The sequence below is a fragment of the Silene latifolia genome, chromosome 4, assembly GCF_048544455.1.
Source record: "Silene latifolia isolate original U9 population chromosome 4, ASM4854445v1, whole genome shotgun sequence".
Taxonomy (NCBI): domain Eukaryota; kingdom Viridiplantae; phylum Streptophyta; class Magnoliopsida; order Caryophyllales; family Caryophyllaceae; genus Silene; species Silene latifolia.
The window spans coordinates 2,135,567-2,253,242 of record NC_133529.1 but is presented as its reverse complement, the minus strand read 5'-3'; the positions used below and the strand labels follow the sequence as shown (position 1 = coordinate 2,253,242).

Below are 117,676 nucleotides of genomic sequence, written 5' to 3'. Positions count from 1 at the left end.
TTTGGTTGCCCATAGGAAGATGAAGTTCCCAGGAAATAAAATTCACATGATTTTTCAATTCACGTGAATGAAAAAATGTTGTTTGGGTGGGATATGGGAACTCAATTCATGTGGGAAGTCTCACTTAACTAGGGGAGTTAGGTAAGTGACTTCCTATATTATGTAGAAATTGGAGTTCCATGGGAACTTCAACTTCCCATGAATTCGGTAACTAAACAAGACATCATTTTGCACTTCTTAGGAATTTCCAATTCACATGAATTTAGAAGACAACCAAACAACCTCTTATATCCCAATTCTCATCCATGACCTCTAAACATAAATTAGCTTATGGTTCACTTTGTTTTTTTTTTTTTTATGTATATAACTACGAATTATCGTTCTGCTGTTACTAAGCTCGGTCGCGCCTTCGCCTTCATTGACAAGATATAATTCTCTTCGTCTCATTAGATTTTGACATTAAAATATTTTTGTGTACCATTATTGAAGTTTTGTGCATATTCATCGTGTTGTAAATCATACCGAGTAGTATTATTATGCTAAATTTTGTTGCTAATGAATGCTTTATTATTTACCCGCATGTTAGTGTAATCTAGATGGTTTATATATGAACAAACTTATTGTGTGATGTTGTATGCTAAAAAGCAACAGGTAGAAGAAGAATGTGGAAATCAATGTGTACGTAGATATTATTGAGTTATTGTTTATTGAGTTTTTTTTTTTGGAAATACATACACCCTCAATCAAATTCATTTGTTTACTTTTATCATATATACTAGGTTGAAAGCTCGTATGGTTGCAACGGGTTAATTAACTTGGTTATAATGAAAAAAATATTCTAAAACTTAAATGTTTACATCTAATCATTCGTTTACATATGATTAAAATATCTCTTTCAAAGAAAATAAATGATAAATACATACACGTCTACCGTTTATTAATTATGCGAGAAAAATTAATAATAAATAAATTTTTCTATTAAAGAGATAATAATAGAAACTTTAATAAGAGATCTCTAATAAGACAATACTTAAGAGACTCAAAAAAAATTTGGCTGATATTTAAGTTCCAAATATGACTCCTATTTATAATCATAGGTTCACCCCACCTTATAGTAATTTTCCGATGTGGGACAATTCGACTATTTATACATTATATATTAACACCACCTACATTATTTTTCAATATGGAACAAATAACATTGTCAGAAATACACTATCTTTTTCGCATCCAGTTCAACATCCAACCCGATTAATAATGAGAAAATAGTATGCTATGTTCGTACGATTTTTCTATACTTGTATATATGATATGATGGTTTTTTCTAATTATATTATTTGTCCCACATTGAAAAAAATGTAGGTGTGGTGAATATACTACATATAAATAATTGAATTGTCCCATCTCAGATGATTATCAAGGTGGAGTTTCCTAAAAATTAATTTAGGAAAGTATTATAAATAATATTTTTGGATGCAAGAAATAAAGTGTAGAATTTTTTAATTATTATAATTTATTAATTATTATATTATATTATATTATATTATATTATATTATATTATATTATATTATATTATATTATATTATATTCAAGTGATATTTCTAATTTTTATATAAAAAATTATACATTTCATTTGATTTGTGGTAACAAATGCTATCATTAGACTATCGATTTCATATAATTTGTTAATATAAAAAATTGTGTACTTCTTAGTATGTTATATGCCCCACATTGAAACATAATTTAGTGTGATGAATATACTACATATATAAATAATAAAATTGTCCCACATCGAAAGATTAACATAAGGTAAGGTGATCCCATGATTATAAATAGGAGCCATCCTGGAAAAGAGATTATATATAATGTATAAATATACGTGTAAATGATAAGAAATCTATACTGGTAACAATTTTTCTTACCACGAATCTAATTATATAATTTTCATAGTTTTTTTAAAGATACTTTTTGGTCAAATGAAATGAAAAAGCTTTTATATAAAAATTATAAACTATCACTTGAGTATAATATAGGAAATATGTGTTATAATAATTAAAATATTCTCCACATTATTTTTGTTCCGGGTGTAATTCCAGAGCAAGTATCGTTGCCACCCGTGGCTTGTTGAATGATGTCTTGAGTTGGATTCTCCCTTGGTCTTAATCGTTCCTCTCGGCCTCTCCTGCAACAATGAACGAACTGAGGGCTTGGCTTTGTGCCAAGCGTACCCACTCCGACGCCCAAGTCAGTAAACTTAGAGGTATAAGTTGTATGCTAATGGACTAGGAATATATTGTAGAGAGATAAGGAAGATTATACCAGATGAATAGTGTATTTAGGTTAAGTTGTGTATTTCTGGATTGGATCCTTTCCTCAATGAGGGTTGAGGAGTATTTATAGACTTCACCTTTTGTCACGTAGTGGCCAAGTGGCCAAGTGGCTAGCAGGTGGAAAGACTGATCTACCCCTCGGCCGAGGGACCTATGACAGGCCGGCGGGCCCTGTTGACTCAACGCCGAGGGGTCTTGGATATGAGTACGCGGGTATGTGCCCCGGCTGGCAGGTTGACATGCGGGACCCAGGTTGACAGGCCGATGGGCGGCATCGGCTAGGTTGTCTAAGTCGTTGACTTGCTGTGGACATCTTTGACCTTGCTTGACCTTGCTCAGTATGTTGACTTGGTCAGCGGTGCAGAATATGCCCCATCAATTTGCCCCCAGCGTAGTCTATGCCGTGGTATGGGCTTCGATGTACGTCTGAGCGTATATTCTGCGCAAGTAGTTTGCAGAAAATTTTCCTGCATCGGCTTCTTCTGCGGCGGCTTCTTCTGCTCTGCCTAGTCTTTCTTAGGCCGTACCATATCCCCCCTCCACATGGATGTGTATTGGGCATCCGATGTGGAAAAGAAAGGGACGTTGGCCGAGACCGGGGTTGAGACTGCCGGTTAGTTTTGATTGCCCCCGGCCGGCGGTGTCTAGCTTGGTTGATCATGTGGCCGGCGGAGAATAGGTGCATGGGAATTTGTTTGAGGAAGTTGAATAGGCGGAGAGATTTGAATAGGCGTGTTGAAGACGTTTGGTCACTGTTGCATTGATTGACACAACTGTTGCAACGATTGACATCCCGTAGTTGCATGTCCGACACGTGTCTGCACGCTGATTGGTTGACGCTTCATGGGCTGTTCTCTGATTGGTCCTGCTTTATGGGCTTTTCCCTATAAATAGGGCAGTTGCTCCGTGAAATTGGTCACCAATTTCATTCTCCAAAATTTTTCCTCTAAACTTTCAAGGGCTTCTGTCTTCTAACATTCGGAGTTGTTATTCCGGCGAGTGTTTTTCTTCAAGGTAAACAAACAAACTTCTTCTTCTTATTTTGTTAAATAATTGTTGCTATTATGTCCACATCGCGCGGACTAGTACTTCTGCGCCGGAGGATTCCCGGTTGCGTCTTGATGGGGAGGAGATACTAGACGCCATTCCGATAAGGTTTGGGGGTCCTAGGTCTCCTTCTCCCGTAGTCGATCCACCAATTCTGGAGGGGCGGGAGGATGAGGGTGAGGATGCTGATGAGGATGAGGGGACCCCTTCCGATGGTGGGAGGCTGTCTGTCCCGGATCATGGCGAGCCCTGTACGACTGGTCTTGAACGTGGTTGGTTCCATAAGTTCGGCCGTTGTTCCGGCGAGACATTTTTCGGAGGCCATTTCTCGTTCGGTGAGGGGTATAAGATCGTTATTCCTAAAGAGGGTCAGGCGGTCTGTTGCCCTCCACCGGGTCACACCGGCGTGTACATCAGGCATCTGGAGTATGGGCTGCGGTTTCCTCTACGAATAGATACGTCGTGGCCATTATCGTAGCTATGAACGTCGCGGTGGCCCAACTACATCCGCTGGCCATGAGGACGATAGTTGGCTTTGTGTGGCTTTGTCTCTTTAGGAGGGAGATCCCGACAACCAACTTATTCCGCCGACTTCACGCCTTCGACCGTCAATTGCTAATAAGGTGGGGTGGTACGATTAAGCACGAGACGGAGCCGGAGTTTATGCCTCCGTGAACAAGCTTACTTCCCGCAAAGACCGGCAACGGCGGTGGGTTTATGTCCAAGTGCCGGAGGATTACCCATTGCCTCGGTCTTTCCGAGTCCTGTTTACTTGCGGTGTGAGAACCGGAAGAGTATGAGGAGTGTACCTCCGGGGTAAGGTGAAAATGGACGCTTCAAAGGTTCCTCTTGCGAGGATGAGGAGCGGGCGATGCACTGCTCGATCTTTGAGAAGGGATGGCTGCCCCAGACTCGGATTATTCTTCAAGATGAGCTGCTCGGTCACGTCGGCCTCATCCGGCCCTCGGCCCGGGGTGAGTGGGGTCGGTGTGAGGCCTATTTTTGCCTCGTTATGCTCCCCGTTTTTTAGAGCTATGTTCTATTCCTGTCGTGTAATTCTTGTTTGGTTTTCTTTTTGCAGACCGGTTTGGCCAGGATCTGTCCGAGAGTACCTTGAAGCGGTTAGGCCTTGATAAGGACGGGAAGGTAGTTGTGCGGCATCCTACGGCTGAATTGCGCGATCGCGCACCGTCTCCCAACGAGCTCATGGATAAGCGATTAAAAGGGGTGGATCCGGTGGCGGCCCGAGCAAGGGTTCTCGGAGGCGTGCCAAAGAGAACGAAGAGGGTCTGCGCCACGGCGGTGTCTCGTGCTGCTCCCTCTTCGACCCCAGTGGTTCGGAGGAACTGCGGAGGTCGTTGATATTCCGGGGTCGGTGACCATTGCTAAGGAGCCGCCGCTTGCTTCTACCGTTGTTGGGGAGAAGAGGAAAGAGCCACCGTCTTCTTCCGTTGTTGCCGGGGAGAAAACCGATCCATCGGGCCCTCGAACAAAAAAGGCTCAAACTGGTACGGATCTAACTTGTGGTTCGGATTTAGCTGGTTCGCTGGACATCCCAGACGACCGGCTTTCTGATGTGTCAATGCACGGTGACATGGATGCTTTGTGCAAATTTTTTGCAGATCCTTCCTCGGCGACCGCCGTTCTTATTGAACGGCAAACAGGGAAGCAGCCCGAGAGGGCTATCGAGACGGCGGGTGACGGAAATGTCATTGTTGACTCCTCCGCTCAGAACATCTCTGCCTCCGAGCTTGTGGCGGAGGGTCGAAAATGTATAAGAGGTCGGCGAAGTGGACCCAACAAGCCGGCTTTTATATCGCGGAGCGAGAGAAAACCATGGGCCAAGCCGCGCCGCGATGGCGAAGCTTAGACTTGACCTCTCTGCGCAGGGGGAGGCCGCAAAGTTTAAACTGGATTTCTTTTACGCGAAGAAGCGCGGAGGAGGTTGAGAAGCTGCTGGGGGCCGAGAGGGCCAAAGTTGAGCAAGCTGATGGCGCTACTGCCAAGATGATGGAGGAGCGGGATAGGTACAAAGACGCTCATAAAGCCGCGGTTGCCGAGGGGGAAAAGTGGAAGAATCAGTTCCACAACCAGGCGGAGGCGCTTAGGGACGCGCAGGCTGCCATTGCTCAAAAAGAGAAGGACATTGCCATGCTCCAAGATGAACTTCTCCCAAAAATGTGCGCCCAATTCCGGGACCAGGCCGAGGAGGCGACCAGGGAGGCGATAAAAAGGGTCGTCCCCGATGGTTCCTTTCCGTGGGATAAATTTGAGAAGCTCTTGGACGAGATGGCTGAGGCTGCGGAGGCAGCGGCTGCAGAGAAGACGGAGGCGGCGAAGGTGGCTCAGGTAGCTGAGGCGCTTGGAAATGTCGAGCCCTCGTCCGAGCCGCCAACGAGGAGGCTGCTGCTGATGGAGGGAATCAACGGCATAGGGAGAGGCGGCGGTCGTCACCGGACTCCCCGGCGTCTCGGATAGCTTTAGGCGTTCGGGGCCAATTATTGAGCCTTCTCTCCCTGCCATCTTTTGGCGCTTCAAATCCTAAGTCTGCACCCTTTTGTTTCCTTATTTCCTTGCTTCTTGTAAAACTTTGGTAGGTAGAGTTTTAGGCTATCCTTATGGGGACGGCCGTCGTTTGTACTCTTCTTGCAGTTATTTTTTTTTTTTTAATAGAGATTCATCTTTTGGGTCCTCGGCTCTGGCCGGGGCTTTGATCATATTATTCTTCACTTGTCTTCTTGCGTTGTTTTAATTGAATGCCTTTGTTTTTACCGTCGGCACGGCCGAGGTAGTTAGTGCGCGCATCACAATTGTGTTAACGTCTTTAGTATTTACTCTAGCGTACTGGTCATTGTGTAGGCATATTGACCGCCAGACTCGCGTCTCAACTGCACTGAGTGTACGTTTCTTCTAGCATATCGGTCGTTGTGTCCCCGTCGCTCTCGGCTTTGGCCGAGGTAATCGGGGTTACGGCTCGATAGCGCGTATCGGTCATTGTGTCCCCGTCGCTCTCGGCTAAGGCCGAGGTAATCGGGGTTATGGCTCGATAGCATTCGTAGAATCGTAGGCATATTGACCGCCAGACTCGCGTCTCAACTGCACTGAGTGTACGTTTCTTCTAGCATATCGGTCGTTGTGTCCCCGTCGCTCTCGGCTTTGGCCGAGGTAATCGGGGTTACGGCTCGATAAGCGCGATCGGTCATTGTGTCCCCGTCGCTCTCGGCTAAGGCCGAGGTAATCGGGGTTATGGCTCGATAGCATTCGTAACTGTGGGCATATTAACCGCCAGACTTGCGTCTCAACTGCACTGAGTGTACGTTTCTTCTAGCATATCGGTCGTTGTGTCCCCGTCGCTCTCGGCTTTGGCCGAGGTAATCGGGGTTACGGCTCGATAGCGCGTATCGGTCATTGTGTCCCCGTCGCTCTCGGCTAAGGCCGAGGTAATCGGGGTTATGGCTCGATAGCATTCGTAACTGTGGGCATATTGACCGCCAGACTTGCGTCTCAACTGCACTGAGTATACGTTTCTTCGTGCATATCGGTCGTTGTGTCCCCGTCGCTCTCGGCTTTGGTCGAGGTAATCGGGGTTACGGCTCGATAGCGCTTACCGGTCATTGTGTCCCCGTCGCTCTCGGTTAGGGCCGAGGTAATCGGGATTATGGCTCGATAGCATTCGTAACTGTGGGCATATTGACCGCCAGACTTGCGTCTCAACTGCACTGAGTATACGTTTCTTCTAGCATATCGGTCGTTGTATCCCCGTCGCTCTCGGTTTTGGTCGAGGTAATCGGGGTTACGGCTCGATAGCGCTTACCGGTCATTGTGTCCCCGCCGCTCTCGGTTAGGGCCGAGGTAATCGGGGTTATGGCTCGATAGCGATTCTTCTCTTTGAGTGACAAACACTTCGACGGAAAAGTTGGGTGATTCATTCGTTTGCTATGATCATGCGTTGGGGTGTCCATAATGGGTTTGGACACCTCCGCCGCTATACAAAGTATTTCCTCAAGTTGTCGGTGTTCCAATGGCTCATCAAAGGCACACCTCTCATGTCCACAATCCGCATGTGTGCCGGTCTCATCTCTTCAATCACCTTGTAGGGACCCTCCCAGTTGGCCGTCGGTTTACCATGAATATTTCCTTTGTTGGTGGCAGCCGACTTCCTTAGGACTAGGTCTCCCACTTTTAAATCCTCTTGTGGACTCTTCTTCATTGTAGGCTCTTTTCATCCTAGCTTTGATATACTTTGCCAAGTTGAGGCGTCTTATCTCGGCTTTCTTCGACCGGTGTCTAAGGAAGCTTTCGTGCCATCCTCGTTTTCAACCGGGTGAAGGTAGCCGTTACGAATGTTGGCACCGTTGCTTCAATCGGTAGGGCCCGGAACCGTAGACTAGGTGGAAAGGGGTGTACCCCGTTGCTTCTTTCTCCGTGGTTCGAAGGGACCATAGGGCGCCGGGTAGTTCATCGGCCCATCTTCCCTTAAGGTCTTCGACTGTCTTCTTTAAACCGTTGAGGATCGTTTTGTTGGCCGCCTCCTTTGTCCGTTGCTCTGTGGGTGGCAGACGGAGGAGTATGCAAACTTGATACCAAGCTCTTCTAACCAATTCATTATCGGTCGCTCCGAACTCTCGGCCGTGGTCAAATACTATAACTTGGGGTAATCCGAAACGAGTTATAACATTCTCCCAGTTACCTTTCGACGGCCGCCGTGGTCTTCGCGCATCGCTGCTCGACTTCAACCCATTTGGTGAAGTAATCAACAGCGACGATCAAGAACTTCCTTCCTCCGAGGTCGTTGGGAATGGTCCTAGCATGTCCATCCCCCACTGTGCGAAGGAAGAGGGCCGAGCACCGGTTGTAGGTCCCTGGAGGGAGCGTGTATTACGGGGCATGCATCGGACGATTCGTGCACTTCCCGGTCTTTGTTCGGAATCTTGAAGCATGGTGGGCCAGAAGTAGCCGGCTCGTAGAGCTTTGTGGGCTAGCGTTCTTGCCCCCATGTGGTGTCCACAGATGCCTTCGTGAATCTCTGTCGAGATTAGCTCTGCGTCGGCTGGACCGACACATTTCAAAAGTGGTCTTATTACGGACCTTCGTACGTTCTCCTTCGAACACTAAGTACCTGGCGGCGATCCGTTTCATTTTGGCCGAGGATTGCGGCCCTCCGTAATTCACCCGTAAGTTTGTATTTCATTATCGGAGTCATCCACGTTGTCTCGGCCTCTACGTTGCCCACCATGCCGTCGGTCTCGGTGATGCTCTTCGCATTCCGGATATCTACCAAAGACGGTTCGGGCGACGTTCTTGATGGTTGGTGGCAAGTTTGGAGAGAGCGTCGGCCGGTTGTTCTCGGATCCGGGAACGCACCGGATTCGGAAAAACTTCAATTTCGCTATGTCGGCCTTTACCCTTTCTAGGTACCTTACCATTCCGTCGTCCCGAGCCTCAAACTCCCTCGATTTGGTTAGTAACCAATAGTGAGTCCTGTCTTTAACACAATGTGCTCTGCTCCGACAGCCCTAGCTAGCTCGACCCCGGTTATCACCGCCTCGTATTCGGATTCGTTGTTCGAGGCCGAGAAGGTGAATTTCAAGGCGTACTCGAACTCGTCCCCGTTTGGGCTGATGATGAGGATGCCGGCTCCTGAGCTGTTCGTCGTGGAGGAGCCGTCGGTGTAGACCTCCCATACGCCTGGGTTTGGCTCTTCTTGATACGTGCATTCGGCCAGGAAATCTGCAAGTGCTTGCCCCTTTATCGAAGGTCTTGGTTTGTCTTGAATGCCGAAACCGGAGAGTTCCACTGCCCACTTGATGAGCCTGCCGGATTGCTCGAATTTTTCCAAAGCTTTCTCTAACGGCCGATCGGTTAGGGACCGTCACGGGGTGCGCGTCGAAGTAGGGTTTTAACTTCCTCGTGGCAATGACGACGGCGAAGGCTGCTTTTTCGATTAGTGGGTAATTTCTCTCGGCGGGCAACAGTGTATGACTGACAAAGTAGATTGGGTGTTGCTGTTTGTCTTCTTCCCTGATGATCACTGCACTGACCGTGGCCGAGGTAATCGCTATGTATAGGTATAGCGTCTCCCCCGATGATCGGCCGGACGAGTTGGGAGAGTCGAAGATGAGCTTTCAACCGCTTGAAGGCCGTGCTCGCTCCTCCCCCCACCAAGTCTTTATTCCCTTTCAAAACTTTGAAGAATGGGGTGCTCTTGTCGGTGACCGAGAGATGAAACGGCGAGGGCCGCCATTCTTCCTACGGATCATAACCTCTTTTCGATTCCTTGGCTCCGGTAGGTCTAAGATTGCTTGGACTTTGTCCGGATTTGCATCGATGCCTCCGCACTCGACAAGTACACCGAGGAATTTACCCGCCCGGACACCGAAGTTGCATTTCATTGGGTTGAGCTTCATCTTGTACTTCCTTAGTGAACAAAATGTTTCGTGTAAATCGGCCAGTGTTCGCCGTCGGACTTGCTTTTTACAATAGCATCGTCGACGTAGGCCTCAATGTTTCGCCCTTTTTGATTTTGGAACACTTTGTCCACTAGCCTTGTATACGTTGCGCCGCGTTTTCAAACCGAACGGCATCATTTTGTACATGTATGTGCCGTTAGCGGTGATGAATGCGCATTTGGGCATGTCTTCCTCAGCCATGAAAACCTGGTGATATCCCGAGAAGGCGTCTAGCAGGCTCAGCATGGTGTAGCCTGCCGTGGCATCGATTAAGCTGTCTATCCGTGGCAGAGGGTAACAGTCTTTGGGGCATGCTTTATTAAGTTGGGTAAAGTCTACACACATTCTCCATGCCCCCGATGACTTCTTTACCATCACAACATTGGCTAACCACTCCGGGTAGGTGCAAGGCATAATAAAGCCCGCCGTAAGTAGTTTGTCTACCTCGGCTTTGATGGCCTCGTCTTTCTCCGAGGAGTTCCTCATTTTTGCTTGATAGGGCGAGCGGTGGGGGAGTACGTTCGGCTTGTGAATAATCACCTCCCGCTCACACCCGCATCTCGGCCGCCGAGTAGGCGAAGACGTCTTTGTTTTCCCTAGCGAGGTCCGGGAGTTTGGCTCTGAATTTTGGCTCCAGGTTGGTACCGATGGTTACGGTGCGGCCTGGGTCTATCTCAACCTCTTCGGTCTCTTCTCCTTCGACCATGCTAATGGCTCGGTCGTGCTCGGGCCTGGGAGTGTGCTGTATCTGGAAGGATTTTAATTTTGAAGCGCCGGCTCTCACCCTCTCTAGATACCTCGTCGTCTTATAGTCCCGAGCCTTGTATTCTCCTTTGATCTGGTTGGTCAATGAGAGCGAGTCCGTTTTTTTACCACGACGTGTTCGCCCCGGCGGTTCTGGCTAGCCTGACTCCGGTTATCATTGCCTCGTACTTGCGTTCGTTGTCTGAGGTCGAGGAGGTGAGCTCCAAGGCGTGCTCAAACACATCTCCGTTCGGGCTAGTGATAACGACGCTGGCTTTCGAGCTATCCGTCGTGGAAGGGCCGTCGGTGTGTATCTCCCATACGCCGGGATCCTTCTCGTTCTTCGAGGTGAGTTTATGAGCCTCCCCTCGGTCCGAGACGTATATTAATGTCAAGGCCCGGACGGATATTACGGCTTGGATTTCACTCAAAGTGACCGGCCTATGAGGACGTCGTGGGCGATGTGCCGCGATGACTATAAAATCGGTCATAACGTTCTGGGTCAGCCCTCGCCGAACCTTACGGCACCCGACCGACCCCCAGTGGGTACCAGGCCGACCCAAAAAGCCGTACGACGGGTTGGTGCGGGGTTCAAATCTTCGACTCTCGAGGACCGAGGCCGAGAAAGCATTCTCTGTACATAATGTTCGTGTAGGCGCACGTGTCGATTAGGCACCTCTTCACCAAGTGGTTGGCTAGGTTCGGGACCGTGAGTGGGTCGTTTGTGAGGAGCAATGACTCCCTCGTAGTCCGTCTGTCCGATAGTCATATCGGGGATTTTGGGAGCGGGGGTGGCTGTGTTGGGCACAAAGTTGATGGCCTGACATGGCTCATCCGGTTGCCGTTTGTGTCCATGAGCGGACCCATCGTTCCGTTGCCTCGATGACAACATGGATTACTCCTATCCGTTCAAAGACGGATTCTTTGTTTGACCCGGCGGCATTCGGTTTCTGGCCTTTGGCGACATACTTGCCGAGGCTCCCCTTCCGGATCGGCTCTTGATAATGGCGTCCTTCGGATGTCGGCGATCGTTGGTTAAGTGTCCGGTGTGGCCGTGGTACTCACGATTGGCTCGTGTCACCGTCACTCCTCGGCCTAGGGGGCCTTTCCCACTTCCGGCCTTCGCTCTTGCTCAGAGCGAATACCTCGGCGGCCGACACGACTAGGGGGTGTGATTGCTTGCGCACCGTTTTTGTAGTACGCTCCCGAACTCCCCGGCGCCCGTCGAGTCCTGTCTCTGGCGATTTGTCGACCGTGACCTATTATTGTCACGGCGTCTTTCATCGTGGTTGCCCTCCCGGCGCTCTTCTTTTTCGAGTGCTCGGCCTCGTTGGGGCCTAACCACGTCTTGTGATAGTCTTCTACTTTGATGGCCTGGTCGGCCATTTTCCTAGCGGCATCCAAGCCCAGGCCTCCGCACTTGATGAGCTCATTTTTCAAATCTCCCTTGGGAGGCCCTTCATCAGCGCGAAGGCCGCCGATTCGGGATTAATCTCTCGAATCTGTTGGACCTTTCCGTCGAACCTCTTCATGTAGCTTCGTAGAGACTCGCCCCCTCCCTTTTTGATAGTTAGGAGGTCCGATGTCTCCACGGCCCTTCTCTTGTTGCAAGAGTCTTTGGGCTAGAAAGGCGTCCCTTAGGTCGGCGTAGTAGTACACCGAGCCGTCGGGGAGCCCCTTGTACCAACTTTGAGCCATCCCATGCAATGTTGTTGGGAAAACTCGGCACCATACTTCATCGGGCTGCTCCCATACCGACATGTGAGACTCGAAAGCCTCGGCGTGGTCGGCTGGATCACCTTCCCCTTTGTATGATATGGGTGGCAACTTGAGCTTAGTTGGCACCGGACTTCTAGGACGTGGCGCCGAGGGGCTGTCTGATCACATGCCGGACGACACGTGGCGATCGGCTCCTCGCGTTCCTAGCCCGACTCCTCTCCTCGTAGCGGGAGGGACTCCTTCCCGACTGCGGCGAGTCGGGCTTCTTCTTCTCCGACTGCGATGGGTCGGACTTCTTTCATTCCTCCGGAGTGGGCCTCGTGGGCTGCTGTGGTGACGTCCCCGCGAGTGCGGTCGGGACTTATGTCCATCACTAGCATTCTCGCTCCTCCGGTGTTTCAACAGGGCCAACCTCTTCCAGGTGCTCCGTTCAAGTCTCTTGGAGTCACGTTAAGGCCCCGGTCTCTGGACGGGTCCCGCCGCTCTTGTCGGCGTGACAGTGTGAGCTGACGTCCTACCGATGAGGTCCAGGATTTGCTTTAGCAATGCCACGTCGACCACATGTCCCATGAGGGTGACTTGGTTGGCGGGCAGCGTCGCATCTGGTGTTATTGGCATCCCGAACTCCGGTTGGATTACCCCGCCGGCGGAGGGCTGTATGACTCCAGAATTGTTGAAGGTATCATCTGGGTGGAGGGGCTCGTCGGTTACGAACACCTCTTGTTCTTTTGACATCTTCTTAGCTTTTTGGGTGGGTTTTTGTTGTTTTTTTTTTTGTGTTCGGGAATGAATGTGACTAGCTTCTAGTGTCTTCCCCACAGACGGCGCCAATTGTTCCGGGTGTAATTCCAGAGCAAGTATCGTTGCCACCCGTGGCTTGTTGAATGATGTCTTGAGTTGGATTCTCCCTTGGTCTTAATCGTTCCTCTCGGCCTCTCCTGCAACAATGAACGAACTGAGGGCTTGGCTTTGTGCCAAGCGTACCCACTCCGACGCCCAAGTCAGTAAACTTAGAGGTATAAGTTGTATGCTAATGGACTAGGAATATATTGTAGAGAGATAAGGAAGATTATACCAGATGAATAGTGTATTTAGGTTAAGTTGTGTATTTCTGGATTGGATCCTTTCCTCAATGAGGGTTGAGGAGTATTTATAGACTTCACCTTTTGTCACGTAGTGGCCAAGTGGCCAAGTGGCTAGCAGGTGGAAAGACTGATCTACCCCTCGGCCGAGGGACCTATGACAGGCCGGCGGGCCCTGTTGACTCACCGCCGAGGGGTCTTGGATATGAGTACGCGGGTATGTGCCCTACCGGTGGCAGGTTGACATGCCGGACCCGGAGTGACAGTAGATGGGCGGCATCGGCTAGGTTGTCTAAGTCGTTGACTTGCTGTGGACATCTTTGACCTTGCTTGACCTTGCTCAGTATGTTGACTTGGTCAGCGGTGCAGAATATGCCCCATCAATTTTTAATATCATATTATGGAGATAATGATATAACTCATAAGAACTCTCTAAGATAATATTTGAGAGATTCCAAAGATTTTGGATTGAATCTATTCAAATGTTTGGTTGGATGATTTTGGAGGAGTTGGATACTCAATAGATTCTAACTCCATCTCAACCCCTTGAAAATTCACATCCACCTTCTCCCCTTCAATAAACTTCATTCTTTCCCCTTACTTATTTAGATTGAACCAAACAACTTTGAGATGGAATGGAGTTAGAATCTCATACTTCTATGATATCATACTTCGTTCCATTTCATTCCGTCATCTCGAACCAAACGACTCCTAAGAAGTATATCATCTTTAATATATGCAAATAATATGAAATCTATACTCCAATAATAACAATTTTTTTTACCATGAATCTAATTATATTATTTTCATAATTTTTTTTAACCATATCATATGATCACCCCATCTTATGGTAATTTTCCGATGTAGGACAATTTTACTATTTATACATTATATATTAACAACACCTAAATTATTAATGTGGGACAAATAACATACTAAGAAGTAAGAAGTACACCATCTTTTTTCGCACTTAGTTCGACATCCAACCCGATTATTAAATACTATACTATGTTCATACGTTTTTTTTTATCATTATTAAAATATGTGCAAATGATAAGAAATCTTTACTCTAATGATAGCATTTTTTTATCACAAATCTAATTATATAATTTTCATAATTTTTTTAACGATACTTTTGCAAATGAAATGTAAAAGTTTTTATATAAAAATTATAAACATAACTTAATATAATATAAAATATAAAAAATATATATTATAATAAGTAAAACATCATCCACATTATTTTTTATATCATATTATGGAGATAATGATACAAAATCTTAACTCTTATGAACTCTCTAAGACAATACTTGAGAGACTAAAAAAATTTTGGGTTGATATCTGAGTTCCAAGGATGTCTTCTATTTATAATCATAAGATCAGCTCACCTTGTGTTAATCTTTCGATGTGGGAAAATTCTAATATTTATACGTTCAAGGTAGAACATATAACATATTAAGAAGTACAACATCTTAAATACGTGCAAATTATATGAAATCTATACTCTAATGATAGCATTTCTTACCACGAATCTAATTACATTATTTTCATAATTTTTTTACCGACATTATTTTGCCAAATGAAATGTAAAAGTTTTTATATAAAAATTAGAAACATCGCTTGACTATAAAATAGGAAATATATATTATTATACTCCCTCCTATTCCAGATAACCGTCCCATTGTCCATTTTCGTCTATTCACAATAATGTCCCATTGTCCATTTTTGGTAAGTGTTGTGTGGTCCAAATTCAATTCCATTTCCGTTTATTCACATAACTGTCCCATTGTCCGTTTTGTGTGGTCTAAACTCACTTTCTTAATTCTTGTGTCATCTTTACAGTGGGACAGTTATCTAGAATATGAGGGAGTAGTAATTAAAAGATTTACCACTTTATTTTTTACATCAAAAATATTATTTATACAACTTTCCTAAATTAATTTGTGATGATGTGGACAACCTAGAATCGCTCGAAAAAACTCTCTTTTATATAGATATATAGATTGATGATATATTGATTCATTGTGGAGTAACAAATGGTCGGGACGGGTGGAGTACATACTCGATTTTTATCATCTCAGACGATATGTAATGTGATTTGTATAGCGGTATATATTTTCTCCTATTTGTTAATCCTTTTTTCCATTTTGATTGATATTAAGAGAAAACTAATTTGTTCAAGAAGACAAGTCTATACGTTGAATTCCTGTTATATTGGTGTAGGATTACGTCTCTTATTGGTAATAAGAATTAAGGAGTCAAATGAATTGCTGTCGAACAACGGATTATTTCGTAAATTAGCCATCATTCCGATTCTCGAACGACAATTTGAAACGACGAAGATGTAACATATGGAAAGTTAAATGACTTTAACTTTTTTAAAACACTTAAATAGAATTAAATATTTTTATTTTTATTTTGAAACTAAAATTTTAACATAGAAAATTCAAAGGAAAATATTTTTATCTTTAAATATAGGAAATTCAAAATATAAGAATTTAATTAAGAGACAATATCTATTACTGTATAACTTTTCAAATAATCACATAAACTACTCAACTAAATACTCCCTCCATCCCGGTCATTTGTTGTCCTTTTCCATTTTGGGGGTGTCTCAGTCATTTGTTGTCCTTTCTATTTTAGGAATGTATTTGATGAACAATTTGGTCACACACTCAATTTGTTCCACGTGTCAATTAGTAATTGACTCTCTCCTCTTTTCTTCGTCTTTGTGCCAAAACCAAAGGACAACAAATGACCGGGACAGAGGAAGTATACAACTACTCCACTACGTAATTATTATCTACTTCTATGCCTAGCTTTTCAATTTGATACAAACACACGGAGTAATTACAAAAATTATAAAGCATCGGAACCTAATTTAAATTTTTTACCTAATTAATAAATAGACCTTTGCAAAAATTACGAAGATAAAATACAATTTAAAAATGATATTCATATAGTGTGAAGGTACTAAAACCATCTCTGCCTATTGAAAAAAATTACTCTCCCTTATTCATTGGAAATTTGAAATTATATATTTATATTATTTATTTGAAAAGAATTACTCTCCCTTATTCATTGGAAATTTGGAATTATATATTTATATTATTTGTTGAATATATGTGAGTATTTATATTATTTGTTGAATATATGTGCGTATTGTGTAGTATTTTAAGCAAAAGGTATAATAATTCCAGCAAATAGAAGGTATTTTAATCAAAAGGTATTATAATTCCAACAAATAGAAGGTAACTCCTAACAAGTAACAAGTAAGAACATACATTTTTATAACTTGACGTAAAGCAAAATAGTAAGTAGTTTCCGTGCAACGTACGGGCATGAAATCTAGTATTCAATAAACAAAACACAATAAAAAGATAAAAAATAAATAACTTGAACAATTTAATTTGAAAGTAAATAATAAATCGCTTTTTTTGTTAGGCATGTCAATTGGGTGGCCTCACCCGCATCTATCTCACAACTCCACTCGGACAACTCGACCCATCATCAATCATCTGACTAACACAATACTCGCATTTTAATAAGGAATGCCCTTTCAAATATTTGATTGGGGTATTTTAGAATGATGATTCATACTAATGTGGTATAACTCCATTTTAACATCTTATTTCATACGCCCACCCTCGCTAGGATTCAAAATCCATTTCATATGCTTTAGTATTCTCATTCATTTCATGATTGAACCAAAACAATGGTAAACAAGTACGAGTTCTAAATCAAAACCTATATAATATCACATCTCATTTATTTCTATGTTTTAAACCAAACGACCCCTAAAATATTGAGAACCTAAAATATTGAGAACCCACCACAAGAGTTAAATGTGCCCATTTTCATGTTATATTTTTTTAGGTAAAATTTGAACATAATCTCCAACATTCCATATTTGGGAGCCACATTATGATCCAACTTGTTCAAAGAACTAAAAATATGAGAAAGACGGACAATGAAAATGACTAAAAATAGCAAATTCCCATGTTAACTTTAACCTGTGTTTAACCAAACCGAAATTTGGTCCTATGGTAGACGGGTGTGGTACGATGGCGCTGCTCAAACATTTGTTGATACTTGTTTTCGTCACATGAATGATATGATTTAACCCGTTTGGGGGTTTTCCTCGGAAAAAAAAAAAAATTTGGTGCTTTCAATTTAAAAGGAAATTATGGGAATTTCCTGCTGTTAATCAAAGGATTATTACATTTCATGATATCCGTGCCCATTTAACATCAACAGAAGACTTCTTTCTGAAAACATATCCAAATACACTGATACACAAAAAATGAGAAGCTGTCTCACACTGGTAAAATTTCGCCAGTGCCTTGACGGGATAAAAACCGGACAGTAGTAATACAGTAAATGTGCTACAAGCAATTCAGAGTAGCAGCTTGTGTCATTGTTAACAAACATGGCATTATTTGAACTGCAGTAATTCAAATTCTAAACATTAGCAAGCATCAAGGTCCCGGAACTGAGGTGGCTTCGGTTCACTTAACAATGTCGTATTTCCTCCTTCGGGGCCACATCGAATTCGTTTAGGATTCTGAGTGCCATGCTGAAACAAAAAAAAAACAAAAACAAAAAAAAGTTGGAAGTCTGGACTCATGAGATTACAGAACGCCTAAATTTGCAAATATATATGACTATATGAGCATATGCAACCTAAAACATACTCCCGAGTCCCAACAACCTAAATTTTCACTAAGTTTGTTCACAGGACACGGGATAATCTATATAATAGTAAAAGGGTAGATACTGAGGGCCGATGACCAGTTATTCTTTCTTCCATTTCCTCAACTTTGTAAACAAAAGATTAAATTAATCACAAAATATGTCATCTGGCATTAATGGAATCATGATTTAAGTTTGATGGGGATATTGATCAACTAAGGTACAGGAATGAGGAAACAATAGTGCATTTTCCCTGACATTCGCGTCTAAACACTTGGCACATCATTTTAAGGCAAAATTTGAACTTTTTTTTCTGGCAAGTTCGACACCAAGGCATGACCTGCATGGCTGCATCTGGAACTTGAAGTGGAGGCAACATAAATTGTAGGCATATGAAAATGTTCACTAATTAACGCAATTTTTGAAGTTCGCAATCGACAGAGTGATCAACAGATATGGTTAGCTGCGACTCGAAGGTGGCACTAAACTTCTCTTAGAGTATTATTATGAACCCTAGAAGTAAGTAAATTCTACCCTGGTAGTAGCCCAAACATCCTTAATTTAACCTCCCTCACTACAGGCAAAAATTAACGGAAGATGTGATATACGAAGTATTTGTTTTTAGTTGTTACAGATGACAATTTGGTAATGGTAGACAGGAAGAACATATGCTCAAATCTATATTCCATAGACGTTGGAAAGCCCCTTTGCCCCGCATGCTCTCTAGTATTCCTCTTTCTTCTTGTCCCCCTCTTTTTACCTTTTAATTGTTGCACCTCCTGTTGTTGTATAGACCTTGTACAGCTTTGTATGCATTTGTTGGAGTATATATTTCTCTTACATTTTGATACGTATGCATAGTGAGACCACAGCCCAGCACACCTAAGTTCCTTTAATTCTCCTTATGTGGACTAGACTCATATATCGGGAACTTTTAATTCAAACAAGTGTTTCTTTACTAGACAAATTAATTCAGAAAAAAGCCATGATAAGCATCTAACTAATTATTTAGCAGCTTAAAAAACCCAGCAGATACAAATATGTTGAAGATAGTACTAATCTAAAGGAAGCATATCTAAAAAGGTAAGTGTAGATCACTTACAGGAGGCTTCTCTCCCTTCCTTAACTTCTCAACTATTTCTACGACTCCTTTTGGGGTAACGTCTTCCTGCATTCGGCAAATGCAGTCCAAAATAATGTCAAAGATTCTTCAAAGGTGAAAATGAGGGACTATGCAAAGATAAATGCACTAAAAGCACTTACGAAATAGTTGTAGGTATATCCTTCTGAACCATTAGAGTAATCAGCAACCGTAATCATAGGCGCATTAACACAACAGCCCTGTAGACCAAAAATAAGTTTAGACATACTTCATTTCTGAACACAGGGAGGTAGGCCAACTTAGTTGTATCAAATAAGCAAAACAAAGATTGCTGCTTTACCATGCACTCCATTTCTCCAACAGAAAATAGACCGTCTTTCGTTACCTCTGTGAATGGAAATAAATAAGAACAAATAACAACAGAAACTGTTAAATTTCTCATCACATCAGAAATCCCCAAACATATATCAGTCAACAAAACCAACCATTTCGCTTAACTCCAAGGTGCTTTAACAAGGCTTCTTCTATATCTCGAGAACCACGGATCATACAAGGTGTTGTTCCACAAACCAAAAGATGATATTTGCCAACCTGAAAGTTGAAAAGGATTCTAAGAACAGAAGCAAAATACGTCAATTTATGAAATGAGGAATCACCAAATAATGAATTCTGACCTTGGTCCGATTGAACATTGAGTAGAAAGTTGCCACCTCATAGACACGGATAGGAGCAACTTCTATTATACGCGCGACCTGCATAAAATCAGTAGATTAACACTGGAAAGACAGTAATCCTTTCGTAAATTAAAAGAAGCTGTGAGAAGATCATCGACGGTAATGGTTGAGGCCCAATCAATGATATTATACTTTAACAGAAGCCAGATGCTCTCATACTCTATTTTGGCAAATCAATTTTTACATAAGTCCTGACTTTGGTTGTGCGTAGAAGATTCTTAGCATATAAAGAGAGATCTTTTTTATGCAAGTAATTACAAATTATGGGTGCTGTTAAACAGTTTAAAGTAAATTGGATTAGGTAAGCTCCTCTCCATAAAAAAATACGGAGTAAGAAGGGTCCAACAGCCATAATTTTTTTTTTTCACAGTTTGGTTTAGTCAAGATTCGATCTGGTTAAGAGAAATATACAAATAAATAAGCTTGTCTGACATAGTATAACACCGTGTTATTTTGTATTTGGATGTCATTTGGTTCACACTATAAAGATGAGTGAATTGGAAAAATAAGAAAATTTGATTACCTAGCCCCCATGGTTGTTAGAAACTCTTGCATAAATCGATCCATTTCTTATATGCTAACCAAACAACTTTTGAGCAATTCACATGAATTGTCTAAATCATGTGTTTTTAGTACTTGTTACAAATCATGTGTTTTTAGTTGGATGATTAGGAACTTGGACAATTTAACAAATTACTACCCGCACCATTAAGGATCGTACGCAATACTACTGCGATTCTTAGAAATTGCCCTCTTGAATTAAAATAATTCTCACATATCTTAAAATGTGGAGAAAGTTTAGAAATTGGGGGTAGTATCATTTATTATTGTTAGATTGTGCCTATAATTGATTTGTCCCCTTTCGATTAACCCTGCACGGGGTCTCTTTGCCTGATCAACGAGTCAGGATTTGAAGTGCCTTGGTTTACGGGTTCATGGGTAACACCCCCGAAATCTATGATTATATTTTTTCCGTGAGTTGATTTCCTTTTTACATCTAGTTAGGTTTTTGGGTATTTTTAGGGAACTGTTATTAGGGTTTTCAAAGTCAGTTACCGAAACTTCTGGTTGAGAATACTATACAAACTCTCATGCATATATTGTACCTTTTCTTCGTTCATATCATAATCCCCAATCGACATATTTAATATACACGGCTTTCGGGATTTCAGAATCTCGGAAAAAAATTTATCCGTAAACCACACTGGACAGTTCCTCGTTCAGATAAAGCGACCCCGGACATATGGTAATCATGAAATTGAATAGGCGACCCCGGACATATGATAAAGCGATCTCGGGCGATATCAGATAATCATGAACAATGGAAATACTTGTTTGGGGCTGAAATTGAATAGGCTAGCTTCTGAAACGACCCCGGACATATGGTAGAAAAACCGGGAGAAAAAGAAACGTGATCCGGTACGACCTTTCGAACGGCTTAAATTGAAGTATATATTACACGGTTTTCGAAATTTAGAGTACCGCAACAAAAATGTACGTAACTCATAGGAGTGGTTCCTCGGGTCATATAAAGTGGCTAAACAACATTTGAGGAGCAACAGAGGACGTTTGACGGTACTGATATGCGATATACCAGCTCCGGGCGAAAATCATTTAATCATGAACAATGTATTAATACTTGTTATTTGGAGCTCAAATTGAATTGGCTAGCTTCTGAAGCGACACCGGACACGTGGTAGAAAAACCGGAAGAACAAGAAAAATGACCAAGTATGACCTTCCGAACGGCTCAAATTGAAGTGTGTATTACACGGTTTTCGTGACTTCCGAGTTCCGAAACAAAAATGTATTTAAATCACGCACATGGTTCCTAGGGTCAGATAAAACGTCCACGCAAATTTTAAGAAGCAACGGAGGACGTTGAATAGGCTAGCTTTTGAAGCGACCTCAAAACTGGGAGAAAAAGAAACGTGACCCGGTATGGCCTTATGAGCGGCTCAAATTAAAGTGTATATTACATGGTTTTCGAGATTTCAGAGTACCGGAACAAAAATGTCCGTAAATCACACGGCAGTTAAAGCCTCCACGCAAATTTAGAGAAGCAACAAAGCGTGTTCGAGGGTGCCGGTATGCGTTAAAGAATAATCGGATAATCCTGGATAGTGGATTAATACTTGTAATTTGGTTATGAAATTGAATAGGCTAACTTCTGAAGCGAACCCGGACACGTGGTAGAAAAACCGGGAGAAAAAGAAACGTGACTCGGTATGACCTTCCGAACGACCAAGTTGAAGTGTATATTACACGGTTTTCGGGATTTCAGAGTACCGGAACAAAAATGTCCAGAAATCACACGAACCATTCATTTGGCCAAATAAAGCAGCCAAGCAAATTTTAAGAGCAACATAGGACTTTTGAGGGCAGAGGTACGCGATAAACCATCTTCGAGCGAAAATTTCGCATAATCGTGAACGATGGATTAATACTTGTTATTTGGGGCTTAAATTGAATAGGCTAACTTCTGAAATGACCCCAAACACGTGGTAGAAAAACAGGGAAAAAAAGAAACGTGACCCGGTATGACATTCGGAATAGTTCAAAATGAAGTGTATATTACACGGTTTTCAGGATTTGAGAGTGCCGGAACAAAAATGTCCATAAATCACACGGATAGTTCATTGGGTCAAATAAAGTGGCATAGAAAATTTTAAAGAGCAACAGAGGACGTTTTAGGGCACCGGTACGCGATAAACCAGCTTCGAGCGAAAATTACGCATAACCATGAACAATGGATTAATACTTGTTATTTGGGGCTGAAATTGAATAGGATATCTTTTGAAGCGACCCCGAACATGTGGTAGAAAAACCGGGAGAAAAAGAAACATGACCCAGTATGACCTTCCGAACGGCTCAAAATGAAGTGTATATTACACGGTTTTCTGGATTTCAGAGTGCCGGAACAAAAATGTCCATAAATCACACGGACCGTTCATTTGGTCAAATAAAGCTGCATAGCAAATTTTGAAGAGCAACAGAGGACGTTTGAGGGCACAGGTACGCGATAAACCGATAAACCAGCTTCGAGCGAAAATTTTGCATAATCGTGAACAATGAATTAATAACTTATTATTTGAGGCTTAAATTGAATAGCCTAACTTATGAAGTGACTCTAGACACGTGGTAGAATAACCGGGAAAAAAAGAAACGTGACCCGGTATGACCTTCCGAACGGCTCAAAATGAAGTGTATATTACACGGTTATGAGGATTTCAGAGTGTTGGAACAAAAATGTCCGTAAATCGCACGGATTGTTTATTGGGTCAAATAAAGCGGCCAAGCAAATTTTGAAGAGCAACAGAGGACGTTTGAGGGCACCGGTACGCGATAAACTAGCTTCGGGCGAAAATTTCGCATAAGCGTGAACAATGGATTAATACTTGTTAATTTGGGCTTAAATTGAATAGGCGGGAGAAAAAGAAACGTGACTCGGTATGACAGTCTGAACGGCTCAAATTGAAGTGTATATTACACGGTTTTCGGGATTTGAGTGCTGGAACAAAAATGTCCGTAAATCCCACGGATAGTTCATCAGGTCAAATAAAGCGGCCAAGCATATTTTGAAGAGCAAAACAGAAGACATTTGAGGGCACTGGTACGCGATAAACTAGCTTCCGGCAAAAATTTCGCATAACCGTGAACAATGGATTAATACTTGTTATTTGGGGCTGAAATTGAATAGGTTAACTTCTAAAGCGACCTGAGACATGTGGTAGAAAAACCGGGAGAAAAAGAAACGTGACCTGGTATGACCTTCCGAACGTCTCAAATTGAAGTATATATTATACGGTTTTCGGGATTTTAGAGTGCCGGGACAAATATGTCCGTAAATCATACAGATGGTTGGGTTAGATAAAGCGGCCAAACAAATTTTGAGGAGGAACAGAGGACGTTTAAGGGTACCCGTATGCGATAAACATAGCTGATCATGGGCCGGGCCCATGCGGGGTTGGCCGGGGCAGGATGATAAAAATTACCCATATATGCGGGTTGGGATAGATCGGGCCAAATGAGTGGGCCTATTTAGTAAGCTCGGCTTTCGGGCCTAAATGGGCTTTTCGAGCCCTAATTTTACGACTTCCCAAATAAAATAAGTGACATGATACCTTCAACTAGCTGATGGAAAGCCGATAAGCTTCCTATCAAGAGTTGATTACATGTGTACAAACACATTCGTATATGAACAGTTGAACATTAAAGAGACTAGAAAAAAAAATGAACTTTGCAGCTCTACCAACAAAATTTATCAGGTTTAAATGTTTAATGATGGGTCACAAAGTTAAGGAAAATTATTAATCATTGCCCGTTAATCTATCTTCCCATATAAAAGCCAGAAGTTTTTTAATTTGACTTTTTTTTTTAAATAATAATTGTAAAGAGACTCCCCAAAAAAAGCCAAGCAAAGAAACCAAACAGCGCAATACAAGACTCCATCCAAGGTAAAAGTTTCAAGAACAGACACTTAGGATTTCTACTATTTGAGCTTCAACACTTAGAACCACTGTTGAGTCCTCTTAGCATTTAGCATTTATATACTAGCAACATGATTATGATAACTGAAGGCTTTGAGATCCTAAATTTCCTCCCCTCCATGATATATCTATTCCAAAGAAACAACTTGGCATACCTCATTCATTGCGGAAACAGGAAGCCAACCACCATGCTGTTGTTGAGCAAGATCTAGCAAAGGAATAACAGCAGACTGCTTATAGTTGGAAGGATAGTGAGTCAACAACTCCTTCACCTATATGAACAAAATTACATCATGAAAACTCAAAAGCTCAAAACAGTAGTTAATCCCCTACTCAATCTCAACATCTCCAGCTACCTTATTAAAGACTTAGTGCAACTCACACTTCTAAAATTAACTTCCAAAGTCAAATAGACACATTGCCAACCACGAGATTGCTCGGATATATGGTAACTGTTATAGGGGTAATCGAGAAAAAAAACAAAGGTAAGTACGAGGTAATGGTGGTAGATAGAGAAGGGACATGAAAAGTGGGCAATAGTTAAACCAATAAAGGGGTAAGTCATAAGTGGTAACAATTACCCACCTCCCCCCATGGTAAAACATTACCCTCATAGTGGGATAATAGTTTCCCCGCCACCCCCTTCATTGAAATTTTAAGTGAATTGAGTCTCTTCACCACACCCCTTTATCTTCCTTTAAAGCCATCACTTTCCCCTTTTTCTCCTTTGTTTTGACCTCTACTATCCCTAATCCAACCGAGACATATGTCATTAACTTAAAAACAAAACAACGATTATGCATAGGTCGATTTAAGGTCCCATGTTAAACAAGCTTACTACTTGTGTCCCCCCCACTCTCCGACACGGGTGTCATGTATCGTGTCTGACACTCGTACAGCTAACTAGTGCAAGTTTTTTAATATTTTTGGTCTAAAATGAAGTGTCTCAGGTGTCGTGTCGGTGTCAGACAGGTGTATAGGTGTCAGACAAGCGATACAAGCGACACAGCAGGTAAGTGGAGTGTCGGAGTAACATAACTTACTACACTATGAATTAACTCAACTACTACGGGTTTATCTTCATTTCTGACGTTCTACAATATGTAGCTCAAGAAACGACCAAGTCACATGAACTTGATTCTCAAACAATCACTCGAACACACACTAGCTCTATATTACCTCAACGAGTTAATTGGCACACCGCACAAAAGCGTCATCATAGGTCCATTTATCATCACACATCTAATGATCTAAAGCAATACATTTCTCCTCAAACTACCTTGATCAAATTACCATTAGCAGGGCATTTCTACTACTAATAAGCAACTCGCGGTTAAAAAACAAAATTCATTGTCAACACATAAATACATACGAAGTACAATGCACAAATACTAGGAAGTTAGATTTTTAAATCACCTTTTGTTGATTTGTTTCATTGAACTTCCAAGCAACATCAGGATTGTTATCCGGCGAATAGATATGCTGATAATAACATCAAAATTGAAATTAAACGAAATCAATTTCACTAATTACAACTCCAAATAATACAGCAATTGCGACAATTAATTAATCATTGAAATTGAATTTGAAAGTATTACTGAATCATAAATCAGAGCTTACGTAATTGAGAGCAGTAGATAAGGATCTAGACGCCTGTCAAACAGAAACATAAATAATTAACTAAAATCGCAAAAATTGAAAAATCGATAAAATTGAATTAGGGAACAAAAATGAGGTTAGATTACCGAAGGAGATTGGCGAATAGCGTGACGGATCTCGAGCAGGCGTTGAGCAGCTCGACGAGCGAACATTTCGTTACAGGAGAGAGAAAGCTCGGGAGCTTCAACAATGGCGGATTTGAGATGAACAAGAAGAAGAGAGAGAAAACAATGGAGAAATGAGACTAAATGGAGCGCTTAGCTTACGAATACGAAGCAAGTGTGGTAGCCACAAACTCGACTCGGTCCGACCCGACTCGTTAATGATGTTATCTGGGCCTTGTTATTTTTTTGTCTAAGAGTAGGCTGGCCCTGTTCTTTTAGACTTTTAGGGGGCGTTTGGTTCGTGCATGGGTATGGGTTTGGAATCAGGAATCATACCTGGGTGGTATGGGGTTGGAACTTGATTAAATACCATGCGCGTTTGTTTCAATCCAAAGCGGTATGGGTTTGGAGTTCAATTAAAAGTTAAAATCAGTAAAATAAAATATTTTAAATCTATATAAAATCATGAAAATAAAAATTTAATCAAATAAGTGTATAGGAGATATGATTTACATAATGCCATAATTTTTGTTTCACATTTTTGCTTATTTTAATTTCATTCCCATGGGTATCAAACTCATACCCACCCCCTCCTTGGGTCGTGGGTATGAGAAACCCATACCTCATGTGTTTGAGGTATGGGTATGAAACCCTTACATTTGCCAACCAAACACATGGTATGGGTTTAGCTCATTCTAAACCCATACCTCATACCATTTTCAAGTGAACCAAACACCCCCTTATTTGTCTTTAAAGTTCAGTTCAGTTCAGTCAGTTCAGTTTTTAGACTAAAAGTTTATCCACAGATAGAATATGAGTCTTAACAATAGTAAAAATGACTCACTTTACCATTAAGGCCCTGTTCTTTTGGACTGAAACTTATAGGATCTCGAATCGAATCAACTTATAAGATCTGAATCGAATCGAATCAACTTATAGGATCAACTTAATCGAACTTATAGGATCTGAACTTAACTGAACTTATAGGATCTTAACTGAACTTATAAGTCTGAACTGAACTGAATTGAACTTATAGGATCTGAACTGAACTTAAATTAAGTGACATATAGGATCTGAACTAAACTTATAAGATCTGAACTGAACTTATAGGATCGAATCAACTTATAGGATCTCAATCGAATCGAACTTATAGGATCAATCCGAACTTATAGGATCGATCGGGCGAAATCAACTTATCAAATCTGAAGTGAACTTAAATTAAGTGAATTTAAGTCCAAAAGAACAGGGCCTAAGACTTAACTCAGACTCTCTTATTTATTCCACTTTATCCCTCAAACCTAACAAAAATTTCAACAACAGTAAAAAGAACCCACTTTTACACAAACAAAAACCTATTTACGGGTCTTAAAGTGAGTCTTGGAGATCCAAGACCCACTCTAAGACTTTGCTACAGTAAAGTTGTTTTTTCTTTACTTTTTGGCAGGTACTGTGTTGCTCATATCCATCGCTCGTCCCCTGTTAAACATAGCCTTATAAGTTCAGTTTCGTTCAATTCAGCTATTATAAGTTCGCTTTAGTTCCTATCAATTCAGTTCAATTTCTACAAGTTCAGTTCAGTTCCTATAAGTTCAGTTCAGCTCCTGTAAATTCAGTTAAGCTCAGTTCAGATCTTATAAGTTCAGTTCAATTTAGATCAGCAAATAGACCAAAAGAACAAGGCCTAAATCGTTTGTAAAACCAATTTAAATCGTAACTTCTCCATTTCTCTCATTGTATTATAATTGCAATATATACTCTGTTTGAGATTTCGAATTATGTGGTCAAATGGATTGGATGAATCATGAATGGGATGTATAGCTCGGACTATGTTAGAAGTATTAGACACTACGTAATCCATGTGTCATGATGTTCTTGTTCTAAAATGATATATTCGGGTGTCTTACTCATGTCCAATTGCTAATGTCTAATGCGGATGTGTGAGGTAATATTGATATGTTAGAAGTATCTGACACTGCATATACATGATTTACATAATCTTTTTCATAATTAATAGTGATGTATGAGTTAATGGACACGAAATGGGACAGAGATGTGAGAGAGGACTTGTACTCATGATGCTATTTTGCTATTTGCACTATTTGGATAGCCTGAATTCTACGTTTTCATTTTCACGTCTCAACTTTTATCACACTATATATGTTATTTTGATGATTTACGCGTATTATTATCCTTGATTAAGAGTAGCACGTGCTCAGTCATAAAGATAGTTAGTGACAGACAACATTAAACAAAGAGAAAAAGACGGGCATATTATTATCCTTGATTTAGGCATATATGTTATTTTGATGATTTACGCATATTATTATCCTTGATTGAGTCCTTTCGAATTTCACAAATTTTCATTGAAAACGGGTATATTATTTGATCCGTCTTCAGTTTATGACGAATATGCCCGTCTTCGTTGAGACTTGTTCGAATTTATCATATCATTTTGAGACGGGCCACTTTTGAGTTTACAAGGCCATTTGCCGCCTTAGTAGTTAGTACGTTGTATCTTCGGCGCGTTTAAACCCAATTTGCCAAGCCACAAGGCCCACAACTCACAACGGTAACACGAACATAAAGTCAGAGAGATCGTTCAAATAAAAAAAAAACCTCTTCAAATATTAAACCCGCCTATCGATTCCGCTTCTGCTACAATGTTCTTTGAGGCAAACCATCAAACAGTTGGTGTGCAAGTCATTACCGCCATGCCGAATGGAATTCGATTGGTAATAAGACTGCTTCTTGCCCTCTTTTGATGATCTATTCGTTTCCATCTGTATATTTGACCCATGGTTCGTTGCACATTACTTTCATACGTTCTTCAACTAGAACAACGACGACGATAATAACAGCAATAACATTATACGAGTGTTTAATACGGAGTAGTACCCTTAAATTACGGGGTAAGGGGATTGGATGTACGCAATCCTACTTCTTGTTAGCAATAGGGAATTAGTATACTCAAATTATGGGGTAAGGGGATCAGATGTACGCAATCTTGCCTCTTGTTAGCAATAGGTAATTAGTCTCCTCAAATTATGGGGAAAGGGGATTGGATGTACGCAACTTTACCTCTTTGTTAGCAATAGGTGATGATATAAGGTAAAATCGGAACTTTTTCAATAAAATTAACTAAAAATATCGAGATTTTCATTGTCCAAGCGAGCGTCCCGACTCCCTGCAAGCATCTTCTCCTGCCTTCTTTTTCCATCTGAAACTGTTCTTTGATTTGTGTTAATGCTTGAACGCCGGAGGCTTATTACATTTTCTCTTTTACCTGTCAGCGAAATCTCCCTTGACTTGATCTTCTATGATACTGTGATATTGAGTTAAGAATCTTAGCCACAAGTCCACAACTGTACATAATTCTCTTGGTTGGATTATCAAACCTGTATGAGATAACCGGAAAAATAAGGTTTAGACTCCTCTAAATGAAGTGTATTGTATGCCTTCCACCACTTAAATATGGGTTTGGTGTTGATTGAGAAGTTGAGAGGGATGCTGTTACCTACTGGAATGCATTGGTAAACCTTTTTCATCGTCTTCATTTGTTTGTGCTCGTTAACTGGTGAAACAAGCTTGTACTATGAACAGTTTGGTTTCTTTCTATGGTATCTTTACTATCTTATTTCGTTGCTTATATCAGTTGGACGTCGTTCCGTAAAAGCCTTCCACAGGACCAAACCTATGGCAAGGTGAAAACTAAAGGAACATCTCGCATGCTATATGTTTCCATGTTTAGAATAAAATCAGGCTGCCCAAAACAGCAAGTCTGCATTTAAGCTACTATAAACTGAGAAGAATTTAGTTTGGATCTGTATTAGGAAATTAGTCTCAGCAGTAATCCTTTGATAGCCATACATTGTCATCCTTTAGGGTGAGTTTGGATAAAGGAATTTGGAAGGAAAAGAGGGAGCGGAGATGGAGGGAAGTAAGGTCTTCTGTTTGGTTAGCAAAAAGGATGCAGATCGATGTTAGTGAATATAGACTTCATTTCTCTCCTACAAGACAAATTATAATCTCTCCAAACATTGGAATGATTTAGAAGGAAAACTCATTCCTCAAATCTCACTCCCCTCGCTTTCGCTTCTTTCCTTCCCCTCCTCTTTTTATATCTAAACACAGCCTAATTGCTTAATTTTGCTTATTTTTCTTCAATTTTTCCTTGTCCTTGGATAATCTTTTGGAACATCTTCTATGGTTACCCCTTTTATCTTAAGTCGCAGTTCGGTACATCTATTTCTGGACTCTGTCACCACCCCCCCCCTCGACTGCAAAATTGATGCCAAATATACTGTTCACTTGTTTTGGGGACTTTATTTTTAGCTGTTTCCCTGTTTATGTTGTCTGTCACCCCCTTCCGGGCTGTTCATATTCAGTTTCTCTTGGTATTGCTAGCGTTCCCTTAAACAGAAAATACCGGGGTCAGAAACACTCTTGTCTATAGCTTAACATCGCAATTAGTTTGCTAGCTTATCAGGTGATAAATTGTTAGCAGCAATGGCAGATCCATTGTATTCTTTGCATTTTTCCTGTTAGTCTTTATAGTGGTGAATTTTTTCTTGATCCGCCGCCATATTGGTGCCAAGAACCTGCTCCTCTTTTGACCTTTCAAGGTATTTTATTTCTTTGATTATGAATCTCCTATAGTCTTGTCTTCTTGAGTAGTAATGGCAACAGGTTCATGCATGCATGACTTAAAAATTTTGCTATTATGGTTCCGGTTGAACTTTGAACTTAGAATCTTGAATGACTCAAGACATGATTATGTATCTAGTATCTTGAACCTGAATAGTTAATGCCAGATCCGACAGCCTCACATTATGTATGCAGTTTGATTCTGTTTTATATTCAGTTATTTCGGTTTATGGATTCTGGAAACTGATTAATCTGTAAGCAATAACGGCGCTTTTTTATGTTTCATTCATGCATGATGACTTAAAATTTTGCTATTATGGTTCCGGTTGAACTTTGAACTTAGAATCTTGAATAACTCAAAATATGACTATGTAGCTAGCATCTTGAACCTGAATAGTTAATGCCAGATCCGACAGCCTCACATTATGTGTGCAGTTTGATTCTGTTTTATATTCAGTTATTTCTGTTAATGGATTCCTGAAATTGATTTATCTGCAAGCAAAAGCGGCGCTTCGTTATGCTAATTATAACATTTTTTAATTATTTTTTTGACTAAATGCAGGTTCAGCCCTTCTAGTCTAAGGTGAAGTTGTAGAAAGACCTGATACATCCTCCCTGGAATTTTGTTGGCAAAAGCTAGTATTGCCACGAGTGATATTTTTGGGAACTACATTTTCTGTTTATGGATGTAAACCGATCACGGAGATCAGAACCGGCCGCTAGATGCCTTGATCTAGCTCCTCTTTTCCAATGGTATGTATTTCTAGTCCTACGGATTCTCACAATGAGCATGGTATAAAATCTCAGTTTGATACTTGATCTCAAAATTGGCCCTCATAGTCTGATCTTGGTTGTTGCGCTATTAATGCGGCCAGTACCCCTCAAAATACGAAACGTTAAAAACTTGAAAACTCAGTCATGGTAGTTGTTTACTTCGATGATAAATGAGACTATAGAAGGTAGGAAAGGATGTTAGCTGTGATATTGAAGTGGTTGAAAGATAACTCTTGTCTAAGTTTTATAATTACATGAAACAGTTGTCTGATCATAGCATTATATTGAGGTTTTGGACACTGATGTTTATTGACTGAGACGACTGAATCTCGCTTAATATGACCAATACAGCCTAAAAATGCCAGTATAACATAGTTGGCATAATCTTCAAAACCCTTGCTAAACTGTCACGTTCCGTTGTTGAAAGGATGTTAGCTGTGATATTGAAGTGGTTGAAAGATAACTCCTTGTCTAAGTTTTGTAATTACATGAAACGATTGTCTGATCATAGCATATTTAGGTTTTGGACACTGATGTTTATAGACTGACACGTCCAAATCGCGCTTAATATGGCCAATACAGCCTAAAAATGCCAGTATACTAATACAGTTGGCGTAATCTTCAAAACCCTTGCTAAACTGTCATGTTTCGTTGTTGAAACCTTGCCATTTGGCTGATCATAAATGACCAAAGGCGTACTTATATTTCAAGTAGTTTCGATAGTTGATTAGTTGATGTGTTTCCCTGAACTTCAATGCAATATAATTACTAGCTAGAGTTGAATTTGCGCGTTTTCTTCTTGCCATGAAATGACATGGAATTTAACAGATTGAGACCCTAGTTCACTTGCTCACTGCGTGCAGTAGCGGAACCAAAAAATCAGTTTGCTTGCTCCTTGCGTGCAGTAGCGGAACCAAGATTTGATGGTAGGGGGTTCGGGGGGTAATGAATAATGCAGTGAGTAATAAAAAATCCGAAAAGTTTTTAGCATTAAAATTGAATCTTTTAATTGTTTGACGGTAGATCGCCCCTGCTAACCCTCACCCAGTTCCGCCACTGCTGTAGTTAATTTGAAGATTCTTATACAAGAATTTCTGTATCTTGTATATAAAAGTAAATAAGAGGTAAAACATCTGTAGAAACAATGTTTGAGTAATAAATTTGTCTATAATGTTAGTCATTTCTGGTACTTTCTGTTGCAAGATGCTTCATATTTTTCTTTGCCTCTGTACAATTGAAAGTTATATAAATCTATATCTCCAGATTTCGAAACAATACAGTTTCTAATATCAGTTTCTCTCAAAAACAAGAACAAAAGACTCAAACTCCACCAGGAATACCATATTAACCAAATTACAAGCAGTAAAAATGACCCAAAAGAACATCTGATCTGTTTTCTAAAGTCTCTGACACACACACAGTTGCTTGAAATCTTGACTTTTTTGAAATTCAACACTTTTTGCAGGAACCTGATCATTATAAACAGCCAAGCCCTTTAGCTTCAGAAGATTTCATGATTCTAAATCTCTTGCAAGAGATGATGAACATCTCCCAAGGAACGTCTCCGACAAGCATCCAGTCACCATCTTTGTCTTCATAAGTCGGTGCGTACTCTGATCCATTGTACCCGTCTCTTTCCGAGTATTTTCCGATGCAAACCTTGAACATGTTCCCTAAAGCCATCAACAGTTCCTCATAACTTTGGTATACTTTCAGGTCAATCTTCCTTAAGTATGGTGCTCCATCCATGCTCACTTTCACATACATTCCTGACCCTTCAGCCTGTTCTGTTTTCTTTGGCTGCAGGTTGTTCTTCCTGTATGACCTTATTGGTGGCCATCCTACAATTTGTGCCCTGCAATATACATAACAGTAAAGGTAAGTTTTCAGTAAGTGGATTATACATCCGATCCGATGTACTACCACCAATTATATAGTTTCTGAGCATTGTAATAAAGTTTTTGGGTTTCGTTTTAAAAATTCAGAGTTTTACTAATTACAATAAAACTCAAAAAAATTACATATAAATTTAGTTAAATTTAAGTTTTGACGGAAAAAAATAAAATTTAACTTATTAACTTCAATAAGCTCAGAAAAAATACAGGTATGCTCATAAGCTCAAAAAAAATAAAAATACACATGCTCAAAAACAAATGTATGTTACTTTTTCTCATAAATTTTCATATTCATTTATCCAGACTTGAAAAAAGGATTATACAACCAGTTGTACTATCGACTGAGAAGGATGATTTGTTATTAGGACTTACTTAGAAGGAGGTGGGCAGTCATCGTTCCGAGCATCAGAAACGCTGGAGTTGTTAGTTGATGAAGAGTCCTCAAGCATGTTAGGTAAGTCCCTTTTGTTACCCTTAGCACCATTAATACAAACTGTTTGTTTTTCCGGGTCATTGCGCCCCGGTAACCCAAGTCGTAGCTCGGTAGCATCCAGGTTCAGATCATTTTCACAGGTTTCTGACCTTGCCATTATAAACTATGAACTTTTTCGAGTAATCAATCAATCGACCAATAGAAACCTTGTTTTGCTTTGGGTTGACTAATGAAATTGCAGCTTTGAACAATTCTTCTCTGAAATTCTTGGCTGTTCAAAAAAGTTGTGAAGAAAATGCTTAGAAGTTGTGATGTTTGAATGACAGGAAGGTTGGAAAAGGAGTTAATATATAATGGAGGTTTATTAATGCATTAGGAGACAGAATAAAACATACATATAAAGTCAGAATTTATTCTGTTTTCAATGTGAGTGTGCATGGAATTAGTCACATACACAAACCCAATAAATGCTACCCAATGTGGACCATCTGAGTGATCTTATCACATATCAATCCTATTTTACAATTATCAATTCTAATACCAATTCATGACTGAGTTATTAAGGTTTTATAAAGTTACGATTAGATCATGTCACAATAATCGTTTACTAGGTCAAGTCTCAAACCGAGATTTAGTACCATATTCAAGCTGACTCGGCAGGCCGGCCCTATGTAATGGTTTAGAAGGTCTCCCTTCAGATGGTCATTTTCGTCTGAAGGTTTCAGACGGAATATGTGACTCATTTACAGCTAAATGTGACCCAGTTTAAATGGTCACATAAGGCCGTCTGAAATGACAGTCAGTGCTAATGGTTTGGGTAGGGTTAGTTACTGATTATTAAATCTGATATCGATTCACGACCGAGTTATTAAGGTTTAATAAAGCTACGATATAAACGAGATCATAGTGATCGTTTACGAGATCAAGTCTCAAACCGAGATTTAGTACCATAATCAAGCTGACCCGACGGGCCAGCCTTATGTAATGGTTTTTCTTTTTCTTTTCTTTTTTTCTTGGTAGGGTTAGTTATGGGCTTAGACTTCACCTTTAGTTAAGGGTAGTACAAATATTAAACACCTAATATTGTTGGGATATTGCACTTTGGTGAGGGAACATTGGTGAGACAAAGAACAAGTTATAGTCTTAGAAGACTGGACCCATTTATAATGGATGGACATGATGAATTCTTTTGTAATGGATTTTGGAGCGTTAGATGAGGAGGAAATAGCTCACCATGTGGTTAAAGTCCCCACATGGGTGATGATGGATGTTGAATGCTAAGGTGGAGAGCATGGCCATGTGGTTTTTTGAGGTTTTCTCTAAGTTAAGGGACCTCTTTTCTTTTAGTTTAGAGTTCTATGGATAATTGAGTGCTCCGTCATCCCTTCATTCCAATAAATTCTATATATTTTTTAGATGTGTGACGGAAATTTGAAAAACGTATATTATTCGTTAGAATAGAGGGGTAGTACTGCAGTAGTTTATCTTACGATCCTTAACATGCAGGGTTAGGGTTGACGTTGGAGTTATTTTCTAAATGTGTGAAGAGAATTTGAAAAATGTATATTTATTCATTTGAATGGAGGGTAGTATTTATCTTAGGGATACCCTAATATACAGGGTTAATTCTGGTTGGTTTATGTTTAGTCATGAGATGTTGGAGTTGTTGTCGTACCATATTATATTGTTGATTACTGATTAGAGTGTGTGACACGATTTTTCCACAAGTTTATTATCGCTTATGGTATCTGTGAGGTTCCAACCTCAAGATTGAAACGGGAGAGTTAAAATATATAAGCGAGATGTTTACTGAAATGGTATTCTACACATTCTGAAGGCCCTTATTCGTCTTAAAAATCTTCATAAATCTTAAAACTTAATTTGAGAGTTTTTCTTTTCAGTTGTCTTTCAAATTTGCTTTTAAATAGCCACGTCGTTTTTTAGGAGGATATTTTTTTAATAAAAAATTTCTTGTTCAAATTATGCAGACATTAATTGAACTCAATGTCATTGATCCCTCTTTCTCAATAATTTGCCAAGTGCTTAAAGATGCTTTAGCCTTCTAAGTTGTAATGTGCCTCCTGATTTTTTTTTTCCAGGTGCTCCTGATAACTATTTTTAATTGAAACAATTATCCTGTTTGTCTAGTTAACATTTATCAACCACTTTTGGTTTTGTAGAATATGATGATATTTAGGTGGACTTTTACATGAATTGTTACCACAGTTGTTATCTTAGATAGTTAGATATAGATGGTTAAAACGGAAGTTTTATGGATAATAAGTTGATGGTGAATTCCTGCCCTTTTCCTTGTGATCTAGACTTGTTAGGGCATGCATAGTTTTTTGGGAGGTTATAATAGTGTGATTTTGATGCTGACAAATTCAAAATGTGGTGATTATCACTACTCAGCGAGTTTATCAGTTAAGCTATTTGATATGCTATCTACTAAATGCGCTAGTCACTAACGTGGGGCATTCATACCCAACACTTATTTTTGATAACAATCAACGGAAAGTGATTTATCCAGGATAGTAAATAGATTTTTCCAAAATAATCGGCTTATTTGCTCATTGCCGATCATCTTGGACAAATTCATTTACTGCCTTGAATAAATCACTTCCCGATATCGACTTATAGCTTTTAATAACTTTATAGACCTAACCTCAAAAGTCTTGATAGCATGTGGTGTGGTCTAGAATCCTTAGTTATTCATGATGATGTATAAACATAACTCCCCGGATTTGCATATAATTAGTGTTGAAAACCGCGTGAGTGGTGCTCGTCTTTTAAGTAGGAAAATTGAAGAAGAAGATACTTTAAAGATTATAATGTGGGAATTAAGGTGGTAATCATTCCATTAATTCAGTTTAATTGTCTACCTATTTGCCTTTGTTAACAAGTTCCATAATCTGAGTTCATATTGCTTTGTAGTCAAAACTATTATTCTTAATTATTTCTTAATTACAACTTTACAAGTGGGATTATATTTCATTTTGTTATTATGCCTAGTATTCTCATTGTTGAATAATTAGAATGCATGCAATTAATTACTCTGATCTAAGTTTTCTAGCAATTTTTATTTAAAAATTATTGTTTAAAACTGTTGTAAGTAGTAGTTGGGGTCTCTTGCGACTAGGGATGGCAGTGGGTCGGGGACCCGACCCAGACCCTGAGGGTCGGACCCTAATGGGCCGGGTATGGGTCTCATTTTTTCAGACCCAATGGGTATGGGTCGGGTATGGGTCTTAAGAAAATATTTCGGGTTCGGGTCCGGGTCTAAGTTATGAGACCCATACCCGACCCTTAGACCCTTTATTAAAGAAAAAAATCAAAATTACAACTTTTCCTCAATTCATACTCATGCAGACCGTAAAACCAACTAAAGTCTCTTTCTCTTCCCTCATCCCATAAAGTGATAAAACCCAACCAAACTCTTCCGACAATACCACCACTCCACCACCGACACAAGAAAACCATTACCACAAAGATCGATACGCGACTCGCAACCACCTCTCTAATAGCCGTGACACGACAACCACCATTAACTAAGATTAATAAACTCATAATGTTAAAGTAGTATGAATTTTTTTTTTTTAATATTATAGACCCCATACATTTGTTAATCTTATTCTTAAAGTGGTAAACTCCTGGGCCATGGTGGCCCGACCCTACCCTTACCCCTGCAGGGTCCGGGTATGGGTCCTCAAATTTTAGACCCTTGCGTCCTGGGTGGGACGGGTCCAAAGGGAAAATCTCGGGTCGGGTCCGGGTCTAGGCGGACCCTACCCAGACCCTACCCATTGCCATCCCTACTTGCGACTGTTTTAAGAGAAACCAACTGATTTCATTTTCAGTCCGTTTTTCTTAAGACCATTGCTTTTGGTCTGAAATAAGACGGGTAACATGTCATCATTTTACAATAAAATGTTGTTATTTTATGATAACATATTACCATTATTGTTCACATCATTTTCAGGGTAAAAAAATGACACCTCTAGTCATAACATTTTGTGAATTAATTGGTTACATTTTCTTAAAAAATGGCAACATTTTATCCGTCTGACAAATAAGACCAAAAGTGTCAGTCTGAAACAAGAATTTGTGTTTCATTTTATCAGTTGGGGTCTTTTGCAAAACCGTTTTACGGCATTGCAACTTGAGTACCTGACCCGAACTGAATAACCTGAATCGTACCCAACTCGACACCCGAATTGACCCGGACTAATATGATCAGGCCTAAATGTTTATTGTTGTAAACTGACCATTATCTCTAAAAAATTGATAGTAGTAGAACCCAAAGTGACCGAAATCCAAAATGACCCGAATTATTGCAAACCTGAAAATAACTTGAATCAAACCTGACTCGGATGACCTGTTTGCTAGGTTTAAGTACAATGGCCTCAAAATTGACTTTTGCACCTCATTTAACGATTATTATTAGGTCATTACATGTTGTGCAACCGTCTTTTTTAAAAATTTGTGTTGTTTAGACAAAAAATCTTCCGTTATAATGATGATAATTATAATAATCCTGTGTCATTATGTGATAGGGGTAACTAACTGTGGTCTCAGTTGTGGTTTACAATTAATTAGTTGGATAATTGTGAGAGACAAAAGATATAAACTCACTGTTTTAGGAGATTTAGTTGTAATGTTGCTATATTAGTGTTGCTAATCTGTGGGCTAACAAGTTACTGGTCATCAATCTTATGATGTTATTGAAGATATCTCTACCTTTAATTTTATGTCTTCCAAACTAGAGGATAACGCATGTGGCTTTGCACCAACAGCTTAGCTTTGCAGTTACTTGGAAGGAGGTGCCAGTAAGACCTTGCAAATGGATCATTCGGATTAGGTTTGGCTGGAGTCATTTCAAGTCGGTTCAACAATTTATCAGGTTGTTTCTGGTCGGGGCATTTTTTTGGTCGGGTTGCATCGCTTTGTGTCATTTCAGGTCAATTTTGCCTTAATTAAGTCATTTTATAATATGTTGAGTCATTTCGATCATTTTGGGTTGAGTCACTTTAGGACTACCAGGTCAAGTTCAAGTCACACATTTGTGGTCATTTTCGAGTCATACTTGTGACCTTTCACAACAAACTTATCCTTTTTAAATTTTTTTAACTGGTTATAAGACGTCACATTTTCACAAACGAGATTTTTGCTTTTTCACATGGAAGCAACTTTTGGTAATACTACTATCATTTTTCTAAGGTGAAATAGCATAGCTTATGTCAATTGAGCAACAAGTAGGTATGGAGGAAAGTAGGAAAGCCAGTTATACAAGTGTAATTTTGTCCAAGTTAAGCTTAACATACCTTTTTGGAGGGTTATGTCAAAAGTACTTTGTACCATTTTTAAAAAGGTTACGTAACATTCAAATATGGGCAATAAAAGGAAGATAAGCAACGGGCTAAATTGGAGATGTCAATGTCTTCACAGACCATATTATGCCCCTTTGGACACAAGAAAAAAAGAAAACTCCAATTGTCCTCTTAGACCACTAAACATTCTAGGTCCACTTATCGTTTTGGTATCATATTTCTTTCTCGTGTTCTTCATCCTGGTGAATTGTTTACGCTTAGTTTTAGTATTAATAACCATCATATATTCATATGCCAAGAGGAGATTCGAGTTATGAGTTATGACTAATTGTTGTTCTGATTCGGTAAGCGAATTAGGGAATGGTAAATAAGAGGGTGGTTGAGGCGAATTAGGGATCTTGTCGAGGTATTTGGGATGGTTTATACATTCTTGTGGGATTAGGTCGGACAAGATATATTGGAGGTGGGTGCTAGGTGGTTGAGATGATTGGTCTTAGGATTATACATCCAAATTGTCTGTAAAGAATGTCTGACAACCAACGTATAAGAATCCGAAACATATGTATTTTTCCAAATACTACTTGAAGTTCATGTTTTTAATGTGTAAATGGATGAATTCAATACTTTCTAATAAAGCTCATATTATTTAACATAAAGCTCAGATATTTTATCACAAAGCTCAGATTCTACACCGTACAACATATACAACTGGTTGTATAATCCATAAATTGATAAGTAAGGGGATGGGAGGATTCGAAACTGCGACCTAATATCCACTACTACTATATCCTTATTTTAGTTATTAGGCTAAGATATTTTCGGTTTAGTGATTTCTTATGTACGAATTTAAATTGGCAATGTTTATAATGGTACACTCATCTATCAAATTATAATATATCAACATCAACAATAAATTCATGCGTAAAATCTACAATGAATAACCAAAAGAAAGCATTTTCATCCTACTAGCCAAAATCTATCCAAAGTCTCTTATTCCTATCCTCATCCTCATTGAAAGCAAAAGCCAAGGCTTGTCTTTGTATCTTATGCTCAATCCTATTCAAAATACAACTCAATACTTTAGACAATCCACGTTCAAAGAAAATTACAAAATAATAAATGTTCCAAAAGCTTTTTGGACAAAATAAAATCTTCTTCTATGCACTAGGCCATCTCTTGTATGGAAGTAAATCTTCATGTATAATATCCACGATTTTAAGAAAAAATTATTCTATTTGTAAGAAAAAATTATTTATAAATGCAAAAACATTAATTAAGTTAACGTTGATTAAAAGTGATATTTTGTAAATATCGTATGACTTTTTATTAATGAACTGATCTTTTTGCAAAAAAAAAAAATGATATATAAATGGAAATATTTTTCGTAACCTTAATGAATTGTGAATAATTTTAATCAAGCATCGGTGTCACAAAGGATACACGTGTGAGCCGGTGAGGTAATCAAGCATCAGTTTTACTTATAAGTTTTAGGGTAAAGTTAAAGAGACGGCAGATGTTAACTAGCCTAATTAGTAAAACATGAGAATCAGCCTACTTATGACTTAGATTTTAATTCTATCACTATTAGTAAAAAATGACAGCAATATAATAGGAGTAGTTTGTCTATACATAGATCCAAATAATTAATTAGGTAAATGATAGGAAAAATGGAGAGAAAGAAGTGGAGACGATCCTAATTTGGTAAATAATAATGATCGAGCGTTAAATGTCACCAACGAGACACGTGTGAGGTAATCTATGATGAAAGTGAAATGTGGGCTCATCCACACGTGGGATTGCTTGGGCCCATTTAATTTGTTTTCAGATGTTATGGATCGTAGGTCCACAGCCCATATGGTATGGGCCTTTCAATGCTTCTGTTTTGTTCTGTCTTAACATTGTACGGTATGGTCATTTGGCTGGCCGTGCCATTCATCTATATCCACACGGAGAGGTCGGAAAAACTAATTTGATTCATGTTGACTAGCCCTAACTCAATCTAAACAATATCAAATGCGCAAAGTTAATTGTGGAGGGTGATAACTTATGTGTTATTAACTCGATTCGAAGTACTTGAGAAATTCCGTGGGAAATTTCTAGTATTATCAAGGATGTGAAGTTAGACCTTCATTTTTTCGACGAAGTGATAATTAAACATTGCTTTCGTGAAGCCAACAAGGTTGCTGACTTCATGGCTTCAGTTGGACATTCATGTCCAACTCTTTCGAGGTGGTTTGATAGTCGGTGGCTTCAACTTACCTCCCTCATTCGAAAGGATGAGATAGGTTGGTCCTACCCTAGAGGATCAACCTAGTTTTCTTACCTAATCAAAAAAAAAAAAAAAAAAAAATCTAACTTGTATTTGAATGGACAATATCAAATGCACAATGTTTTGTTTTAGACAATTTAAAGTTAAAACGACATTCACAATTGATTTTAAAAAAAATAAAATAAAAGGAAAGATGTTAGACGTTTAAGGTAAGATGGTCACAAGTAAGACCAACTGTACCAAATGTGATTCGAAATACTCAAGGTGACACGAATGCAAACATATTCGAAATGGCTTTATCATAAATCGACCTCTGTGCCTATCCTGTTTCAGAGACTCGTGTCTAATCATTGTTCGCATTTTCTCACTACGTAGACAAAATTAAATCACAATTATTGTATAGTAAGCTCGTTTTATCAATAAATCCAATTCACTATTGTCAAATATGTGAAGAAATAAGCCAACCTAATATGTATACATATAAGCGTCTCATATTTGAGAAGAGAGAAAGTGTAATCTACTTTATGAATCAAGGAGCTACTCCACTCACTGTCAATTGGTTTTGGGATAGAACCTCTTTAGACTTATGAAGTGAACACTTTCTCCTTCTCGATTGAGGCAGTTCAACCCATGTGCGAATCTAACAAAATTTTAAAAGGGTGTAAGCCCACGCATAAAGAGAAGAGAGAGATAGAAGGAGATGAAAGAAATTGAATTGAACTAAATGGAATTGAGTTAAATTGAATGAAGTTGAAGTAAAAGTCCATTTGAATGGAACTGAGCCGAGTTGAACCGAACTTAATGAAGTTGAGCTAAAATAAAGTTGAAGTACGAGTTAGACCTTGTTCTTTCTGGCTTAAGCTCAGTTCAGCTTCTTTCAGGCGAATAGCTAGGCTGAATTGAAATTAACTGAAATAAATGGAGTTAAGCTGAATTGAAATGATCTAAAATTAAGTCAGAAAAAATATGGTCTAACTCATTGGTTTACATTACAAAGTAGTCGATTTCCTCTTCATTGTATGCGGGTCACTCTTATACTCACATGTTGAACTGAAATAATCTGAAATTAACAATTTTCGCTATTATATCATTACATCATGATACTTAAAATTATGATTAAAATAAAAGTATGACATTTCTTACATTATAATATTAAATTACAATTAAATTACAATTAGCATAAACTTCAAATAATTTTTTTTCCCATTTGACTTTTTATAAACCAAAGAATAGGGAAAAAGTGCACATTATTCCAATTCGTGTGGGATTAGATAGGGATATAAAACTATGTGCTTTGGTTTAAGAAAATTAAGCAAAACCTCAAATAATTATACATTTCGTACGTCTTTATCACTCAAATCTTTGTTGACATGCCTACCAAAGTTCATTACCGGTATGTTTCAAAATAAAAAGTTCATTAACGATTGATTTATTTTGTTTGTTATTTAAGTAAGTCATATATAAAACAATTTTACGATAATACTTAAATCATCAATTAAAAACAATGATGCACTCCTTACGAAAAACTAGTTTTATTCCGTGCAAAAAATGCACGGGTCATAATCGCAGGCGCTATCATTAGATACATGAACATATAATTGGGTGTGATTAAGCGTTCAATACCGTGACAATATAAATAGTCCATATTTGGAGATTTGAATATCATATAATATACAACCGTATTTTGTTAGAATTATATTAAAGGTATTTGACATGTTAGACCCGTTGAATGTATGTAAAATTGTAAATTGTGACATTTTAACTTATGTTTTAACATAAGCAATTAAAATAGAAATAAGAGGAATTGACTTGAAGAGAGAAGGTAATTAAATAGTATAGAAGACATGGTGGGGCCCACATGTAGAAACTCACCAGCCAATCAAAAGCCAAGAAAAAACTTTTTTGGCTTTTATACTATATAGATGGCATAAGGTGGAAGTTATTTTAATAGGCTTGTTTAAGAAAAATAACATCCCATTTTACAGTAACACTCGTTTTACACAAGATTTGTACTTGTTATTTATGGAAACATGACACTAATACTTGTATTGGTCCGATATAGTCGAGAATACTTGATTCTTGGAGTACGTATTTTGTATAGCACTTTATTTTTCGACCTTTTGAATATAGATTAATTTTATGTAAGAATGTTTTAACGTGTACCGTAAGAATTCATATGCATACAGATTCAAATAAAAAATATTTTTAAAATTATTTACATTAATTAAATGATAACAATGGTTCGAGACTACTTCCATCTCAGACCATCTTCTAATCTCTTATAAGAGAATTATGAGAATATTTCCTCATTTGGATTCCTTAAAACCCGGTATAAAAGTAGAAAATAATTATGTAGTACTCCGTAAGTAATAAGATTTTAGGCCAAGTTAGATTATTTGAATTAATAATTCTGATTATATTCCTTTTGGTGGTTATTATTCATAGTTTGATCAATGATGTAGCATTAATGTACAAAACAAGTTATAGAGAATAAGAGAACCTAAAATCATTGAGGAACCAACTACATGCATAATGCACCGTCAACCTACAACTGTTTTATTTTAGTAAATCTATTACTCCCTCCTATCCATCGTTTTTTTCCCCTTTGAAGTGGGCACGGGGATTAAGGGTGGGAGTATAATATTGATAAATATATGAGTGGGGTTTGGTAATTGGAGAGAGGTATGAATAATTATGATTAAATATTAATAAAGGTGATGGGTGGGGTTTGGTTATTGGAGAGAGGTAGGAATAATTAGAATTAAATATTAATAAAGTATATAGTGGGGTTTGGTGAGTGGAAAGAGGTAAGAGTATAATATTAATAAAAACTTTCTCAAAAAGGAAAGGGGAAGAAAACCTGAATAATCCGTTTTAGGAAATAGGGAAGAAAAGAGTGGATAGGAGGGAGTATATTTTTTTATTGCCTTATGCCATTGACATTTCTCAAGTCTTATATCTTACTCCGTATACATTTACATTTGAGATTATTACAAGTTTGAATGTAATATTTCCATGCAACCTAAGAAAGAAAAAGAAGTTTTGTCATTTTTCCTAATTATAACAATCTAACTTGTAATACATATACTCTTTTCGGAACAGTTCTCTAAAATTGCAATATTTTATTAAAATACACTACTCACATATATCAATTAATGTTGCAATTCCAGTGAATAAGAGGGAGCACAAGTATATATAGTTACTTTGTAATGTAATAATATGTAGTAGTAAGATGACGAAAGTTAAAATATAACAGAAGATCATCACGTCATCACATGAGTATGACGGTTTCATTTTATGCTCTACGCTCATTTTGTAATAGAATTAACGGTTACTTGTATTCATCATATAATTGTCTTATTTCTTTGTTATGCTACTCATTTCAAAGTATATCGAGAAATACAACGAATAACAAATGACTAAGATTAACTGAATCCAGAATCTAATGTATTTAAGATGATTATTGATTATAATCTTTACCAAATGCCGATACTTTCTTGGCAACTAAACGAATTTAGATTATTTCATAACTTTTAATTTATACAATATATAGTTTATATATTACTCCTAGTCCTATTAACCTTCAATTTTAGGATTTGAAAGTGAATTATTTTATTACTTAAAATGTAAATAGAAGGAGGTGATGAATTAGGTTGGAGGACAAAGGAGGCTAGGCTAAGAAAGAAATGGTGAGACAAAGCACATGGGAAAAAGATTAAGAGAGGGGTTGACAATGCCCAAACAGGGTTCACATAACATAACATGTTTATGACTTATTCTTTCTTAGAATCTCTTCGTAGCACATGTCTTTATTACACTTATGTCCCACCCTTTTTTTGAACTATATATCCCGAGTTTATATTATCACAAATTCTTGTTTAAAACTGTCTTAATTTAAGATATTTTAAGTTAAAAATGGTTTTAAACCCGACTAACTGATATATACACAATTTCAGGGGACCAAATATTTCTATAGCAACATCTTTTTTTAGTAAATATCACTATTATGTATACTAGTGCAAAGCTGTTCTACACAAGAATTTTATAGAAGTGTTACATAACTCTTATAAATAAAACGTATAGAAGATTTTCTTTATTAGTATTATAGTTTTATATCGGTTATCTAGCTCGTATATTTCATTGTGGTTTGTTCAATGTGTGTCTAAAGATCCTTAATCTTTCACTTTTGAATTAAAACGAATAAATCAAATGGTTTATTAATTAATTAAATGTCTTTTTATCATAAAATTATCATTATCATTTTTTTATATAATTTTTGACACCTTATTTTGTTATAGGTTATTATTTATTAAAATACAATCTCAATTACAAAATGGAGTTCTCTTGAATAAAATTGATATAATGTTGAGGCAGAATGGACTAGTTAAGCATGCATATGCATGTGAAGGGTTCTTAATTACACAACAGTTCCTAAAGCACGGCATATATTATGTACAGTACTCACTACTGTATGCCGCCCATATCACCCAACATCTAATCTCTCCATGTTTCTTCACCTCATCTAGTCATGTGTACGGAGATTGAATTTCGATACCACCCTCTTAGGTATAATACCGTAGTTTATAATATATAGAGTTTATTACTTCCTATGTTCTAATGAATAATTTACATTTACTTTATTTTATGAGAGGGATATAAAGCAAACGTAAACTATTGACCAGAACAGAGGGAGTATTAAACTTTATATAAGGAATGTAGGGGTAGGCATCGGTCCAACGCCAACCGGACCGAACCAAATGGGATGACTAAAATGTATAATTGTCAAGTCAATTTTTAAGTCCTGTCTTTTCGGCTGAAAAGAACTAAACTGAAGTAAGAGTTAATTTGTGAAGAGATGAGTTGTGCTGAACTGAACTAAACTGAATTGAATATAGTGGAATTGAACTGAAATGAGCTAGTGAATTTAATCAAAGTACGTGAATAGTGCTTATGGATTAGACGATGTCATATAATAAATGAATTTTGATATTTATGTGTATATAGCCATTTAAACATATGAAAAATACTATTGATGTTTACATTGTTTAGGCTAGATAGTCAAATATAAGAAATGAATAATTCCCCAAAATAGGCCATCATCTTCATAAATCATAATGGAGTATTGTAACTTGTAAAGGTGAATATTTAGATTTATTTCATATATATTCAAGAGAGTAATAAATAAATGGTAGACATCATATAGCTTATGATCATAGTGCATGTCCTATGTTTGAGTAATTTGGGAAAGATAGGTTATTATTTAGATAATGGAAATTCTTCCTTCTAGCCTTTGATAACTCAATAAAATTGTTCACAAGTCATCGACTGTACATTGTATCACGATCTTACATAGAAATTGTTTCACGACGAGTCACCTACAAGATCGTAGAGGTTGTACCTTAGCTCGATACAATCTCATACAAGTATCTAATAAATAACGATCTTGTAGCGTTTGTACATCTCATTTGTAAATCAAATGAAATGAATTAAAGTGTATTTATAGGCATCACTACTATACGTTGTATCACGGTCTCACATTACTATCAGTTAATGGATACGTATAATTGCATACTCGTATATACGATGTATTTAGTCATTTTTATATATACGGAGTAAAATATAATCTACGTTAAATTATGGTTAATTATAGATTATCAATATACACGGAGTGTAAAATTTTGTTTTATAATTTTAAACTTTATATAGTACAATACTTTATTTTATTTTATTTTGCATTGCACTATCTGACTAATTAATCAACTAATAAATTCCTCTTCTTTGTAGCCCACACCCCGTTATATTATTGTTTGCTTAGCTATTTAATTTGGTGGTGGAGTAGGATACGTACACACTATCGTACTAACACTGTAGTCTGTACATACTACTGGAGCCCTACTTGACTTAAAAATTTAATTATTGTAAGAATTAGGCTCTTGCATTTCAATGGTGGAGCCAGGATCTTATGTTATGGGGGCGAAAAATCTCACTGAGGGTAAATTGGTAACGCCATAAAGTAAGCCTCGAGAAAAATCGAAAATTTTAACTAAAAATTCAAATTTTTCAATGTTCAGCGGGAACGAGCACCCCTCCTAATCCCTCCTATATTCGCCATTGTTCCATTTTAAGCCTTTTGAACTCAAAAATATAGCAAGCTCGCCCCCTTCTTAGGGACGAGTTTGTGCCACTCTATGACTCTATCGTAACACAGCCTGACCTGTTGGCCACCTCGGTCCTCGGTATACAATACTCTCTTATTATTTTATGTCATACCATGATTTTCTTTGAAAATTTGTGTTTATACGAGTATATCCCCTGTTATGATACTTTCTCTGTCTCATTTAATTATTTACTATTTTATTCTTTGTGAGAAATACTTTAATTGAAGATAAACAACGGAATTGAATAGAAGTAGTAGTACATAATTAATTCTTAGTACTGACTTTCCGGAACAAGGTTGATCTAAATCTAAATCATGCATGCATCTAAGGGAATATACAATGGAAAATTGGAATGAATTTCTAGAAAAGAGAAGTCGTTAGGCATAGAAGCAATCAATCTCAAATCCCATCAAAAGTATGTACTCCGTATCATTCTCCAATTACCACTCTTTATATTAGCATTTCCATGTACTAGTCTCTTGAATTTTGGGAATCACACGCAGTAAGAGGATTATACATCTGATGTACTACCTCCAATTTTATAGTTTTTGAGTTTTATTTTAAAGTTTTTGAGTTTCACTATGAAGTTTTTGAGTTTATTCATTTCAACATTAAGGTCTAAAAAATTACAATAAAACTAAAAAACATTACATATTAGTTTAGTTAAATTTGAGTTTTGACGGAAAAAATATTAAAATCTAACTTATAAACTTTAATATGCTCAAAAGAATACACATATGCTCAAAAACAAATAAAGTTTGAGGTAATAAGCTCAAAAAAAATACATATATGCTTAAAAAATAAAAAAGTTGGAGGTATTACATCCGATGTATGTTCCTTTTTCTCGATCGACTGATAGTTACAACTACAAAATGTAATCGAAAATAGTTTATTTCCTCGCACGCATTATACCATAATTTATAAAAGAATTTGAGTCATCGATCGAGGAGATCGATGATGATATATAAGGATCGAAATATGATGAAATAAATTACAAAAGAAATAAGGTTAACAGTTAGGAAACATTAATATAATATACTCTGTAATAGATGTACTTAAGTATTTTCATTGATATTATGACTATGATTAATTTCGCATTAACTCGATCATTAAAACGCTTGATGTTTCTGAATTTTGAAATAAGGTCTTGTTCTTTCCAGCCGAAAATAGCTTAATTGAACTGAATATAACTGAAGTACTGAATTGAACGAACCTAAACTGAACTAAAATAAGCAGAAAATAAGTCCAGAAAAACATGACCTAAAACGCTGAGATATGAGATTCTAGATGAAGAGTTTTACATGTGCTAACCTCGTCTAAGATTTAATAGTGTATACACAAGTTGTATGATAAGGAGCACGGTTTATAATCAAGTTATAGTAATGTGCACAGAATATATATTCCTTTTTCTTTTATTTGCATGACGAAGAAAACCGTAGCTACTACCTTTTATGCGCACTAGGTTAACTCAGTAATATATGTGATAACCTACAAATCACATATATCAAACCAACCGCTCAGAGCTGATAAAATTCGAAATCCAAAAAACAATTTGTAACACCCCGGCCTAAACCTAGGGTCGGGAGCGGTTACTCACGGTAGTTCAGACTGTGTACATAGCCCACAGATCAATACGGGTCTTTTATAGTGCATTTTATCCTCACTCATGCGCATCCCGGGAACTTTCACAGGAGGTCACTCATCCTAAGACTACTCTCAGCCAAGCACACTTAACCGTGGAGTTCTTTCGCATGGATAACCAGAAAAGAAAGTGCACTTTGTTGATATGAGTAGTACTTTCAATCACTTTAACCACTAGTCAGATTTTAAACCAATCAATGAACCTCTTCAAGGGGTTACCCCATCCGAATAACATCTTCGGTTCAGTGGAGTATTACACAATTTGCTCAAGCTAAGCTATAACAAATATTTTAACATGAAATTGAACTCGGATCGACACATTTACATTCCCAAAGCAGAATTGTAAATCCCATGATTAAAGAGTTGTAAGAAAGATGCATAACAAAAGAAATAGAAAATCGAAATCAGAATGGCCAACTATACATGCATGCTCTAAAATGGAAACCTTAGTCTAAAATGGCAAGCAAAGACAACTTGTTGAGGTGTCCACTATCTATAATATTCCACCTTATTTGCATCTATTTTTATTTTACTTTCTAATTTCCCAAACACCAATCATATACTCTTATTACTATAGTTATGAAAAAAGCCTATTATTACACTTTTGTCAACTATTCATCCCCTATGTATTTAGGACTTCCACATGTCAATGTTTTATTGCCTAGTTTATTCTTATATAAACCTTTCTAATAAATAAAACACTAATTTTCATTTTAGACTAATTATGCTGTCTGGAGGTTTCAGACGGTTTTATGTGACCATTTTTATGGTAAAATGTGATATTTAAAGATAAAGTGTTGTACCTAGTGTTTGTTGTTCAGGTAACTTTTTTGCGAAAAAGTCGTCACATTTGGTTGTAAATGGCTCACATATGGGCCGTCAGAAGCTTTCTGTAAATTTATTGACATGTCTATAGTATTATAAAGATTGATGGCGAAGTCAGGATTTATACTTAGCGAAAAATTACAACTGGGATAAATGGATAATAGTATCCTCCAGCAGAAGCAAGCATCCCTGTTAGTTCTCCCCTAACCGTCTCACTAAGGGTGGTAGTTCCATTGGAAGAACTTTTTTTTTTTTTCGTTCAATGGTCATGTGGGTGGCGTTGGCGCGTGTAATAATTGGACGATTTAAAATAAAGAATATGGATTACGTATGTATTTTCATGTTTTGCACACTACACATTAGTCATGTACTCATGTGTAGTGTGCGACATGAGTACATAAGCTTGTGAATAAAGATGTTTTCTCGTGATATTGTAAGAAACCAGTACTAATAATCAATGCCAGATAAAAAGAAGGAAAAAGAAAAATCAATAGGAGTAAGAAGCAAAATATAATCAATGCCTAATTTAATTATAGGCAAGACCTCATAGATATTTATAAAAGTAATTTTTCCGTATATTATTATTTTATTTTATTTTTGAGGTGAAAACCCGAAGGTTTTACTATAATTTTTCCGTATATTATTATTTTGATTAAGTATTTAAGTGGATAAATTACACACATTCTCTATTTTATGGTAGAAGTTTTAGGTATACTACTTGGTGTATATTCATGTGACATGTTCCCCTGCACCTTAATTACCAATGAGAATATTATTCTTTTAATTTCACTACATTTTACTTTATTATTAATAAAGCTTATTATTAATTCTACTTCTCTCATTATTAGTTACTAAAATATAAGATTTAATTGTACGATGACGTGAGATAGTATGTAATAATCTCTCATATGTATAATGTACAAGGGACCCGTAATGCTAGATTGTCTATCCACCCATAGTATCATATGATAGACTATTATTACACGATTGATCTTTTTTATTAAGACGGTTATATCCATAATTCATCTTAAGTATAAAACGAGTCTAGTTACTCCATATTAATAAATAGCAAAAAGTTTATAGACATTTTTAAGATATTCTACTTTTCGTCCCATCTATTTACTTACCCATTTGGTATTTAAGATGAATGGGTATGTAGATCTTAATTAAACATGAATTTCTAGATATTGTATAGGCAAATTCTCATTTCAGGCCGGTGTTATCCTTCTGAAAATAAGACAGATAAAATGTGAATATTTCCTGGGAAAAATGTACCATCAGTTTATCGTTAGCAAGTGTCAATTTAGTTATAACTTCTTATCACTAATTGATCATTTTTATCATAAAATAGTGACAGTATTCCCGTCTTAAATTTAAGATTGTCTTAAAGAAGACAAACGATATTATATTATGGCAAATTCTTGTTTCTGACGGGTTATTTTCTTCTGAAATTAAGGTGGAGCAAATGTGATCATTTTACGATAATATGTAAATATTTCCTGATATAATGTTATCATCAGTTTTCGTTAAATCTTTCGAAAAATGGTTGTTTTCTATTAAAAAATGTTAATATTTTCTGATTTTAATATAAAATAAACCGTTTTAAAAAAGACTTACTCATAATTATATAATGACACTATATATAATTGCATTTTGATTTTGTTCACTCACAAGCACCAACTAGGAAGGCTCACATACACCTCAACTATACAAGAAAGAGAAATAAATGCAAGAGAGGGCAACAATATTATACACTCCAATCATATATAGAGAGATAAACACTTGAAAAAAAATAAGAGAGAAACTAACAAAAACATCCAAAAAAAACCCCCCAAGAGAAAAAAAAAATCATGGAAGTTGGTGGCCTTAAGATATCAGAAACTGAGCTCAACCTCGGGCTCGGACTCGGGCTTGGACTCGGACCGCCACGCGGTGTCGAGAAAGAAGAGGTGGTAGTGGTGGTGAAAAGTAATAAGAGAGGGTTTTCTGAGACTATGGACTTGAAGCTTAATCTTACAAGCAGTAATAATAATGATGAGGATGATGAAGGTAAAAATTCTGGAGTTACTGCTGTAAATGAGGAGATTAATACTTCTTCATTATCTCCTTTGGATCTCATGAAGGTGAATAATGATCAGAAAATTTCTAAGGAAGTTTCTTCAAAAGTTACTGTTGCTGTTGATTCTGTTAAGCCACCTGCCAAGTAAGTTATTTAATTACTGTATTAGTGAGCCAGGATTAGAACTCAGCGAGGGCAGAAAGCTCCACCACTGAACTTTTTTTACTGTGTGTTTTGTTTTTACTGTTTCCATCATAAATATTTGAACATGTATTATGTTGTGTTTTAATTTTTTAGTTATTTTTGGGTTTGTTGATTTTAGATTAATTATTCATGATCATTATTAAAGATACATCCACCGTCCAGATTATTTGTTTGTCTTTTACTTGGTAATTAAAATATTTTTCACAAAAAATATATACGGTAAACAAATTATTGGGACGGAAAGAGTAGTTTATTGCAACATGTACACTAAGGCTAATGTATGTCTAGGGTAATAATCACTAAAATAACTTGTTAAATTATGTGTGACTCTTATCCTACTAAATTGTAGTAAGCCAAGCCAACTATGTACATATGTCATATGTGATTTGAACAATTTTATTTTATTTTTCGAATTAAGAGAGAAGATATATATCTGATTTCTTTATCTCGCAAAAGTTTAAAAACTTTATAACAAATAGATAATATATATTATTGTCAAATTAATAATATACTCCGTAATAATTACGAGTTACACTTAAGATAATAAATTTTTAATCGGAATTTTGCCATTCACAAGTGTACTTATTGTATTCGCCAAAAAAGGTGGAAATTAAAGAGAACAAAATACAACATGGTGTAGTATTTCTACTCGTACCTCTTAATTCTTGCATATTACGTACTCCTCTAATTAAAGTATATATATGTTAGATGAGACAATATAACATAATCTCCTCTAATTAATTGTCTCATCTAACATATACTTTGATTAATTATTTGCATGTTATGTATATTACTACATGCAAATAATTAATTAAAGTAACAATATCATGCATATAAGTTGATAAGTACCCCTATAAAATGTAGGGCACAAGTGGTAGGTTGGCCACCGGTGAGATCATACCGCAAAAACATGCTGGCGGTGCAAAAGAGCACCGGAGGAACGGATACCGAGACTGATAAGCCAATGAATGGCGGTGGCGGGTTGGTGAAGGTGAGCATGGATGGTGCACCTTACTTACGTAAGGTTGACCTTAAAATGTACAACAGTTATCAACACCTTTCTGATGCTTTGAGCAAGATGTTCAGCTCCTTCACCTTAGGTACGTTTACTACTCATATGGCATATCTACATAAAAAACGGTTTTATCATAAGATTATCAGTGACGAAGTTAGAATTTAAAGACAGGTTGATTATAATATAGATTAAAATTCCCAATAAACTTGTATAAGGTGACTAGAAATTACATTTCAATTTGTCATGGATCTTGGCAGTGGTATAGCGAGGAGGAGCTAGCAGGAGCGCTCGCTCCCCTTGAAAAATGAAAACTTCACATTTTTAGGTTAAATTTTAGAACTTTTAAGCGAGTGTCACTTATAATATTACTTGTTCATTCTCGCTGAAATTTTTTACCCCTTAACTTGAAAACCTGGCTTTGTCACTTGGATCACTGGATCTGGGGCTGACAATCGTCTCTACTAGCCCTCTCACGTATAATTAGACGATAATCAGAGTTTCGATTCACTAGTTAGTACTCTCTTTGTCCTATTCATTTGTTTACCTTTTTATATTCTTTGTTTGACAGCATATTTTAATCAACGTTAAACAAATGATTGTAACGAACTGAATAATATTATATTAAAACAATATAATTTATGGTTGAACTTGATTAATTATAGGAAATTATGGAAGTCAAGGAATGATTGATTTCATGAATGAGAGTAAGCTGATGGATCTCATTAATGGTTCTGATTATGTTCCTACTTATGAGGATAAAGATGGTGATTGGATGCTTGTTGGTGATGTCCCTTGGGGGTAAGTTAATTCACCATTTTTCTTAATATTCTCATTATATTCTAATTAAATGTATAATTACATAAATTGTTATATAAATAATCGTCTTAAATATGTTCGTCATCATATTTAAAATGTTGTTCACCATTCTAGACGAGTAATTGTCGACTTAAATATTTTCATTTCGATACTAAAAATAGGAAAAATCGTTCATAACAATCTCAAGTTTGGTTGATCTGTCATTTTTAATCTCACGCATGATTTAATTTTTCATTCCAAAATAATCTCGTGTTGTGAGTATTATTCAAGTTTTCCGAAATAATCACAAATTGTCGATATTATTTGTTAAAATAAAATCGGATTATTGATCATACATACATCTTTTGAACCAGGATGTTTGTGGAGTCATGCAAACGACTTCGCATAATGAAAGGAAAAGAAGCTGCTGGACTTGGTAAATTGTTTTCTCCGTTTTAATCATTTATTTTTCGTGATTTATAATGTTACGTAACAAATATAAAAGGAAAATAATTGCTTGAAACAAAAAGACTGTTTACTTAAATTGCTTTTCGAATATAAACGTATTATACATATGCTGATATGCATGGATGCATGACTGGAAAAGATTTATGTGAAACGGTGTTATAAAAAGATTAATTAAAATATTATTACTGATTAAATTAGTGGTAAAAATAATTAAACTTGACATATAGTAATTAATAATTATTTATGATATGATTATTTATTATTTGCATTAAATAAATTCAAGTCAAATGACCTAGCTGGCTAGTTTGTTCTTACTTTAACGACTATTGACAACGTATAACATTATATGTAGATAGATCTGACATATCGAAACTTAATACTTCTGTATTTTCTTTATCTATTCCCTACATGTATTTCTCATATACTACCTAATTGTTTTTGTCTATTCTATCGACATATATAAATCCAAAATAATTTCAACATAATTTGTTTAAATTTCTATTTGGAATGTATATTGGGGTCGACTCTAGTACCCTACATTATTTTCGGACTGTGGTATTATTGTTGTCGTTGTTATTGTTATCCTCAGTATGTGTAGTATGTGCCAAAAACAACCCTAAAATACATTTTTCTTAAATTTTCCAATATTTAGTTATTTTTCCGAAAGATTATGTCATAAAATAAATAACTTAAATTTTGACCGATATAACATTAACCTACTAAAAACTTGGAGAGTACGGAATTTATAACAAAAGTTATCGTGAGACTATCTGATATGAGAATTTGTCAATGTTTAAGCGTTTTTCCTAAAAATTTTCAGCTCCGCGAGCTATGGAGAAATGCAAGAACCGGAGCTAAACAATAATAAATCAAAAGTACAGCAGCTGCTCCTTTGATCTTAATAAGGCAACTACAAAAAATCAGAAAAAAAGTTGGAAAAAAAAGGAGCTAATTAAGGATGCCTTAGAGATGAATTGAGCAGGGGTGAATTCGTAATTTCCAAGTGTACTTGTTTTTTTTTTTTTTTTTTGGTTTTATGTGTACTATGATTTGATATAGATTTATGATAATACTATATGAGTCTATATAAGTTGTATTGTTGTTGAAATTTATGACAAGACATAGTAAAGGGTAGCCAAACTGTGTCCCCATTTAATTAAGTCTATGTTTGGCTTAATATGTTTATGTTTTACAGTAACCGTCTTGAGCTGAATTTATTTTATTGTATTAATTATGTGGGTTTTTGTTATTATAACAATAATGTTTGGCTTAGTAAATCTCTTTTAAAACGACGGTATTCGCTTTAAGCTGAATTTATTTTATTGTATAATTAATGAATGTGTATTTGCATTATTAAAAACAATTATCATAGTTTAAGTCATGTTATTTGTGGGATCAATCATAATTAATTATTTGGATTTATAAAAAATAATTACTTTTTTTTCTTTCTTTTGAATTGGTTCATAGGATTCCTTGAATAATCATACTATTATTACTATTATTATGAGGATAATTAATTATATGGTGTTGCATAAATTAGTTGTCAATTTTGAATACTATAATGGTAGAGTGGGGACTAGAAATAATGCAAAATGTTTGATGGGTTAGCCAAGTGAGGGAGCATCATCATGTGGATGTTTATGGAGGAAGACATTGCATTTATAATTCCTGCCTAATTGTTTTATGCCAGACTATATTACTTAAATATATTCTTCAAAGTTCAATCATATTCAATGATGATGGAGATTGGTGTTAATTATAATTATATGTTAAATGCATGGTCTCTTTGTGATCATTCATGTTTCTATCTTGTTCAATGGTGTCATCATATGTTTTCTTTCAAAATAAAATAAAAAAGTAATTTCCCGCTGGTCTCTCTTAACACGGTCATATACGTCTTACGTATAGAAAAGGTTAATTACTATCTTATCTATCTACTTGACTAGTTTCGTGATTAACATGTATATGTTCGTCTTAAATCCCTACAAGAACAACAAGAATTACCATCCGACGGAAATGGATGATCATATTAGTAAATAGATAGCGTAGATATCGTATTATTAATAGATCAGTTAAAAAAATTGGTCGGTAAAATGAATTACTGACCGTTTTTGGTATGTTACTGGCCACGGACAATCAGTCAGCAAGTTTAGTCGATAAAATAATTTACCGACCGAATTTTCATTGTCGGTAAAAGTAGCTTTGGTCGGTAAACAAGAATTTGTGTTTTAATAATGGCGGTTTTGAATCTTGGATATGATTGTGTGTTGGAAATAGTTACAACCTAAACTAGCTGATGATATCTGCAAAACTTTATTGTTCAACTTTAAAATGTAGGTATATGTATAAAGTGGTGGATCTAAGGGCCGTCCAGGTCAGAAATTTTAAAGTTTTTAGTTAAAATTTTCCAAGTTTTTTCTTGTTCCCCTTGCATCATTACATGCTCATCCCCGTCGAAATTTTTCACCCCTGCTGGGATTAATTCCTGGCTCCGCTATTTGGTACATAGATTACTCTTTAATTATTAATAATTGTGATAATGTAATTAAGCCAATGTTAGATACTTTGATATAAAAGAGATCTTATGGACTTTGTTGTGGAATTTGATTGTGTTAGGTTGTTGCATGTGGTTTCAACAGCTCATATATAGTTTTAGGAGATCATGCATGATTTTTTGGGTAAAGAACAAAGACAACTACCCTTTGGAAAGAATCATATATGAATATACATATTTACTAATGGATTGCAATTTGCAAGAGATGTTATGGGATTTTTTTTTTTAGAGTACAGATGAGGATATTAAGAGTTAAGACCTTTTTTAAGAATCGCTCCAAACTTGAAGGTAATCTCAGTACCCGATTTAAAAGATGATAAATTTATAAATACTTATAAGTATATAACATATTCAATTATCTCATATTCCATAGTTCATTATTAGGTTATTGCATTTGTGTATTCCATAGTTCATTATTAGGTTAATGCATTTGTGTACCTGATCAGTCGACTCTAACTAACTTTTGTGAGTATATATTCCAATACCCCCTCAAGTTGGAGGGTGTTTGGAACTACCCCAACTTGAATTCCAATAGATGATGTTGGGGTCCTCAAAGAGCTTTTGTGAATAAATCTGGAGTAGGGCTGTTAATGAGACGAGACAGTTCGCGAGCAACTCGAGTTCGGCTCGGTCAAAGCTCGGCTCGTGTGAGCTCGGCTCGTGTGAGCTCGGCTCGGGCTCGGGCTTGGCTCGAGAGCTTAACGAGTCAAGCCGAGCAAACGTTGGCTCGGCTCGAAAAGCTCGTGACCGGCTCGAACTTGTGTAATTAGATAAGATATTACTCATATTTTATACAAATATTTTGTCATGATTATATATTTGTATCACACAAAAAAAATGACTAATTGATTTTTCAATATTTGTATATAAAACATTCGAGCCTTGTTATTGGACATATCGAGAGAGAAAAAACGACAATTCAACAATTACATATAGGCTTGAGTTGAACTCGAGCTCGCATTAAAGCTCGCAAGCTTGATAACAAACACAATTTTTTCAAGCTCGGGTAAGCTCGAGATCGGCTCGAACTCGAGTTTTACTTTATGAGTACAAGCCGAGCAAGGCCAAGCTCGGGCTCGGCTCGGCTCGTTAACACCCCTAATCTGGAGGTTGTGTTGTAGGTAGATAGGTTGTGTTCTCGAACAATATGACCGTCCAAATCGATGTGTTTGGCCCGTTCGTGATCAGCTGTAGTTTATTACTAGAGTTGTATGTCTCTGTTTATTATGGTGTATATATAGAAACTCTGTATTTTCATCAGTAAAAAAACTAAACATATCATCACATTCTACGATATATAGAAGTAATAAAACACACTTGAGATAACTCAGTATTGACTTTGTTCCTTATAAATAAGTCAACACCGTGTGCTAGCCCTCTTTTTACAAGAGGTATAAAGCAAATGTCAACTAGTGAAAGACCTAGTAGAGTCTTCAAGTAGCTTAGTTGAAAAGTCTTCAAGTCAACCCGACCTAACCCTCGGGTCACTTTTGATCTGACCCGTCCCCAACCCGGCCCTTATCTCAGGTCGGTTCCGGGTCCTCCAAACCAAGCTCAGCCCACCTCAAATCTAGACCCGCCATAGGCCCGTCATAAGCCCGTCCCTCGGGCCAACATTTTCCGAGCCCAACTCATCCCCTATCTCGGGCCAGTTCCAGGTCCCCCAAGCCAAGCCGGATCCGTCCTGCCCGGTTGACCACAGCGGCGGATCTACTCACGGCATTCCGGGGTGCGCGGACAGCGGAAACAGAATTTTTTTTTGCGTATTTTGTCTAATTTTCAGGCTAAAAAAATAATTTTATAATTCTTTTATGTGTGTAGATTTTAAATATTAATCAGGACCCCAGAAAGAATTTTTTCTGGATTCGCTATTGGTTGACCAGGCCTAGTACTCATGACCCGAGTTCAAAGCTCATCATCATCAAAGTAACCCTTGTGATTCCAGTAACTAAAAAAGGAGGTATAAAGCTGACAAAAAAACTCATGACAATCGGTGGGAAAATGTAGTTTTTATTCATTTTTATTTCTTTCATGAACTACATAAATTGGCATAAAAATATGTTTTTTTTTCTTTTTTTTGGGTACAAATAAAAATATGTTGTCTAATGTTCTCCAAAATACAAATAGCAATTAGGTTGGTGTAAATAAAGGAAGAGACTATCTGACTATGAGGTTTTTAATCCCTAAGATTAAATAAACAATGACTTGAAACTCTCATAAACAGATAAGAAGTACAAAGAGGAGGTATCAATGGTGTACATAGAAATATCACAAATGGAGGGGTTCATCTTGTAGATACGATACACCGTCTCTTTCGAGCTTGGTTGTGTTTGGTATCATCGGACGCCTACATGAACAAGAATCGCTTTGATCAGTTTATATCGAGTACAAGATAAGAAAAACAAGTCATCACATTGAGTAAGGATTTCGACACTTCAATTTGGTTGTACTGTGTTGTGTGGTTAAATGGCATTCTTTCTGATATAACACGATACTTAAACGCTTCATCTGAATCTCGTTACAACACCCCCACCACCACCGAACCTCACCCCATTGACAAAATTTCATCAACAGCACCGTGTCACACACCGTGGATTGATGACATATTTCAGCTCAGTACAGTTCAGTAAAGATTAAATCTTCTGAATGCTTATTTCTCATCCAGAAAACCAAAAAAAATGGTAATATGAGGCGGAAATTAGCATATCCTTTATAAGTCTACAGGGGAAATCAGGAGACTCACCGGCTGAAAGAACATGTGAGGAATCCTAACTCGCTTAGAGCTATCAGGCATGCGTTTGCTTGTAAAATGGCTTTCTGTCGGAGCATTATTCACCTGTAAAAATATCGTTAGGAGTCAAATCAACGGCAATGAATGAACTACCCTTAAAGAGGCTCCAGTCTAAGTGGGAGTTACATTCTGAGCTCTTACCTGGGTTTCGAGTGCTTCTTGTAACATATCCACACAGTTTGCCGCATGTACTGTTTCTATGTTTGGGCACTGGAGAAATATCCTCTCTGAATACGCAAGAAAAACAGTTAGAAGACGAGAAATTTAGCATCAATTGGAAGTTAGATTACCACCAGAAAACACACCTGGATGTAAATTTCGACAAGAAGTTAGATTCAAGTCTACGAGATCTGGACAGTTCAAGTGTAAGGCCTACAAGATTTTTTCAGCAATATTAGAAACAAAGTCGAGTAGTAGAGTACAGAGCTAGTACTGGGAGTTATACAGGTACGAAAAACTCACGTCTAAGCCAGAACAACCCCACAAGCTAAGTTTCTTCAGTCGGCTATGCTTGATTATAAGCTTCTGGTAGACGTGATGAGAGTTAGTGTCATCCACAGACGCATCATCAGTGTCAGGACTCGATATAGACATTCCACAGTCCAATAGTTCTAGATTAGGCAGTTGTGCCGTAGCAAATTGAATACCACCTGATCATAGATGAAACAATTAGTTGTCAGTTCGAAAGAATGAGATAGGTTGGTCCTACCCCAGAGAATCAATCTAGTTTTCTTACCTTACCCAAAAAAAAAAAAAAATAGTTCTCAGTTCTCATACACCTGCAGTATTTGCAGATGTCATGTAATTTAGCTACTAAACTCATTAGTATCAAAACTGCCCTTGCTGGACGCGGGAGTTCATTAAGAAACATTGACAGCATTTGAGACGATGAGACGAAGTACTTGAAATTAAGAAATACCAGAAGACGAGAATTGGAGTATAAACTTACTCGAAGTAACATTAGGGCAAAGCGCAAGTAGTAATCTTGTGAGTGTTCGAGAGAACACGTTACATATAATTCCAATGCCACTATCACTGATGCTGGACCTAAACCAACATAATGAAGTCGTTATGTTTCCATGTAGATAAATCGTGTAAACTAAAAATAGAACCAAACCAACTGGTTCATGAGTCATGACAAACAATTTACAAGCTCGCAGAAGAGATTAAAAATGAAGCGCGGTAAGTAACATACCCACTCAAGTCGAGCAGCTCCAATTTTGTGAAGCTGTAAGCTATAGCAGCCACAGAAGCATCATTGATGCCAGAACCCAATACTAAGGAGAGCATTTTCAATCCCCTGAATCATAGAAACATCGAATATTAATATTAATAACTTGCAGAGCCTAATCTTCGTATAGCTAAAAATTGATGAATCGTGTTAGCTATGTTTGATTCTATCAACCTATTGCAAAGAAAATCGTAAAATCAGGACTCAGGAGGCTAAGGAGCTGGCACTTACTTCAAATTGGCGCTGCTAAGAGCAAGAACAGTAGAATGAGAGATGCTAGTTGATGCAAGATGGATACTCTGCAACTTAGGGCAAAATCTTCCCAAGTTTTCTGCTACGGATGTGAAATCGGTTGTATCATTTTCTTGACGAGAAAAGTTCAGCGATACCTCCTTTAAATTTGGGCAATTGATAACCTAGAACAGTGAGTTCCAATGTAAGCACATACAAAGCAGATAAGAGATAAATAGGCCGGGGATGAAGAGGTAATTAATTCAGAGTTCTAACACCGCAACAGAAAGGGAGAAAGAGGTTACCGTCTTAGAAAGAGAATGAAGATCTGAGAGCCATAGTGTAGAAAGGCAACTCGAGGAAACAACAAGTGATCCTATCGAAGAGCAACCCTCCATCTTAAGATTTGAAAGGCATCTTCTATCACCAAGAAAACGACTCAACTCATCCCTACAGATACAGACAGTGCAGGACTCATGAGAAATAAATTTCGCAGCAGATGATAGCATTGCACTAAAATGAATAGGGAGCTGAGCTTGTATACCCAGTTATTCGATTGACAGACGACTCTGACATCAAGATCTCTAAAGACTCGAGATTTGGGCATGAGAAGGCAATACAAGCCAGCATTGTTGCGTCCACATCACTGCAATTAAAAAGAGCACATTGAGCATACAACTTTACATCTGATACTGCAAATGCAAAAGAAAGTTCATTATGCATCGATTCATGCAACATAGATCCAATTACACCATTCATCACATAGTATTGCAAAATCACAAACGGGCAACGGCAGCTCGCCTTTGATAATCAATCAGCTCAGATTATCATCTTATAATCTTTTGCACAAACTGCTAACTCGTCTTAGATCATCAATCAATTTACATTAGCACAATATTCGTTTTTGCTAGGCACGCCAGTAATGCAAGATCAAAAACTGCTAGCTAGTCTTAGTCTCTTAGATCACCATCAGTTCAGATTAGCAATAATATTCGCGACTGCTTAGCACACCACAGTTAAGCAAAATCGCAAACTGCTAGCTCATCTTATATCAACAATCAGTTCAGATTAGCATCCTTTTCACCATTGCTTTGCTCACTAATAACGCAAAATCACAATCTGCTAGCTCATCATAGATCATCAATCAGTTCAGATTAGCATCCTATTCACTATTGCTTAGCTCACTAATAACACAAAATCACAAACTCCTAGCTCATCTTCAATCAATAATCATTTCAGATTAGCATAATATTCACTATTGCTGAATGTTTAGGACCGAGAAAATATTTCAGCTTTTACAGCATTAGATTGGCCAATCAGTCTTCACTTAGCTCGTAAAATCATTACATTGCGACACTTATGAACTGGGTTGAAACCTGTTAACATCAAAACCAACACAGTTGCTCCCATTACACCAAGAAGATATAGCATCTATCATAAACCGAATCAAATCAGCATTGCTTAGAACCCTAAGCCCTAAAACTATGACAAAGTATAGAGGCAGAAACACAGATCAATGAAGATCGACGTCACCAGCTAGATTCAGCTCAGCTTTCCTGTGTTTTTGCAATGTACTAATGTTCATCATCCCTAATATCTTCCTAATGTTACAAATTCCACCTAAACCTAAATCTGATTCATTCAATACTTATACCTTCGAAACATGATTAACAATCGAAACCCGTCTATAGAAGCAAAACCAACTAAATTTACTGATTTTAGGTTCAGATATACGCAATTTTACCCCTAAATCGGCTACACTAATCACCAACCCTAGATCTAATTCATCATTCCATTGATCCATCCAACCAAACAAAAACACGCTAAATTTAGCTTCAGATGTACGCAATTTTACCCCTAAATCAGCTACACTAATCACAACCCTAGATTTAATTCATCATTCCATTGATCCATCCAACCAAACAAAAACACACTAAATTTAGCTTCAGATATACGCAATTTTACCCTAAAATCTATCTCGCTAATCGACAACCCTAGATCTAATCCAAATCCATTCATCAATCAATCCAAATCAACCAAGAACAAAACTATCAAATCAAAAATGACGACAACAATAACAATTCAAGTATTGCACCTCTCGAATCTAAGAGAGATCCGAACAAGAGACCGACACCGCTTCAAAACCGACCCGACAAATCCAACCGAATCCAACTTCGGAACCCTAACCCTAATCTCCTCAACCGCTTTCCAAACCCGAAACCCAACCTCCCTCCACTCCCGACAAACCCCCGACGCCGCCACCACCGCCGACGGCGGCAACCTCCTCATCACCTCCCACATCCACCCATCACCACCGTCAGTCTCGTCGGAATCCTCCACTTCGCCGACGTCAGCATCGGCAAAGGTCAGACTCCGTTGCCGGCGCATCGGCGGAGTGACGGGTGACACATCGGAGTTAGCGATGACGATGGAGGTGCCGGTGGCGGTGGCGGTAGCGGTGTTGCACACGTGGCCACGTTTAGGGAGACCGCAGCGAGTGCAGTTGTAGCTGCCGCGCTTCTTCGCCCGCTTTATGGGTTCCGGGTGTGGGGTTGCTGGGGAGATTGAGGTGGCGATGTGGTGGCGCATTTTAGGAGGAAAGAGAAGAATAGGCGGCGCAGTTTAAGAGGAGAGAGAATGGTGAAAGGAAGAAAGAGGTTTGAAAATGGCGGAGATTTTTTTTTTTGGTGTATAAAAATGGCGCGCAGGAGATTATAAGGGGGATTGAGTTGAGTTGGATTTGCCGCGGTTTTAGTTTTGAAGGTTTTAAATGTTTTGGAGGGTGTTGATGGGGGAATGACGATAATGGGTCTCTACTGAAGGTCCACTTCAACCCGACTCGAATTTTTATTGTCTTGCATTCGATATTACACATATTTTTTAACACAAATATCCATTACAAGCTTGTGACGGATACCGTTTCCTTTCACAAAATACTCATTGAGAGGTGAGTGGGAAGCACGTAAGAGGTGCCCCACCTTGTCCCCTCTCCTTTTTTGTGAAAGGTCACAAGTTTGTGACGGGATTAGCCCGTCACAAGCAAGACTAGCTGATTTTTTTAAATAACTTGATAATGATACATTTGAATTTATCCGACGAAAATTATTTAACATTCAAAATGACTTGATTAAATTTAAGTGAATTGAATGTAATCGATTAAGTTGTGTTAGGTCAGGTTCATTTCAGTTCATTTCAGTCGGGTTATCAAGAATTTGAGTTATTCTGTGATCGTTCTTTTGGAATAATAGTCGGTTTACAACAATAAATATTCGGGTCAGGTAACTTGTTTCGCATCAAATTGAGTTAAGGGTCATGTTTTGGTTCTTAGGTCGAGTGTTAGATCGGAATTAGGCCGAGACAATTTTATAAAGTCTAGTGTATAACTAAGGAAAAATTATTATATTTTACGTTCAAATCGTATTACACCTAAATATTTATAATATTTTATTTGATGGATTACCTTTAGGCGTAAAAAAGACGGTCCTCCCGAAAAATCCAAGAATAGTATGTGGGTTTTAGAGTTAAATGTAATGATTTGTTTTTAATAATGGGAGGACCATGGGAGGGTTGCGTAAGATTGGTTGGTTGTGGATTTGTGGTAGAAAATGAAATGAAAATTTGGAGTTTGGTGTGCATGGAATCATGGAAGATTATGATATTTTTGCCATTTATTGTGATTTTTTTTATCCTAAATCTCTATTTTTATGTAACTTGTTTTTCAAATTTAAACACTTATGTAGACAAATTGTATCTCAATTGTCGAATTACTATGTCAATAACAAACGTGAATTATTGATTAGGATCGACAGATTAAGTAATCCATTAGAGATATACAGTTATGATAATACTATTGATGATACGTTGAGATAATTTATTAGACTACTCTACAAGATATTGGCAAAAATTAAGCGTAATATGATATTATAATTATATAGATCCCGCGCTACAGCGCAGTATTTTTTAGATTTGATTTAAAGAGGGGGGTCTCAATAAAATTATTGCATAAATTAACTGTACTTTTAATTTAATGTTATAATGTACCAATATAATATTAGTAAGCGGTAGAAAAAAAAAATAACTACCGTCAAAAAGACATTTAAGTTAAGTTATTTTTGCAGTACTAATATTATTGCACTTTACTATTTAGATTTTTTTTTTGACCTTAAGAATACATTTAAGTTAAATATAAAATCACTTGTGAGAAGTCTTATTATGGTCTGAAATAAAGCGGTCCGAAACAAGATGGACTGTATCAATCAATCAATACATATATATAAAGCAGAAAATTTTCAAGCGATATTAGAGAGTCCAACTTTTTTAGAAATCCTAACAATAGTGTAGATTTCGAAACAAATTTACTAAAATCATCCTAATACAAGTAGATTTCTTAATATTTAAAACAAAATTTAATAAAACTATCCTAATATAAGTAGATCAAATATATTTTAGTAAAATTATCCTAATATAAGTAGATTACAATTATCAAACAAATAACAGACAATTATAATAGGCCAAGTTATCATTTTTATTTTTCTCACACATCATACATTTGTAGTTTGTTTTCCCGCATCAAAATTCAAGAAGTTGATGGATAAACAATGAATTTATTTGATTAAAGTGTTATGGTAAGATGATGTAGTTCATAATTACACGAAGTATAAACTACGGTTACTTCATCAAAATATAATCACAAAATAATTATTGGAGTGTGTATATAAATCATACATGCCTCGATACACATGCATCAAGTGATCAATACATATAAAATAATTCATTGATCTATATATGTTACTCCCTCCCTCCCGGTCCATAGTTTATATACGTTACTAAGGTAATGAGAGAGGAATGAGTTTATAATTATTAAAAAAATAAAAGAAACACGAAATGAGGAGGAAATAAGATAGTCCCCACCCACATGAGTTTGTTTATTTACTAGAAAAGAAAAGTGTAAACTATGACTTATTCACCTTAAATAGGAAAGTGTAAACCATTGATCGGGTTAGAGGGAGTACTATTTTGTTTCATTAATTTATACTAAATAAGAATGTGTAGATCATTGTCCCTTCGGGACATCTGATAAAATTGGAACGATACAGAGAAGATTAGCATGGCCCCTGCGCAAGAATGAGACGCATAAATCGAGAAATGGTCCAAAAATAAGAATGTGTAGATAATTAGATCGTAGAGGAACAAAATCGAGAATAACCGAAGTAAAATTTTGTGGTTTGAACAACTTAAAACTTGCAGCAACTCATAGTATTATTCATATATGATGAACTGATGATCAATTGTAATCTAACCATTACATAATATTGATTTCTTCTTAGATTCATATTGCAAGGATAAAATTTTACTCAATATCCAAGACCCCTCGGCATGGAGTCAACAGGGCCCGCCGGCCTGCCATGGGTCTCTCGGCCGAGGGTAGAACAGACTTTCCACCTGCTACGCCACTTGGCCCACTTGGCCACTACGTGACAAAAGGTGAAAGTTTATAAATACTCCACTTCTCTCATTGAGAAGGGGATCCACAATCTAACCTAAAACTCACTATTCATCTGGTATAAACTCCCTTATCTCTCTACAATATACTTTGTCAAGTAACACACAACTTAATCCCTTTAAGTTTACTGACTTGAGCGTCGGAGTGAGTACGCTCGGTGCAAAGCCGAGCCCTCAGTTTGTTCATCGTTTCAGGAGAGACCGAAAGGAAGAGTCGAGACAAGGAAAGACATCATTTCACCAAGCTTACGTGGTAAACAAATCTGCTCTGGAATTACACCCGGAACACTTCTTAACTTAAACACGGAGAACAAAAAAATTAATTACAATGTAGAAAATCAAAACAGTTTTTAACCATTTAGAGTTTGAGTGTTGGACTCATGGAAATTTGGAAAGATTAAAAGAATAATAGTAAGTGGTACTCTAAATACACAATGTAACTAATTATATGGTATATTAATAACATACAAAGTACTTATTTATATACTATATCTCAGATTTCATTAGTCATCGTAAAATTGAAAAGTTAACTGAAAGCTAAAAAAATAGTTTAAAGGTAACTGAAAAGTAGGAGTTGACAAGTTAACTGATCAAATAAAAAGTGTTTGGAAAACTAACCGAAAGGTAGTTAGTTTTTAGTAAATTAACATAAAAGGACTTAGTAAGTACTCCATATTTAATATTTTAAATTGAAGGATTAAAAATAAGAAACAAGCAACTTATTACTCACAAGCAACTCTTATTTTGGTAACTAATTTATCTACCAAATACTTATAAGAAATTAAGATAAATGAAATTTTGGTCAAATAAGCTTAAGCTTATTTCTTAGAAACAGAGCTTAAATATGAGATTTCTCATATCTCCCGACCCTACTCATGTCAAATTAATTTCTTATTTATGTCTGCCCATGTTTACTTGCTTTCTAGCCTATTGTTAGGAGTTGATCTCAAATTCCTTTTAATTTTATAAACTTGATTGATAGAATAAATAACTAATGGTTCAGAATAAATATTAGCAATTAGACATTATAACACAAATTACAAATATACTCTATAATAATCACGAGGAACAAAATAATAAGCAATTGGTTCAAATAAATAAACGTTAGCTTTTTACATGAGAATAAAAATTGTTAGCTCTACAATAAGAAGAAGCAAATTTGATAAAAAGGGAAAATCTATCGCAAGTGTCCAATTATATCGCATTTGTCTTGGATGCAGCGAATATAAATAAAGTTTTAGACTCAAACTGAATTTTAAATGATGACAACCATGAGTGTTAGACATAGGTAAAAATATTATGAGAATTATTTGAGAAAGTTATAAAATAAACGAGTAAAGATCTCCACAAGTTGAGTCGGTTATAGTTTGGAAACTTTTTATCCGCGACAAAAATTATGACAACTAGGGAGCATGTAATTTTAGTTTTCGTTATGCAAGACTTATCAAAATACTTTAGTAGGGTTAGACTTAAGGAGCGAAATTCATTATCTTTTAGAAATTTCTCACACTAAATGTACTTCATCCTCTTCTCAATTATCTTTTGTATTGCTTTTACACAGTTGTCAATGCGGTAGTTTGACCATGATTTTCGACATTTTAGTGGTCAAAATTATAAAAGTTTGGCCCCTTAAGAAGAAAGGTGGAAGATGTTTAAGAAGGGAGGGGAGTATACATAATACATTTTTAAAAATAACTCATAATGGTAAGCTCTATCATAGTACCAGGTGTGACATGTCAGTTATGTTGTTGAGGAACATTAACTCAGTAAGAACATTAACTCCGTAAGAGGACTATGCCGCTATGCTGACCATGGTAACGTACACCGTTTTCAGCGATGCCCTAATATACTAATTTGGTAACTCAACGATTTTGTTGATGCCATAAACTATTAAACGATATTGTCAAATATGATACTAGGTGGCCTTGCATTTTATGTAATAGAATCACATATATTTTTGACTGATTATTGTTTAGACTACTAATTATATTAGAATTTAGTTTGGATTGATTTTGCGAGAAGTTTATAAGGATTAAATACTCTTAGTTGTATGTAGATAGTCAAGGTAGAATTATATTGTTAGAGATCTAGCATTTTCTTTGAATACACTAAATTTATATAATTATGATACCTGTTGTTTTAGGTAACATCATTATGTATTGCTTAGTTATTGTTGGTGAAAATAATTTGTAAAACTCATAAGGCATGTCTTCGTTATTAAGGGTTCATTATGGTGTGCTGCAACATATGTTATGGACATAGTGTTTTGTATTTAACTAAAACCGGATGTGCATGTGACAATGAAAAAGTTAAATACGTACTCTTGATGTTATACCTATAAAGGACAAAACTTTTCTACTAAAAATACTAATAATTTATCGGTGATTAACTAGACAACTACGTACACCAACTACAATTTTTTTTTTCCATTAATGATTCAACATTGTTGGACTTTTTTTTTTAATCAAACTTAAGAGTATATTTTTACATATAATTCTAATGGGAGCCTCGTGCATCGCACGGGCTTTCCAACTAGTACATATATATAAAGCAGAAACTTTTCGAGCGATATTAGAGAGTCCAACTTTTTTAGAATTCCTATATATAAAATAATTTTTATATAAAATTATTATCATTATCCTAATAAGTGTAGATCTAGCCTTTTTCTCTTAATAATTTATGAGAAAATTATCCTAATTAAAGTAGATCTAATAATTTATGAGAAAATAATCCTACTAGGAGTAGATCAATTATTTATGAGAAAAATAATACTAATAGTAGTGGATCTAACAATTTATTTATTATTCTTTACTAAAATAATAATAGGAAAATAACTTTGTAAAGAATATTTATTTTAGAAATATTTATAACGCAAAAAAGTTCATATAAAAAACGTACAAAAGTATTAAAATTGCATATTTTATAAACATACAATTAGTAATTGTGAGAAAAAAAACAAAAGAGATCCTAATTTTTTACAAATATAAAATATTCTCCAAAATCTAAGTTGTTCGACTTTAACTACTTAGTGAAACTCGTGTAGTAATAAAGATAATTTTATTTTATAACTTTTTTGAATATTTAAAAGATTTACAAAATATTCGAGTTGTTAATTATAACCAAACCCCTAATTATCTTCCAAAAACCATAAGAAAAAGCTGATTTTTATTTTAAAAAAAATATTCCAGAAAAAGTAACTTGTCATAATAGGAAAAAGAAGTAAGGAATGACATTTACTTAGCATTTGGCTTTAACAATGGCGGCGGGAGGAGAATTTTTTTTTATAATGATAATATTAGAATTAAACAACTTCAACGGTGGCATGAAATAGTTTTAATTCTAAAAATATGATTATATTACCAATAATATTCACATAAGATTAAAAAAAAATTGAGCTATCATTTAAAAATATTAAATAAGTCTCATATCGATTTTGTCAAGCCAAAAATTTAAATACAAATGAACAAAATCAAGAATTATAATTTTATACGGGACTAATAATCCAAGAACCAGCTAACTATGATTTTTTGAATGAATCAGTGTACGATAAATATATAGAAAAATTGTGCGGACTATATATAATCTGCTATTATATCACCGAATTTTTTTTTTCAAACTGGTTTCAAATTCATATCAAATCCATAATAGACTTTAATAATGTATTGAACTGCCAAATATACAAAATTATTCGGTTACATCAATTTTTACTTTCTTAATTCCAATTCATCTATGTGTTTTTATTCACTTAATTATTTACCGCGGTTTGCGTATGGCTGGTTATTACTATGTCATGCACTGATTGTATATTTAAAAGTGCAATACTTTTTGCAGTAGCTTTTCATAATTTTTTTATTTTTTTTGGAAAATTTTTATTTTGATGCCCTGAGGTTTGCATAAATCCACTTTGGTCTCCTGAGGTTTCGACTACTTCCCACTTTGGTAACCCGAGTTTTGAAAAAAAAAATCATTTTTTTTTTTGTTAATGGCTAACTATGAGGCATCGCATATGAGTTTAGTTGAATATAAGGTACTGCTTAGTGTTATAAATTAGGTTAAAATAAAGAAAACTAATTGCATATATATTCGTTATGAAGTGAAAACGATTATACATATATACTCCCTCCTATCCACTCTTTTCTTCCTCTTTGAAGTGGGCACGGGGATTAAGGGTGGGAATTATAATATTAATAAAGATATGAGTGAGGTTTGGTAATTGGGGAGAGTATGAATAATTTGTATTAAATATTAATAAAGAAGATGGGTGGAGTTTGGTTATTGGAGAGAAGTATGAATAATTAGAATTAAATATTAATAAAGGATATGATAGGGTTTGATAAGTGGAGAGAGGTAGGAGTATACTACTAATAAAAACTTTCTCAAAAAGGAAAGGAGAAGAAAACCTGAATAGTCCGTTTTAGGAAATAGGGAAGAAAAGAGTGTTGGGAGGGAGTAATTAGTAATTTGAAGCCATTTTCTTAAAATTGAAACTCTTTTTTGAAATTTTGTTCATTTTGTTAATATAAATAAAGAGTAGAATAATAATGTAAGATAATGATACTTGATTTTGTTGATAGACAAAATTTCAAATAAACAAAAATGAGTTATAATTTTAATAAAATTAATCTAAAACTAATTGAGTTTAACAGCAGTATTCTAATATCCTACTCCCTCCAATCCACACAAAACTCTTCATTTGCTTTTTGGAGGTTAGACTTTGAAAAGTTGATCATTAATTCACTCAAAAATATATCCCACATCTACAAAATTAGATGTTGTATTATATATTTCGCATGAAGTTCATAGGGAACAACCAGTCTTAATGGTAGATAGTCAAAAACAAATTTATTATTTAGAGATCTAACAAAAATCCTCCAAACAGTTTACATATATAATCGAGATACACGTTGTTTTGCGTACCACCATTCAACATTTACACTGTCGTATGCTTACAAAATGGAATATATTGGTAGATGTTGTAAGTTAATTTAATTTGTGAATCTTATAAAAGTCAGTCTCAGTTATTATGTGTTCATCTTAAGAAAATAAACCACATTTTTGGGAATGACGTTTTAAATTGACTAAAATCGGTGGTGCGTACAACAATAAAAATAGGTAACTACATAATATAATTAACGTAAACCAAAAAGAGTAGCTTTTATGTTAAATGGACCGATGATCCATCAATAATCAACTAAATCAACCCAATAGTTTTGTATGTTCCCATTTTCAACATAGTTAGGCCCTTTTTTTTATCAACTTAATAGAATTCTACTACCAAACCATGACAATGTAAATTAAACCAACGTTTGCAATCTATTGTTCAACAAATTCTTAGAGCATTCAACATGCATATTGTCAAAGATGATCCCATTGAAAGCCTCATGCATTCTACTCCTTCCGTACCAGACTAAAGGTAACTCTTACTATAAACGGACGTACCACACCAAAGGTAACATTCCTTATTTGGCCACAACATTACCAAGTTATCCTTATACTCATTTGATATTTACACAAAATGTCATTACATACCCCACCTACCAACCCACAATTACATACCCCACCTATTTTTTCCCTCTTTACCCTTACTTTTTCCACTTTTTCTTAAGGCAAATGATAACAAACGCCCCCGGGGCATTTGTTAATAAAGATAATTCACTTGCTTTTTGTTACCAAACGAAAAATAAGGGAAAAAAATACTTGTTTGACTCCATCCCCACAATATACGGTAGAAATCCATTATTATTTTACCCCTCAAATATAGCAACTCCCTCAATTTTTTCCTATGCTTCCCTCGCATTAAGCCATTAATGGCTATTAAAGCTATCAGAGATCATGCTTCATGAATCATGACCATGTTAAGCATTATCATACTCTTGATTACCACTACTCTCAAATTCATATAGCACCACCACTTAACGGTCCGATCAATTCGCCAATATAGGCCACTGCCAATCCCGCACCAACGACCACTATTACACCCCGCCACAACACCGCCAGTGCACTCGCCGGAGACCACCAAGTCTACCAGCACCAATTTGATCGTCAATAAACATTCTTGGTCGTTACCATTACCCTAGTTATTCCCCTTCCCAAAAGGGGGTCACACATCCCCTCATAGGGTGTCTTTTGGTTTTTAATCTGGCGGCGAAGCCGACGGAGTCACCCGGAAAAGGGTTTAGGGTTGGATAGCGCGGCACCGGAAAATCGAACCCTAAACCCTTTTCCGGGAAAAATTAAGAATATAGATCAAAATCCCTTGAAATCTTTGCCGATTACGAAACTGGCGAGCGATGTTGGTGGGCATGGTGGCTATGGTGGTGGGCTGGTGGCTTGGTCAGTGGCTTCTTTTATTTAGGATGATCGTTGGTGGTAAATTTGAAGATGTGTAACTTTTTAATTAATTTCTAACAATGAATTTGTCAGATTAGATAATGCTCGTTTTTTATATTAAATGGATAATGCTTATCAATTGCCCCAGGGGCATTCGTTATCAGCTTCGTTTTCTTAAATACTCCATTTTTTCCTACGTTACCTTTGGTGTGATACGGAGGGAGTATGTAATAGAATCACATATATTTTTGTACTGTTGTTTAGAGACTACTAATTTTATTGGAATTCAGTATGGATTTGATTTTACTATAAGTATATAAATTAAAATACTCTTAATTGTAGATAGTCAAGGTAAACTTATGCTATAAGAGATCTAACATTTTCTCTAAACACACTAAATATAGATAATTATGATACATGTTGCTTTATATAACACCATTTAGTTTTACGTAATTGTTATAGGTTAAAATAATTTGTAAGCCTCATAATTTGGTAAGTTGCACTATGTTTATGGAGATAACATTTTGTATTTAATTAAAAACCAGTTATGCCTATAACAATAATGAAAAAACTAACTACATACTCTTACAATGTTACTTGATGTTTTACAACTGAAATGATAACTACTAAATGAAAAAAAACTTTTAAGATAAAAGCACTAATAGTTCATTGATGATCAACTATACCAATCACGAACTTTTATTTATCAATGATTTAAACATAATTGAACTTTTTTTATCAACTATAGAATATATTTATACAGATGATCCTAATGAGAGCCCCGTGCATCGCACGAGCTTTTCAACTAGTAATATAATATAATATAATAATTCCAAACTCCTTATTTTCTCAATCTCGACCACACAAGTAAGAAGCACATGGGTGGTGGGACACCCCCATGTGCTTTCCCACTCACACCCTAAATGGGTTTTTTTGTGAGGGGAAATGGTATTCGCCTGACAATTTCAGACGGATATGACGGTCTGAAATAAGAATTTATGTATATTATATTATATTATATTATATTATATTATATTATATTATATTATATTATATTATATTATATTATATTATATTATATTATATTATATTATATTATATTATATTATATTATATTATATTATATTATATTATATTATATTATATTATATTATTAAGAAGGTAGGGATTGATGAATATTGTGTAAATCATTTCAGTATATATTTATTGACGGTATATTTTTGCAAATTAGTGTAGGTAATTGGTGGAGTCAATTAAGAGTGAGTATATTCAGAAAAGATTTGGTTAGAGTATATTTTGAGAATAAGAATTAGTCAGAATATAACATTGAGCGCAAATTTTCAGTAGTCTTTAACATTCATGAGCGGGAATTTTCAAAATGTGTTAATCTTTTAGTATATACGGGAGGGTGTTGAAAGGGTAATGACGATAATGGGTCTACTGAAGGTTCATTTCGACCCGACTCGAATTTTTATTGTCTTGTATTCGACACTACACATAATTTCTAAATAACTTGATATAAATACATTTGAATTGATCTCACATGAATAATTTAACATTCAAAATGACTTGCCTAAATTTAAGTGACTTGATTTAATCAATTATGTTGTTTTTAGGTCAGGTTCACTCCAGTTCAGTTCAGTCGGGTTATCAAGAGTTTGAGTTATTCTGTATTCGGGTGATTCTCGGATCTATTATAAGTTCTTTTGGAATAATAGTCAGTTTACAATAATAAATATTCGGGGCAGGTAATTTGTTTCGCATCAAATTGAGTTTTTTTTTTTTTTTTTTTTTGGTAAAGTAGTGACAAATACATCAACAAATTTTGTGAGCCCATGCTCAACAACTCAACAAATTCCTACCACAACCAATCTTCCAAAACCAGAATTAAATCAACTTCTCAAACCATTGCCTATCCTTCCTTGACATGGTAGATCTTGCTTGTTATTGAATGTGTGTTCTAATATCATACTGAATCAGGCCAGCACATCATTTTTGCCATTTATTGTGATTTTTTTTATCCTAAATCTCTATCTTTTTGTAACTTGTTTTTTCAAATTTAAACAATTATGTAGACAAATTGTATCTCAATTGTCGAATTATTATGTCAATAACAAATGTGAATTATTGATTAGGATCGACAGATTAAGTAATCCATTATAGATAAACAGTTACGATAATACTATTGATGATACGTTGAAATAATTTATTAGACTGCTCTACAAGATATTGGCAAAAATTAAGCGTAATATGATATTATAATTAGTTATAGATCACGCGCTACAACGCATTATTTTCTAGATTTGATTTATAAAGAGGCGGTCTCAATAAAATTATTTGCATAAATTAACTGTACTTTTAATTTAATGTTATAATGTACCTGCAAAGTGAAGGGTTCAGGTGCGGAAGCGTTTTGGTCGATTGTTTCCATTTGAGCGGCTTTGGTCGCCATTCTGGACGGATTGAACGTATATAATATTTTTTCTTTTTTGTGAAATTTGGAGATTTTTATCAAACTAGACCTATAGTTTGATAATGGGTGAAATTCTCGTAACGAGACAAGAATTCCTCTTAAACTTTGAAACGCGTCCTCGGTCTAAGTCAAAGATCGAATACGTCGATTCTCTGTTGTCCCGACACTCGTGTTTAAGGCAACACAAAATGCTTCTGACGGGTTTTAGAGAAAACTTCTCAGAACAATTTCAATTTCATAGATGTGTTAAAATGAATTACAAAGTTGGCTTATATAGCCTAGGATGTACTTGGGCTCCAAGGAAGCATTAACTAGTCTTACCTTATTTACTACAACAATCAACAAATTAAATTTTGTGGAGAAAAAAGAACTGACAACATAGATTACAAGGTTTGAAAAACAATTAATTGAAGCCTCGAATTCACACCCCCAAAGGTCATGCTCGGCTGCCTCGTGCCTCCAGCCGTGTGCTGATGCTCCGCTTCCTTGATTTGCGTGCAGGTTTTATATCGTTAACCCGTTATTTATTACTTATTATGTTTTATTTCGGGATTATTTTAATTCAATTTTATTTGAAATTCCCGTAAGTTTTATTGTAAATTTCCACTCCCTATTTACGCATCAGTACCAATATAATATTAGTAAGCGGTAGAAAAGAAAATAACTACCGTCTAAAAGACATTTAAGTTAAGTTATTTTTGTAGTACTAATATTATTGCACTTTACTATTTAGAATTTGTTTTACATTAATAATACATTTAAGTTAGATGTAAAATCTAATTAAACGCGTATTAGCCTCGTAAAGAAAACCGGTAAAACAATATCTGTATATATGTATTTATGGTCGAGATTGAGAAAATAAGGAGTTCAGAATTATTATATTATATTATATTATATTATATTATATTATATTATATTATATTATATTATATTATATTATATTATATTATATTATATTATATTATATTATTAAGAAGGTAGAGATTGATGAATATTGTGTAAATCATTTCAGTATATATTTATTGACGGTATATTTTTGCAAATTAGTGTAGGTAATTGGTGGAGTCAATTAAGAGTGAGTATATATAGAAAAGATTTGGTTAGAGTATATTTAGAGAATAAGAATTAGCCAGAATATAACATTGAGCGCAAATTTTCAGTAGTCTTTAACATAAATGAGCGGGAATTTTCAAAATGTGTTAATCTTTTAGTATATACGAGAGGGTGTTGAAGGGGGCATGACGATAATGGGTCTACTGAAAATCCATTTCGACCCGACTTGAATTTTTATTGTCTTGTATTCGACACTACACATATTCTAAATAACTTGATATAAATACATTTGAATTGATCTCACATGAATAATCTAACATTCAAAATGACTTGGCTAAATTTTAGTGACTTGATTTAATCAATTATTTCGTTTTTAGGTCAGGTTCACTCCAGTTCAGTTCAGTCGGGTTATCAAGAGTTTGAGTTATTTTGTGTTCGGGTGATTCTCGGATCTATTATAAGTTCTTTTTAGAATAATAGTCAGTTTACAATAATAAATATTCGGGGCAAGTAATTTGTTTCGCGTCAAATTGAGTTTTTTTTTTTTTTTTTTTTTTGGTGAAGTAGTGACAAATACATCAACAAATTTGTGAGACAACATGCTCAACAACTCAACAAATTCCTACCACAACCAAAATTACAAAACCAGAATTACATCAACTTCTCAAGCCATTGCCTATCCTTCCTTGAAATGGTGCCTCTTGCTTGTTGTTCAATGCGTGTTCTAATATCATACTGAATTAGGCCAGCACATCTACTAGGACTAATCAGCTTGTGCTCATGCCTGTTCCCATTCATCTGCATCCATTTATGATAGATTGCAGCATTGATGATGTTATTCAGTGTCCTAACTTTGAGCCTAGTAAATCGCATGTGTTGATGATAATGGGTCTACTGAAGGTCCACTTCGATCCGACTCGAATTTTTATTTTCTTGTATTCGACACTATACATATTTTCTAACAGCGCGTCTTGCTTCAGACGGCTGTTTCTCGTCTAAAATAAGACGGGCAATATGTTGTCATTTTACAATAAAATGATGTTATTTTCTGATAACATGTTACCATTATTTTTCACAATCATTTTCAGGGTAAAAATTGACAGCTCTAGTGATAACATTTTATATATTAAATGGTTACATTCTCTTAAAAAATGACAACTTTTTATCGGTCTAATTTCAGATGGAAAACACAACCCGTCTGAAATAAGAATTTGTGATTTTCTAAATAACTTGATAATAATACATTTGAATTGATCCAACATGAATTATTTAACACTCAAAATGTCTTGAGTAAATTTAAGTGACTTGAATTTAATCGATTAAGTTGTTTTCAAGTCAGGTTCACTTCATTTCAGTTCAGTTCAGTCGGGTTATCAAGAGTTTGAGTTATTTTGTGTTCGGGTTATCAAGAGTTTGAGTTATTTTGTGTTCGGGTGATTCTCAGTTCTATTATAAGTTATTTTGGAATAATAGTCAGTTTACAACAATAAATATTCGGGTCAGGTAATTTGTTTCGCATCAAATTGAGTTAAGGGTTATGTTTTGGTTCTTAGTTCGAGTGTCAAATCGGAATATTTAGGTCGAGACAATTTTATAAAGTCTAGTGTATAACTAAGGAAAAATTCTTATGTTCTCTGGTAGAACCTTACTACTTACATCTAAATCTTTGTAATAATTTATTTAGGGAATTGCCTTTAAATATAAGAAAGACGGTCTTCTCGAAAAATTCAAGAATAGTATGTGGATTTTAAAGTTAAATGGAGGGATTTGTTTTTAATAATGGGAGGACCATGTGAGGGTTGCGTAAGATTGGTTGGTTGTGGATTTGTGGTAGGAAATGAAATGAAGATAAGGAGTTTGGTGTAAATGGAATCATGGAAGATTATGATATTTTTGCCATTTATTGTGATTTTTGTTTTTTTTTTTATTCTAAATCTCTATCTTTTTGTGAATTTGCACAATTAATAATTTATAAAAGTGGGTATTGGTTTTCAGCTAGTCTTGCTTGTGACGGGCTAATCACGTCACAAGCTTGTGACCTCTCAAAAAAAGGGAGAGGGGACAAGGTGGGGCACCCTCCATGTGCTTCTCCACTCACCTCTCATGGGTATTTTGTGAGAGAAAATAGTATCCGTCACTCACTTGTGACGGAAAGTGTCGTCACAAGTGAGAATTTGTGAACTTGTTTTCCAAATTTAAACTTCTATGTAGACTAATTGTATCTCAATTGTCGAATTATTATGTCAATAACAAATGTGAATTATTAACGATTAGGATCGACAGATTGAGTAATCCAATACCGATTTACAGTTATGATAATACTATTGATTACACGTCTGGACAATTTATCAGGCCGTTCTACAAGATATTGGCAAAAAATAAGTATAATATGATATTATAATGGTTATATTATCCGAATTGATACCTCGTATAAATCATTCTCTCTGAATTAAATGATGTCTCATAGCTAATGCCACAATGTCACGGTCCAAAACTTTGAGTCGGGCGTGACGCGCACTTTTGTCTAAACACTCGACAAGAATGTAAGCGAGAGCGTCAAGCACTAGTGTTTGTCAAGCACTAGGCATTCGTAATCGGTCTCGGGTTGTGGGTGTCGTAATCCTGGTCTCGATCGACACACACGGGCTTGTTAGAGAAGTGAATGCTCGTTCACAAGAAAGCAACAACAAGCAATAAGAAGGCAACTTGGTGGGAAGCAGATGTTTGATTGACTAGTACTCCCAAAATAGGGAAATTTGATATTTACATCCTGCTAGCAGGAAACATTGATTTTACAAAATTAGTGTAGAATAGCGATATACCTATTTATGGAAAGAAAAGTTTAACTAAAACTATTCTATACTAGAAAGCATTTACTAAAAATATACAAGAGGGAATAAAACTACATAGCATAAATAAAACTAAGGGTTCGAAGTGTGCGGATCGTCACACTCATAAGTCCATAACCTCACAAGACCGAGCTAAATAGGTTTTCTCTAGTTTTGTAATGTATGTATATGAACATAACTAATATGCGATAAATACAAGCAGCACCAGTGGTCTAGTGGTAGAATAGTACCCTGCCACGGTACAGACCCGGGTTCGATTCCCGGCTGGTGCATTTGATTTTTGTTTTTGCATAGTCGTCCCTCCTCAGATTTGGTATGTACTTATGTTGCTATTTCTTTTTAGCTCATAAGATAACCCACAGTCCTAGCTAGAATGGAAGATTTTGTGAGCTGCCAATACAAGCCCCGTAAAAACTTAACCGCGAGCTTGCAATCGCATATGGACGATATGGTCTTGAATTCGCATTCACTAGGGAAGCAACTTGATTCGATCAAGGTCCATTTCCCTTGACATAGGCCGGGTTTTGTTAGCTTTGATTTCATCAACAATGGAAGTGGTTTTGTATAAAACGCTCTTAATGTTTACCCGATTAATAATCATACCCAGCAGCGGAGCCCGGATTTTAAGACAGCGGGGACGAAAGGAAAATATTATAAGGGGGCCTCGAAAAAGTTCGGAAATTTTTAACTTCAAATTTCAAAAATTTCAAACTTCAGCGGAGGCGACCGCCCCCTCCTCGAAAAAGTTCGAAAATTTTAACTAAAAATTTCGAAATTTTTAAACTTCAGACCCCCACCACTGATCATACCTACCGACTACCGTTATTCTCATCCTTTATACGGGTTTGAAACTCGTAAACATCAACAAGGAAAAATGTAACTTCGCAACAAATGTTTTAAAATTAAAAAAAAAAAAACAAAAAACATAAGATCTTGTCATTTATACATTCAACATAATACTACACCAAATCAAGATCAAGATACACTTTCTAGTACAAGAAGTGTCCTTAATTTAAAGGGATAGTCCAGACTCCTCGTCCTCATCAAGGCCAGAAGTGTAGGTAAAGTAAAGAGCCCAAATGAGACCGAAAACACCGAAAAGGATCCAACCAAGAAGGTTGTTGCTTAGACCAAATGGAAGACCAGTTCCCTCAGTGCTCATTCTCTCATCCACCAAAGCCATGGCCGGGTTAGACACGGTCGCTGCAACCGCTGCTGCGAGCAATGATGAGCCTAAGCCCATGTTTGAGATGCTCTCTTTCTTTGTTGGTTTCACTTCCATGGAGCATACTACCTTCCCCTTCTTTGTCATTGTTGGCAACCCTGATTTATTTAATGTTCAAAAGTTTAATACTAATATCATCTAGTTTAATACGGATAATGTCGTCTTAAGGAAGACTAACAACAGTGGCGGAACAAGGATTTCAACTTAGAGGGGGCGAAAAATTTAGGGGGGCGAACGAGTAATTATTTAAGGTACGCTCGGAAAAATTTCAAAAAATGTAGCTAAAATTTACGAAATTCTCATCCGCCATAGGCGCGACGGCCCCTAGTAAGTACTACCCCCTAGACCCACCACTGCTAACAGACTATATTATATGGGAGGAATCGTATTTAACCATTTTTTTCTTTTTTTTTTTTATGATTCATATTAGGCGATCCCTAAGTTACGTACATCACATGTCCGCTATCCTATATTACTCCGACTTTTCTTATTTCCTCGTGTATCCATGTCAGATGCTTGACACTTGACACTGGAACATGGGTAAATGGGTATGATACATAACACTTCATTTTAAGCCAAAACATGCATATTTCGTTAAAATAAATAAATAAATAAATAAAAATAGCAAGGTGCCAAACTTGGAATATTCCCATGGGATATTTCTAAGCGAGTCTGAGTACCATAACTTTCATCCCACTATAATCGGGATCCGAGCCTAAAAACATATGCAATGACTTGTAGAAAGAAAATAAACATTAAATTGAAAATAGAATATTAAGACAACAAGCAAGCGTTTAGGAAATGACAAACTCCTGACCCGTACCCGTTAACACTTAAGACGGATATGAATAAAAATTAAAATATGGGAGATGACTAACCAAGAATAGGTGAAGATGAGACTGCAACCCTTTTGTTAAGAAGAGTAGCATGTGCAATCAATGAAGCTGAAGAACTTGCTGTAATGCTTGCCATTTTTCAATATTGCTGCACAAAATTTGCTCTTGAAAATGTGTTGTTTTTTTAATTGTTATCAGTTTAGAAGAGTTATAGTAATGACTAATGAGTACAAATTAATATTTACAAGGGGAAATTTCTAGCAACTATAACCACATAATATAGATGGTCCATGGCCCTCAATCCATATTTTCTATCTATAGCTAGCGAATCGATTACCGCCACGTGTGAACTGTGAAGTGATCTAATAAACTAGTCTTATCTGGCTCTGAAATTGGTTGATGTTGAGGACTTGTTTGGAGTATTGACAATTGAGTAAGATGGCTCCTCTTATCGGATAGTATAATTCGACAATTAGTTTTGTATAAGACCGTTATGTAAATAATTAGGGTAGAGCATGGATTGGATATCCAAACCAAACTTAATTTTCGGATCGAATATCTAAAAATTCAGATCGGATATCAGATCAGTTTGGATAATTGGATTTTTTGCTCAGTCTTAGTAAATATAGAAGTCAATTACATAATTATAGATTAATGTACTCCCTCCATACCAATCCAAAGGTAACATTGACTTTTTCACACTTGCCGAGACGCGTTTTGCAACTTGAATATCTTTAGTTACACATTATTAAAAATTATAAAAAATTGATATCATTATAGCATTCATGACGATAAATCAAACAAGATCTCACATGACTATATTTTGTCTTATAGATTAAGAATAATATCTAAGATTCACTACGACCATGAATAGTGCCATTTTGGTCAATGTTACCTTTGGATTGGTATGGAGGGAGTATATAACATGAATTGAAATTGCTGGATGTATATAACGGTCTCATATGAGTTTTGACATAACTCGTTTATATATTCAGACGTACAGATAATCATCATTTCATACAAATCGAATACGCCTTGAAGAAAATTTTCTCGAATCCAATCTGTACACTTAGGACCCCTATATTGTTGGATTTGGATCATAAACCGAGATTTTTTCGACCAGATGGATCCGAGTCGAATCAATATCCATTGCAAGAAATGAGGTACCAGAAATGGAAAAATTGCATACTTGACGATCCAAGAATTCGATCAATTACAACAGAAAACTAGAGTACTACATAAAGATCCTGAAGTAGTAATATACAAGTAAAACAAACTGTCACTACAAAATCCCGACATTTTCCCATTCCGACTTCCCTTACTAAGTATACACTGCCTTGGGTCATCCTCGACCCAGATATCCAAGACAAGAAAACTATAATGGGTCACATTTACATGTATGAATCAGAAGAAAGAATGAATGAACTATGCTGTAATTTTTCGTATGACAGGAAGATGATCAATGATGATAACATGCCAAAAGATGGCATAAGAACCGGACTACTATTGTTGCCGGTAACCAATCCTGAGTCGAAACAGCAAACCTCTATAGCGTGTGTGCGTGTGCGTGTGTGTGTGTGTGTGTGTGTGTGAGACAAAGAGCCTTCCTAAATTACTTTACTCCTGAAGATTACACTGTAGCAAATAAGGATGATCAAATTTGACGTACTGGTTCCAGTATCCCTTGTACTTTCTAATTCCGATATCCAACCATGGTTTCATGATGCCATCGTAATGTATGACTGCTGCCTGTTCAATTTGGTCAGTCTTAATCTGTGAATCGAATCCCAGCCCGAGAAGATGCCATCGTGGGTCCAAAGCTATTGTCCGATTATAGAATGTGACCCATCCTAAGGGCAAAGACCCTGTCTTCCAAAGAGGCTTTTCATTGCCCTGCAACATATACAAATAGGTAAACCATACAGAAATGGTCAAAACAAGAAACTATGAGCACAACAGCGGAAATAAGTGCGCAACAAGTTCGATCACCATAGTGTTTTGGGTTCATGCAGCAAACAGATGGGTGAAGTGTAAATAATGACAAGAATAATGATTTGATCTATTGCCTATTTCTAGTAAAACAATTCCCCCCTTTCTATTAATTAATAAATTAAAATGCAAACTTATACTATCCCACAATATGACCTCTAGTAAAACAGGGCTAGAGGGAGTAGAAAACAGCGATAAGAACACGGACAATATAACCAATAATGAAAATTGCCAGGAAAATTAAAGTCCTCAGTTACTAAATCACAATATAAGAAACATGGACACAGACAGTTTAGTGAAACATTTTTCTTTATTCAATCATCTTCCAAATCCAAAAAATAGTGCGCTCTGGGTCCATTGAGAAATACTAGAATGAAGACGGAAAATCATAGATAAGAGGAAACTGAAACAAGGCACTAGATTTGAAACTAGCGTACCTTCAGCAGGAATCTACGATAGGTCGAAGTCAGATCATGGTGCCTCCACTGTCTTAGATCAAACAAATTCATCCCAAATGCCCATGTACATGAATTGGCATCAAACTTCCTGGACACCAGTGGATCTGAAAAATTGACCAACATATCCATCCTCCTATAGGACGATTCTCCCGGTTCACATGTTTCCACAACTCCGTTGACCTTTCCCTTCATATCAACACCCCAGAGACTACTCAAATCCCTTTGAACTACCACATCATGGTCAAGGAATACAACCTTATCCAATTGAGGGAAAATTTCAGGCAAATAAAAGCGCAAGTGATTAAGAAGAGAAGAATATTTCGAATCACTGGAACTTTGCTTCTCCAATGATGATTTTAATGCTGACAGCCATTGAAAATTACTTGCACTCAAGACCTGGATGGTGGCTTTTTCAGGAGGATTTAACAAGAACCACATAGAGATCGCGGGGAAGTTCAGAGAATCTGTCACAACGTGGAAGACAATTTTCTCAGGTTCCTGCATGTAACACAACGAAAGCAACACGGAAATCAATCCCACAGAAATTTAGCAAGTTCTTGAAAGTAACACAAAGAAACAAATCACATTCTTGTTAAGGTTTGGATTTGGAACAAAAGTACATCCTACGTTAAACCAATTACAGAAAAAAAATGTGTATTACTTTACTGTCAAATATATAAATTTCACAATAATTAAATCTAGGCTCAAAACCTTTTGAAGCTCTTTTAGTAGGGCCTAATTCTATCATCATTTCATCAACAAAAATGAAAGAGTTTGAACTGTATCCGACAACCTAAATTTGAAGCTAAATTGGTAGCCGTTCAAAGTACAAAATCTTATTGTGAAGGTGCTGATATAGAAGAAATATATAGCTACTAGCAGAAACGAACACAAGACAAGGTATCTACAAAACCCTATGAGAGACGAACTTAACCGTTAACAGAAGAAATGCTACATGTGGAGCAGTGGTGGATTTCTGGCTGGTCAGGAGGGGTTAGGCCCCTGCTCAATTTCTTTTAACTCATCTCCATTTCAGTAGTAAGCTAGTGATTTGCTCAATGATTGAGACTTTGAGAGGAGGATATGAAGTATTACACGTTTGAAGTCAAAGTTTCCTTTTTGCTCTAAAATCCCTCATCACGATATGGGACACTGAAGCACTAAATTCAAGCTGTATATGATAGACCACACAAAATTTTCTTAAAGCAGTTTAGTCAAATGGAGAATGCTTCATCCCTTTTAAGACCAAGTTCCAGCAAAGTGTTACGGAAAGTACAGCAAGAAACCAAAATGAAAGGGAAAGCAATTACCAGAGCATTTGAAACGGTGGAGTTCACGACAACAGCAGCAGCTAAGACATTGTCAGAGAAGACTACATAGTGAAAAAGATTTTGGTTTTGAATGTTCTGTTGATTGGGGAATCTTTGCTGCTCGGGTGGCAAAGTGAAGTACTCAGTAGTGAGCCTCATAGAAAGGCAATGAAGACCTTTTGGCGTGGTTCTTCCAGCAAGCTCACTAAGAAATGTTGTCTGTGTCCTCTGCGATTGGACTTGGTCTTCAGCATTGTGTGTCATAGCACGGAGCTTATTTACCATGCCAGGGCAATCAGGGTACGCGTGACTTGCTTTTGACAGCGTGGATTCCATCATTTTTATTTTCTGAAGAGCACTGCATATAGAAATACTTTAGACGGGAATGCAGAAAGGGCATATAATGACCAACTCAAAGCAATGTAGCAATAACTCTTAGCATCAAGTCATCAACATCACGTATATATGTTAAGAGGAGAACACTCTACTTGGCAAACAAACTCTAAAGGAGGCAACTTTCCGAAAACCCATATGAATGCCCTACCAAACAAACTCACAAGCCTCACAAGCCTCACGTAAGATTACCTTCGTGATAAGTCTGAATCTCTTCTAGGTTCACCTAATACTCTTTCGATTTCTTTTATACGAAGCCTCAAGTCTTTCACTAAATGTGTGTTGCTTGAGCTGATGGCAAAACTCAAGTACGCCTTTGCTCGTATCACCTGATCTTTCATTTTCACCACTCTATTATCTGTAGTCCGCTGAGTCTCGCTACGCGAGTCTCTTCCACGCCGAAGTCCATGATGCGGTTGATTAGATTTTTTATTCGACTCATCCTATCATGTCAAATGTAATAAATAAGAAATTGCATTAAGAAGACGAAGATCTATATATTACCCATGCTATTAACCATATTTTTTTTATCAACTTCAAAACAACTGATAAAGATGTCAAATATAATAAAAACGTTGCAATATAGTAATAGTAATATGGGTGATGGCTGTATCTCAGAATCTAGCAAACATATAGATCTTTGTTGAGTAATTACGCACAAAATCACCCCTGGATCATTTAACTACCAAGCTGTCCACTTTCGTATTTCATGAACACCTCCAAGTTATTACGTGCAACATAAATGTAAACCACAGTAAAATCAAGAAACACTACTTTCCCTCAACAGTTTTCAGATTGGCTGCTATCTGTTTCTGCTATTTAAAATAATTAAAAAAGATTTCTTCTACGAACATGACACCTAACTAGATGGTGCAACAACATTACTGCAATGCCTAAGAGACTACAGCATAAGGTAAAATTTGCCAATAGGAGGGGATGGTTGATTAACCCTCAAAAATTGTTCGTAAAGTGGAGAAATCAGCCATGATCAGCTTGGAGTATTGGGACCTTTCAAGTCTAAATATATAATTCCTTGGGAGACCCAGTGCGGCCAATGACTCCATCTAATGAATGCCAGCAGCAATTGAAAGTATCTCAGTTCTATAAACTACATACTAACTGGTACCTATTGGCACTTTGAATGGTTAAGGAAACTCTATTTATTTCAAAGGATCTGACTTTCCAACATAGCGATCTCGGTAAACCATTCCAATGAAGGTGAGAATTCTGAAAAACTGTTGTACCTTGTGATATGTGTCAAGTTTTAGTCAATTAACTTGTGAATCATCAACACACACATTAAAGATCAATTTCAGTCAAGCTTAAAAGCAGCCATATTAAGCTACAAATTCAGTATGGGTCCACTACGCTATCATTAACCACCTTGAAGAAACAACACATTTAAAACAAACCAAGGTAAGTTACAATTTTGAAATACAAACCCTAATCAGAATGTTAACTGACAAATTATTGTCAGTATATATTCGGAAAATAGTTGGTAAGTTGTATCACCCTCGCTATTAACAACACCATTATCTAACTGAACAATACTAGCAATGCTTACTATTTCTAGTCAACTGCTACTATAAATAAAAAATCAAGCCTGCGCATCGTCACCTAAATACAATAATAACTGATAATTTAATGACTAATAAGCCTCATAAACAACTCATTGACAATTACCTTATTATCTTCTTTTCCTTTCTTTGGTTGAACTTGTTTGATTTCCTCACGAAAGCTGCGCTCATTAGCTTAATAAACACAAATCAAACAACAAAATCAATACATTTATATAATGTATTATAAATCAATCAATCAATAACAATTTAGGCAGATAATACGATCAATTCGACAAACCTCTTTGGTCAGGTTCAGACATCATCTCACGATCACCAGTCCTTAAACCCTCAAAACTCGAAACTTCATCCTTATTACCATCACCAGAACTAACTACACTGTAATTCTGATCTCTATATACTTCTTGTCTAGGTTCTTTCACATCCTCACTCGCTTCCTAGTTAACAAAAACCGAAACCGATTCGAATCAAATCAATTTCTAATCACAATTACTTCAAAAAACAACTATTACAACTAAAAATTTACCTGTTCAACTGCGTGAAGTTGTATTAAATCTGGCTTCTTATGTATCTATCAAAAAACACAGGGATGGCATAATCAAATTTCAACCAAAATAAATAAATTACTTGAATTAATTCTAACAATATCATTATAATTGTATTAAAAATACATGAATTCATACCATATTTGACAAATCATCGAGGTCGTCGAATTGTTTGATTCCTGCTACAATTAACAACAAAAAAATCATTGAAATTATATAATATAATATAATAATCATATGAATTTACACAATTAATAAGAACAATTGATTATACCTTTGGAAGAAAGCGGTTTGAGATTATTAGATACGAAAACAATTGGAGCGAAAACAGAGATCGAAAGAAGAACGAGGATGAAGATCCTCTGCCATTTTCTACAGCGCTTCATCAATCAATTCGATCAATTTAATCAATTCAATCGAAAATTAATGAATCAATAAATCGATAATGAGTAATTAGTGGAAGATTGATTGATGAAATTGATGTAATTGCGAGATTGCTTGAATTACAAGCAAGAAAATTGGGCGAATATGAAGGAATCTAGGGTTTCCGTGAAATTAGGGATTTGAAGAAGAAAAAAAGGGGAAAAAAAATTAAATTGGGGGTACGAAGAAGATGAAAGTGTGAAGAAAGAGAAAGGAAAGGAGAGCTTCCATGTTCGTTCTGTCTGGTACTCTCTTATGTAGTTTATGTTTTGTGTGTGGGTTTAAAATTGGATTAATCAATCAAATGGGCTAATTATATGGAGGACCCACATGCTTAATTTTTTTAAGGGACCCGCGATCGTTATTTTTGGTCTGCACTGAGTAAACCCTCGGTATACGTAATATTATGCTAACCATATATACGTGCTTAACGTTAATGACATGAAAACAATGTAATAAGACTGTTGTATAGGGAACGACTTTAAACGTATTCTGAAGACTATTATTGTGTATTATTATGAATTGGATATACGATATTTTTTCTATAAATCTATAGTTTTAATAAGATTGTTGTATACCAAACAATGAATAATTTTATTACGCTACATATAAATACTAAATACTCCATACTCCATAAATCTATAAAGGTAAGGTTAGTTATATTTGAACTTTGTATGGTAGAACTAGTTTTGTTTCAAGTTTTGTATATATATTGGTCTATTAATAATCGTTGTACAAATTATTATTGTGAAACATATGAACATTTTAAGATATCTTATATATTGATAAGTAGGATATTGAATCGGTGGGGTATTTGTGGCTTGAGGCTATATATACCTTTTTTTTTTTTTTTTTTTTTTTTTTTTTTTTTTTTGCAGATCATCGAATTTAATCTGAATTCGAGCCAGCTAAAACTCTTCTTTATGATCTCTTACCAGTTGATTTAAGTCTTCAGGACACTAGCGCAACCACATACTTCGTACTTCCTCCATTCAACTCCACTCTACCACTTTCTTTTTTCACGTTTGCCAACGCGCGTTTTACGCGCTAAATATCATTAGCTACGTATTTGCAAAAATTATGAAAGTTAGATATTTTTAATATACTCGTAAAGACGAATCAAACAAGATCCCACATGAATATATTTCCACTTACGTATCGAGAGAAAATCGAAATTGAATACACAATTGTGAATAGTGTACAAAAGTGAAATAGGTAGAGTGGAGTTGAATGGAGGAAGTACAAGGTAGTGGAGTCTTAAGACCCTACAACTTACCAACAATTGTCCTTTTTTTCATTAAAATTTATCTGATTTGAAAATATTATATATTTACGATCCCATAATAAAATAAACGAATTAATAATTATATTAAAATTAACGCCACATTTAAACATTTTTGGCTATGTCATTGTTCATGGGTTATTGAGGTGAAAAAGTAACATATGAATAGTGATGAAGTTGGCCGACGTCCAAACGTCACGAGTAGGCAAACATGAAAGGTATGTAAAATGGTATCACAAATGTCATAACATGCCATTACTTCACTTTCATTGTGTTGACCTCTTTTTGGTTGGTTTACAACTTATAATCAACTTTAAATATGAGTCTAAAGCATAGATAGATTGTATGATTAATGCTCGACAATTTTGCAAGTGCATTGTAACGTGTCACTCTCATAAGCTTGAGACAAAAGAGTAAACATATAATCAATCTGGTAATCAATTGTTGTATTTAATGTGGAATTAACTAATTGGTAGTGTAATTAGATTAGTGGGAGTGCAATCATAGATTTACTAGGGGTGTGACTTTTATTGGTACAAGTGTACCATCTTGCTAGGGACTTAGAGGAATAGTACTGTGTGACGGATAATATTCGTCATAAGAGAAAATTGTTAGAGAGAAATATAGAGTATTTGTGTTTTTTAAAAGCACGTCCTCCTTACACTTAAAAGTGAAGGGCCATCTTCCTCATTTTTATTTTAGTCATTTTTCTATAATTGTAAGGGGTCGTTTGGTTGCCACTTAGAAAACATAGGCATTGGAAAATCCCATGATTTTGAAAAACATGGGTTGTTTGGTTGCCATAAATTTTACAAAATGTAAGAATTAGAACTTCCCAGGAACTTCCAATGCCTACATGATGTGGGAAGTTGCTTACCTACTCCCCCCTTGGTCATTGGAAGTTCCTGTGGAATTTAATTCCTACATGAGCAACTAAACACTTTTCTGAAATTCACCTGAATTGGATGAGGGAACTTAATTCCCATGAATTGCATTTTCCTAGGAAAATTAAGTTCCTTGATCAACCAAACAACCCCTAAGGGGAGGGCATCCTCTCATAGGACACAAACATTTTTCAGTGATTGAATATTTGAATATCTCCTGCTTGTACTTAAAAGAGTAGTTATTTTATTGTTAGAATCCACTTTGTTTTTTTAACGGTTCAAATTTAAACTTTGAATGATTTAATGGTTATAAGATAAAGTAAAATTAAAATAATAAATTGTGTGAACTTACCTGAGAAAATAGATACAAATCAGGAAGAACAGATAAAATATACAGTAAGTGAATTATACATCCGATATATTACCTACCACCAGTTTTATAGTTTCTGAGTTTTATAATAAAATTTTTGAGTTTTGTTTTAAAAATTATGAGTTTTACTATAAAGTTTTTGAGTTTATTCATTAAAACATTAAACTCGAAAAATTAAAATAAAATTCAAAAGCATTACATACAAACTTGGTTAAATTTGAGTTTTGACAAAAAAATTAAAATCAAACTTATAAACTTTAATAAGCTCGAAAATAATACACATATATGCTCAAAAACAAATAAAGTTTGAGATAATAAACTTAGAAAAAATACGCATATGCTCAAAACAAGTAAAATTTGAAATAATACATCCGATTTATATTCATTTTTCTCATAAAATATAGAGAAAGAAAATGGAAATGATACGGTAATTCTTTTTGAAAAAAAAAAGGTTGGTAATTGAAACTTTTGAGTTGATTTAGATACTAAAGAAGAGAGATCTTGATGGACCCAATTGAAGATTAGATTTGTCGTTCACAAATTCTCATTGAAGACGGACACTATTCGTCATAAGTTGAAGATGGATAGTGTCCCTCTCATAATATGTAAGTGGCAAATCAAGTGGGAGCACCCCACTTGCCCTCTCACTTATGATATTGTGAAAGGACACTATCCATTTTCAGCTTGTGACGGATAGTGTCCATCTTCAATGAGACAAACTGGTTGTTGTTAGTAAAGTGGGTCGCGATATGAAATTTATTTTGGGTCCTTATTTGTTTAAATTATCAAATTTTTATACGGTATGTTTTTACTTAAATTTCAACTTTCACAAAATGTGTTACAGGTGAGAGTTCTATATTGAAAAAAGTTGTAAAATTGATTAAATCAATGAATTATTACTCTCCGTCAATTACTTTTAGTACTCCCTTAGTGCGAATCATTTGTTAAAATGGTTTCCAATTGGCTCGCTACCTAAAAAGTTACCATATTATTTAACTAGCCAGGTTACTAAATATAACCTCAAAAGTTAGCTATTCATAATGATGGTTAATATTTTTCAGTTAATTAACTGCATTTTCAACTAGATAGCCAACTTTTTAGATACCGTTTTCAATTAGCTATGCACATTGGTTTGTCTTTTTCAATTCTTAGGATCGATTTGGTAAAATTAGTTAAAAAGTTACCATATATATTTGGTAAATTTTTAGCTAATTTTCCAGTTTCTATCTTTTTTTTGTTTAAGCCTACTTTTTTGCTAATTTTACTAAATAAGTCATTATTTGATATTTGCTCTTGATAATATAAAGAACGCAATCAATTGATGAGTGGGGATCCTCTGTCTCATTTGGTGTCTCAATGTGTGTTACTCCAATTACCTTGCTGCCAATGAGTGGGGATCTTCTTTATATTAGTCGATACGTATCTTATCTTTTTTACTTTTGTTTCATTTTTATTCAACCAAGTCTTTAAAATCTCGTATGAACTAAAAAGTAATTTTTGTGTGAAGTTAACCACAACGGTCCTTTTAATGTTGATCGATTTTGAACCTAAATCAGAAGATAACACACTTGATAATTTTGCAAACTAATCAAACTAAATCTACAAAAATGGAATATTATCATGCATATAACCGTCTCATATAAATTTCCGAAATTTGGTATGTGATCCTCATCATTATAACCCCAACCCTTACAATCAACACACCACAAGTCCACAACTCAAATCACACACAAAAAATGTCTTCCCAAAAAAACATAACCATAACCATTGCCATGACAATCACCTTACTCTCTACTCTCCTCTCTTTCGTCGTAGCCGACACCCACCTAATCGAAAACCTATGTACTTCATCAAACAACGCGACCGCAGGAGCTTGCATCGAGTGCGTAAAAAGAAAAATCAATCTCGACATTACCGACATTTCAATCGTTGGGTCGACATTAAAATGTTGTGACGACGCAGCAAACGTCTTCCATGCCAATTTGATCAATCTTATAGCCTATCCAACTACTGACAGTAAATTAAAAATTCCCCTCGGTAATTGTAGTAAATTAATTGTTGGGGTAATTGCAAATGGTGTTGAATTGCGAAAGGATTTATCTAATGGAGAATTGAAATTAGCCAAAACTTCAATTGAAAATAATGTTATGAAGAATATTGAAGATTGTCGTAAATTGTTGGACCCTTTTAATGCAGCAATTCCACCTCTTGTTAAAACTGGATTGGTGGGTGTCCAAAATAAGTATAAAATTTCTCTTGACTTGTTGACTTATTTATCTGCTGATGCGGACCCGCCAAGTGCGGACGGGCCGGATCCGTTTAGTCCAGGTGCGGATGGGCCGGATCCGTTTGGACCAAGTGCGGCCGAAGATATCATGGATTGAGTATTGAGATATTAGACATATTGTAGATTGGGATCTCAAAAACAATCGATGTTTGATTTATGATTGAATAATAGAAGGATTATTGTCGAATAATCGAACTCTTAATTAAGTACGTCTTTTATTTACTTCTCCGGTTGTTGGATATGCAACTCAGAAAAATTCTTGTGTCATTCGGAGGGATGTAATCCTTACACCTAAGTCCTTATAATATTTTGTTTGGTGGGTTATCTTTTTGTGTGAGAACAGTTCTCTCGAAAAACACAAGAATTTTTATGCAAATCATACATGTCTTGGTTATTGCTGAAAAATCGAATGTTTTGAAAGAAAACCATGAATGTTCAATTTTGGTGTAATAATTAAAATCATTTACTTTTCTATTTTTTTTTTGAGGAAATCCAAAGGGGTTAATTCATTTTAATCAGTAGCGAGTCTACCCATGGCCAACGACAAAGCGTGCGCTAAACCATGTCCAACTTTGTTATAGTTTTTACGAATAAAAGAGACAACGGTAAGACAACTACAAATGTTCTGAAGAACTAGTAAGTTCCATAAACGGTCAAGTTTTGAAAAACTAGTTTATTAAATCATAGTTATCTAATAAAAAATAAATAATTATAAGATTAATCGGCCGCCTGCTCATCGAGACCCATTCCAATTTGAGCGTAAGGCGGGTCGAGCCAACAAGTATAGTCATGTCAAATGTCTTTTTTTTTTCTTTTTTTTTTGGTTGTTGTCTAGAAGTAGGGCAGGTAATAACAGGCCGGTGTCAAGATCATGGACCCCAACCCAACCCAAGTAAAGACTCACATCAAGCCAGGTCTCAACCGGGCTAGCCAGACCTTGGTTTAAAAGACTTGAGTGCTGGGGTTGCCCAAACCCGAGTCATTTCGTGCAATTGGACCCCTCTACGGATGTATGGAGTGTCATTTTTCGGTTTTCAAAACTCGGAAAAAAACACTTTAGGCAATGAATTACAAATTCTCATTTAATACGGACATTATTTATTTTAGGTTTAAGAAGGCTTAAATACACACCAAGTCACATCACATGGCAAAAATTGCCTAAAAAATACTCCTTCTCTCCCGGTCATTTGTTGTACTTTTTCATATTGGGGTGTCTCAGTGAGTTGTTGTCCTTTCTATTTTAAGAATGAACTTGATGAACAATTTGATCATTCACACTCATTTTGTTCCACTTGTCATTTAGTAACTGACCATTTCCTCTTTCCTTGTTTTTGTGCTAAAACAAAAGGACAACAATTGATCGGGACGGAGGGAGTACCAAATATTTTGTTGTTATAATTTTTTATCACCATATGGTAATATTTGACCGGTTTAAAGATTCACAAAATCTCGTTGAAGACGGGCGATATCCGTCACAAGCTTGTGACGGATACCGTTTCCTCTCACAAAATGCCCATTGAGAGGTGAGTGGAAAAGCGTAAAAGTCTTGCACCTTGTCTCTCTCCTTTTTGTGAGAGGTCGCGAAACTGCGACGGGATTAAAAGTTTGTGACGGGATTAACCCGTCACAAGCAAGACTAGCTGTTAAAGATTTAAGACGGATACTCGGCCTTAAGCTGGAGGTTTAATTGTTTTTCGAAAAGCTCGTACGTGAAGAAGGTATTGGAAACTGTAACAAACAATGGCGACGAAGATAAAAGATCTTCGTTCTTCGTTGCGATTGAAATATCGAGGTGCTCGCTATTCTTTGAGGTCTAGAGATGTTTATTCTCTACCAATTGATAATCTCAAACGCCATAAATCCAGGTTTTCAATTTCATCTTCTTTCAATTATTCCAATTTTATTTGATTTCTCGCATAATTAGGCACTTTTTATGAGAATACTTGAAATTAGGGTTTCGATTTTAGTTTCACGCTTGATAATTTAGGAATTATACGTAATTGTCGTGTTAAAATTCATAAGAAAGATCTCCACCATTGGGAAAAAGACTTGTTTGCGATTTTTAAAATTGTAGTAAAAGAAGCTTCAACCGAAAGTTGTACATATAGATTAGCTTTGTTCAAATAATTTCAAGCTAGTAGCTCAACGGAGAGCTTTACCTCGTAGTTGAGACCATAAAAAGCAGTTGCGCGCGAGAATTTATGTTATCTATATGCCGAAACTACTTTACTTTTCGGTTTTTCGTGTTAAAATTCATGACGGAGAGCTTACAATCCTTGTGGTTACACCATAAAAAAAAATTCGATATGATGTGTAGCATGTTACTGTTTCGCGCAAGAATTTATGTTATCTATATGCCAAAACTACTTTGCGTTTCGGAATTTTAATTGCTTGTGAAGCGAGTTATTGACCTCTGAATATTTATGTTAGCCGACACCAAATTTATATGCTGAAACTGCTTAGGTTTCGTATTTTTAATTGTCTGTGAAACGAGTTATTGACGTTCAAAACTCTGGTCGTTGAAGGTCTGCTCGTAAGATTTCCAAGTTGAAAGAGACAAGTATAGACGAAATTGAAAGAAGACTATTCCGGTATGCTATGGGATTCCCTTTTCTTGTCCTTCTTATCTTCTCTTGTGTTTCTGTATGCCTTTTACCAATTTTGAGGATACACTTGTTTATATCATGAGTCATGACTTGCTTCTCTACCCTTCGCGTTTGGTCTGTGCTAGGAATCAAGATTACAAAGAACAATCTCTTGAGTTTGCGAATGTTTATATCATGAGTCATGACTTGCTTCTCTACCCTTTGTGTTTGGTCTGTGCTAGGAATCAAGATTACAAAGAACAATTGCGAATGCAGCCTTATTTCACATTAATTATAAGGAAGTACGGTTTTATACCTCCAACGTTCACCAGTAGTTCTTTCCATTGGATATCTCCGTCATGTTTTCATCATGTGTATCATTTCACTTATGTAACCTTCAGAATCTTGACTTTGAGCTTGTGAAGCCGGGTTTGTTTGAAGGAGCTGTTATATCAGGAGGTATTATCTTCCACCTCAACTTCAAGGCTAGGTCCAAAAGCAATCTTGATGATCCAGTGCGCACTTTTTTTGCTCAAATTAGGCTTATAGGAGATGATCAGACTGATCTGACTGTGTTCTTTGACTGTTGCTTGAACTTGGGACCAACCCACGATCTTCCTGGTACGCGCGTAAATGTTTTCGTATCACTTACTCCACTGTTGCGTGATACATACGAACACTGATCAAATTTTGATGCAGATGAGGGCGAGAAAGGGTGTGTCGCGAAAATATATTGACCTCATAAAGGACATGTATGAGGGGGCTAGTGCAAGTGTTCGCACTAATGTTGGGAGAACGGAAGAATTTCCTATTACCATCGGGGTGCATCAAGGTTCCGCACTTAGTCCTTTTCTCTTTGCTATAGTTATGGATGAGTTGACAAGGGATATTCAGGACGACATCCCTTGGTGTATGATGTTTGCTGATGATATTGTGTTGATTGATGAGACAAAAGAGGGGGTGGAGAGAAAGTTGGAATTGTGGAGGCAGACTTTAGAGACTCGTGGGTTCAGGCTGAGCAGGAGTAAGACTGAGTATTTGAGGTGTCAATTCACTAAGGTGGCGGGGTTGAGATCGACAGAGGCGGAGAGTATTATTTTCGATGGGAATGTTGTTGAGGGCTCGGATTTCTTCAGATATCTAGGATCTATTATTCAAAAAGATGGGGAGTTAGACGGAGATGTGACTCACGAGAATTAAAGCGGGATGGTTGAAATGGAAGAGTGCTTTTCAGGTTTCTATGCGATAAAGATATGCCCCAAAGATTAAAGGAAAATTTTATCGCACGGCAATTAGGCTGCCCTACTTTACGGCTCGAGTGTTGGGCGTGAAACATTGTCACATTCAAAAGATGAGTGTGGCGGAGATGCGCATGTTGAGGTGGATGTGCGGACATACAAGGAAAGATCGGTTAAGGAATGAGGTGATTAGGGAAAAGGTTAAAGTGGCGCCAATAGAGGACAAGATGATGGAAAACCGACTAAGATGGTTTGGCCATGTGAGAAGAGACCTGGGCCACCAGGTTAGGAGGCTGGAGACTTGGAGAACAGAAAAAGGTCCCTAGAGCGAGAGGAAGGCCGAGAGCAGAGTGGTTGAGAGTGATACGGTAGCGATATGAGAGTTCCGGGGCTTGAGGAGAGTATGGTGACGGAGAGGGCACAATGGAGGGAAAGGATACATGTGGATTTTTAGTATTTGATGTTTTTTGACAGATTTAGTGTTTTTATTTATTTATTTAATTTAAAGAAATTAATTTATTTATTTTTCTCTCCTTTATTACACACTTTTTCAACAACCACTTTCTTATAGTTTTTACCAGGTTCATTCCGGATCCTTAACTCTATTTCGGTTTTTAAAAATCGTTTTAATCCTTTCTCTCGATTTAAATTTTAAGTTTTTATAAAAGAAAGACGGAATTCGATTTTAAAACCCCTAAGTTCACCTTGACTTTCCATTACATTTTCGTTCTCCCTTTTGTTTTTATCTTCCCCTTTTTATTCGCATTTTGAGGCGTGCGTTCACCCATGGACGGTTCGAAAGGATGATTCATGTCAGCCGACCCCAAATCATTTTGGGATTAAGGCTCTGATGTTGTTGTTGTTGTTGTTGTTGTTGTTGAGGTATACGACGGTGGCTGTCAATATTGTTCCACTTTGGTTTATCACCCGATGGGTGGGTGCAATAAGTTACTACGTGGCTGCGTGAATGACGATCTCTCCTGGCTTCATACCAATACTGATGCTGGCTATTTTCGCCCGAGTTGGTACAAATACAGTAAACGCCTTTGGCACTCTGTAAGTGTACTTACTCTATCTTAGCTTTTTTTTTTGTGGCTGTGCTAGATCAAACGCTGTTCAACTTATGTATATATAGGAGGTAGCAATCATGACTATGGAAGAAGATATGGCCAAGTCCCAAAACTCCAGGTTTTAAATTATTTTTGAACTTTGTTTAATTGATTTTAATCCATTTGTCTTCTGCCTCTCATTTGATTGATTAATTGATTGTTTCAACATGGATGTGTGCTCATTTTGGTTCCTCCTTTTGTTACTCCTTTACCGCGGTTTGGAAAATATCGATTTTACAATGGCCACGAGTTACTAACATATCCATTTCATTTACATTTTTTTTTTGTATATCGAGCTGTTTTAAATATTTGATCCTATATAAAAGACACAATGTCTAGTTCCCATGACACAAAATATGAAATTAGGGTTTTCATTATAGTTTCAGGTTTTTATTGTTGGTGAGAAACAAGAATGCCAACTTTGGGTTCTGTTTTGTGCTCTGGATTAAGGATCAACTGTTGATAACTTGAGTTTTTATGCTGTTATGGTATTACCGGGTCTCTTTTTCCAGCTGCTCTTTCATTTGTTTGTGGCTTGCTTAGATCGGGGCATGTTTCATCATTTTTCAGTTTGTATTATTGCGGTATTTTAAATGATTTATGGGTTGCATTGTTTGTGTATAATTAGCCTACTCCCTTTCAGAATTTGGCATTCGCCGCCTTTTGTTTTTTTTTCAATCAGTGTACAAGGTCATGTTAGCCACCCCAAACTTACTATCAAACCTTTCAACACTTCTTATGTTAGTTGTTTGTCAGTTTGTAGTAAAGCTAGTTGTTTACCTTGAAAGTACTAATCTTTGAAGGTCTGAAGGAAGATACGGTCCGGCCCATAAGATGTCCAATACCAAAAAGAACAGCTTAGATGAAATTGAAGACATAATTTTTAGGTATGTTGTGAACTTTCCTATTCCTGTTCATAAGTTATGCCCTCTTCTACCCATTCTGATGATACATGTATTCATTTCATGAAATTATATTTGTGGTCCGTGTTAGGAGGAACGAGGATTTCAGAATTCAATCTGTTGAGCATGCAACTGCAGCCTTGTCTCACCTTAATGCCAATGAGGTATGTTTCAGAGTTCCCATTTTCCCACTGTTTGTTCTTCCCCTCAATTATCTGCATTAACCTTTCACATGTTTCGTTTCTGTTATAAATGTTCAGGGTGTCGACTATGAACTCGTGAAGCCGGGTTTAATTGGAGGAGCTAGTATTTCGCGATCTATGATCTTCCACACCAACTTCAAGGCTAAGTGCAAGGGTGATCCTGATGCCCGAGTGCAAACATTCTTCGTCCAAATTAGATTAATGACAGATAAACCAGGTGACACCGAAGAATGCGTTGATTGTTGTGTTAACTTGGGCCCAAGCGGCGAACTTCCTGGTATGCACTTAAGCATATTTATTTGTTGTTCGTCTAATTTGTCACTTACCGCCTTTGTTTCCTTCACCACTATCGCGTAATCTGAACACAGATAATATTTTATTGCAGAGAAGGTATATAATGGTGGTTGTCGATATTGTGACGATTCTGATGTTTATCACCCAATAGGTGGGTGCTTGAAGTTACTACTTGGCTGTGAGAATGACGATAAGAAATGGCTTTTCGGTGATCATTCCGAGTGTTTCTAATGTCGTAATCCGTAGTAAGCTAACTTGCTTGTGGAGGGAGCACAAGCACAAATTCCAAAAACATCTACAAATCTACTGTGTGTATTAATTTATGATGTTCGATTTGTTAACTAGTTTTTGTTTAGTCTGTCAATGTTGCACGGTGAATCTTATTTACAAAAGAAAATTCCATGACACGGCGAGTTATGTCAGTAGCAGTATGAAGCCCCAGTTAAGATTACATATCCAAAGTGCTGGACTCAGAATCTGAGATAACCAAGTTTGACGTTTAGGTCTATGGACGTTGTGTTTTAACTTTTAAGTTTGTTAAGAACTGGAAATTTCGAAACTGAGGAATAATATCTAAGAAATCTAATGTCAGAAACTGTGTAGCATACTGCACACGTATTACGTGTGCTAGAAAGTAGACTGAAGTTCATCTGTAACTTCTCATTTTAGCATATAAACCTGGTCAAGCTACAAAATTGGACTGATTTCCTAATTATCCTGAAGACTTTACAATACATATTTGGGAGCGATTATGGAGCGTTATGCTTACACAAAACGAACCCTTATGGGTGGCTTGAAGTAGGTAACCAATTTCTGTCGTAACGCTTACAATAGCGTCAAATGAGGGTTTAGGGAAACTGTGCCACAAAAAAACCCGGGTTGAATGGTTGGACAAATCGAGTTAAGGAGTGTCGTAGGTCCATTTCCCTTATTTATTAATGACAGCCCTTCAATATGAACGTGGACTAAGACAAGGTAACCCGCTTTCTCCTCAATTTTTTCTTTTGTGTGTTGAAGTGTCGACGGTGATTCAGGAGATCAATGGGCGAGTTACGAACCCATATGGCTTTCATTTCAGTTAGGTTCATGCTATCAAGTCTGGAGCATAAGACAATGAACCTTAGAGAAATATTTCTATTAGCATATTCCTGATTGTTGTGTTACATACGGAGTAGTTAATTGAATAAAAAAACAATATTGCCAAATGCCAACAGCAAGTCATCAGCTACGAAGTACCAAGTTTTAGCAAAAATAATTGTTAGCCTATCTAGCGAAAACTCTCACAAAAAGTATAATTGGACGATATACACAAAGTGTATGTCGTCCAAGCTAACTTCCATTTCCTTCAATTTGGAGCATCCGCGGGTTCCATAATCAGGACCATATGAATTGAGGCAACAAAAATCTTCATCATTCTCCACCAAACCCCATCCGTAGGCGACTACTACATGACCCAGTGGTCTTTCTTCAATGGACTTGTTGACTTTCCTGCCTTTCACTGCTTTCTTTTTACCAGTCAGTCTTACCATTATCAACTTCCTCTTCTTATTACCATCCTTTTTCGAGTATGTCTTGAATTCGACTAGAACCCCGCCATAGGCTTTGATTGCATATTTCATGTAATCCGTGAGCTCCTCATGACTTAGATTTTCAGGACTTCTGCCATAAGTCCAATCAATCCCAAATTCCATGCCGACACCCTATAAAATAACATAAGAGTATATAAGATATTGCACTAACTTTGACTTTGCATTTTTAAATTAGTTTATAAGTAAGAAAAAGTTTTACCTCATTTAGAACTTTTGAGTAGTTGGAAAATGCCCTTCACTTGGCACCCCTTTGTCAAGAATAATTTGGAGAAAGTTTTCCAGAATTTGTCTATTTGTTGAAAGACTGTTTAGAACATGTTTTAAATAGTCTAGTGAAATAGATGGGCTTGTAATGCCGCGACGAGTTGCAATAATATTTGCTTGCATTTGCAACAAATGGTAAGTCGCAAATGCAATGCAAAGCTCTGGTAAGAAACAAATTGCGGGTTAAAGAGGGGTTGGAAGTATGTACACGAAAATAATCTAGATAATATAGGAAAGTCTATTTATAATATTACGCATCTAGTTAATATAGGATCATATACCATATCTCTAATAGCCTTAACCTTCAACAACACGAAAATGTTTCAGAATGACCTAAGATCAAAATTGCGTCGAGAACCACATTAATGACCGCTACTTGACAAAAGAAAAAAAACCCACCCACTTTGACAAAAACAGTAAATGGCACCACAAGTTCACACTGCTGGTGTAAATATGACAGGACTCAAGCCAACCCCTACTGCAATGTTGTATCTTTGAGGCCACTGTAGTGGGTTTTGGTCTATTTGGGTCTCAGAATATAGCACATTATCAACCAAGGCTACCATTTGGCATAGAGTCATAAACAAGCAATACTCGATAACTCGGCTAGAAATTCAGTTTTACAGCAGCAATTCTTGGACATGGTGCCTACTGCAATTTTTGGACATGTGTGTGTTTTGAACTTTTCACAGCAGCAACATTTACAGAAGTGGTGAAAACTGCCTTATAAACAGTTCCAAAGGCAGCATGTCCAAGAATTCTACTATGATGAAAATCCTTAGTTGTTATCTTAAGTTCTTTGCAGGAAAACTGGCTAGGCCCAGTCACCATTTCTGACTTGAAACTCATCTATTTTCTTTATCTTCTTCGTCGTATTGACAGAAGTCTAACCAAAGACAATAACAAGAATGCTAAAATAATGGGACTTTGCCCCTCATTCGTACACAACAACAACAACAACAACAACAACAACAACAACAACAACAACAACAACAACAACAACAACAACATTACCCCAATGCCTCAATGGCTCCCGCAAATTGCGGAGTAAGGAAGGGATTTTCGAATGACCCAAGATGAGAATTGCGTCGAGAATTGCATCAAAGGACCACTACTTCTCTAGAGAAAGAAGCACAACCATTTTAGTGAGCAGTTTTGCTTTATTCCATCATAATCGTCCAGAACCAAAGAGTAATGAATCTATGGCTCCATTGGAAATATGGAATCGCCCCTCATTCGTACCCAAAAAAAAAAATGAATGCTAAAATAATCACAACATTTACAAGCCTGCAACACCAAGGCTGAAACCTTGATTTCAAACTGGTGGTCTCACAATTACAGAAGTATCAGACACATTGTGAGTCTGAAATGAGGTTTCTGAGGCATAAACCCATGTGTTTCAAAACCGAAACTCTCAATGAGATGAAGATCAGTAAACCCTGAAAACCTCACATACATAATACATACATAAACTCCTTGAAATTATTCAGAAAGATCAATCTGAAGCTCTAAAACAGGTTTATTAAGCAATTCATAAACACCTTTTGTAATCAGTCCACACAGCACATATGTCAAAGACCCATTTCTCAAGTCAATCCCTTTTAACCTTAATGTGGCAGTCTGAATCTTAATATCGAGTTTGGTATCAAACTCGATTGCAAGAAAGTGATTCTTGGTAAATTTATTTACTTGTAATAGCATAATAATCACTCAATACTAGAAAAAAAATGGCAGAATTATGGTCTAAGTAACAAACTTTTCCGACAAGGAAAGTTTGCTAAAAGTAGTAAGAAAATAGAAAGGAAGGACAAATAAGACAATATACCATGCAAAAAAGGCAGTCTCTGTCTTTCCACCAACCAACTTCCTCAAAAAAAAATCTAAAATGTGTGTGGATGAGGAGGAGAATAAATGCAACGGAATACCTTGTAGTAACTCATGGGCCTGGGTAATATTTTAAGTTGATTTGTTTGGGCCAAAATCTCTCACGTTAATTATTTCCATGTCCAAACAACAAATTTTTGGGTAAGACCATTTTATGCATAAGACCAACATAATATCACAAAGCCCAAGTAAATTAGTGAATATAATTGTACAAAAATATTTTATTTTGATAACCAATAATTTATTTTGATAATTTGTGCATTTAAATATGTTGGTTTTATTATAAGATATCGGGTTATCAAGATAAAGTCAAAATATACATAAAATTACATGTTATTTATGGGCTATTTTCCTTTTGGGTCAGTCTTATATTATAGGACGGTCCTATAGGAAAATTGAAGCTATTTGGGTTCAAACCCTAGTAAATAGGGAATCCACACTATCCTCGCCACTAAGACACAAGCAACTTTCTATCTCATTCAATACATATTATTTACTTATCTTTCAAATCTTATCTTAATAAATACAAGATCATTTAGAGAGTTTATGTGCGTCTACGTCATCTAATACAGATTTTTTTTAAATTGTGAAATGCGGGGCCCACATAAAAGTAAATGAATTAATTTTAAAAAAAATTGTCGTTGTTGATGTTTTGTACGTAATTTTTTGTACGTAAATGATTACGTTTATGATTTTTTCGGAAAATTTTCCGACAATATTTATTTATATTACATTTATGATTTATGTTTTTAACGAAATAAACTAGTTTTATTACCCGTGAAATTAACGGGTCTAGCTATGTTGGGGCGTTAGATTGTTAATGTGTTATGCAAACCCATGTTTGCGATCGCATTGAATACTGAGGACAAAAAGGCCTTGTAAGAAAAAAAAAATCTATTTAATCAATACGTATATTTGTATAATGCAACTAATATTGCTACGTTTATTAGTATTTTACCACGATTATTGTTATTATTATTGTTGTTGTCTTTGATTTTTTTAAGTCTTTTTTTTATTAAACTCCCTCCACACAAGCAACTTTCTATCTCATTCAATACATATTATTTATTTATCATTCAAATAAATATTTCAGATTTATTGGGGTAGCGAAAATTAATCATTGTAGCTAATTTTTTTGGGATTGGGGTTGCAATGGCTACCCTTTGCTACTGCGTAGCTTCGCCCCTACAGATAAAAATTCAGTGAAATATAGTGTCTCGAACTCTCAATGGTTTAATTAGTAGATTGATAAACATTTGGACTCAGGTTCAAAACCCATTATCCACATTCATGTTATTTCTACCTTGTCGGCTTGTCGCTTTATACATTTTATTTCTTAATATGTTATATTATATGTAGCCCCATTTTTAGATTTCGCACAAGAATTCCAAATCCTGATCATAAGGTCTTTTTCTCTCTTAAGACAAGATATATCGATGTTGATCCTTTATCCTTTAGTAATTTGAGCTTAGTTGTCATAACTCATACTCTCTCATATTCTATATTTTCTTCCCCTTTCATATTTACACAAGAAATAACAAAGAGAATATGGAACACACAAAACACACTACCTCACATATAATTGAATTTGGACCACACAAATCATCCCAAAAAATGAATTAGGGAAGAAAACTCGAATAACCGAATAAGGAAATAGGGAAGAAAATATAGAATAGGAGGGAGTATTTTTAATGATATTACATCTCTTTTTCTTCAGTAAGGATCATTTATTCCACTTTTGTGTTTCGTTGTATGTATCACTTCACTCACCTTTTGACACATCACTTGTTGTAAAATAAAATATTGCAATAATTATATTAATTTGTTGTTGTGTTAGAAGGTGATTGGAGTGGCAAACAAATTAGGACATCAAATGGATAGATGATCCCCACTCATTTTTCTAAGATGATCTTTTAGTTTTTTGCGGCATGCTTTGATATATTTTTCTTTAATAATAAGGAATTGATAAAATGACATGTGTCTTCTAGATCAAATTTTTACTAAATAAATCTTGTTCATGTCAAATATAATATTAATATCTTACAATATTTTATTTTGATAACCCAATAATTTATTTTGATAATTTGTGCATTTAAATATGTTGGTTTTCATTATAAGATATCGGGTTATCAAGATAAAGTCAAAATATACATAAAATTACATGTTATTACTTATTCATGGGCTATTTTCCTTTTGGGTCAGTCCAATACTATAGGACGGTTCTATAGGCGAATTGAAACTACTGGGGTTCAAACCCTAGTAAATAGGGAATCCACACTATCCTCGCCAAAATTAGGTTGATGACAGATAAACCAGGTGACACCGAAGAATGCGTTGATTGTTGTGTTAACTTGGGCCCAAGCGGCGAACTTCCTGGTATGCACTTAAGCATATTTATTTGTTGTTCGTCTAATTTGTCACTTACCGCCTTTGTTTCCTTCACCACTATCGCGTAATCTAAACACAGATAATATTTTATTGCAGAGAAGGTATATAATGGTGGTTGTCGATATTGTGACGATTCTGATGTTTATCACCCAATAGGTGGGTGCTTGAAATTACTACTTGGCTGTGAGAATGACGATAAGAAATGGCTTTTCGGTGATCATTCCGAGTGTTTCTAATGTCGTAATCCGTGTAAGCTAACTTGCTTATGGAGGGAGCACAGGCACAAATTCCAGAAACATCTACAAATCTACTGTGTGTATTAATTTATGATATTCGATTTGTTAACTAGTTTTTGTTTAGTCTGTCAATGTTGCACGGTGAATCTTATTTACAAAAGAAAATTCCATGACACGGCGAGTTATGTCAGTAGCAGTATGAAGCCCCAGTTAAGATTACATATCCAAAGTGCTGGACTCAGAATCTGAGATAACCAACTCTGACGTTTAGGTATATGGACGTTGTGTTTTAACTTTTAAGTTTGTTAAGAACTGGAAATTTCGAAACTGAGGAATAATATCTAAGAAATCTAATGTCAGAAACTGTGTAGCATACTGCATACGTATTACGTGTGCCAGAAAGTAGACTGAAGTTCATCTGTAATGTAACTTCTCATTTTAGCATATAAACCTGGTCAAGCTACAAAATTGGACTGATTTCCTAATTATCCTGAAGACTTTACAATACATATTTGGGAGCGATTATGGAGCGTTATGCTTACACAAAACGAACCCTTATGGGTGGCTTGAAGTAGGTAACCAATTTCTGTCATAACGCTTACAATAGCGTCAAATGAGGGTTTAGGGAAACTGTGCCACAAAAAAAACTGGGTTGGATGGTTGGACAAATCAAGTTAAGGAGTGTCGTAGGTCCATTTATTAATGACACCCCTTCAATATGAACGTGGACTAAGACAAGGTAACCCTCTTTCTCCTCAATTTTTTTCTTTTGTGTGTTGAAGTGTCGACGGTGATTCAGGAGATCAATGGGCGAGTTACGAACCCATATGGCTTTCATTTCAGTTAGGTTCATGCTATCAAGTCTGGAGCATAAGACAATGAACCTTAGAGAATTATTTCTATTAGCATATTCCTGATTGTTGTGTTACATACGGAGTAGTTAATTGAATAAAAAACCAATATTGCCAAATGCCAACAGCAAGTCATCAGCTACGAAGTACCAAGTTTTAGCAAAAATAATTGTTAGCCCATCTAGCGAAAACTCTCACAAAAAGTATAATTGGACGATATACACAAAGTGTATGTCGTCCAAGCTAACTTCCATTTCCTTCAATTTGGAGCATCCGCGGGTTCCATAATCAGGACCATATGAATTGAGGCAACAAAAATCTTCATCATTCTCCACCAAACCCCATCCGTAGGCGACTACTACATGACCCAGTGGTCTTTCTTCAATGGACTTGTTGACTTTCCTGCCTTTCACTGCTTTATTTTTACCAGTCAGTCTTACCATTAGCAACTTCCTCTTCTTATTACCATCCTTTTTCGATTATGTCTTGAATTCGACTAGAACTCCGCCATAGGCTTTGATTGCATATTTCATGTAATCCGTGAGCTCCTCATGACTTAGATTTTCAGGACTTATGCCATAAGTCCAATCAATCCCAAATTCCATGCCGGCACCCTAGAAAATAACATAAGAGTATATAAGATATTGCACTAACTTTGACTTTGCATTTTTAAATTAGTTTATAAGTAAGAAAAAGTTTTACCTCATTTAGAACTTTTGAGTAGTTGGAAAATGCCCCTTCACTTGGCACCCCTTTGTCAAGAATAATTTGGAGAAAGTTTTCCAGAGTTTGTCTCTTTGTTGAAAGACTGTTTAGAACATGTTTTAAATAGTCTAGTGAAATAGATGGCCTTGTAATGCCGCGACGAGTTGCAATAATATTTGCTTGCATTTGCAACAAATGATAAGTCGCAAATGCAATGCAAAGCTCTGGTAAGAAACAAATTGCGGGTTAAAGAGGGGTTAGATGTATGTACACGAAAATAATCTAGATAATATAGGAAAGTCTATTTATAATATTACGCATCTAGTTAATATAGGATCATATACCATATCTCTAATAGCCTTAACCTTCAACAACACGAAAATGTTTCAGAATGACCTAAGATCAAAATTGCGTCGAGAACCACATTAATGACCGCTACTTGACAAAAGAAAAAAAACCCACCCACTTTGACAAAAACAGTAAATGGCACCACAAGTTCACACTGCTGGTGTAAATTTGACAGGACTAGGCCAACCCTACTGCAATGTTGTATCTTTGAGGCCATTGTAGTGGGTTTTGGTCTATTTGGGTCTCAGAATATAGCACATTACCAACCAAGGCTACCTTGAAACTCATCTGTTTTCTTTATCTTCTTCGTCGTATTGACAGAAGTCTAACTAAAGACAATAACAAGAATGCTAAAATAAATGGGACTTTGCCCCTCATTCGTACACCACAACAACAACAACAACTACATTACCCCAATGCCTCAATAGCTCCCGCAAATTGCGGAGTAAAAGAGGGGGGGGGGGGGGGGGTTTCGAATGACCCAAGATGAAAATCGTCGAGAATTGCATCAAAGGACCACTAATTCTCTAGAGAAAGAAGCGCAACCACTTTAGTGAGCAATTTTGCTTTATTCCATCATAATCGTCCAGAACCAAAGAGTAATGAATCTATGGCTCCATTGAAAATATGGAATCGCCCCTCATTCGTACCAAAAAAAAAACGAATGCTAAAATAATCACAACATTTACATGCCTGCAACACCAAGGCTGAAACCTTGATTTCAAAACTGGTGGAGTCACAATTACAGAAGTATCAGACACATTATGTAAGAAAGGTTATATTGAATATGTAAAAAGGATACATTGCACTCATAATTACATTGGTATTTATAGGGACTAATGGACCTCTATTTTAGGTGAAAATAAGGATCCTATAGACAAGAATAATACACTAGCTATATTTACATAATAGGATTATTTACTTTGCTTATTTGTGAAGATTTGAAGATATGGAGGATATGGGAGGATTATGGTTAATACGCCCCCTAAAGATGGACTTCGGGGGGAGAAGACCAATCTTGTTTCGTAGTTCTTGAAATCGTGGCTTGTGAAGTGGCTTGGTTAGGGCATCAGCGAGTTGATCTTTACCAGCAATATGTTGAATTCGAATGTGACCAAGCTGAAGTTGTTCGCGAACAAAGTGAAAAGCAAGAGCCATGTGCTTCATTCTTGAATGAAAAACCGGATTTTTGGCATAGAGTGTTGCAGACATATTGTCACAGTAGATGGCAGGTGCTTTGGTGGTGACTATGCCGAGTTCAGTGAGTAGGTTGCGTAACCAGAGAGTCTCAGTAGTAACAGCAGCGACAGCACGGAACTCAGCTTCGGTCGTGGATAGAGCCAATCCTCGTTGCTTTTTCGAGGACCAGGAGATGGGATTGCGTCCGAGATAAATGAGGTAGCCAGTGGTGGAGATGTAAGATTGTTTGTCACCTGCAAAGTCAGCGTCACAAAAAGCATGAAGACAAATAGGTGAGATGCGATAGAGTTGGAGGTCGTGGTTTTGAGTGCCTTGAAGGTAGCGTAGTAATCGTTTCAGGGCAGTCCAGCGGGTGGAGGTAGGATGATAAAGGAACTGAGCTAGCCGGTTAACGGTGAAAGCTATATCTGGTCGGGTGAGAGAGAGATATTGTAAGCTCCCAACAATGGCACGATAATCCGTGTGATCTTGGACCGGTTTTTTATCTTCACGGATAAGTGGTGTGTCCGTAGCAATAGGAGTGTTTATTGGTTTTGCTTCGGACATTTTGTATTTTGTTAGTAGATCATAAATGTATTTAGATTGGTTTAGGTGTATGCCGAGATCATTATGTGCGACCTCGATGCCAAGAAAATAAGAGAGTGGTCCTAAATCTTTTATTGAGAATCGTTTTGCTAAATTGGTTATAAATTGTTGGATATGGTTGTGATTTGGGCCGGTAATGATGATGTCGTCTACGTAGACGAGCATGTATATACAGGTTGTTTTTGTTTTTAGAAGAAATAATGAAGAGTCGGATATGGATTGTTTGAAACCATAGGTAACAAGATATGTCTTTAATTCAGTATACCATGCGTGAGGGGCTTGTTTTAAGCCATAAATGGCCTTGTTTAGCTTGCATACAAAGTCAGATTGTGCGGCATCAACGAAGCCTTGTGGTTGAGCCATATACACACTATCAGTTAAAGTGCCTTGTAAAAAGGCATTGTTAACGTCTAGTTGTCGAAGTGCCCAATTGTTGACGACCGCGAGAGAGAGAATGAGACGGACGGTTGTTGGTTTAATCACTAGGCTAAAGGTTTCAGTATAGTCTATGCAGGGTCGTTGGTGAAAACCTTTAGCTACAAGACGTGCTTTGTGCTGCTTGAGTGTTCCATCGGGATTATATTTGATCCGATATACCCATTTGCAGCCAATGACATTGTGTGAGGGTTGTCGAGGAACTAGAGTCCAAGTTTGATTTCGGACAAGAGCATCATATTCTTCCTGCACAGCGTGACGCCATGGAGGAAGGATGAGTGCTTGCTTGACCGTGTTTGGTAGCGATTGAATTGTGGTGGAAGCTTGAGCGAGGTTTGCATATTTAGGATTTGATTTTCGAATATTGTTTTGAAGTCGAGTGACTACATTGCTAGGTGGTTGATGGTTCGATGTGGGTGTGGGTGTGGTGGTCGATGTTGATGGAGTTGTGGTAGAGGTTGAGGGTGCAGCGGATGATGAGGGGGTGAAGGAGGTAGCTCGGCGTGTATATACTTGGTGAATAGGATGACGGGACTGATGGGTAGCGGAAGGAATGGTACTGGAAGTGTTAGGTGGAGTTTGTGCGAGGACGGGAATGACAAGGTTACACCAATCATCGGGATTGGTGTAAGTGTGAGTGGTTGATGCGGTTGTAAGAAGACTTTTATAAGTAAATTCGTCTTCAATAAATTTAACATGACGAGAGGTGTAGATGCGATTTGTCTTAGGGTCGAGGCAATGAAAGGCACTTTGAGTGGTGGAATATCCTACGAAAATACAAGGTAAAGATCTATAGTCGAGTTTGTTCTTTGTATAGAGCCGAAGCCATGGGTAACACAAGCATCCGAAATTGTGTAATTTGGCATAATTGGGTTCGACATTATGTAGTTTAAAATATGGAGTTTTGTTGTTTAATGATTTAGTGGTTAGCCGATTAATTAAGTATGTAGCGGTACTAAACGCAAAGGGCCAAAGAGTGGTGGGGAGACCTGCGTGGGATAGTAATGCAAGCCCAGTTTCAACAATGTGACGATGGCGTCTTTCGACGTATCCGTTATGTTCGGGGGTGTGAGGCGGAGAGGTGGAATGACTTATGCCATTATCGAGTAAGACAGGTGTTAATTTTTGGAATTCTCCACCATTGTTGGAGAAAAAATGTTTAACGGTTTTATTAAAATATTTTTCCACGAGAGCTTTAAATCGGAGAAAGACTTGTACGGTTTCAAATTTTTGTTTTAAAGGGAATAACCAAATGTACTTTGTATAGTGGTCGACAAATATAACATAATATTTGTAATTTTCACATGATAAAACGGGACTTGTCCATAGGTCCGAGTAGATTAATTCAAGTGGTGCGGTTGTAGTGAATGACGATGTTGCAAATGGTAATTTCGTGCTCTTACTGATATGACACGAATTGCAAAAAGAAAAATCGGTAAATGGAAATGTTGCATTTTTATTAATGATTTCCATTACATCATAGGTCGGGTGTCCTAATTTATGATGCCATAAAATTGGAGTTGAGCTTTTCTTGGTGAAGTAAGCACGTGGTTGGGACGGGCTCAACTTGTAAATCCCGTCTTTAGCTCGGCCCTGGAGGAGTATCGTTCCCGTCGAGATTTCCTTTACAATAAACGAAGAGGATGAGAAAATTACACATGCATTATTTTCACGGCATAATTGTGAAATAGACAAAATATTACGAGAAATTCGAGACACATGTAAAACATTAGTGAATTTAAGAGACGATAAAGGTAAATAAAGCGAACCTATATTAGCGATATCCAACGAGGAACCATCTCCAATAAACAGGTTGTCGGGACCGAGGTAAGGAGAGTGAAGGGCAAGGGTGTCAAGGTCGTGGGTGACGTGGTGGGAGGCCCTACTGTCGAGCAGGTAGTTAGGTTTGGGGCCGGGGTGGTTGGCGGTGGCCGTGTTGGCCTGGGGTGGTACTGGTTGTTGCGTGAAGGTGGGGATGGAAACACAATATTGGGAAACAATTTTCTAAAGAAAGGGCAATTTGCAATAACATGCCCAGTTTGCCTACACCATTGACAACGATCCTTAAAGGGACGTGGGGTGGTGCTGGTGGAGGCCGAAGGTTGCTGAGGCAGGGGGTTGTATTGGGTGGCAGACGGCTGATATTGGTTACGATTGCCGCTGTAACACTACGGATTTTCCTTGGTGACTACTCGACCGAGTAGAACCTACTCGGCCGAGTAGTGCTGAGGTTGTGTATTGTTTTGGTTCGCAGAAACACTCGGCCGAGTAAAGTGAACACTCGACCGAGTATGGGACACTCGGCCGAGTATACACTTACTCGACCGAGTGTCCGGTTTGGCGAAGTGTTATTTCGACGGTTTGATTGGGGAGCGTTTAAGATTTATTTTATATCCGCGTCAGTTTTCAAAATATCATTTCTACTTCATCATTCTTACGTAACCCTAATCTCTCCCTAATTACTCCTTAATCACCCCTTTGCTTTGTTGATTGCGAAACCTTCGGAGTCCTTACGTACATTTCCTCATCCTACTGTTGGTAAGTGTTATTCTATGTTGTTTGTATTCGTTGGGGTTACTGTGTGTTTACGGAATTGGGGAAATATGGGGATTGTGCAATGTGTAATTGTGTGATATGATTATGTTATAGGAGAAGACTTCGTAGAGGAGCCTTTCTGAGTGTTCAAGTCCTTTCCCACTGTTGATTGCTAAGGTAGGGTTTCCCTACTCAGTTTACTGTCAATTGATTTGAGATTGTGCTTGTTGTAATTGTTGTTATTTGCTGATCATCGGAGTATGGGGATTGTTGTGACGATGTTGGTATGAGCGGATTGAGATGGTTGTGATGTCATGTGATTGTGATTGTGGTGGAGTCACTTGCGGGAGTGGCTTCACACCTAGTTCGCCCTCCGTGGAACCCGCCACGGGAGGGGATGTGCACATTAAGGGACAGGGATTGTTAGTCGCTCGTTGATGAGCTGGACTAGGTGGGGATGGGCTGCGGTCACCCACTGGCGGCGAGGATTACCTGTTGCGATGGGTAATCTGGCAGGGCTACACACTTCGGTGTGTAGTCGGTTACTGTGTGAGATCGATGATCAGCTGGTTGTATTGTTGTTGTCTTGTATTGATTGAGTAGTACGACCCCGTGTTGTTGTTTTGTAAAACCTGCGGTGATCCATTCGGGGATGGTGAGCGATTGTGACAGATGTAATGCGAGATGTTTAGCTATGGGACGGTCATGGGGAGTCACCACGTCAAGTCTAGCTTCCGTTGTTATGAGTTTAGATGTCTTGGATTTCATTTGTATCGAGACCTTGTACGTTTATTTTGAGTTGGTCTGAGATAATGTAATCTTTAACTTATATACTTTGATAAATGTTGTTTGGAAATTGTAACTTTGATATACTAACCTCGGGAAACCGAGATGGTAACAGCCTTTCATGCTAGGGTAGTCCTTGGTAAGGTACCTTGGTATGAGGGGGTGTTACAAAGTGGTATCAGAGCCGACGATTCCGGCACCTAAAACTAATGAACTCAACGAACTTAAGGAGTCTAAATAAAATGAACCCGGGAGAGTTGTTTGGAGCTACCGCAAAGACTTGGGAGACGTCCGGAGTCGCACTAAGGCCCTTACGATCTCAAGCCTGGTCACATGGGGGAAACTGTTGTATGTTTGAGTTATGTGTGTTTGATATCTGTAGTTTGAATCTTGTGCATGGTTGGATTAAATGAGGAAAGAAGTGGAATATGGTAGTAGTTGAAAGATGTATCGACGATTTGTTGATGTTGAAACTTTGAGCATGGAATATGTTGGCATGTTAAGTGTTGGAACATGGTAAAAGATGAAAAGTGAATTGTGAAATTGTATCTGGTTGATATTGAGCATGAAGAATGTGATCATGTTACCTGTTTAATACAATGTTGAGCATAAAGTATGGTAGTGGTACATGTGCATATGAATATGATGATTTTAATGCTTGATTGTTGGTAGAAGCATGTGATTAAGGTCATGCGTCTGTATATGTAAATGTGGTGTTTAATTTTAATGTGAATATGATAAATGTTCAACTATGTACTGGTTTTTAGAAGCATTGGGTCGTTATTGCTTGTTTTATGCATGTTAAAGTTGTTTTGAAAAGAAATTTTTGATTTGTATACAAACCGATTTTGGAAGGGTTGTCTTAAAACTGTCATAAGTCGAGTTCTAGAAAAGATATTGCTGTGATTCCAAGTTGAGGTGATAGCTTGTCCTCTTACGATTCTAACGATAGGTCACACGCCCAGATTGACCAAGTAACGAGTGAGATATGATTGTTTTACGAAAACTGGACGGTGCTGAGAATCTGCGCTATACTCGACCGAGTAGTCCCTACTCGGCCGAGTGTCTTTTATACTCGACCGAGTATTCCATATTCGGCCGAGTAATCTTTCTGTGATAATACTTTGTTTAGCGTCCTGGAGTCGTGAACTCGGCCGAGTAGTCTTATACTCGACCGAGTAAGGTCTACTCGGCCGAGTATTCCCAATACTCGACCGAGTAATCCTTCTGCGGCAATTGAGTTGCTTCTGGAGTCGAAAACTCGACCGAGTAATATAGTTACTCGACCGAGTACCTTGTACTTGACCTAGTATGTTATGTACTCGACCGAGTACCTCGTTAGGCGGCCACTTTGAGTCGGTGGCTATGTTCTTACTTTTGTTTTGAGTCGGTGGCTATGTTTTTACTTTTGTTTTGAGCGGTGGCTATGTTTTCATTGTTTTGAGTCATAGGGTATATACACCTGTATGTTTTGAGTCTTAACGCATTCTTTTATATGAGAGACGGTCTTGATACGTAAGTTACCTAAGGTATGACAGGGAGAATGCCGGGTTATGAGAGATAAGTGTTGGATAAGGAAGACATGTGTTAATGTGGTTGTGAGAGATAGTGAAAAAAAAAAAAAAAAAAAAAAAAAAAAATGAAGAATGATGAGCTAATCGAGGTAAAGAGCATGTTTTGTGAGATATGATGAGTGAAATAGTCGTGTATTGAGTAGTATAAAAGTAAGTGTATATGGGCAAGGGTGATGTAAGTGCAAAGAAGCATGAGAATGAAAGATTGAGATGAGAGATACGAATAGTGACATTTCGGGATGTGTAAGGACTTATAGAGGGAGACGGTTAGCATTGTGTTGCTTAAGGATATATGTAATGAAAGGTTGCTTTAGAGGGATGGAGAAGAGGGTTATATAGTGAACTTAGATAGAGTTATGTCGCGACGTGGATTTGTAGATGGTGACCAAGTTTGGGAATTTGGAATTTTCAGGATGTGAGCCTAGTGAGTAATTCTTTGGGCAGCTAACGTTATGAGATGAATTTTGGTTTCCTAGTGATGTAAAAAGGGAGATGCAATTGTTTGAACTTTAAACGTTGATTTTATGGATAGATTAGTGACAATTGGGAGTTATAGTATAATGAGAGAAGACCCATGGTAAGAAAGAGTGAGATGATATCGACATAAAATAATGGGGATTGAGTTTGGAGCAATGTGAAGGTAACCGGAGCACTTAAGAGTTAGACAGAAATAATGAAGAGTTGAATCATTAAGGGAGTTTGTCGAGGGTAAAAGAAAAGAATAGGGGAGTAAAACTAGGAACATGTTCACTGAGGATATGTGATATAAAAGTAAGGGATCGTAGAGATGTATGATACTATCATGAGGATTTGAGTTACAGTTATATAGAAGTTCCAGGACAACATGATAATCATGAGTTTCAAGGAATTAAAGAAAGCAAAAGTTGGGTAAAGAATTTGTACGATATGAGATTTTGGTGGTGAGTCGGGTGACGATACAATTACGGATGAAATTGGAAATAGTGTTGAGGTGATTTTTGTTGATATATTTGATGTTTGTCGTTTGGGATGAGAACCAAAGGGAGGAAAAGGATTGTTATATTAAGAAGTGATAGTAAGAGAGTAGTCACATGAAAAATGTTGGTGTCATAGTATTGTCACTAGTGGTTGAGGATGATGTTATTTTGGGGAACTTAGTTGTTCTAATGAGGTTGATTTTGTGAAGGTTATTAATGTTTGGTTGTGAGGGATTTTAAGGTATGGATATATGAGGTATTCGTTAGTAGTTGGGTACAGATGATATGGCTACGTTCGCCGGGTGGTGATAATTGTGTGTAAAAGAAGATATGTTATGAAGGGCACCGAGTTAAGTCCTGGATAAGAGGTATTCATTGTCAAGTGGTAACTTACGTAATCAGGATTGGCTATTTGGAAGTGATTATGGGTCTTAGGAGTATGTAAATGTTTGTGTGAGGTTGTGACCTCACGAGATGCGGTATGGTGTGATAGTCATAAAGTTGTTATATGAATGTTTGTAATATATGTTGGATACGGTAACTTAATGGAATGATGATCAAAAAAAGTGATAGTTTGGGTGGTCTGACAAGACTGGTTATACTTGCATGTGTATTCATGATATAGGTTTAATCCATGAAAAGTATGGATGGTATGCATGAGATTCTTGTCTATTTATTCCGTATTATGTATGGTGTTGTGATCTGGTAAAGTAGTTTTGAGTAAGTTTGTTGTCCAAGATGTTATATTGAGTCGGTGTTTATGGGATTGTGTATGGCACGGTACTTACTTGTTGTGATGCGGGTATTTTCGCACCGTGGTGCTACTGTTGGTGGCAATGTTGCGATGTTGTCACCGGTTGTGGTGGAGTAGGTGAGATGACTATAATACGAGTTTTAAAGTAAGTGCATACCGATTAAACATAGATTGTTGTTTTGTTTGTCTTGTTCCTTGTGAGTTTTGGTTGAACATAAAGACTGTTTTGTTTTGTTGATGTTTCTTACCGATTTCGGTTTGGGAATGAGGGTAGAGTATGATGTGAAAGAGAGTTGTATATGTTTTCGTTGTTGTCATGGTATAGTGATATTCTGTTGATGGGACACAGATTGTGAGAAGTTGTTACGATAATTTTTATCTTGTTTTAAGATGAGGCATCGGTAGTCATAGTCATGGCAAGTGATTCGTGGAATATGTGTTGTAATGATCTGAAAGCGACAAGTGGTTCATAATCTTTTGTTGAGATAGTGAGTGCGGGATATTGGGAATTAGTGTCATGTTCGATTATGTATGAGTTTTGCGGTAATGAAAGAAAAGAACTTGAGGATCTAGTGTGAGTGTACGTAACAAGTGTGGAGTGTGAATTATGCTTTTGGTGATATGAGTTTTATACAGTTTATATAAAGATATATGTCATGTTGCGGTAATGTGGAAGAGTTGAAGTTTTGGGTTAAGTTAAGGATTTTGAGGTATAGGTTAGGGGGTGTGACGAGTGAATGGAAGGATGAGAGTTGTTTAAGTAAGAGAGCCTAAGATATATGCATGGCGACTGTTCAGATTATAAGTGGTTATCTTTGACATGTGGTGGTGATGAAGATAATGAGAGGTATAACGAAGGATCTAGTATTAGTGAGTTACGAGGACGTAACATTTATCTTAAGAGGAGTAGGATGCGATAAAAGAGATTTTGATGGTTGTGCATATGGTAGTATAATTGGAAGTAGAGTGTTGGTGTAGTATAAAGGACGGATATTTGTGTTGA

General features: G+C 36.6%; 7 protein-coding genes, 1 long non-coding RNA gene and 2 other non-coding genes across 11 annotated transcripts; 5 read left to right on the top strand and 5 right to left on the bottom strand.

Annotated features, from left to right (window-relative positions):
- Window positions 1–17,519: 17,519 nt before the first annotated feature.
- Window positions 17,520–26,321, bottom strand: LOC141652521 (NADH dehydrogenase [ubiquinone] flavoprotein 2, mitochondrial). The gene is made up of 10 exons (XM_074460038.1): window positions 26,135–26,321; window positions 26,010–26,042; window positions 25,806–25,871; window positions 24,545–24,661; window positions 19,841–19,918; window positions 19,652–19,757; window positions 19,507–19,553; window positions 19,328–19,405; window positions 19,167–19,232; window positions 17,520–17,948 (listed from the first exon to the last, which is right to left on the bottom strand). Exons 1-10 carry the CDS (start codon window positions 26,198–26,200, stop codon window positions 17,841–17,843), a joined length of 765 nt encoding a protein of 254 aa, XP_074316139.1. The 5' UTR covers window positions 26,201–26,321; the 3' UTR covers window positions 17,520–17,840.
- A 6,483-nt stretch (window positions 26,322–32,804) lies between these two features.
- Window positions 32,805–34,346, bottom strand: LOC141652530 (auxin-induced protein 22D-like). Its single transcript, XM_074460048.1, has 2 exons — window positions 33,838–34,346; window positions 32,805–33,425 (listed from the first exon to the last, which is right to left on the bottom strand). The coding sequence occupies exons 1-2, from the start codon at window positions 34,053–34,055 to the stop codon at window positions 33,047–33,049; spliced, it is 597 nt and encodes a 198-aa protein (XP_074316149.1). The 5' UTR covers window positions 34,056–34,346; the 3' UTR covers window positions 32,805–33,046.
- A 17,239-nt stretch (window positions 34,347–51,585) lies between these two features.
- LOC141652529 (auxin-responsive protein IAA14-like) lies at window positions 51,586–55,844 on the top strand. The gene is made up of 5 exons (XM_074460047.1): window positions 51,586–52,321; window positions 53,246–53,481; window positions 54,059–54,194; window positions 54,566–54,627; window positions 55,480–55,844. The coding sequence occupies exons 1-5, from the start codon at window positions 51,969–51,971 to the stop codon at window positions 55,515–55,517; spliced, it is 825 nt and encodes a 274-aa protein (XP_074316148.1). The 5' UTR covers window positions 51,586–51,968; the 3' UTR covers window positions 55,518–55,844.
- Window positions 55,845–59,207: 3,363 nt separating this feature from the next.
- Window positions 59,208–64,224, bottom strand: LOC141652528 (F-box/LRR-repeat protein 17-like). Its single transcript, XM_074460046.1, has 11 exons — window positions 63,562–64,224; window positions 62,011–62,112; window positions 61,772–61,916; window positions 61,467–61,651; window positions 61,200–61,304; window positions 60,954–61,051; window positions 60,467–60,654; window positions 60,310–60,376; window positions 60,146–60,231; window positions 59,957–60,049; window positions 59,208–59,560 (listed from the first exon to the last, which is right to left on the bottom strand). Exons 1-11 carry the CDS (start codon window positions 64,053–64,055, stop codon window positions 59,498–59,500), a joined length of 1,626 nt encoding a protein of 541 aa, XP_074316147.1. The 5' UTR covers window positions 64,056–64,224; the 3' UTR covers window positions 59,208–59,497.
- Window positions 64,225–66,524: 2,300 nt separating this feature from the next.
- LOC141654145 (U6 spliceosomal RNA) lies at window positions 66,525–66,626 on the top strand. Its single transcript, XR_012547712.1, has one exon. It is a non-coding gene; the product is annotated as a U6 spliceosomal RNA (small nuclear RNA).
- Window positions 66,627–79,874: 13,248 nt separating this feature from the next.
- On the top strand, window positions 79,875–79,945 carry TRNAG-GCC (transfer RNA glycine (anticodon GCC)). Its single transcript has one exon. It is a non-coding gene; the product is annotated as a tRNA-Gly (tRNA).
- A 641-nt stretch (window positions 79,946–80,586) lies between these two features.
- On the bottom strand, window positions 80,587–82,008 carry LOC141652520 (photosystem II reaction center W protein, chloroplastic). The gene is made up of 2 exons (XM_074460037.1): window positions 81,777–82,008; window positions 80,587–80,996 (listed from the first exon to the last, which is right to left on the bottom strand). Exons 1-2 carry the CDS (start codon window positions 81,868–81,870, stop codon window positions 80,686–80,688), a joined length of 405 nt encoding a protein of 134 aa, XP_074316138.1. The 5' UTR covers window positions 81,871–82,008; the 3' UTR covers window positions 80,587–80,685.
- Window positions 82,009–82,915: 907 nt separating this feature from the next.
- Window positions 82,916–88,712, bottom strand: LOC141652519 (putative galacturonosyltransferase 6). 2 transcript variants are annotated; one of them, XM_074460035.1, is made up of 9 exons: window positions 88,281–88,712; window positions 88,145–88,188; window positions 87,988–88,032; window positions 87,742–87,898; window positions 87,568–87,635; window positions 86,077–86,327; window positions 85,492–85,849; window positions 84,161–84,679; window positions 82,916–83,627 (listed from the first exon to the last, which is right to left on the bottom strand). In XM_074460035.1, the coding sequence occupies exons 1-9, from the start codon at window positions 88,390–88,392 to the stop codon at window positions 83,352–83,354; spliced, it is 1,830 nt and encodes a 609-aa protein (XP_074316136.1). In that variant the 5' UTR covers window positions 88,393–88,712; the 3' UTR covers window positions 82,916–83,351. The 2 variants fall into 2 exon arrangements, with proteins under 2 accessions (XP_074316136.1, XP_074316137.1); XM_074460036.1 differs by having other exon boundaries at window positions 88,145–88,185; window positions 88,281–88,676.
- A 6,269-nt stretch (window positions 88,713–94,981) lies between these two features.
- Window positions 94,982–96,024, top strand: LOC141651978 (uncharacterized). The gene is made up of 3 exons (XR_012546920.1): window positions 94,982–95,117; window positions 95,778–95,843; window positions 95,984–96,024. It is a non-coding gene; the product is annotated as an uncharacterized LOC141651978 (long non-coding RNA).
- Window positions 96,025–97,956: 1,932 nt separating this feature from the next.
- On the top strand, window positions 97,957–99,937 carry LOC141651977 (uncharacterized). The gene is made up of 6 exons (XM_074459660.1): window positions 97,957–98,131; window positions 98,211–98,263; window positions 98,988–99,071; window positions 99,178–99,250; window positions 99,347–99,566; window positions 99,675–99,937. The coding sequence occupies exons 1-6, from the start codon at window positions 98,006–98,008 to the stop codon at window positions 99,812–99,814; spliced, it is 696 nt and encodes a 231-aa protein (XP_074315761.1). The 5' UTR covers window positions 97,957–98,005; the 3' UTR covers window positions 99,815–99,937.
- Window positions 99,938–117,676: the final 17,739 nt, after the last annotated feature.

What these genes read in the sequence shown, in the direction of transcription:
- LOC141652528 (XM_074460046.1), bottom strand. Translation starts at nt 64,055, where the DNA reads ATGCGCCACCACATCGCCACCTCAATCTCCCCAGCAACCCCACACCCG. An exon ending in TCTGTCAATCGAATAACTGG is followed by an intron (nt 61,917 to 62,010) that starts GTATACAAGCTC and finishes CTGTATCTGTAG; the next exon opens with GGATGAGTTGAGTCGTTTTC. An exon ending in TTGCCCTAATGTTACTTCGA is followed by an intron (nt 60,655 to 60,953) that starts GTAAGTTTATAC and finishes ATCTATGATCAG; the next exon opens with GTGGTATTCAATTTGCTACG.
- LOC141651977 (XM_074459660.1), top strand. Translation starts at nt 98,006, where the DNA reads ATGGGTGGGTGCAATAAGTTACTACGTGGCTGCGTGAATGACGATCTC. An exon ending in GTAAACGCCTTTGGCACTCT is followed by an intron (nt 98,132 to 98,210) that starts GTAAGTGTACTT and finishes ATGTATATATAG; the next exon opens with GAGGTAGCAATCATGACTAT. An exon ending in ATTGAAGACATAATTTTTAG is followed by an intron (nt 99,072 to 99,177) that starts GTATGTTGTGAA and finishes GGTCCGTGTTAG; the next exon opens with GAGGAACGAGGATTTCAGAA.
- LOC141652520 (XM_074460037.1), bottom strand. Translation starts at nt 81,870, where the DNA reads ATGGCAAGCATTACAGCAAGTTCTTCAGCTTCATTGATTGCACATGCT. An exon ending in CTCATCTTCACCTATTCTTG is followed by an intron (nt 80,997 to 81,776) that starts GTTAGTCATCTC and finishes TAAATAAATCAG; the next exon opens with GGTTGCCAACAATGACAAAG.
- LOC141652530 (XM_074460048.1), bottom strand. Translation starts at nt 34,055, where the DNA reads ATGGCAAGGTCAGAAACCTGTGAAAATGATCTGAACCTGGATGCTACC. An exon ending in GACTGCCCACCTCCTTCTAA is followed by an intron (nt 33,426 to 33,837) that starts GTAAGTCCTAAT and finishes TGTATATTGCAG; the next exon opens with GGCACAAATTGTAGGATGGC.
- LOC141652519 (XM_074460035.1), bottom strand. Translation starts at nt 88,392, where the DNA reads ATGAAGCGCTGTAGAAAATGGCAGAGGATCTTCATCCTCGTTCTTCTT. An exon ending in GTCTGAACCTGACCAAAGAG is followed by an intron (nt 87,636 to 87,741) that starts GTTTGTCGAATT and finishes GTGTTTATTAAG; the next exon opens with CTAATGAGCGCAGCTTTCGT. An exon ending in AAGGAAAAGAAGATAATAAG is followed by an intron (nt 86,328 to 87,567) that starts GTAATTGTCAAT and finishes TTGACATGATAG; the next exon opens with GATGAGTCGAATAAAAAATC.
- LOC141652521 (XM_074460038.1), bottom strand. Translation starts at nt 26,200, where the DNA reads ATGTTCGCTCGTCGAGCTGCTCAACGCCTGCTCGAGATCCGTCACGCT. An exon ending in CTATTCGCCAATCTCCTTCG is followed by an intron (nt 26,043 to 26,134) that starts GTAATCTAACCT and finishes TCTGTTTGACAG; the next exon opens with GCGTCTAGATCCTTATCTAC. An exon ending in TATCTACTGCTCTCAATTAC is followed by an intron (nt 25,872 to 26,009) that starts GTAAGCTCTGAT and finishes TGTTATTATCAG; the next exon opens with CATATCTATTCGCCGGATAA.
- LOC141652529 (XM_074460047.1), top strand. Translation starts at nt 51,969, where the DNA reads ATGGAAGTTGGTGGCCTTAAGATATCAGAAACTGAGCTCAACCTCGGG. An exon ending in GTTCAGCTCCTTCACCTTAG is followed by an intron (nt 53,482 to 54,058) that starts GTACGTTTACTA and finishes GATTAATTATAG; the next exon opens with GAAATTATGGAAGTCAAGGA. An exon ending in AAAAGAAGCTGCTGGACTTG is followed by an intron (nt 54,628 to 55,479) that starts GTAAATTGTTTT and finishes AAAAATTTTCAG; the next exon opens with CTCCGCGAGCTATGGAGAAA.